General features: G+C 33.2%; 3 protein-coding genes across 4 annotated transcripts; 1 reads left to right on the top strand and 2 right to left on the bottom strand.

Moving 5' to 3' along the window:
* The first annotated feature begins 3,172 nt into the window (after positions 1-3,172).
* LOC140442787 (uncharacterized) lies at positions 3,173-101,709 on the top strand. Its single transcript, XM_072533764.1, has 12 exons — positions 3,173-3,550; positions 4,462-5,274; positions 22,313-22,774; positions 38,262-39,581; positions 41,798-42,361; positions 61,429-61,521; positions 62,802-63,076; positions 63,171-63,320; positions 79,139-79,263; positions 81,607-81,808; positions 89,757-90,228; positions 100,260-101,709. Exons 1-12 carry the CDS (start codon positions 3,514-3,516, stop codon positions 101,678-101,680), a joined length of 5,934 nt encoding a protein of 1,977 aa, XP_072389865.1. The 5' UTR covers positions 3,173-3,513; the 3' UTR covers positions 101,681-101,709.
* Positions 15,919-21,293, bottom strand: LOC140444234 (uncharacterized). Its single transcript, XM_072535984.1, has 2 exons — positions 20,772-21,293; positions 15,919-17,575 (listed from the first exon to the last, which is right to left on the bottom strand). Exons 1-2 carry the CDS (start codon positions 21,136-21,138, stop codon positions 16,167-16,169), a joined length of 1,776 nt encoding a protein of 591 aa, XP_072392085.1. The 5' UTR covers positions 21,139-21,293; the 3' UTR covers positions 15,919-16,166.
* Positions 54,072-86,154, bottom strand: LOC140444203 (uncharacterized). 2 transcript variants are annotated; one of them, XM_072535948.1, is made up of 3 exons: positions 85,671-85,805; positions 65,691-66,650; positions 54,072-57,717 (listed from the first exon to the last, which is right to left on the bottom strand). In XM_072535948.1, the coding sequence occupies exons 2-3, from the start codon at positions 66,016-66,018 to the stop codon at positions 56,723-56,725; spliced, it is 1,323 nt and encodes a 440-aa protein (XP_072392049.1). In that variant the 5' UTR covers positions 66,019-66,650; positions 85,671-85,805; the 3' UTR covers positions 54,072-56,722. The 2 variants fall into 2 exon arrangements, with proteins under 2 accessions (XP_072392049.1, XP_072392041.1); XM_072535940.1 differs by lacking the exons at positions 54,072-57,717; positions 65,691-66,650 and adding an exon at positions 67,713-74,345 and having other exon boundaries at positions 85,671-86,154.
* Positions 101,710-122,726: the final 21,017 nt, after the last annotated feature.

Consider the following 122,726-nt stretch of genomic DNA (forward strand, 5'->3'; position numbering starts at 1 on the left):
TTTGATATTTGCGCTTACAGCTATAATCAGCTTGTACTTTCGGTAAACTCAACCGAAATAAAATATATATATATATATATATATATATATATATATAGAAAAGAAATTTAATCCTTGCAGATAAGTTAAATAGTAAACTCTTAAATATAAGGGAAATCTGCAAGAAAGACTCTAATGAGTATGAATTGTTTCGCCGAACGTTTTCTCCAAAGAGAATTAATTTGGCGTTGGGCTGAAAGAGAATAAATTATAATTAGCTTTGTTCGGTGGCATTACTATCATAGTAACTTATACTACCATAATCTTACCATATATAATTATACTTCATGTGCTTTGGTACATGTTTACTGTTGTTGGCATTGGCAACACTGCCTCCTACAAGGAGGTTAGAATCACAGATCACCTAACCTATAGAATAGCGAGAAGCACAGCACAGTATAGATAACAACTGTTGTTGTCTATACTGTGAGCACAGTAACCTAACAGCATTAAATAAACAACAACAAATAATATACAAACAAAATATAAATTGTTATTAATACTGTGCGAGATGTTTGTGTTGTAAAGATTAGTTATAAATAAAAGTACACTCTTATGTATTGAAACCATTATTTAAACATGTTAAATTAGAAATGGAGTTAAATCAAGGTTGTGAAGATTCTACAATTGAATCGGTGAGTTGAAAAAGGTACACATTCCAAAATGGCTATTTTTCAGGAACTAAAAAAAACTGTTTATCTGCAAAACTAAATATGTTACAGAAAATGGTTCCATTATGAAGTTTCACAAGTAAATGGAAGACATTCAACTGTTATGGTTATTTTGGTTTTTTTTAATACTATGTCTGAGTTATTAGCATTTTAGATAATGGAATGTGTCCCTTTTTACACTCAATATCTTGCAAATGAGATTTTAAGGCAACATGAAACAAAATAATTTGAAATATAGCAATGTAATATTAAAATACATACATGATTTATAAAAAAAGTTTACAGCACAATAATGGAAAGTTAATTTTCATCATTTTCATCAGGGGTCTCAGCTTCTGTCGTTGGCCAAGTACGACGTTCATCATAAAAGGGCAAGTATTCCTCTGGAATGTATTTGATGAGTTTCATGACGTCATTGATCTTGCTTGCCTTAATAGGTACCTTTCCATAATCGTAAGCCTTGCTTGAAGGAAGCACTACATCATTGGATTTTGTAAGTTTAAAGGTGTGTGAGAGAAAACCACCAATGAACGATGACGCTACCACGTATCCTTTCCGGTCACTTCTGTGAATCAGATAACTATATTTGCTTATGGCAAAAGATATTCTTTTATCTTCAAGGCTTTTTGGTAATTTAACAAAGTAAAGAGGCCACCACTTCTTACAGGCTAGTACATCTTCATTTTTTACTTCTTTTACTTTGTAAGTTGGTTGAATCTTTTTGGCGTTTTCTATGATGGCCTTGTATTGGTCTGGAGAATAAATGCGATCATATTTTCGTACTGCTCTCTTAATAACTGCAAAGGTTCTATCGCATGGCAAAAAGCTATGCCCTCTTACCGGGTAATATTGATGGATTGATGTAAATCTACCGGTCATAGTTAGGGCTGAAAGTACCCTCACCATAGTGTGGTTGCGGTTTTGGCCGCCACATGCGTCACTGAAAATGTGGAGTTCCGTAATCTCTGCAGGGATTTCATTTTGAAGAAAATCTAATACAAAAGAGGTGACTTCATCTGGTCCTTTGTTTGCAACACCTTCGGGGTATGTGTAGAATACTGCCCTATCGTTTTTAAAATCATAAACATTAAATACATAGTACCATAACTTTCTCAGAAAAAACATTTCTTGTACGGGCAAACTGGGTAGCGGTAAGTTTTGCATGTAGTCAAAAACTATCCCCATTACATTAGGTCTAGTTTTACTCAACTCTTTCACTTCATTGAGCTTAGTGTAAAATTTTTTTGCACGTCTCTTATGCACTATTAGCTCTGCAGCAGCGGTACGTTTAGCGTTATCATTCAATGTAGTGGATTTTAGTTTAGTTTGAAGGTCTTCGCAAGTTGAACATACGTCGACTTGTGGCTTCCCAAATCTATATCCAAAATTTTCTTTGAAGTATTTTAGAAAAAACTCGTACTTTACTTTTGTTCCAAGGTCAGGGTATTTTTGAAGAAACATATCATACATTTTCAGTACATCTAACTTAGCATCCAAATAGGTTATAGGTTGCTTAGTGTAATGGGTTAAATATTTAGGATATGAATCGATATGTTCATGTATTTTGGTAGTTATAGTGGTTGGAATAGTATTAACACGATTTAAATGCTTGCCTCTCATGTCAAGAGGAGACATTCCCTTCGCCAAGAGATTTGTGAGTCTGATAACTATTTTGTGTGAAATTGCATACAAACTTATGAATGCTTTGCGACATACTTCTGAACGATTTCCAGACACGATCACATAATACTTAAATGAGGCATTGATTTGTTTTGAATGATCAACTGTTGGTCTGTGCCGTTTGACATCGAATCTTTCAATACACCCCATTAAAAAGGTGTCTTGTTCATTTTTTGATTGGCCAGCATAAAGTTTTTCTAAAATACGTTTTTTGTCTTCATCTAATAGCTTAGACATACACTGTTTCTTACACTGACAGTCAGGGCCAGTTTGTTTAGCTTCAACTAGTTTACCTGATGACGTAACAAACTCTTCACCCTTGCGTCTAGCAATTTTTTCCATCTCTCTGACATGTAATTCTTTATTTAACTTTCCCTTCTTCCGGCGTGGCTCTACATTTTCACTGTCTGAACTCGACATCGCAAATAACACACTATAACTATTCACTGTTAACTGTTTACGTTATAACACAGCTCCACACTAACTAAACAACAACAGATAAATGACTGGCCGTTTAGACTGGCAAACGATAACTGTGCGGACTCCCACTACACTTGCGCTGTGTGACACGCGTCGAGTTGAAGAAGGGACACATTCCAGGAATGTGTTCCTTCTTCAACTCAACGGAATATTTTGACCTCTGCATAAGTAATATTTTGTAATGTAATGTGTACCTTTTTCAACTCCATAGATGGAACTTGATCTTAGAAACAAAATGGCTATCTCAGTTTAAATTCGCATTTTTTGGAATGTGTACCTTTTTCATCTCACCGATTCAATTACAGAACAAAATTTATTAATATCTACTAAAACTAAATCAGAATTCGAGGAATGCAAGTTTGAAAGTAATTACACAGAGAAGTCTCTATCTGATGCGTATTGTTCTAATGATATTAAAATAGAACAAGATATTTTACACTACCAAATAGGTGACCCATCTGATAGTTTTGCTATCAAAGAAGTTAAGACCGAAATTAAGAAAGAACTGGGAGTACATATATTAGAAGCAAGTCATGGGTGTAAAACTCAATCCAAGAGTGCGAAAAAAATAGACTCAAACGGAGATGTAAAATTAGAGATAGGAGCTTCAACTGAGATAGACGATAAAAAACATTGCGGAAGTATGAAAACATCAAACTTATCAAAAATTAGCAAAAAAAGTAAGTTTTAGTTTAGTCCACTAGAGTTTGTTTTAGTGTGATACTATTTATCACAGCACCAGTGGTGCATAGCTTTTATATGTGCTCTCTATCAAAGATTTCATTTCATTTCTAATACAGGCAAATGTAACTAAAAGTAGAACAAATTATAATACTTAGTTCATGGAAAAGAGATGTATAAACATCTTATTTATTTAGTGTGTTTTCCAGGTTTAGTGCTAAAGATTCATGTATGTTATTAACTTATAGTCCATTTAGGACCCCGAGTCTTATACAGTGAGCACATAAAGGTTGGAATAAATTTGTTAAACGCTTGATTTAGCCATTAGGCAGAAAAAGCTCAGGTTGGTTTTATTTTTAATAACATCAAGTCACACTGTCTGTAACCTCAATCAAGTAAGATATAAAATAACAAATAATTATCAAATTGTATCATGTTTTAAATTATTGTAGCTCTCATCTGATGATGCCAATGAAGATTGGCAAAATATAATGAACTGTTGAACAGAGTATGCTTGGCTTCAATCAGCTGTATACCCAATTAATCTCAACCCTCTTTTCATTTACCAGATCAGCTATCTACCATAGACACTTATACTGCAGACTTTATAGCACAGAACCCATCAAAGAGACACTTGTCCAAGCTGGTGCATGATTCCAGAATTGTATCATGAGTAAATAGAAGATCTACACTAAGCCAATTAGCAGCAATACAACCAGTTTATATCAGACAATGTTAAAAAAAATAATACAGCACACCAAAATAAAAAAAAAATACCTGGAGACATACTTTAAAGATAAAGTGCAACTATCCTTGACAGCACATTATGACCTGAACTTTTGTGATTTAGTTTGGATATTACTTTATTCCTTTTTGCATGCAAAATGTTATAATTTGATTTTTATTTTAGGTTTTCGTCAGAACAAGATTAAAATAACATCTGAAAGATCTTTGATAACACAAACTGGAGAAAATTCGTACAAGTGTGAAACATGTTTGAAGGAATTTACTGTTTTAAGCTATTTAAAAAGGCATTTGACAGTGCATACTGGAGAAAAGCCTTACAAGTGTGAAATTTGCTTTAAACAATTTATTCAAGCAAGTAATTTAAAAAAACATTTAAGAGTGCACACTGGAGAAAAGCCTTACAAGTGTGAAATTTGTTTTAGACTGTTTACTCGTGCAGATAATTTGAGAAGTCATATGAGGTCCCACACTGGAGAAAAGCCTTACAAGTGTGAATTTTGTTTTAAGCAATTTAGTGAAGCAGGAAGTTTAAAAAAACATTTGAGAATGCACACTGGAGAAAATCCTTATACATGCGAACTTTGTTTCAAGCAGTTTTCTCGTTCGGATTATTTAAAAACTCATTTGAGAAGCCACTCTGCAGAAAAACCGTACAAATGTGAAATATGTTGTAAGCAGTTTTCTCTTGCACAACATTTAAAATTTCATTTGATAACACACAGTGAGGAAAAACCTGTCAAGTGTGACATTTGTCTAAAGCAATTTACTCATGTGGGTCATTTGAAAAGACATTTGAGAATACACACAGGAGAAAAACCTTTTAAATGTGATATTTGTTTCAAGCAATTTGCTCAAACTGGTGTGTTGAAAACACATTTAATGACACACACTGGACAAAAACCTCACAAGTGTCAAATTTGTTTCAAGCAGTTTACTCAAATAGGTAGTTTGAAATATCATCTCAAATCGCATAATAGTTAACATATAATGTAATTTAAAAAGTTCATATGTACATTTATTTGTGGAATTGGTGGTTACTTAATGAATCAATAATAAAAAAAAAACAAAAACAAAAAAATTTAATAAATTTCATCAATTATGTGGCCTGTATGGAACTGAGATGGACCTGTATGGACCAGAAGAGATAGCGCACCGGAATAACAATGTGTTACCAAATTTGTCATGACCAAATTTAATGTTTGCTAATACATACTTTTTTAAACATTGTTTTGGTAAAGCGGAAATCCAAAATTAATACTATGTTGTACTACAGAATAATAAACAATCAGAATGTACACTTTGGTTGTCAAGATAAGTATGTGCAGACAGAATCAGCGATGTTTTAAATGGAACCAGTGCTGTTCAGTCACATTTTATGTGGTGTGCATAGAAAAATTAACCCGGTTTAATTTATTTACAGCAACCATAGACATTTCTTCTTCTTCATGTGCCTATCCGTTACGAATGTTGGCGATCATCATGACAATCTTTATCTTATCTGCAGCAGCGCGGAAAATCTGCACAGATGTTGTATTGAACCCGATTCTGAGGTTCTTTAACCAAGATGTTCTTCTTCTTCCTGGACCTCGTTTTCCAAATATTTTTCTTTGCAGGATGGCTTGAAGGAGAGCATACCTGGAGTCATTTCACATAATATGTCCGAAGAATTGTAACTTTCGAGATTTGATGGTGGTCAGTACTTCTCGGTTCTTATTCATTCTTCTGAGGACCTCCTCATTTGTGAATGTGAGTCCACGGGATCTTATGTATTCTCCCATATAGCCACATCTCAAATGCTTCCAGTTTTCTGCACATATCTTCGTTCAAGGTCTGCGATTTAACACCATAAAAAAGAACATAGAAGACGTAGCATCGCATCATTCTTACTTTTGTATCAAGAGAGAGGTTGTGACTCTTAAAGAAGGCTCCCATCCGATTGAAGGTGGATCTAGCTTTACCGATGTGTGCTCTAATCGCCTGGTTGTTGGTCCATTCTTCATTTATTATGGTGCCGAGGTAGTTATAGTGCGTCACTCTTTCTACAGGGGATTGGTTGACATAGAGTTGACCTTCTGTTATCCTTTTCTTGCTAATTATCATAGGCTTTGTCTTCTTAACACGTTCACTGCAGCCTTTAGTTTGTGATCATCTGTTAGGAGCCGATTGGCTTATATGCATCCAAATCAGGTTATTCTGGTATACAAATATCAGATTATCGATTCTTAACATGAATTGGAAAACGTGGCGGCCAAAATAGCTGACACGCATATGGTGCGTGATCGGCCTGGTAAGTTGTATGAAATCGTAGCTGCCGATCATGCACATGTTGTGTGATAATAAATAATTTTTTTTTCGTGATTAAAAATAATAAATTGAACAAAGTATTATCATTAAATAAAAAAATATATATGTTTCCAAAAAAAAGAACATGATTGCTCTATAGAATCATAAAAAATTAAAATTTTATGCTTATAATCCAAAGATTTGCTTCATAATAACAAATTGCAAATGTTTTATGTGTAAATAAAAAAGAAATAATTTCGCTCATCTACTGTTCATGCCAAATTTTAAAACACGGCTCCAAACACAGCCCTGGATTGCCATTACAAATATTGCAGCAATATTTAGTCATCTTTCTAATTTTGCTTATGTTTCTGCAAATCCTACAATCTTTACGTTGAACCTTTCCATCAGATTTAGGAAGTTCTGATGGAAGGTGAACAGGGGCACTTGCTGGTTGTGGAATTATTGCACTCGGTTTTGGCAATAAAACATCAATAATATTTATTCGAAATTCTTAAAAACTGATCCTGTTGCCCGAATACTTATTATATAAAAACCACGAATTTAACAAAAGTATTTGTAACACGTGTATGCCGGCTTTTTTATACCAACGCAAAGTTTTTCGATCAACGGATTATATGAGAGCATTTGGTCTTTACGATCTACTCCCGACATATACTTATTATATTCCACAATTGCTTGTGGTTTTGATACCACCTCACCTCGTTTCCTCGTCACTTCCACAAAAGTACTGCTAAATTCTGTGCTTATAAATGTCACGTCCCGCTTATCGCGCCATTTGCCCATAACGATGCCATTTACTTCATCGCATTTTTCTACTACTTCACCCCTACGCACTTTTTTTTTCATAATATCAACACAGTTTCCTTTCCGGTTCATTCGAAGAGTTCCTGTGCAAAAAGTTTTTCTTTGAAGCAGAGTTGATGCCAGAGAATGACTATTATAAAAATTGTCTAGGAACAACGAATGCCCCTTATCCAAATGGTCATGCATTAATTGTAAAACGACAGTAGCAGCATGACCAACACCACTCGTCACATCATTAGCACCTGCATAAATCATAAGCTTCATAGTAAGCCCATTTGGTTCTGCCAAGACATAAAATTTAATTCCATATTTATGTCTTTTACCAGGCAAGTACTGGCGAAAACTCAAACAACCTCTCCATGATAACATAGACTCATCAATTGATAGCTCCTTACATGGAGAGTAGACCTGAAAGATAGAATATATAGAATATTTGTCTACTGGTAGAAAAGAGGAAACTTACCTCCATCATTTTTTCAATAAAATAGTCAATAATGGGTCTGATTTTATATAATCTATCTATTGGATGAAGGTTTCCCACCGCAGGATTCCTTGCGAAGTGCATGCATCTCAGAATCAGCATGAAACGATTTCGGCCCATATATTCCGAAAAACATTTCACCATTGGTTGTAATAATTAATTAAATACACTTACTTTATATGAGGATGTTGAAAAACACGAACATTTTCAATAGCTTAAACAAACGATCAGAACAGCTTACACCTTTAACATATCTAAGACGACGTTCAAATGAAAGAGTTGACGGTCCCGTCGCTGTACTGTACAGTAACAATCAGTGGCCAGTATGCCCACCCTTACCCTACTGCTCATTTTGGCTTATTACTTGATTCTCAGTAATGATTTTAATAATTTTGTTGAGCAAGTAATACCTCTATCTATTTGTGAATATAAAACTCTTATGTCTTATCACAATAGGATTTTAATTTTGCAAGTTAAAACTTTCAAGTTTTCATCACAATGGGTGTTTAATTATCATTGTAATTATAGCTTTATTCATTTGATATCGATACGATGTTTACTTGACGGAAGTCAAATACTCACTTTTATTTTTATTTTAAGTTTTCATCTGAATGAGATTAAAACGAAATCCGAAAGATTTATTGTTTTTCCCTGAATATTGTGAATCAGGGCCCAGGGCCCTAATTCTAATTGAGATTTCGACTCAAAACATGTCGAAATTAATATGGCGACGTCGAAATGCGACTTTGCGAACCTTGTGGATTTCAGTTGAACTAACCAAACGACGTCACTAATTTTCGATTTATCGAAATTAATTTCAACTTCAAGAAAGTGGTTGAAATTTCATTTCGAGTCGAAATTAATCTGACATGACTGGGAGAACGGAGAAGTGAACTTAGGTTCAGTTTAGGTAGGCGATGTTGTGTTTTGATCCTTGCAAGGAAAACTGAGGCACAAAGTATTAATATGGCTATGTTTTACGGACATTTGCTAGTTTTGGAGGAATTTGAGAGGATAGATATCCGATGCTCACAACGGAGGATAAGAAGAATGTTACGGGATACTCAAAATTCTTTTTCACTAAGTGATGCTCAATTTAGGCAGCAATTCCGGATTAATAAACAAGCTGCAAATTATTTAATAAGGGTATTAGAACCATATTTGGAAGAAGGTGTTTATGCCTCTAGGATACCCAAAATGTTTAGGGTTAGTATTACTAAGCTGCAGTAAATTTAAAAATATATTAGAATATAACCACTAAGTCAAATCTTAGTGGTTATAACTTAAGGATCTCCCACATCGCCTTTTTTTTTTCTTGCCATCTTTTCTTTCAATTCAAAATATAATTGAGAATGGCCAATATTTATGATTTAACAACACAAACAAGAAAAAAAAGACGTTCACGTAACGTAAACAAAACAAACATTCAACAAGCGTAGTGCAGCCAATAAACAACAGGGCCAACCTAAATTTTCAGCAGTGTCAAAATGATAAAGTAAATATCCCCAGTTTTAACTAAAATCGAAATGAATGAGAATCGCTAGCGATTGCGACTGTCATGGCGTAGTCGCTTTTAAATTTCGACATCGAAATGAAATAGAATCAGGGCCCAGTACTTGTGAATACTGTTACGTCATACAAGTGGTATTCTGTGGATATATTACGTCACGTCACATATGAGTAATGAGTACTCCTAAGTATCGATACCAAAACCCGGTATCGATGTCTTAATTCGATACCGACCTACAGTCCATCTAATTTACTTACTAATTGAGAGAGATCGAAGTTGACATAGTTGCCAAAGTATAAAAAAATCCTGAATCCATTTTATGTAAATCAAATAGGTCACATAATTATTATTATACTAAGGAAAAGACAGTTAAGATTTTATTTCACGTATAGGGAGCTTGCGCATCCGTTTATACGTATTTCAGCCCAATAGGCATCATCAGAACGGCTTTCGCAAGCGCTCTGAACGTGAAATAATTCTTCTCTGTCTTAGGAAGCAACTATAACATGGCTTCGTATAGACGCAATGTAGCGACATCTGATAATAAAATCGTAGACTAATTTTCGAAACCAAATTCAAGAATTCCGCTTTAATCTGTGCCTTCTAAGAATTGCAAGGCAAAAACAGACGTTGATAAAGGTGTTAAGAGAGACATGGGGAATCTAAAACTTGCATTCCACAACATATCTTTTCAACTAAGCAAAATTCTTAGCGAATTGGTTTCTAGTACTCGTACAGAGTATATCGAAATAACAAGGAAAAGACAGTTAAGATTTTATTTCACGTATAGGGAGCTTGCGCATCCGTTTATACGTATTTCAGCCCAATAGGCATCATCAGAACGGCTTTCGCAAGCGCTCTGAACGTGAAATAATTCTTCTCTGTCTTAGGAAGCAACTATAACATGGCTTCGTATAGACGCAATGTAGCGACATCTGATAATAAAATCGTAGACTAATTTTCGAAACCAAATTCAAGAATTCCGCTTTAATCTGTGCCTTCTAAGAATTGCAGGCAAAAACAGACGTTGATAAAGGTGTTAAGAGAGACATGGGGAATCTAAAACTTGCATTCCACAACATATCTTTTCAACTAAGCAAAATTCTTAGCGAATTGGTTTCTAGTACTCGTACAGAGTATATCGAAATAACAAGGAAAAGACAGTTAAGATTTTATTTCACGTATAGGGAGCTTGCGCATCCGTTTATACGTATTTCAGCCCAATAGGCATCATCAGAACGGCTTTCGCAAGCGCTCTGAACGTGAAATAATTCTTCTCTGTCTTAGGAAGCAACTATAACATGGCTTCGTATAGACGCAATGTAGCGACATCTGATAATAAAATCGTAGACTAATTTTCGAAACCAAATTCAAGAATTCCGCTTTAATCTGTGCCTTCTAAGAATTGCAAGGCAAAAACAGACGTTGATAAAGGTGTTAAGAGAGACATGGGGAATCTAAAACTTGCATTCCACAACATATCTTTTCAACTAAGCAAAATTCTTAGCGAATTGGTTTCTAGTACTCGTACAGAGTATATCGAAATAACAAGGAAAAGACAGTTAAGATTTTATTTCACGTATAGGGAGCTTGCGCATCCGTTTATACGTATTTCAGCCCAATAGGCATCATCAGAACGGCTTTCGCAAGCGCTCTGAACGTGAAATAATTCTTCTCTGTCTTAGGAAGCAACTATAACATGGCTTCGTATAGACGCAATGTAGCGACATCTGATAATAAAATCGTAGACTAATTTTCGAAACCAAATTCAAGAATTCCGCTTTAATCTGTGCCTTCTAAGAATTGCAGGCAAAAACAGACGTTGATAAAGGTGTTAAGAGAGACATGGGGAATCTAAAACTTGCATTCCACAACATATCTTTTCAACTAAGCAAAATTCTTAGCGAATTGGTTTCTAGTACTCGTACAGAGTATATCGAAATAACAAGGAAAAGACAGTTAAGATTTTATTTCACGTATAGGGAGCTTGCGCATCCGTTTATACGTATTTCAGCCCAATAGGCATCATAGTTTTCGTGACAAGGCTTTGGGCTGTCATTCCTTTATTGTGACCAGATTTTTCAATAGAATATAAAACACAACACATGCAAAACAATCCTTTTTAAATGTGCAAAAGTACCAACCAACTACTTTGTTCTAAGTGTTGGTGACCCAAGTGACGCTTTACTTCTTTTTTATTCTTTGTGTGTACAGAATATGAAAATTGATATGATTTTGATGGCTGCCAAGGTCGTTGTAACAATTGGCACTATGTAAAATTATCAACATTTTGATTTACAAAACATCCTATATCCATTCTTGAAGATTCCGTTACTGTTTTTGTTTAAATCTAGTCCAGAAGACATATTTCTCCCTTGTTTTGTAATCACAATATTAAGATTACAAAACTCTATATATAACTACTCCCTTTATCATCATTACCGACTTCAACATTAACTACAGAGACTGACATAGAGCTGGTACTGTCCTGGGCATGAGTTTCTACTAATTCCGAACCAGATGATGAGGATTGCGATATATTGATTCTTTTTCCAGGTGGTTCATCTGCATCTCTGTCCAATATTTCTTCTACTTTTTTTGAAATGGGAACTAATTGGATTCAAAATTAAAAATGTTTTTCTCGTGGCACGCGGGATATGTTTTCAAACTAAAAACATTTGAACTGCAAATCGTCCGCTTACTACCAATACCTCCTATCTCGATTCAGACTGATTGTACAGGAGAGCCAAAAACTGTTTTTATTTTTAATGGTTATAAATAGAAACAAAAAGGGTTTGAGGTATTGTTTTATTTATGTTATTAAGTATCTTACAAAGCACAAATTGGTTTTATGACATACAGGAAGTTCTCTGTGTAAGTTAGTAGATATTGGTACAAGATAACACTGACTTTATTAGAACTTAGGAGTTATTTCTACACATGTTTAATGGAAAAATTAACAAGTTTCTTCAATTATTAATTTATTATAATAACAATAATTACTAAGTTATTCTATCTAATCTTAAATCGAAAGTACTAATAATAAGAATGTTTTTAATTCTCATCCGCTCGAAGTTCCTCACACACAATACTTAAGATTTAGTTCTTTGTGTTAGTTATGGGGCAGATGATCATAATAGATGTGACAATCAGGAGGAATCACTTTTTTTAATTCCTGTAAGTGTTTATACTTTAATGCAGTAATGGGTATTGGACTACTGCGTACAGTCTTGTACTCATAACAAACTGGAATTTGCCGAGGTCTTATTGGTAGTTCCATCCATTCTTCGTCGAAGTTAAGCTTCATCTGAAGACATCCAGTAGGTTTATAATCAATAGCCCTCATATCTACTACTTTAGGATCACCGGCGTTTCGTCCAGGTCTTAGTGTCGAATATCTCCAAGTTGATTGATCTGCATAATTTTTAAAAAAAGAATGAGGTACCAATAGTGTTTCATATGGGAATGGACGTTGTCTTGCTTCCTGTGTTGCAGATACGTAATCACTAGGCATGTGGATACTGCGATTTTTTAATTTTCGTTCAATTGCACTATGTACTGAGTCACATTCCATTTGAGTGTGACCGACTTCTAAGTATTTTTGGGTTATTGATATGTTATGAATCATTGCAAAATTCAGTAAAGCATTAGAAAGAGTAATATTCCTATTTTGATTTGTGCAACCATCGGTAAAGATCACAATAGGTAAACCTTTAGGTAAGCAGTGACGTGTCAAGTAATCAATTAGTAATGATGCAAAAGTAGAAGCGTTTAAGTCTGCCTCAGTCTCAGTAAACCAATAACAGGTGGCATGATGGGATATAACATTATAAACTGTATAGTTGTGCATTGATAATTTTGTCTTAAAATATATTGCACTAGCTGTGACATGAGGACAAACTTTAACTGCCTGGAGATCAGCAGTGAGTACAATGCACTCACCCTTTTCCGCTTTCAACTTGTCAGTGATCTTTTCCTCTCTAGCTAATTTTTTTCTCGTAAGATGTGCTTGATATTCATGTGCATCAACGTTACCTACAGAATGAGACGCACACGTATTACACATGTCTTTTTTTATTTGATGAATAGACAAGTTTTTCGCATGAAATTCTTCATGGAATTTCTTAACTGAAAACGATGTAATGTTTTTTTCCACACAATATTCTTTGTAAAGGTGAGCTTGTGACTTGTACATAGGCTCAAGGAACAATTTACTTGTATTTTGCCTGTTGTAATGAGATGGCATCTTCGGTAGCGAGTCAAAAAAATTATTTAAACCCTCGGATTGTTTTAAAACTGTTTCTGGAACAGTTTTCCTATGGTTTGTATTCTGATTGTCCTGGGAAGGCTGGATACCATAAAAACTTTTTTCAGCCATGACTGATCGGTGAATGAACCTAATCCTGTTGTGTTTAAAAACATAGTGCGGCATACTGGAATAGTTTTTGTACCGTCATCATCTTCAATGGGTAGTGAAAATTTCCGGGTATCGTTTTTAGTGCTGTACTTTTTTTCTGTACATTGGAGCATACATACATTTTTCTTTGATCCCAATTAAGCTCTTTCCAGAACTTGGTAAAAATAGTTTCTCTTGAATCTTCAGTAATTTTTTCACACATTCTCTTCTTACTTTTCTTACAAAAATTGGAAGTGCAAGTCGGTCCCATTTTACGCTCACTTCGTAGTTTATTATGTTTCATTTTACCATCTTTAGGTTTTGTGTATCCAAGATACGCTTTTCCTTCCATTCTTAATCGTTTATTTCGATTTTTTTTTCCAATTTTCCTTCTGGGCGTTTCGTCTTCTTTTCAGTCCTTCTTCAATATCTTCAAAAAATGGTTCTGCTTCATTACTTAAGATGAGAGAGGTGCATGAATCAGTTGTTTGCAAAACATGTTCATGTTGCTCCGGTAAAGTTATATTTATGCAAATCGGGAGAATTGCTTCTTTTAATCGTTCGGTGTTAATAATATCTGGTGAATATGGCTTATTCGGTTCAGGTAGGTTTAACGGCTCACCTGATGCTGTGTCGGTAGACTGGCACAATTCAAGCAACCGCAACGTTCTACTGGATTTTAGTGGATTTCGTGACCTGAAATAGTAATGAGTTGAAGTAATCCTTCAAAAATAACTGACTTTACAATACTAATTACTGCTTACCCGTAAAGGAAACGTATCTACAGGGTTAGTTTTTAGTGTGACGTTGGTTGGTAATATAGTACTTCTTCATAACATACAGTGCATTTATTTCATAATAATTTCGAAGTAAAAATGGTCATAACTCATTATATACCCTGTATATAGTAGCATAGAACCCCATATTCTAAGAATACGGATTATGACAGAAATCTAAATATGAAAAAATATCCAGAGTGTTCCATTTAAAATTTTCTTTGATTTATCACATAGTTATTAATCATCCTGTAGAATTTGGCATATTTTCAAGGAAAATATCGTTGCCATTCTTCAAAGTAATTTAATATCTGTACTATAACAGAACTATCGACCAATGTCACACTAAAAACTCATCCTTTTATGTAAAAAAGAAATATCTCCTATATTCATAGATGATTAAAAATACATCTAACGTATGTAAAATTTCTGGCGTGGAAATAACTACTATCTCTAAAATTTTTTGCATGAGAGGCAAGGCAAATCAAAAACAAATTATCTTTCTATTTTAATTAGTCCTACTTGTGAGTATAAATGTTAACTATAAGATAAGCATTAAAAATAATACCAAATTGTACTAAAAAATTTTAAAATACTTACATTTTCGTGGCGTGTTGCTGTTATTCACTAATCCCATATAAAAATAGCAGGCAAATGAAAGATAGGAGATAATGCTTCTTAGAATTTGACTGTTTAAAATAGAATGTATTTCTACTGACAGTAATTTAATCTTTATGGCTTGATTTTAAGATGGGATGTCTTGGCATGCGGTGACTTTAATAATTTTATAACAGATGGCGTTAAAAAGTAATTTTGTCAAAATTTCGAAGATAGGAGGTATTGGTAGTAAGCGGACGAAATATTTAAATTTATATTTCTTGCCCCCTTTTTAGATTCGCCCTTGCGTAGTTCAGAGACAATTTTACTAAAACCTAAACCTATGCAATTTTCAGACTGGTGCACAGTAAAGGGACAGCTATCAGGCGTGGCGAGAACTTATCAGCAAGTTTATCTGCGCAACTAGAGAATTTGTTAACGATATGGAAAAGGAAGACGAAACGATAACATGTACTGACGAAAAAGGTTATATTTACATTTACGAATAAAGTTATATTTACATTTACGAAAAAAGTTAAATGTTAAATAAACTGATGTATTTTTTATGATTTGTTTGAGCACCATTAATCAGTAAAGTGACCATCAATTTCATAACTAAGTGTTCACATTATTTTTTATTTTAGAATTATTTTATATTTTAACTATTAATTTCTAGTGTGCGTTGTTAAATGCTTCGATAATTTAACATTTTCAGTAAACTGCTTAAAACAAATTTCGCACTTGTAAGGCTTTTCTCCGGTGTGTGTCCTTAAATGCTTTTTTAAATGTCGATCTTGACTAAATTGCTTAGAACAAATTTCGCACTTGTAAGGTTTTTCTCCAGTGTGTATCCTTAAATTTTTTTTTAAACTAACTAAACTAACTTAAAATATTTTTTTTGTGTTCTGTTTGACCACCATTAATCCATAAAGTGACCGTCAATTTCATAACTAAGTGTTAACATTATTTATTCTAAAATTATTTTATATTTTAAGTGTTAATCTCTAATGTGCGATCTTAAATGCTTCGATAATTTAACATTTTCAGTAAATTGCTTAAAACAAATTTTGCACTTGTAAGGCTTCTCTCCAGTGTGTATCCTTAAATGGATTTTCAAATTTCCATCTTGACTAAACTGCTTAAAACAAATTTCACACTTGTAAGGCTTTTCTCCAGTGTGTATCCTTAAATGTTTTTTCAAATTTCCATCTTGACTAAACTGCTTATAACAAATTTCACACTTGTAAGGTTTTTCTCTGGTGTGTGTCCTGAAATGCTTTTTTAAATGTCCATCTTGACTAAATTGTTTAGAACAAATTTCACACTTGTAAGGCTTTTCTCCAGTGTGTATCCTTAAATGCATTTTCAACTGTCCATCTTGACTAAATTGTTTGAAACAAATTTCACACTTGTAAGGCTTTTCTCCAGTGTGTATCATTAAATGCATTTTCAACTCTCTATCTGTTCTAAATTGCTTAGAACAAATTTCACATGTAGAAGGCTTTTCCTCAGTGTGTATCCGTAAATGCTTTTTCATATTGCTAGCTTCCCTAAATTGCTTAGAACAAATTTCACATTTGTAAGGCTTTTCGCCAGTGTGTATCCTTAAATGAATTTTTAAACTTCCAATTTGACTAAATTGCTTAGAACAAATTTCACATTTGTAAGGCTTTTCGCCAGTGTGTATCCTTAAATGAATTTTTAAACTTCCATCTTGACTAAATCGCTTAGAACAAATTATACACTTGTAAGGCTTTTCGTTAGTGTGTAGCCTTAAATGATATTTTAAACTTCCATCTTGACTAAATCGCTTAGGACAAATTGTACACTTATAAGGCTTTTCTCCTGTATGTATTCTGAAATGTTTTTTTAACTTTTCTGCGTCACTAAATTGCTTAGAACAAATTTCACACTTGTAAGGCTTTTCTCCAGTGTGTATCCTTAAATGCATTTTCAACTGTCCACCTTGACTAAATTGTTTGAAACAAATTTCACACTTGTAAGGCTTTTCTCCAGTGTGTATCCTTAAGTGCCTTTTCAACTCTCTATCTGTTCTAAATTGCTTAGAACAAATTTCACATGTAGAAGGCTTTTCCTCAGTGTGTATCCGTAAATGCTTTTTCATATTGCTAGCTTCCCTAAATTGTTTAGAACAAATTTCACATTTGTAAGGCTTTTCTGCAGTGTGTACCATTAAATGCCTTTTCAAATTTTCATTTCTGCTAAATTGCTTAGAACAAATTTCACACGTATAAGGCTTTTCCTCAGTGTGTATCCGTAAATGCTTTTTTAAATCTCCTGCTTTACTAAATTGTTTAAAACAAATTTCGCACTTATAAGGCTTTCCTCCAGTGTGTATTACCGACGTTCTTTTGGATTTTGTTTTTATCTCGTCCTGATGTAAACCTAAAATAGAAATCAAGCTATAAAACTTTACATGCAGAAATGGCAGATCATAAACAAAATGTAACAACTATAGAATAAATAAACAAAGTAAAAAATCAAACTTAGACAAAAGCTCAGGTGATGATGACCAGATGGCAGCGATATTTGTTCTTTATCTCTAAAAGTTTATCTTCGCCTGTTAGTATGTTAACGTCCAAACTATTTGGTGCTAAGTCGCGAAACCCATATGTTTCCATGTATTTGTATCCATTGACCTATTCTATTTGGGTTTGCTGTACCTTTTTTTTGTAATGCTTATGATGATTCAGAATTCAGATTCATATCAGAAATCTTTTCAGTGCCATTTCACCACACTAATTATGGTATCAATGAACCAACTACACAATTGGTCCGGAGTGCTAATAGCCTACCAAGACAAATGGATATTTTTGACTCCAAAATTAGTTTGTTTAAAAAACAACTAAAAAGTATCTTACAATAAGTTTGTTGTACATCTATATTATTCTTATATGTTTGTATTATTCTGAGGTGTTTGTTATTTTAATAATTTATTGTTGTTAAGGTGTAACTTTGTAAAACTTGTGATTGTTATTTTAATAATTTATTGATTGTAAGATGTAACTTTGTAAAAATTGTAAGTAAATGGATGCCGTATATAAATAAATAGATTCTGAGCTGATTTCTGCTTGTTTTATGTAGTGCTTCAGCCCTATTAAGGCATGTTCATCCAATATATATTTTGCCATGTATTTGACGGGGTATATTTTCCCAGTGACAATTATGTTCACAGCACATTTCTCTCTAGCATGGTATCTCCTAATACCTCATGTTACCCAACCTTTAATATAAACATTTGGTGTAATATTCAAAAACGAATATTCTGAATAATAAACTATTAAAAACGTTTAAACGCAAAGAACAATGAATATAGCTGTTAAGAAACAAATAAAAAATTATTCAATACGAGCAAGTCCATCGAGAGACCCAGACTGAACCAACCATTAAGAGTATTTAGCTTATAATTTCTTATATATCTTTGGTTTAAGAACCTTTAATATTTTGCCTTAAATTGATTTGGTTTGAATGCCCTATCTTAAGTTCCAGACTTTTAGAATGCCAAACTGTCATTTACGAAATATTGGTACAAAAACTATTGATTTCTTCTGTATGAATGTAATAGCAGGTACTTATATAATTTATATAATGCCAGTGAAGTTAACCAAGGTAACTTATCTAATAAAAATAAAGTTGATTGAAACCTTCTTCCATTTGAGAAGTGCGAAAAGGATTTACTTGTTTCTAGTTGAGAAGCCAATAGGGAGCTTTGACTAGTGTGCTTCTATTTGGGAAGACAAAGCCGAAGTAAATTAAGGGCAGTTTGGTTTGAATGTGAAAAAATGATGACAGGCACAGGAGATACGAAACAGCATGAAGAAGGCATGTCATGCTGATTGAAGGTCTTTAATTTAGTGAGATGGGAAATTGAAATAACTTTAATCATTATTGTTCAGTTATTGAACAAACTATTGTAGAAGAGACAACAAGTTTTAGTTTTATTTGGTCTATTTGGTGGAAAACCTTCATTAGAGGCACATTTGGGTTCTTTGAATTATATATAATTCACTTTACAGTGAAGTTGTTAAATTTAGCAAACCATATAATCATAAGCACAGGAGTAAAATTGTATGAGTGTAATTAATTTCTCAAAAATGCTATAAAAACTTCTGATATAACAAAATTCATTTTATGCTACAAATAGTATGGTAAAGATAGTAATTTTTGCAGAAAATATGGAGTGATTTTTGTAAAAATGTATCTAAAATAGGTGCTTAAAACCTTTTAAATGTTTTTTTAAATGCTGGCAACAATTTTGTCATTTCATAGTACTTTATGTGAAAAATATTATCTTTTAAATGCAAAACATATTTGTATATAAATGCATAAATACAAAAATGCAAAGCTACCTTGTCCTCCATCTTTACCAAGGTCACCCTTGGAAGAAATATATCCAATCTAGACCAAAAGAAGACAACTCGACTTAAAATTCCAGCACATGTACTGGCTACTTGGACTTAAATCAAAACCTAACATCCAAAACACAATTCTTCTATATAAAGCCATACTCAAACCTAACTGGATTTACAGACTACACCTATGGCGCTGTACAAAGCCAACATCACTGAATATCATCCAAAGATTCCAGTCTAAAGAGCTAAGATCGATAGTGGATGCAACATGGTATGTAAGTAATCAAACACTTCACTACAACTGAAGGATTCCTTTAATCAGAGAAGAAATCCATTGAGCCATGGAGTCACAAAATGAATGTACCATTCACCATGAAAATGGGCTAGTTGGGGAATTATTCAATAATGGTCCAGCAACAAGAAGACTACATAGAACCTGGCCCCAAGACCTACTTCAAAACTAAACCAAAATAGAATAAGGTGAGACATTATTGGATGTCAGGCAATATGCACTTTAGTACACTCTAACCTAACCAAATATATTTTCTTCCTCAAGGCACTGCATCACAGTGTTGCTGTATTTATTTTAGTAAAATATGTATATGAAGGTTTAAAACATAAGTTACTTTTATGAAATTATAATTTGTATTATGAGAAGCTACAAGTTTTAAATAAGTATAAAACAAATATTTTCTGTTACTTTAAATGCAGTTAAATATTTTTTATATAATTTTAATCAATTTTATTGTATATGCATTTGATTAACTTTAATTCAACTAAAATCTATGAATTTTTATATAATTTCAATGCATTTCTGTTATATACGGTAATTAAATTAATACTATTAATTTTTTATATCATTTTAATCAATTTTATTGTATATGCATTTGATTATTATCTTTAATTTAACTAAAATCTATGAATTTTTATATGCATTGGCATGAGACTTGGCAACTCTGACACCATTTAAGGGTATGTTAAATGTCATATAAGAGCTTGGAGCTTGGTTAGGTTAGAGTGCACTAAAGTGCGTATTGCCCTTGGATGTCTCTCCTTCAAGACCAAAACCAGTAACACATTTACTTAATACTCTGTAATGATGTAGATTGTAAATAAACATAATTATAATAATAAATGCAAAACATATAAAAATTAATGATCAGTAACTGAAGCAAAATTAATATACATTTTGTTTACTTATTAAACTCTATATATACACTAAAACTTACTTTTTTTATTAATGTTGGACAGTAATTTTGATGTTTTTATACTTATACAATGTTTTTCATGATTTATCTCAGTTGAACCCCTTATCTGTAATTTTATATCTCTGTCTGAGTCTAATTCTTTCTTATTCGTACTTTTACACCCATAATTTACTCCTAAATTATGTTTATCTAGTTCTTTTTTGATTTCCATCTTAACTTCTTGTTTGGTAATGAGGGGGAATGGGCTACTTATTTCACATTGTAACATATGTTCTTCTATTTTAATATCGTCCGAACAATACGAGTCTGATAAAGAATCCACTGTATAATTATTTTCAAACATGTATTCTTCCAGTTCTGATTTAATTTGTACATTAGGGAACTCCATTTCGAATTTAAAAGTATTTAAATAATGGTTTTAATGTGTAAAAATCGGACGATTTTCACATTTGGTCCCATTGAAGATAGCTACAAAGGAGCTGTGAATTAAATTCACAAAACAAATTTTTGACGTTTGACTGTGTTGTCATGTCTTTATAATGTATATGTTGTAGGCTTCAATTATTACAAATAGAGAAGCTTTCAAAAATGCATTTTTATTTATTTATTTTATTTTTTTATATACAACACGAACGAATAAATACTCGTTTTTTCTCATATTAATTGCAGTTAATTATTACAACATTTTTTTGGCATTTGCCTTTGATAATAAGCAGATTGTTACAGATGGTCACCAGATGTCTGTGGAAAGTACCTGAATACTATTCTTATTATTTTTTGAAAGAATTTCTTTTTGACTGTTAGTTTGTTAACGTTCTATTGGATTTTTATTAATTATAAATCACATGCTATTTCCCGATTTATTAAAAAAACATGGCAACACAGTCAAGCGCCAACATTTCATTCTATGAACTTTAATTGACAGCTCAATTATAGCTATCTTCAATGGGACCAAATGTGAAAATCGTCCGTAAAAATCTATTAAATAAAACCAAATTATTCTAAATATATTTCTGGACTGCGATTGTTGTTGTTTGTTGTGTCATGTGTCTGCTTGATGGAGATGACAAATGACTTATTTGACAGTGAACACTAAGGGTGCGTTCCACTTAACACCTCTTAAGCCGTTGTGCAATGTGCAGTAAACAATCGAGATATTTGATAACACAAAACTACAGAATACACCACCCATGTGAGGTGTATTCTGTGCAAAAACGGACACGATAATCAAGGTTAGTAGATGTTAGGTAGTAATATATACTAACCTTGCGCGATAATAAAATATACAAACTAATTTGCGATACTAGTATTTTCATTCGATACTAGTACTCGGTATCGAATACGATTTCATTCGATACCGAGTACTCAGTATCGAATGAAGGTATCGATACCATATGAGTATTTAGTAGTATCGAATAATCGAATCATCCCTATTTGTCGCCACGCTACGCCACCCCACCGGCGCCCGTCGCCACCTCGAGCCGTGAAGTAGTCAACAACTCATTGTACCATGGTCAACAACAATTTGGTTTTATTTAATATATTTTTACATTAGAACCATTATTTAAATACTTTTAAATTCGAAATGGAGTTAAGTGAACATTCTATAAAAATAAATAAAAATAGTTTAATATCTGACAAAGATGGAGATTCTCTAGAGAAACATGTTAATTTACAAATTAAATCAGAACTGGAAGAATGCATGTTTGAAAGTAATGATACAATGGATTCTTTATCAGACTCGTATTGTTCGGACAATATTAAAATAGAAGAAAACATGTTACAATGTGAAATAAGTATTCCATTCCCCCTTATTACCAAACAAGAAGTTAAGATAGAAATCAAAAAAGAACTAGATGAACATAATTTAGGAGTAAATTATGGGTGTAAAAGTAGGAATAAGAAAGAATTAGACTCAGACAGAGATATAAAATTACAGATAAGGGGTTCAACTGAGATAAATCCTGAAAAACATTGTATAAGTATAAAAACATCAAAATTACTGTCCAACATTAATAAAAAAAGTAAGTTTTAGTGTATATATATAGAGTTTAATAAGTAAACAAAATGTATATTAATTTTGCTTCAATTATTGATTATTCATTTTTATGTTTTGCATTGTTTATTATAATTATGTTTATTTACAATCTACATCATTACAGAGTATTAAGTAAATGTGTTACTGGTTTTGGGCGTGAAGGAGAGACATCCAATAATATCTCACCTTATTCTATTTTGGTTTGGTTTTTAAAGTAGGTCTTGTGGCCAGGTTTTATGTAGTTTTGTGACTGGTCCATTGTTGAATAATTCCCCAACTAGCTCATTTTCATGGTGAATGGTACATTCATTTTGTGAATCTATGGCTCAATGGATTTCTTCTTTGATTAAAGGAATCCTTCAGTTGTAGTGAAGTGTTTGGTTACTTACACACCATATTGCATCTACTATCGATATTAGCTCTTTAGACTGGAATCTTAGGATGGTATTCAGTGATGTTGGCTTTGCACAAAGCCATAGGTGTAGTTTGTAAATCCAGTTAGGTTTGAGTATGGCTTTATATAGAAGAATTTTGTTTTGGATGTAAGTTTTGATTTACATCCAAGAAGCCAATACATGCTGGAATTTTAAGTTGAGTTGTCTTCTTTTGGTCTGGATTGGATATATTTCTTCCAAGGGTGGCCTTGGTAAAGATGGAGGACAAGGTATCTTTGCATTTATATACAAGTATGTTTTGCATTTGAAAGAGATTATTTTTCACATAAAGTACTATGAAATGGCAAAATTGTTGCCAGTATTTAAAAAAACATTTAAAGGTTTTAAGCACCTATTTTTAGTAACATTTTTACAAAAATCACTTGATATTTTCTGCAAAAATTACTATATAGTAGAATCTCCTCTGTTAACCGCCAGGGTCCATACATAAGTTATATTGACTACATAAGTAAAAATTTAGTCATCAATTCATTTTATTTGAGCATTGCGATATCAAACGATATTCGTTGAAATGTACATGGTACACATACAGTTATGCCACCACCCCATTTTTTCATGTAAATAATTTTTTTCTTATTCAGGGCTGGATTAAATTTTAATTTAAATAGGTAATGATAAATGATACCGAGCTTTTAGGTACACAGCACAATAATTATTACAGTCAATATGTGTGTGTCATAATTCAATTTGATTAAAATTCGAACATTGATTGTGTCATTAGTCGTATGATCTATTAAGTTTTGAAAAATGAAGCTTACACATCTGGAACATCAAAAAGAAAACACGTTTTGTCAATTAAGCAAAAAATAGAAATTATTGCAGAACTAAAGAAAGGTGTTTCTGGTGTCGCATTGAGCAAAAAGTATGATGTTCCGAGTACAAATGAATCACTCGACACGGCTCTGTATTTGTGGTTTATTCAAAAAAGAAGCCAAGGTGTTCCTTTGTCTGTGCCAATTGTTGCTGAAAAAGCGTTGTTTTTCAACATAAAATTGAATGGCGATCCTTCATTCATAGAAAGCAGTGTAAAGAAGCTAGAGAAGCTGCGTCGCACATACAACAATTTATCGAGTGGTATTCTCGGCAAGAAGAAGCAAATAAGGTAGATTTTTGATGATTTTACGTCGATTAAGAAATTCAGCTGTTGCAAAATGTGAAATAACAATAATTCGGAACAAAGAATTCGGAATATTTTAAATCAAATTAATTCGACTGTACCAACCTAAATCCCTCTTATATTGTCAAATAAAACTTGAGAGTTATACTATGAATTTTTATTTTTTTTTAATGTTCTGTTAACCGTCTTTTCGATTATCCGTCATACCCTTGGTCCGGTGCCCCGACGGATAATCGAGGTTCCACTGTATTTATCTTACTATTTGTGGCATAAAATGACTTTTGTTAGATTAGAAGTTTTTATAACATTTTTTGAGAATAAAGTAACATACATCATACAATTTTACTCCTGTGTTTATGATTAGATGGGTTGCTAAATTTAATAACTTTTATATATAATTCAAAGAATCTAAATGTGCCTCTTATGGAGGTTTTTCACCAAACAGACCAAATAAAACTAAAACTCGTTCTAGAAAATTATCTACAATAGTTTGTTCAATAACTGAACAATAATCATTAAAGCTATTTCAATTTCCCATCTCACTAAATTAAAGACCTACAATCAGCATGGCATGCCTTCTTCATGCTGTTTTGTATCCCCTGTGCCTGTCAGTTTTTCACATTCAAACCAAACTACCTTTAATTTACTTCGTCTTTGTTTTCCCAAATAGAAGCACACTGGTCAAAACTCCCTATTGGCTTCTCAACTAGAAACAAGTAAATCCTCTTTGCACTTCTCAAATAGAAGCAGGTTTCAATCAACTTTATTTTTATTAGATAAGTTACCTTGGTTAACTTCAGTGGCATTGCATAAAGTATGTAAGTACCTGCTATTACTTTCATACAGAAGAAATCAATAGTTTTTGTGCCAATATTTCGTAAATGCCAGTTTGGAACTTAAGATAGGGCATTCAAATCAAATCAATTTAAGGCAAAATATTAAAGGTTCTTAAACCAAAGATATATAAGAAATTATAAGCTAAATACCCTTAATGGTTGGTCCAGTCTGGGCCTCTCAATGGACTTGCTTGTATTGAATAATTTTTGATTTGTTTCTTTATGGCTATATTCATTGTTCATTGCATTTAAACGTTTTTAATAGTTTATTATTCAGAATATTTGATTTTGAATTTTACCAAATGTTTATATTAAAGGTTGTGTAACGTTAGGTGTTAGGAGATACCATGCTAGAGAGTATTGTGCTGTGAACATAATTGTCACTGGGAAAATATACCACGTCAAATACATGGCAAAATGTATATTGGATGAACATGCGTTAATAGGAAAACAACCAGACATTAGCTCAGAATTATCATAAGCATCACAAAAAAAAAACGGGTGTGGCAGTCCAGTGGGACTGCCGATAGAAGTTACACTTATATGCACGCGTTCGCTGTTACAAGTTTATATGGGAGTCAATCTGCATAATCATTACATATTTAATGCGATAGGTAAGAGAGAGCAGAAAGAGAAACAGAATTAGGTATATGGTGCATAGTTTGCTGTATATAAACAACATTTGACTTGTAATAGGAGTACAGTAAATGAAGGATTGAATCAATATTTTGATGAAAATGTATATTTTTATTTTCATATATGTATGAAATGAGTTGAATCGTTGATTGAATAACCCAAATAGATCCGCAGCCGTACTCAAATGAAATGTAGCAACTATTCTGTTCTCAAAAACAGTGTCGCTATCTATGTGCGAGAGAGAAAATTACACTATGGTTAAACATAAAAGATTTCTTCTCTTCATAATATCCCTTAATTCTCAACGTAAATATTGCTCTCCCACTTTAATAAATATTCCTAAATACAAGCATACATTCAAACTGTGCATTTTGAATTTGTTTTGTAATTTATTTCTGTCCTAGTCGATTTATTTTTTTGGTGAAAAATGAATCCCTCTAAAATTACGACACGTTGTGTGTATAAAAATTGTAATGTCTCGAGAAAAGACGGTGTAGTGTTATTTAAATTTCCCGTTAAAAATCAAATAGGTGTAAAAAGTGGGTGGAGAACTATGAAAATGTGCGAACCTATTTAACTGAAGACTTAAAACTATATCATGTTTGTGAAAATCATTTTCAATCTACATCTTTTTATGATGCAACAGTGACATCTAAAAAACTCATAAAAAGTGCAGTTCCATTTAAATACCTATCGAATGGTAAGTATTTATTTTATGTACACTTGTTTGTTTTTGGAAAGTCACTTTCCTGTAAAATAATGATTTCTAACGCAATTAATAAAATCTATTTTAATTTCTTAGGCTATTGATTATATACTTTAGAAAGGAACTACAACGTTCAAGGGAATTTATTGTTTCATATGGTCAATGGACCACAAAATACGAAAAAACCGTGAAGTACTACTATTTAAAGGGGTGTGTTTTTGGGAAAGGGCTGGATTAACCTGTAACGATGAGTCCAAGCCATCACCGTTAAACCAGCGTGCGCGCGAACCAACCCATGAAGTAGGAATGTATCGACAGTAGAAAGGGCAAAACTAATTACCAAGCACCGCTATATAAACCGCAACATTTCCTCATAGAGAGAGAATCGACAGGTGTTGACTGAAGGTTCTCTTCTTCCCTACCCCGGCTTGTGGACGTGTTGAGTTCACAAGTTGTTCCGCCCCATACCGCCGTTACCCGAAGAGCGTGTTGAGCTCTTCACTACCCGTACTCTGAAGCAGTCGTGTTGAGACTGTCGAGGAGTGTCCTATTAACCCGAATCACTTAAGGGACGTGTTGAGTTCCTTTCCTTTCTTTGTACCTATCGTCCGCTGTTATTAAATCGATACAACGTTCCCGTAAAATTTCAAATACACACTCGCTTGCCGATAAGACTAATTTCATATGACAAGGTCAAACTTAATTTGGATAAATAGGCCAGGGACTGAGAAGACTAAACCAAATTGTAAATATGTACATAAGATTTTTGTCAATTTAATTTAAGGAAGACAATAAAGTTTTATTTTTATTTTGAACTCTGTCTCTGACTGTCTAAAAAACTACCGGATAGTGACTCCCACGAGAGGACATCACAAATTTCGCCCGAGCAGAAAAATACGTTTTAAACAATAATACCGACCGAATTCCGAATTTTATTTTCATGAGACAGTACTACATTTCAAATTTTAATCAAATACAGGGTGATTCACAGTTCAAAAATGACAGACGCTCCGGAAACGTCGAAGGTTAGTTGGGTGTACCTATTAAAGAAAGACGAACTTATAGCCGAATTAACAAACAGAGAACAGCCGACGGAAGGGAATTTCAGCGAGCTAAGAGCGAGATTAGTTGCGATCATCAAGGCACCAACTCAAAAAGGCCAAAACCCAGAGGAAATAGAAGAAAACCAGACGGAAGACAGACAAAGAAAGATGGAAATAGTACGCAAATGGGGGTTACACTTTGACGGTTCAAGAGACCCAATAGAATTCATAGAACGGTTGAAAGAACCCCAGACAGCTTACGGCCTACAAGACACCCACGTTTTACAAGCTCTACCAGAAACATTAAACGGGAAAGCATTACTATGGTACAGAAACAATAATAAATATTGGAACGAATTAAAAGACTTCGAACAAGATTTCCGCAATTTCTTCGTTTCCTCCGTTCTCACGCAATCTCTGGAAGCTCAAATCCGGAACCGACTCCAACGAAACAACGAAGGTGTAAAAGACTACATCATTGATATTCAAACAATGATCAGAAGACATGGTGAATTCAATCACCAAGAAGAACTAAACAGGATATACACCAATATGAACCCGAAATACAAGTTGTATATAAAGAGGCAAGACGTATCGTCAACACAGGACATCATCAGACTAGCGGAAGAATATGATATGGTCCAAAAAGAAATATATAACAGAAACAATACAAGGTGTGACTGGACACAGGCAAATAGTCGTAATAACAAAATACAGAATTTCGACAGACAGACCTGTTGTTGGAGATGCGGCCGCAGAGGCCACAATAGAAGAAACTGCAGAGCTATCGCTGTACTCTTCTGCAGCCATTGCGGAACCCGAGGAACAACTTCCAATAACTGCCAATGTAGAAGCCGACCGGAAAACTCCAACAGGACTGGACAAGAAGGAGGCAACCTAGTCAGCATTTAGAGTCCTCCCTAACAACCTCCAGCTACGCACACTATACAGATCAACGACCCCACACAACGGTAAAAAGTTAAGAGCACTAATAGACACAGGAGCCCAAAATTCGTTTATAGGACAAAAAGGTAAAAAAATATTGGAACAATGTGGAACAAAAAGCGACAGAAAAGCTTTAAAGATCACGCTGGCAGATGGAAAAACCAGCAACATAGAAATCTGTTTTACGGCAAAATGTTCCATAGACAACGTTTGGAGAAAAGCCTACATTTTTTACCAAACCTAGCTTCAGAAGTAGTACTGGGAATGCATGAAATAACAAGATGGGGCCTTGATTTATCAAACATCTTAAATAGAAATCGCGTAAGAAGGAGAGAACAATACCCAACCAGGACAGAACACGGATCCAGATCGTACAATGCAGACAATAACCGAATACCGACCAATTCCAGGGTCAACGAAACACCAACCGCAAGATATCCGCTCCAACAGAGAAGCAAAATATATAACAAAACGACCTACCGACTACCGACCGATACCGCGGTCGAAGACCAGACCGAAAATATACCGACTACCGACCGATACCGCGGTCGACAACCAGACCGAAGATATACCGAACTACCGACCGATACCGCGGCCGACGACCAGACCGAAGATATTCCGTCATACATACCGGAATTCACGAACAGTCCGAAACGAGAGCAGCTCGACATCAGTACTATACTAAACAATACCGAAAAAAAAAACAATTACAGGAATTGTTACTAACAGAATTGGAGAAATTTAAACAAATTAAAGGAACAACACATCTAACCGAACATACAATAAAACTCAAACATAATACACCGATCAAACAAAGATACAGGCCCCGGAACCCCCAATGCAGAAGATCATAAACGATGAGATAGATAAGATGCTAGAAGAGAACGTGATAGAAAAATCTAATAGCCCGTACAGTTCCCCCATCGTCCTAGTAAAAAAGAAGGATAACAACGGATACAGATTTTGCATCGATTTTAGGAAAATCAACGACATCTCAGAAAAAGATGCCTACCCATTACCGTACATCAATCATATCCTAGAGAAGTTAAAATCTGCAAAATATTTTACCACGTTAGATTTAAAAAATGGATATTGGCAAGTACCACTTTCCGAAGCAAGCAAACCCTTGACCGCTTTCATAGCACCAGGAAAAGGACTATTCCAGTTCAAAGTACTTCCATTCGGATTACACGCCGCCTCCGCTACTTTTCAACGATTACTAGATACAATAATCGGCCCAGAAATGGAACCACATGCATTCGCCTATTTAGACGACATAATAGTACTGGGGAAAACGTTCGAGGAACATATGGAAAACTTAAAAGAAGTACTTCACAGACTACAGCAGGCCAAACTACGAATTAATATAGACAAATGTAAATTCTGCAAAGAAGAGATAAATTATTTAGGCCATGTAGTAAACAAAACGGGAATAAAAGTGGACGACAACAAGACAAAAGGATTCTTCTATTTCCTCTGGGTTTTGGCCTTTTTGAGTTGGTGCCTTGATGATCGCAACTAATCTCGCTCTTAGCTCGCTGAAATTCCCTTCCGTCGGCTGTTCTCTGTTTGTTAATTCGGCTATAAGTTCGTCTTTCTTTAATAGGTACACCCAACTAACCTTCGACGTTTCCGGAGCGTCTGTCATTTTTGAACTGTGAATCACCCTGTATTTGATTAAAATTTGAAATGTAGTACTGTCTCATGAAAATAAAATTCGGAATTCGGTCGGTATTATTGTTTAAAACGTATTTTTCTGCTCGGGCGAAATTTGTGATGTCCTCTCGTGGGAGTCACTATCCGGGTAGTTTTTTAGACAGTCAGAGACAGAGTTCAAAATAAAAATAAAACTTTATTGTCTTCCTTAAATTAAATTGACAAAAATCTTATGTACATATTTACAATTTGGTTTAGTCTTCTCAGTCCCTGGCCTATTTATCCAAATTAAGTTTGACCTTGTCATATGAAATTAGTCTTATCGGCAAGCGAGTGTGTATTTGAAATTTTACGGGAACGTTGTATCGATTTAATAACAGCGGACGATAGGTACAAAGAAAGGAAAGGAACTCAACACGTCCCTTAAGTGATTCGGGTTAATAGGACACTCCTCGACAGTCTCAACACGACTGCTTCAGAGTACGGGTAGTGAAGAGCTCAACACGCTCTTCGGGTAACGGCGGTATGGGGCGGAACAACTTGTGAACTCAACACGTCCACAAGCCGGGGTAGGGAAGAAGAGAACCTTCAGTCAACACCTGTCGATTCTCTCTCTATGAGGAAATGTTGCGGTTTATATAGCGGAGCTTGGTAATTAGTTTTGCCCTTTCTACTGTCGATACATTCCTACTTCATGGGTTGGTTCGCGCGCACGCTGGTTTAACGGTGATGGCTTGGACTCATCGTTACAAACCCCTCTGCACTAGGGTGCATAGGGTGAGTTCTTTGCACTTTTCGTACATACACATATACAGAAAATTTTTTTTTACAAAAATATATTCAAAAAAGCAAAAAAAAAAAACACGAAAGAAAGGAATTTTGTTTTTTGCCTTATAACTTTTTTTCACGGAGATATAAGTAAAGGCATTGCTTCACATAAAAAAAACTTCCATCCTTCCTCTTTAAAATGACGTTTGGTAGAAATCTTCACTGAAGAAAAACTCACTGCATTTTTGGGCCATTTTCCTTATTATTTCGCAAACATTGTTCTGTAACTTTTTTCTACGGAGCTTTAGGTAGATGTAATGGTACCTTTTATAGGAAGAGAAGTCAATTACCGTTAAGGTTGTATTCTATTGTACGAGGTTGTACGACTATTTTTAAGCAATTTATGGTTTTTCAAAGTTTATACTTCTAACGATTCTTGATATTTTTTACGATTACTTTTTAAAATTCTCATTATAACTTTTTTTCTGGTACCTTTAGTTATATATCTGACTCAAAATTTTTTATTCAGCAATGTATATATGTACCATCGAGCAAAAAGACAAAAGAGGGAATGTAAAGGTAGTGGGGACAAAAATATTGTTAGACAGGACGTGCCATCTTGAGAGGCCACATTAAACAAGGAAAGATAGACTCTTTCCTTGTTTAAGAAATCAAATTTAGTTGGGTTATGTTGTTGATGATGTTATTATTTATCCCAACTGTCACATGAAAGATTATTTGTATTTTCTATTGAAGTGTTTTAACAATTGTTTCACATTTTAGACTATTATTATTATTTAATTACAACTTTATTGTGTTCTAGTCTTAAAAAAAGTATTTTAAGTGTATTATGTATTAATATTATGTAATATAACAAATAAATAGATAAATTAGAACCACTACACCACTGTATGATTATTGTGAAGTGTCATGAAATTTAAATTTGGCGCATTCGCATTTCCGGATATGTCCGCCATCAGAGGCCACTTTTTTGGTCTCCTTTTCATAACGATTAGATTCCCTCTTTTGTCTTTTTGCTCGATGATATGTACCTAAAGGTACCAGAAAAAAAGTTATGAGAAATTTAAATAAATAATAGTAAAAATATCAAAAATCGTTAAAAAGTTTACAACTTTGAAATACCATAACTTGCTTAAAAATAGTCGTACATACTTATACAATAGACAGTTTACAGACAAGTGACTTATAGACAACCATTACATATACCTAAAGCTGCGTAGAAAATATTTACCGAACAATGTTTGCGAAAAAAATAAGGAAAATGGCCCAAAAATGCTGTGAGTGGCGAACTTTGAAAAATTATATTTCGAAAACTATAAATCCTAAAGTCTTCTACCAGACGTCATTTTAAAGAGGAAGGATGGACGTTTTTTTTTGTGAAGCAATGCCTATATGTATGTACTTACCTATATTCCCGTGAAAAAAGTTATGAGACAAAAAATAAAATTGCTTTCTTTTGTTTTTTTTTTAATATATTTTTGTAAAAAAAAATATTTTTGACTTTAAAAAGTGATATTTCGATAGTAACTTTAATTTGGAACAATTTTTCTGTAGATGTGTATGTACGAATGTATTCTTCGGCTACGTGGTTCGCAGAGGTGACGATATCTTGGAGAGATTAATTGTTTCCGGAAACAAGCTGAGCTTAGAGCAGCTGAAGATAGAGGCAATTGGAAAAAAATTGTTAGGAATATTGGAAGAAATCACGATCCTCAGTAATGGGGGAACGACAAGAGAGAGAGAGAGAGAGAGTATGTACGAAAAGTGCATAGAACTCACCTTATGCACTCTAGTGCACCCTAGTGCATTTGGGTTCATTCACATCTTTCTCAAAAACGCACCCATTTAAATGGTAGCACTCCGCGGTTTTTTCATATTTAGAGGTCCATTGACCATATGAAACAATAAAACCCCTTGAACGTTTTGAAAACGAAAACATAACAAGTTGCAAATTGTTGCATATTTATTTACGTTATTATATTCTTATAAAGCTGGAAAGCCCTTCGGGTCTGTTAGTGTCCCATAACAGGTAGTTTTAACGGACTGTTAATGTCTTATTCCGGTTTCTCAGTAATTCGTCGTTGTTTTGATATTATTAAAATAGCACATTTTACAAAACGTGTTTAACAGTAAGTATATACCATAAAATCAATGCCTAATTAAAATTTTAATAAACCTTTAAAAAAAATTCCATAACCTCTACTTTTTTCGATATGCAGGGATATATTAACATATTATCTAAAAATTGTTACTTCACAAGAACGCGATTTTAATAATAGTGGCATGTTTTAGATTTTGTACTTTTTTATTTTACATCGCACAATATGGCATATTAAAATTAACATACGAATTACATTGTAAAAAAATAATTTTCGAAAAATAGATATTTTTGACAGAAGCCAAATTTTAGTCCATTCACCCACGGTAAAATATTGCAAAACCTCCTTTGAACAAACCGCGTGGATTCAACATGATACAACCAAAAAATTAAGCACTTTTCGGGGTAAACTCATTTCAACTTTTTCAAATTGTTTAAAAAAAGCTTTATTTTTGTTTTTTAAACGTGGCACTTGGCAAAAACTCAAATCCTTTCCCAAGTTAACGTACACCTGTTCTAACTTGGCTACACTGTACCAATGATGGGCTAATTAGTCCGAAATACGTATATACACTTGCCCTCCAACATTCTATATATTTTATCTATTCACACTCACTTTGCCAGTTTTTGCCAATAATTTTTATAATTTTCCTGATCTGTAAGTTTCATCGGTTCAAAGTGCTTATTTTTGAAAAGGCTGTAGTTAAAAAGGGCTTGAACGAATCACTAATCATGAGTGTATGCAAACTTTGAACAGCCACATCTTAAATAATTTTTGTCTTACAGGAAAACAAAAAATCCAAAATATTCAGAAAAGAAAAACCTACATTTTTGCTCCTTGTGTAAAAAAGTGTTTTTTTTTTGTTGTTGAAAAATGAACATATTCACTCACAAATAACTCGAAAAGTATTGACTTAAAAAAAAGTATAGATCAAAAGTTGCTTGGAATTAACTAGTCAGTTTATCCTATTCCGGACTTATTTTGAATGTATCTTTTTTCATCCTCGAGAATGGGTAAAACTCACCCCCAGGGCAAAAGCGCACATCGGCGCAATATCAATTTTTTATCTTTGACATGTTAGCTATGTGTATGCCAAATTTAATGTCAATCCAAGAAGTTCTTTAAAATATACAGCAAAAACCGTGCGTGAATGAACTATTTTTATGCGGTAATACGTTATGTTTGATAAAAACTCGATTTTTTTTTATTTTTGGTCTTTCATTTAAAAAATGTGTTTATTTTTAGACACTAGTGAGACAACTGACCGTACTTTGACAGTTAATCGCAGTCAAAATGTAAAAACCTATTTTGGCCAAAGAAAGTTGGAGTTTGCTGATATGTCTCCAGAACAGGATGTTGGTTTTGTATATACTCCCTATACACCACTTTGGACAAACCCTGATGATACGCCCCAACCCGAGGCTCAAGTGAAAATCCAAACTGAAAATACACATACCAGTATTAACGCAAGTACTTCTACATCCGTTTCTATTAAAATAAATAAATTGAAAAAAAAAGTTCGGTGTAGAGAGTCACAAAATTTACGATTAAAAAAGAGTTTACAAAAAAACAGCAAAAAACAATCCAAGAATTATACTCATAAACCTTCTAAATCGTTGCTCAGAATAAGCAAACATTTTTGTCGAAATGCATCTTTTCCGCGAAAAAGGTCAAAAATGGAGTCTAGCTGAAAAGAAATTGTCGCTTTTCATTTACTATAAATCCTCTGGACTGTATAGATTTTTAAGAAATAAATTGAAATTTAAATTACCAGCAGAATCAACCATTCGGTCTTGGTTAAAAATATATAATTTGCAGACCGTTGTGAAAACAACTTTATTTTCGAAATTAAAAAATAAAGTTAAAACCATGACTGACGTTGAAAAACATTGTAGCATATTATTCGACGAAATTAAGTTAGAAGTAGGGTTGGAGTACAACAAATTTTATGACTGTTTAGAAGGTTTCGAAGATTTTTCAGCTTTAGGAAGAAAGGACAAGTTGGCAGACCACGCAATTGTATTTATGGTTAGGGGTATCATTAATTCATGGAAAATACCATTTTGCTACTACATTTCAAAAGGTCCTGTAAAAGGAGAAATGTTAAAAGAGTTATTATCTGAAGTAGTAGGAAAAGTGAACGAAATAGGCTTACTTCCAAAAGTAATTGTTTGTGACCAAGGATCCAATAATCGTCGTGCTTATAATTTACTAGGAGCTACGAAAGATATGCCACAAATTTCACTAAACAATACTTTATTATATACTGTTTTGGATGTACCTCAATTAATTAAATCATTAGGAACAATTTCATGAATAAAAAACTTTAATTTTTTTCAAATAATAATCAAATAAACTGGAATTTGTCCAAACTTTCGAAGCAGATCAGAAAAGTATTGTATTTAGGTCTATGGTCAAGATAACCACCAAACACGTATACCCAAATACGTTTCAAAAGATGAGGGTAAAATTAGCAGCCCAGGTTTTTAGTTATTCTGTGGCGGAAGCTACGGCTCATGATTTGGGTCAAATAAAGAGCCAGTCGGCAAAACATACGGCCGATTTTTTTAAGCAAATAAATTGCTTGTTTGATTCCCTAAACAGCAAAACGTTAGCAGATCCAAATGTTTACCAAAAGGGTTTGTCTATATATAACAGCATACCGTATTACACTCTCAAAAACGGAATTGGTCTTTTCAAAGAATTAAGGGCTATGGAAGGAGACAAAGAAAGAAAAAATATTTACTGCTTGGATGGATTTCAATGGACTATTACTTCCATATTAAAGCTTTGGGAGGACTTAAAAATGGAAGGATTTAAATTTTTTTTACATCCAGAGTGAATCAAGATCAATTAGAAAATCTTTTTTCTGTAGTACGACATCGTGGAGGTTACAATCCACAACCAAAAGTAACTAAAAGTAAATATTTTTATAATAATTCTATAAAATTGGATTTGATATAGAATAACACAATTATGAAATTAATAAAAGTCTGTAAAGTGTTACTTATCTCAAAAAACAATTCAAAGTAAATAAAATTACTGATATCAAAACTGTATAATCTTTTGTTGTACTGCTAATAGACCTTCTCTGCATTATAATAGGTTTAACAACATACCTACTTCCTTAAGAGTATGAAATATACTTTCTCGTTTCTTTTTCCTTAATTTTGTCAATTTAAATCAGTAGACTACAATAAAATCGTAACTACTACGATCTGCTGCTAATGGATAGTCTGAAGCCAAACCCCTCTCTACACAAACACAAATAAATTTACTGTATCAAAATAATTGCAAATACCGAAATACAATTCAACATTATTTATAGATACTTATTACTTGAGTAATTTTCATTTTTTTTAAGGTCAAGGGTTTCCATATAGCTCTGCAGCAAAATATGCATATAAAACTTATTAACCACACCGAAGGACCAAATTATGAAGATGATCAAGTAGATGGATTAGAACTGGATTCAAACTCTGCGGAAATAGAACTTGAAAGAAATCCAGGGGATTGTGATGAAGTAATAGATAGGCTAGGTCTTGACGATCAAGGGATAAACCATTCTGATGTGGTTAATACTAAATCTTGTCACGCAAAAATTATTTATGTACAGCCCACCCTAGAGACCTGTTCGGGAATCTACCTGACGGGATATCTATTATATTATATATTAAAAAAATTCAATTGCGAAATTTGCTCACAAAATGTTAGTTCTGATTAAGCAATTAGAAAACACGAATTATTAATTTTCAACCGGAATTATGGAACAAAATGCGAAATTGAACATTTGAAACTACCAACAAAAAGTTTTTCAGACGCCATTTTATTCCTATTACAAGAATTTAATACAATTTTCGAAAAAGTAAAAACAGATTATGAAATTACCGTCAAAATTAAACAATACTTAGAAGTCGTTTAAATTGTAATAAAAAATGGCTGGATAATTGCAATGAGCATAATATGCTTGTTATTGATCAGCTAATTAAAATTAAAAATTTTTATACAGCTAAGTGGATTTCTGCAAAATCAGAAACCTCTATGACAAAAAATGTTTTCAGTAAACCACACACAAAAATCAGAATTTTGTCATAAAGTTTTGAGAATTTCGTATTTTTCAAATATACCATAACGATAAAAGATTTTTCTATTGTAGTTTTTGGTTTTTCAGAAAAAAATACAATGTTTTTAAAAGTTTTTGTAAAGTGCTATCAAAAAAAAATTAAAAATATATAAAACTGTTCGCGAATTGCTAAATGCTTCACAGACATATTTCTTAGAAATCATAGATAACGCTGGTGTGGTGTCTAGTTCTCTGACTCACTACACTTCGTAAGTACTGCCATAAATTGGTTGTGGTAGAGAACGATGGGGGAGGTAACGTCACCTCTTTCTACGATCATTCTCCTATGAGCGCAAATTCGTAACTAGTTGTTTCCCGAAATATCCACTAGAGTCGCTGATTCTTGATGAAATTTTAATTTTTTGGGTTGCACGTTTCTCTTCATATGCGTTGCGGATCTATTTGTGTTATTTAATCAACGGTTGAATGCAAAAATTTTTTTTTACACATACTCTGCAGTAAAATTCATTGTTTATTTTGTTATTAATATAAAAATACAATACAATACACTGCAACATAATTCAATATAATAATACAATACAAATTAAAATGCAATATTCATAAGTATTTAAAAATGACAATATACCTACATAACTTACTTACGCATATGTTTAATTTACCATGATAATAATATTAATAAAAAAAATAATATTAATAAATATTAAATATATTTACAAAAGTAACATTGTTATTCTCGAGAGAGAGAAAGACAGAGAAAATATATCTTCTGTCTTTCTCTTACCTATATCTTACATATGTAATGATTTTGCCGATTCACTCCTGTACAAATATCTAACGTCGAACGCGCGTATAGAAGAATAACTTCAAAAATACATGGAAACATGGGTTTCGCGACTTAGCACCAAATAGTTTGGACGTTAACATACTAACAGGCGAAGATAAACTTTTAGAGATAAAGAACAAATATCGCTGCCATCTGGTCATCATCACCTGAGCTTTTGTCTTAGTTTGATTTTTTACTTTGTTTATTTATTCTATAGTTGTTACATTTTGTTTATGATCTGCCATTTCTGCATGTAGAGTTTTATAGTTTGATTTCTATTTTAGGTTTACATCAGGACGAGTTAAAAACGAAATCCGAAAAAACGTTAATACATATTGAAGAAAAGCCTTATAAGTGCGAAATTTGTTTTAAACAATTTAGTAAAGCAGGAAATTTACAAAAGCATTCACGGATACACACTGAGGAAAAGCGTTATACATGTGAAATTTGTTCTAAGCAATTTAGAAGAAATGGAGGTTTGAAAAGGCATTTAATGGTACATACTGGAGAAAAGCCTTACAAATGTGAAGTTTGTCATAAGCAATTTAGTGACGCAGAAAAGTTGAAAAAGCATTTCAGAATACACACAGGAGAAAAGCCTTACAAGTGTAAAATTTGTTCTAAGCGATTTAGTCATGATGGAAGTTTAAAAAATCATTTAAGGATACACACTGGCGAAAAGCCTTACAAATGTAAAATTTGTTTTAAGCAATTTAGTCAAGATCATCATTTGAAAAGGCATTTAAGGATACACTCTGGAGAAATGCCTAACAAATGCGAAATTTGTTTTAAGCAATTTAGTGAAGGAGAAACTTTGAAAAGTCATTTTATAATACATACTGGAGAAGCGAATAATAGGAGTGAAATTTGTTCTAAGCCGTTTAGCCAAGATGAAAATTTGAAAACCCATTTAAAGATACACACCGGAGAAAAGTCTTACAAGTGTGCAATTTGTTGTAAACAATTTAGTGAAGCAGGTAAATTGAAAATTCATTTGCGACTTCATACTGGAGAAAAGCCTTACAAGTGCGAAATTTGTTTTAAGCAATTTAGGGAAGCTAGCAATATGAAAAAGCATTTACGGACACACACCGGAGACAATCCTTACAAGTGCGAATTTTGTTTCAAACAATTTGGTCAAGATAGAAGTTTAAAAAAACATTTAAGAATACACACTGGAGAAAAGCCTTACGAGTGTGAAATTTGTTCTAAGCAATTTAGTGTACATGGACAGTTGAAAACGCATTTAAGGATACACACTGGAGAAAAGCCTTACAAGTGTGAAATTTGTTCTAAGCAATTTAGTCAAGATGGGTATTTAAAAAAGCATTTCAGGACACACACCGGAGAAAAACCTTACAAGTGTGAAATTTGTTATAAGGAGTTTAATCAAGATGGAAATTTGAAAACCCATTTAAGGATACACTCTGGACAAAAGCCTTACAAGTGTGAAATTTGTTTTAAACAGTTTAGTCAAGATGGAAATTTGAAAACCCATTTAAGGATACACACTGTACAAAAGCCTTACAAGTGCAAAATTTGTTTTAAGCAATTTACTGAAAATGCTAAATTATCGAAGCATTTAAGATCGCACACTAGGGATTAACACTTAAAATATAAAATAATTTTAGAATAAATAATGGAAACACTTAGTTATGAAATTGACGGTCACTTTATTGATTAATGGTGGTCAAACAAAACACAAAAAAAATATCAGTTTATGCATTTCCGTAGAATATGCCCAAATTGACAATTAAATTTTTTCGTAAATGTAAATATAACTTTTTTCATCAGTACATGTTATCGTTTCGTCTTCCTTTTCCATATCGTTAACAAATTCTCTACTTGCTGAGATAAACTTGGTGATAAGTTCTCGCCACGCCTGATAGCTGCCCCTTTACTGTGCACCAGTCTGAAAATTGCACAGGTTTAGGTTTTAGGAAAATTGTCTCTGAACTACTCAAGGGCGGACCTAGAGAGGGGGCCATGGCCCACCCTCCGGGAATTTAAAAAAATGTAAATTTAAATATTTGCATGTTAAACTGTTTGTTCGGGCTGTTAGGCCGTTGTCTTCTGAGATTAGTTCTCGACGTTTCGCCAACACTAGGGGTTGGCATCTTCTGGAGATGTTACTGCTTTGCTTGTAACCTGAAAATGAGTCCGCGTTGTACTACGGAGGCAATATTTCCCACTGGCCTCCCCTCCACTGGTTTCGGTTTGAGGGGGCGTGTCGTCGTTTGTAGTAGCTTTTCTTGCTTCGTGTTTGGCGGGAAGGGTGTTTGTGGATTTTAATATTGGTATCCATGTCTTGTTAATTTTCAGTCCTATTCGATTAAAATTATTTGGGTGCTTATATATTTCCACCGCTTCCCGATACAACCGTGGGTAGTACTGTAAACAGTATCCGATGTTCTCTGCTTCCCAAAGCGTGTTCGGCAATGGCAGATTTGTCGATATGTCCTAAACGACAATGGCTTTTATGTTGTATTCAACTAGGGAATTCAGAGGTTTAATCGGTCATTCAGGTTGACAAATAAAAAAAGTCAACTACTTCATAAGTTTATCGAAGACGTTTCGCTTTATATTTCTAAAGCTTCATCAGTTCTCTAAAATACAATAGATGACATACAGTTTATAAGAAATACAGATGTTAATAGTTCATAACTTACAACTCAATATGTAGTATATTATCGATGTTATTATATATTTATTGTAAACTTTACTCATTATTTAAAATTAACTTAACAAAGAACACACAAACTCTACAGAAAATAATGTTCATATTCGTAGATACGAAGATTTAAAAATTTTTAAACGGACATTTGGCTTCATTTAGAGGTGGTTCTCCAATGAGGACAAACAAAACACTGATTTATTGCAATCCATTGCAATATATGCAAACGACGTGACGCGATACCGAAAATTTTTAAGGGCCATATATGTTCAACAAATTCCAAGGTTTGAGACAATTATGAACTTCTACAGGAGTCATTGAATGATTAGTTGGACGGGTGGATTTGTATGGCGGAAATATTTGATAATTTATGTTTTAATGAAACTTGGAAATATGGGATGATTGTGGTATTATTTTGAATGGAAAATAAGCCTATTTTAACTGATGAATAATTGGTATTATTTCTTTCGTAACTCTCTTCCACTTATTTGCCAACCTGAATGACCGATTAAACCTCTGAATTCACTAGTTGAATACTTTATAAATATAATTGACGGTCGTCATATATTTGTTAAGTGGAACCATGGAGACTTAGGTGCAGTCTCTCTTATGCGATTGTCGCATGCGTTCGACGCAAGCAGCAGTCGCAAGTGCGGGTTACGGTGGTCTCTCTTAGGCATTTAGACGCATGCGATAGATCAGCTGATATTGAACTAAACGGCGAGAATTTTTATAATCGAGCATCTACAGAGACAAGTTTATCTTCATAAGAATTGGAGAACATTTTAAAAATGATGCTAAATAACTCAAAAAAAAGAAAAACTCATGAAATGAAAACACAAAAAAGAAAGTACATCAATTAAAAAATATATTAGAGCAGCATTTACCTGCTCCTCTACTACAAGAATTCTATAGAAGACAAAAAATCAAATACAATAAAGTTTTTTTCCAAATTAGAAATAACAATATCAAAAAATTTAACAAAATAAAAGTAGATCAATTTTCAAAAATAACATTCCAAGAAAAATGGTTCAAAAATCTAACTAACATCACTTCCTTATAATGTCACAAAACTTTTGTCTTTGGGTCCAAAATTTTGCCTATTCCCTAGTGCTAGAGATTTTAAAATGTCTTTTCTTCTCTCAGATATTGAGTTTCTTATTTCTGGTCTAGAACCCCAAGAGAAGGACATCTTGAGATCTCAAAGCACTAATGTTATCACTAACTTTCTACACAAAACAAGTAAAGAAGGATACTTTTTGAACACAATATACAATGAGTGCAAACAATTTTTAAAATCACATCCAGAAATTTACATTGTTAGAAGTGACGAGGGAAATGTAACAGTGGCAATGTATAAGAATGATTACATTGAAAAAAGCAATAGTTTACTAAATGACACAAAAAGTTACATCAAACTTAAGAACAGTCCAGTGTGCACCCTCCAACAAAAGGCGAACAAGCTGGTTTCGGATTTAGCTTCTTCCAAATCCATAACAACAGAAGTTGCAAAATCTTTGAAAATTTACAATGCAGTTGCACCCAGGTTTTATACACTTCCTAAAGTTCACAAACCCACTCTTTCAATGAGGCCTATTATCTCTTCCATTGATGCTCCTAATAGTAAACTTGCTAAACACCTTACATATATCCTCACAATTTCCTACAACGAATCCAATGAATTCTATATTAGAGATTCTTTCACATTTAGTAACTTCATTAATAATGTTAAAGTTCCAAATAATTATATACTGATTAGTTTAGACGTTGTGTCACTGTTTACAAACTTACCACTAGATGCTATTCTCAACAGCATCAAAAATAACTGGAACAGCATCTCTCTGCATACCAAGATCAGTTTAGATGATTTCATAAGAATTTTAACATTCATTTTGGACTCTAACATCTTTTTGTTTAATGGTAATTTTTTTTTAAACAAATTTTTGGCACTCCAATGGGCAGCAAAATATTCCCCATACTATGTAACTTTGTATTGGATGAACTTATAAGAACATGTAAGGAAAAGATACCTTTTCACATACCTTTTATCAAACGATATGTAGATGATTTGATTTTATCGGTCCCTGAAAACAAAGTAACTGATGTTCTAAACACTTTTAACGCCCAGTGTGAACACTTAAAGTTTATGGTTGAGAGAGAAGCTGATATGTAATACGATTCCGTTTTTAGACATGCTTATACATCGTGGCAGTGATGGCATGCTAAAGACGGAGTGGTATCGTAAACCTTGTTTTAGTAACCGTTTCATAAACTTTTATTCTCAACATCCATGTTGAGAATAGAATCCATCCTAAGATGAAAACAAATTTGGTTTTGGCCCTTAAAACTAGGGTTATTAACTTATCCCACATCGAGTTCAGAGACAAGGGACTAAAAAAGTTGAGATCTATACTACAAGTACAAGAGAACACCTATCCTACAGGGCTTTTGAATAAACAAAACTCATTTTTGGTTCTCCTTTTCCTTTGCAATTTTCTGACAACCAAAATTTTCATAATAATGAGGTCCGACAACTGACACAGAACACATCAGAGCTACCACAATCTAAAATAACGTATGGTTGCCTACCCTATATTCCAGTTCTCACACCTAAGCTATTGAACATTTTCAAAAATGTTAGTGGCTTAAAAATTGCAACTAAGAATGTGAAAACGGTATCGAAGTTGTACACAAAGACAAAGGATCCTTTTACAATACATGAGTCATCGAATGTTGTTTATTCTATACCGTGTGCTAACTGTAAAAACGTGTATATCGGAGAATCATCTCGTAATTTTCACAATAGAGTAATATCACATCGCAGCGACATAAAAACCAAAAAGATAAACGCATGTGTGCTCACAGAACATGCATTAACTTTAAAACATGAATTTAATTTCGAATATTCCTGTATTTTGGCAAAGGAAAAAAACCATTCAAAACGTGTTTTCTTGGAAATTTGTTTCATAAAATCTAATACGTCTTGTATAAATAAAAAGTCAGACATAGATAAATTGAGCAACATTTATTGTTACTTACTGACAAAGCATCAAAAATAAAATAAAGATTTACTTTTACATATACACACCATAATACACCTGCATAGAAAACATGTTGCATACTATCAAAACAGGTTTAATATACTACTTCCATTAATATAATAACAAGAACTCCTAATTACTTTTTAATCACACTATTTTTGTTTTTTTTCTGTTCTCTATAGATCAGTCAAAACACACCATTAAAAGATGTCACTAACAAAATTTTAACTTTCCAACTAAATTTTAAAATGTATTTTGTCCAGTATTTTACATGTTATATTTTATATGTGTGTTTTTAATGTTGAGTGTCGTAGCTTTACACAAATAATCTCAACGACTAGTAAGTTGTAATGACAATTTGAGATATGATGTAAATATTTAAACTTTCTTCTAATTACAATGTCTTGAAGAAGGAATAAAAGAATTCCGAAAGCTCGACCAAAAGTCAAAAGAGTGTTTCTATAACATCCCGGCCAAACCTACTGACTGCAACCCTAATAAACTGTGTTGTTTGTATATGTATATATATATATATATATATATATATATATATATATATATATATATATATATATATATATATATATATAATTAAACATGTAATTAAATTTTAAAACCTATAAATCCAACAGTTAGTTCTATGATTCTAAGATCCAGCACTATAAAGATGGAAAAATAACATTAAAATAAAAAAATATGTAACGTATTACCTAGTTACAATAAAATCATGAAGTATTTTACAAAGTTAAGTTTCCAAACTCTATGGTACCAGTAACACTTTTCTACTAATATTTATATATTTATTGAGAAACCTATTAAATACATTTAGGTTGTTTAACAAAGATAAGTATCTATTCAGTGGGCTATTAGCACCATAGGTTGTTCTACAAAATGAAACATTAAAAGTACATAGATGAGGCAAACCAATGGTACTCTAAGACCAATCTCACCCACAAGAGAGGGACATATCCCTCCTCATACTTAAAGCAGGCAAGCTCATAGACCTCTCCATGATAGAGTGTAGTCATGGTCTGCTAATCTAATCCAACTTTGAAAGGCGCACACCTGTAGAAATTTATGCCGAACCCTCTCTAAAGTGATGCTTTTAAGATAGTTGTTGAACCACCACCTACAAATAATTCAAATAGTAAGCCAAGTAAGACTGGTTTTATAATATATATAATTTTAGGTTAAATTTATAATTAACTAATATCACATATTGGTATAATAGTTCTTACCTGGTCCTGGTAAAAACAAACTCGGAACGGCTGTTCTCGTAATACCGTATGTCCAACATTGATGATTATATCTTCCTCTTTAAAATGACTAGCGAATACACTAAAATTGTTATAAGTAGTTTCTGTTGCAGCATTATCTAATTAGGGCTCTTAACAGCATTCACCCATTTATCAAACATATCCATATAATTTCGTGGACTTGGAAAACAGTAACACTTGCTAGTAGTATCCATGCAATCTGGAACACAACATCTTCTTTGTTAATTTCTTCGTTTTTCCATTGGTATTCTATATAATGTGTTCGATGTTCGGTGCCATAATAAATCGTCTAAAATTGTACCTTTTTGCACTAATTATATAAAAAAATTTAAATTATAAAAAATAAAACAAATACAAATATGGCGCCGTATTTGTCTAAACTCAACTTTGACTTGATCACAGCACACTCCCTCCGCGCAGGAACGAGACTAGCAGCGAATTGTTAAGAATATTAGGTATGTTTAATTACTTGTCTAAATACTTACCGAATCTCTCTGAATTGTTGTCACCGTTAAGAAATTTGATTAAAAATAATATAGAATATAAGTGGACAGAAGATCACTTGGATTATAAATCCAGCTAGATATAGAGATTAATCATATTTTAAATATTGTATTTTTTAGTTTAGTGTTTTCAGTTGTTTTTAAGTTTTGTAAAAGAGGGAGATGTAACATAAACAGCTTAGTGTGAACCAGGCTTAACATGAGTTGGTTCACCTGTCGGTGTTACGTCTGTCACTTGTCACTAGAGAACAGACATTGTAAAAGATATGTAGAAGTCCAAATAATAAAGATTAAACTAACAATAGTTGTCTCAATAAAACATTACAATAGGTGTTTCTTTTTTTCATAAATTAAAAAAAACCATAGCAAGTGAGAATCACTTTTTAAATTTTATTAGTTCTAGTTAACCGTTATAACAATTAAGTACTAGGACATTAAACAGGGCAGTCCAAAAAAAGTTCCTATCTCTAAGAACGTTAGTTATCTACCAGAAACTGAAATATATAACTTTCCCAAAGAACTTTATGAAATAAAAAAAACTTTCAAGCTCATTCCAAGAAAATTTATTGTAAATATTAGTGACATCAGTTACACTACAAAAACGTCATAAATACAGTAGACTCCCTCTATAACGAGAACTGAAACTAACAAAGAACTTTATGAAATAAAAAAAACTTTCAAGCTCATTCGAAGAAAATTTATTGTAAATATTAGTGACATCAGTTACACTACAAAAACGTCATAAATACAGTAGACTCCCTCTATAACGAGAACTGAAATGGCAGACTAATTACCTCGTTATAAGCGGATCTCGTTATATCCAACAACAATAATACTGTGCATACATATGAATATGTAGTTTTCTAAAACATTAACTTTCTATAGTGAAGCCATTCGGAGCAATATAAGATGCTAATAAATATTGTTTGAATGGCGTTTTTAAAACAAAGTTGTTTACTTTTATTGTCAATGAAACGCATTAAAACAAAAGAGAGTTGTTTACTTTTACTGTCAATTATATACGTTAAAACAAAAAATCTGTATTCTTTAAATATGTATAAAGCGTATAAAGTTATTTTGTCATTTTTGGCTGCTTTAAATTGTCCAGTATTCTATCTATCATATTTTCTAAAGATGTGAAACAGTTTTATGCTTCTTCATTTGCGTTTTGTCCTTGGATAAAGTTTCTGACAACCTTTAAAACACGTGTGAATGGTCAACCCAATACAATGACACTTGTGAATCATAAATTTTACATTTCCGACTAAGAATCATAAATTGTAAGAAGTTTATTGCGGGCGGCCCGCAGTTAAAAAGGGTATTTATTTATAGCTACGGATGGGCCAAAACGTAAAAAACACGTTTTTCAATCTTATTTTTTCTCGTTATAAGCAAATTTACCTCGCTATAGAGGGTTATAGTTCAATAGAAATTTCACGGGACATCTAATGTACCTCGTTATAAGCGAAACCTCGTAATAACCGTGTTCGTTATAGAGGGAGTATACTGTATAACATTTGTTAAGTTGTATGAGCTGTAAAGCCTACTTATATCGGTTGATTTGTTCCAAGAGTAATTTAAAAATATCGGTTTGAATTTTGTTATGTTATAGCGATCGCCATATTGTTAGACGCGCTGGAGAAAATCCATTCTAAAGGTCTTGGTATTACGATATTTATTAAGTATATATAAATTGCAAAACTATGACCAAAAATAAAGTATTCTCTAAATCATCCTGTATACATATACAGCTCTGTATTAAACTATGAACTATTATTATAGAATTTTGTGCAAAGTTTGGTAAAAATGAGTTGTAGTGCATGACCAGTTCAAAATTCAAACCGATAACATTCCTATTAAATTTTGATAATCTGCCAAAGTGTTGTACAAAGTAATTGATATGGCAACCCTGTTAGTATGACGTTTCGTTTGAAGCGTTTCGAAGCCGAACGTAATGCTATCTATCGATGATAAATACTACTTCAGATGAGAGAACAATTTTTGCCGAGAAAGCGGCAGTTCAAGACATAATTCTTGTTTAACGAGATTTTTCATATGTTTAGGAAAAAATATTTAACGTTTTATTTCATTGCAAACATTTTCTACTTTTACAGTTTTATTTATGTTGTTATTAAAATTTTTTTCGGGTTCTTACCGGTAGCTTTATTATAAGCCGAAACAAATTATTTTTTCCTATTGGGACAAAACTGTAAATTCAAAAATTTTCAAAAAATTCGTAAGTATTTCTTATAAGTATATCTTGATGCTGTAAAAAAATTAACAAAATCCTATGTTTGGTTTTCCCGCTTTATACTTGGAAAAAAGTAGTTTTTTTGAGTTTTTTCAAAAACGAAAACATGAAGTTTGCTTAAAAGTTGTCAAAATACTTCTAGTCATCACATATACCTTCTCAAATTTTTTGAATTTGTAGATTGTCTTTTGAGGGGTGCAGATCAACCTTAAATAATGATTACCCAGCTAACATACAATAATGGTAAAAGTTCAATTTTTGATGAAACAATCATAGAAAAATCAAAATAATTATTGGTAATCGTTTTTTATGGTTATTCATGTAATATTGGTTAAAAGTATTTAAATGTCCAGTATAACAGGTTACTACTTTGTATCCTTGCAATGAAATTTAAAATAAAATACACTGTGTTTCATTTAAAAATATATATCTTTGATGCGGTACTCTCAAATGTGCTTCCAGCACTTGCAAGGCTTGTCTCCAGTGTGAATTCATACATGATTTTTTAAAGTTCCAGATTAACTAAATTGCATAGAACAAATTTCGCACTAAGAGGCTTTTCTCCAGTGTGTATCCTTAAATGTTTTATAAAATTACAGCATCACTAAATTGCTTAGAACTCTAGGTTCTAAGGTTTTTTTCTAGTGTGTATGCTTACATGACCTTTCAAAGCTCCAGGGTAACTAAGGGCCAGTTGTTGAATCAATAGTTAACTCATGGATTAAGTAAACAATGATTAAATTTAATTCAATAATTATTTCTCAAGAAGTTGTTCAATGCATGTTAACTCTCGGATTTGTTAAACCCGAGTACTGAAGCGGTGACAATGTTGCCAGTTATTAATTACCTGCTTGGAACAAATTTTTTCATGAAAGTTATAAAAATAAATTTGTTCTGTGGTATAAACGTTGGTGTTCATATAATTATAAAAGTTAATGACTTTTGGCGTAGTGTTTACATTTTTCATGTTCGTGTTGCATTAGTGATTATTGTCTCTGGCAGCACAGCATGATTTCTAAAAATTGTTTAATATATAATGTTTAATATATATTACCTATTTGTGGGATGAGCTATTCTATCTCTTATGCACTTAACCAGCATAAAAACTGTTTCCTTTGGTAATCGGAATCTATTCAAAAACTCATTATCTGACCATTTATGAAAATGATTTTCTCTTACTGGAAAAACAGGATTTTTTAACAGAGGAAAAATTATATTAACAACAGCTAAGAAATCTTCATCCTCTGTAATATCTCCATCATCAAAATCAAACACACCATTATTAGCAACAATTAGCATTAGCCATAATTATTATTATAGACACGAAATTATACTAGATTATTGCTGTAAATCTTATCTAAGACTGCAAATTTAAAGCAATAAAACACAATATCTAGCGATATAACTATGGTTGTTCTAAACTGGAATTGTCTAGACAATATTTAATTTAAAACCAGAAAGTAAGGTTACAAATCTCTAGTTAACACCGTTAATCCTTCGTTTTTGGGCGATTAAGTTAATCTCTAGTTAACAGATGGTTAAGTGTTAAACTTGCATTGAACAACGCTATATTAAGTTTAACTGAAGATTATTTTTAATCTGAAGATAATCTTCAATTGAACAATCGGCCCTAAATTGCTTAAAGTTCCAGCATCACTAAATTGCTTAAAACGAAATTGGCAAGGCATTTCTCCAGTGTGTATCCTTGAATGTTTTTTTAAAATTACAGCATCACTAAATTGCTTAGAACAAATTTCACACTTGTAAGGCTTTTTCTACAGTATGTATCTTTAAATGCGATTTTAAATGTCCATATTGACTAAATTGCTTAGAACAAATTTCACACTTGTAAGGCTTTTCTCCAGTGTGTATCCTTAAATGCGTTTTCAACTGTCTGTAGACACTAAATTGCTTATAACAAATTTCACACTTGTAGGCCTTTTCTCCAGTATGTGTCTTAAAATGCGTTTTTAAACTTTGATTTTGACTAAATTGCTTAGAACAAATTTCACACTTGTAGGGCTTTTCTCCAGTGTGTATCTTTAAATGCGTTTTTAAATTTCCATCTTGACTAAATTGCTTAGAACAAATTTCACACTTGTAGGGCTTTTCTCCAATGTGTATCTTTAAATGCGTTTTTAAATTTCCATCTTGACTAAATTGCATAAAACAAATTTCACACTGGTAAGGCTTTTCCCCGGTGTGTGCTCTTAAATGCTTTTTTAAAGTTGTAGCATCACTAAATAGCTTAAAACAAAATTGGCAAGGCATTTCTCCAGTGTGTATCCTTAAATGCTTTTTTAAAAATCCACCATCACTAAATTGCTTAGAACAAACTTCACACTTATAAGGCTTTTCTCCAGTGTGTATCCTTAAATGCATTTTTAAATGTACATTTTGACTAAATTGCTTAAAACAAATTTCACACTGGTAAGGCTTCTGTCCAGTGTGTATCTTTAAATGCGTTTTTAAATGTCCATATTGACTAAATTGCTTCGAACACATTTCACATTTGTAAGACTTTTCTCCAGTGTGTATCCTTACATGCGTTTTCAACTGACTGTCGACACTAAATTGCTTCGAACAAATTTCACACTTATAAGGCTTTTCTCCAGTGTGTATCCTTAAATGCCTTTTTAAATGTACATTTTGACAAAATTGCTTAAAACAAATTTCACACTGGTAAGGCTTTTCTCCAGTGTGTATCTTTAAATGCGTTTTTAAATGTCCATATTGACTAAATTGCTTGGAACAAATTTCACACTTGTAAGACTTTTTTCCGGTGTGTGTTACCAACGTTTTTTCGGATTTCGAGTTAATCTCATTCTGACGTAAACCTAAAATAAAAATAAAACTATAAAACTTTGCATGCTGAAACTGCAGATCATAAATAACATGTTACAACGCTAGAATAAATAAAGTAAAGAGACACTATGACAACGTCATTTATCGTCCAACCTAGTTGGTACTACGCCCAAGCTTCCAAATATTTTTGTACATTGACCTATTCTATTTAGGTTTACTGCAGCATTTTTTGTGATGATTCTGAGCTTGTTTCTGCAGTACTCCCTATTAACGCATGACTACCAAATACTAATTTTTTTATGTGTTTGACTGGGTATACTTCTCAGTTATGTTCACAGCACATAACTCTCAAGCATGTTACCTCCTCTAGCAAGAAGTAGGCAGATAGTGTCTAGCGTCCCATGGTACCCGACCTTTAACTAAAACATTTGGAGGAAAACTAAAAATGATTATTTTATTTATTTAACAGCCTTATAGAGCCTACTTCATTAGTGCCAAAACGCAAAAATTGGATGCGAAAGTTGCACTTTTCACATTTAAAATGCACTTGAGTTTTGTCGATGGGACATTCGGATTTAAAGATATCGAGTTTTTACAGTCGAAATTTTACTTGAAAATTTGATTTCGCTCGTGTAACTAACATTCAAAATCGCCGGTCGCTTCAAGCGTTATTTCTGAGAGAACGATTTATTCTACACCAGAAGTGTTAACACACATTTTTCTTTAAAATTACCTGTTACATTTCTAGTTTGAAACATTTTTTTCTACGGCGTACAGATTCTTGGTAAATCAATGTTTTCCGTTTTTCACTGCCAACGAGGGGGGTTTAGAGAAAAGCCTGAGGAAGGAGCGGTAAACATTTTTGCATCTTTTTGAGGTCCCAAAAAATGTGTTAGAGGTTGAGTGGCATTTTAGTCTTAAACGACTGTTGTAATCATTATTTAAATGTGGAAAGCAATAACACCTAATACTTTATTCCTTTTTTTATTTAATAATCTCTTTACTTCATTTAGTAATTGTTTTCTTGGAAAGGGATGGGTATTTTGTTTTACTATGTTTACTGCCATATGTATAAGACTCTAATACTGGCAACAATGTACCAGCCAGGATGATCAACGTTTGTGACAAAGTCTATTATGTCTGTTCTTATAGGATAAACTAAAAAGCGGATAATGGAGTCAGCATACAAGCCAAGGGTATGGTTTAGATACGTCGATGAATCTTTTGTGATTTGGGGTCACGGAGTAGAAAGACTTAACGATTTCCTGTCTTATATAAACACACTACATCCAAATATTCAATTTACGACGGAAACAGAGAACTAGCGTTCCCAGAGTATAGTATTAGTAAATCGAAAAGAAGGTTACTTAGGACATAAAGTGTTTCGAAAACCTACACACACGGACGATACCTAAACAGGAACTCAAATCATCATCCAGGCCAAAAACAAGGTATCATCAAAACTCTGGAGGAGAGGGTAAAGAGAATATGTCAACCACAGCATCTGCAAAGTGAACTTCTTCATATTGAAAAAGCGCTTACCTCTAATGGTTATACCAGAAGAGAAATACATAAAGCGATTAACAACGATTTTAGAAGAAAGGACGAAGAAACAGCATGTATAGGCAAAGCGATCTTGCCCTATATATAGGAGATAACAACAGAATTGGGGGAATACTTAAAAAGCCTATATAAAGACCATTTTCAAGCCTACAAAGAAAATCAAGGTCTGTTTAAGATCAGTGAAGGACAAACGCGACCCAACGGGCGAAGTATACCGAGTACCATGCAGATGTGTAATGGTATATGTGGGAACCAGGAAAAGACACACAAACACAAGGATCAACGAACATAAAAGCCATTGTAGTTTAGGGAAGAAACGCAGATGTTAGATAAAACATAACAGTACTACCTACGGTTATATCAGGAAGCGGTGGAAATATATAAGTATCCAAATAATTTTAATCGGATAGACGAATTACTACAAATTGACAAAATACCAATATTAAAATCCACAAACACCCTTCCCGCCAAACACGAAAAAAGAAAAGCTACGAACGACGACACGCCCCCTCACGGCGAAACCAGTGGAAAATATAAATATGGCCTCCGTAGTACAACGCGGCAGTTACGCAATACGCATCATCCGGGGCCAAAACCTCAAAGCCCAATGCATTCTTAAAACTACCAGCTCATCCCTCGGCAATGTATTTAAAAGACATCCCAAATCCAAACTCCCTTTCCTACCCTCTATTTTACTGGATCTTGTCAGCAATGAACTCCCTAATGAATACATTGACATTCAGGAGGCAACTCCCCTCATTTATCGCCGTCGCTCACTTCGAGCTTGCCTAGACAGGGGGGATCGGTTTTCTGTGGTTTCCCGATCCCATTGCACAACGATACCTGTCTATTGCAGATGTTACAGCCACAGCTGCCCTCTCGCACCGCGTTTTCAGACAGTTATTAATATCAAATCAACAAATTCATATTCTCTATATATACTATCAATAAATTCTGAAAAGGACCGTTTTACACATTGTCTTTCACCTCTGACTGTCCAGGCGCTCCTCCAATGACCACCAGTGGACCCACAACAAAAAAGAACCAGCCAACTACAAAACAAAAAATAAACCACATTCTGAAGAGGCAGAAGGTCTAAAACAAGATATCAAACACCAGTTCCAAGAATACACTCAAAGAGAGACTATACGAACAACGCTATTACTACAACGCGGTGTCAGTTTCAGCTTACAAGCGAAGCAGTAACATCACCAGAAGATGCCAACCCCTAGTGTTGGCGAAACGTCAAGACCTAATCTCAGAAGACAACGGCCTAAAAGTCCGAACAAACAGTTTAACAAATATAAAATGTAACCTCCACATTTTTTTTTTTGATATAACGTAAATGGTGATTACAAAACTGACATACAATAATGATAAACTTTCAGTTTTTGGCCAACTCAAAATAATTGTTGGTAATTTTTTTATGGTTATTCGTGTAATATTGGTTAAAAGTATTTAAATGTCCAGTATAACAGGTTACAACTTTTTATCCTTATAACGAAATTTAAAATAAAATACAAGGTATTTCGTTTAAAAAAATATATTTTTGATGCGGTGCAGTGCTATGAAGGACCCTGTATATTTATAACTAATTTTAAAATGTGAAGCTTACAGTTAACTCATATTTTTGTAAATAACTTTCTTCGGCATCTCCTATAATCAGATCTGTATCTCATATCTTATCATTGTAAAAGATATGTAGAAGTCCAAATAATAAAGATTAAACTAACAATAGTTGTCTCAATAAAACATTACAATAGGTGTTTCTTTTTTTCATAAATTAAAAAAAACCATAGCAAGTGAGAATCACTTTTTAAATTTTATTAGTTCTAGTTAACCGTTATAACAATTAAGTACTAGGACATTAAACAGGGCAGTCCAAAAAAAGTTCCTATCTCTAAGAACGTTAGTTATCTACCAGAAACTGAAATATATAACTTTCCCAAAGAACTTTATGAAATAAAAAAAACTTTCAAGCTCATTCCAAGAAAATTTATTGTAAATATTAGTGACATCAGTTACACTACAAAAACGTCATAAATATAACATTTGTTAAGTTGTATGAGCTGTAAAGCCTATTTATATCGGTTGATTTGTTCCAAGAGTAATTTAAAAATATCGGTTTGAATTTTGTTATGTTATAGCGATCGCCATATTGTTAGACGCGCTGGAGAAAATCCATTCTAAAGGTCTTGGTATTATGATATTTATTAAGTATATAAAAATTGCAAAACTATGACCAAAAATAAAGTATTCTCTAAATCATCCTGTATACATATACAGCTCTGTATTAAACTATGAACTATTATTATAGAATTTTGTGCAAAGTTTGGTAAAAATGAGTTGTTGTGCAGAACGACATACACGACTTTTGACGGACAGACATTTTTTAATAGGGTGGACCTATAAAAAAAATGGTTTCGGTGGATTGTTCTGAGACGGCACACAATTTTTTGCTGAAATAGATTCAGAATAACTTACATACCAATAAGGACTACTATTTGAGAATAAGGAGGATCACTTACTAATTATTGTTCTGCAAGTTATGCTGAAACCATTTCATCAAACATTTGTATGCTGCCTAGTTCTAAAAAATGGTGTTTTTGGAACAACGAAGAATGAAAATTTCAAAATAGCACTTTGTACTTCATAGTGAGATATTAAAAATTAATTAGACTACAGCATATAAAGGTATACTACTCTATTGTTTATAAATACTAAAATAATTAACTAAAATAGATTTTTCAAACTAAATAGGTCTTTTATAGATATATTACTTATAGAGTGTAAATTTTATGATATCGTACTTTCAAAATAAAAGTTCTACTAGCAGCATCTACTATTCTGTAACTCTCAGCATGACCAGTTCAAAATTCAAACTGATAACATTCCTATTAAATTTTGATAATCTGCCAAAAAAAAAAAAAAATTAGAGGCATTTGAACTGTGGATGTATCGCAGAATCCTGAGAATATCATGGACCGAGAGAGTCACAAATGTCGAGGTCTTGAGAAGAATGAATAAAGAAAAGGAAGTCATATTTACGATCAAAAAACGAAAACTGCAATACTTGGGACACATTACAAGAGGCGAAAGATATGAACTGCTTCGAATAATTATGCAAGGGAAAATAGCAGGAAAAAGGTCCATAGGAAGAAGACGAAACTCCTGGCTAAAGAATCTACGGGAATGGTATAGCTGTAGCAGCAACGAATTGTTTCGGTCAGCAGTTTCGAAAATACGTATAGCCCTGATGATCGCCAACCTTCGGAACGAAGATGGCACTTGAAGAAGAATCTGCCAAAGTGTTGTACAAAGTAATTGATATGGCAACCCTGTTACTATGACGTTTCGTTTGAAGCGTTTCGAAGCCGAACGTAATGCTATCTATCGATGATAAATACTACCATTGCTTCAGATGAGAGAACAATTTTTGCCGAGAAAGCGGCAGTTCAAGACATAATTCTTGTTTAACGAGATTTTTCATATGTGTAGGAAAAAATATTTAACGTTTTATTGCAAACATTTTCCACTTTTACAGTTTTATATATGTTATTAAAATTTTTTTCGGGTTCTTACCGGTAGCTTTATTATAAGCTGAAACAAATTATTTTTTCCTATTGGGACAAAACTGTAAATTCAAAAATTTTCAAAAAATTCGTAAGTATTTCTTATAAGTATATCTTGATGCTGTAAAAAAATTAACAAAATCCTATGTTTGGTTTTCCCGCTTTATACTTGGAAAAAAGTAGTTTTTCTGAGTTTTTTCAAAAACGAAAATATGAAGTTTGCTTAAAAGTTGTCAAAATACTTCTAGTCATCACATATACCTTCTCAAATTTTTTGAATTTGGAGATTGTCTTTTGGGGGGTGCAGATCAACCTTAAATAATGATTACCCAGCTAACATACAATAATGGTAAAAGTTCAATTTTTGATGAAACAATCATAGAAAAATCAAAATAATTATTGGTAATCGTTTTTTATGGTTATTCATGTAATATTGGTTAAAAGTATTTAAATGTCCAGTATAACAGGTTACTACTTTGTATCCTTGCAATGAAATTTAAAATAAAATACAGGGTGTTTCATTTAAAAATATATATCTTTGATGCGGTACTCTCAAATGTGCTTCCAGCACTTGCAAGGCTTGTCTCCAGTGTGTATTCATACATGATTTTTTAAAGTTCCAGATTAACTAAATTGCATAGAACAAATTTCGCACTGGTAAGGCTTTTCTCCAGTGTGTATCCTTAAATGTTTTATAAAATTACAGCATCACTAAATTGCTTAGAACTCTAGGCTCTAAGGTTTTTTTCTAGTGAGTATGCTTACATGACCTTTCAAAGCTCCAGGGTAACTAAATTGCTTAAAACAAATTTCACACTTGTAAGGCTTTTCCCCGGTGTGTACTCTTAAATGCTTTTTTAAAGTTCCAGCATCACTAAATTGCTTAAAACAAAATTGGCAAGGCATTTCTCCAGTGTGTATCCTTGAATGTTTTTTTAAAAATCCACAATCACTAAATTGCTTAGAACAAACTTCACAATTGTAAGGCTTTTCTCCAGTGTGTATCCTTAAATGTTTTTTAAAATTACAGCATCGCTAAATTGCTTAGAACTCTAGGTTCTAAGGTTTGTCTCTAGTGTGTATGCTTACATGACCTTTCAAAGCTCCAGGGTAACTAAATTGCTTAGAACAAATTTCACACTTGTAAGGCTTTTCTCCAGTGTGTATCCTTAAATGCGTTTTTAAACTTCCATCCTGACTAAATTGCTTAGAACAAATTTCACACTTGTAAGGCTTTTCTCCAGTGTGTATCCTTAAATGCGTTTTCAACTGTTTGTCGACACTAAATTGCTTAGAACAAATTTCACACTTGTAATTCTTTTCTCCAGTGTGTATCCTTAAATGCGTTTTCAACTGTCTGTCGACACTAAATTGCTTAGAACAAATTTCACACTTGTAAGGCTTTTCTCCAGTGTGTATCTTTAAATGCATTTTTAAACTTCGATCTTGACTAAATTGCTTAGAACAAATTTCACACTTGTAAGGCTTTTCTCCAGTGTGTATCCTTAAATGCGTTTTTAAACTTCCATCTTGACTAAATTGCTTCGAACAAATTTCACACTTGTAAGGCTTTTCTCCAGTGTGTATCCTTAAATGCGTTTTTAAACTTCCATCCTGACTAAATTGCTTAGAACAAATTTCACACTTGTAAGGCTTTTCTCCAGTGTGTATCCTTAAATGCGTTTTCAACTCTTTGTCGGCACTAAATTGCTTAGAACAAATTTCACACTTGTAAGGCTTTTCTCCAGTGTGTATCCTTAAATGCGTTTTTAAACTTCCATGTTGACTAAATTGCTTAGAACAAATTTCACACTTGTAAGGCTTTTCTCCAGTGTGAATTCTTAAATGTGTTTTTAAATTTACATCTTGACTAAATTGCATAAAACAAATTTCACACTTGTAAGGCTTCTCTCCAGTGTGTATCCTTAAATGCGTTTTCAACTGTTTGTCGACACTAAATTGCTTAGAACAAATTTCACACTTGTAAGGCTTTTTTCCGGTGTGTGTTACCAACTTTTTTTCGGATTTCGGTTTAATCTCATTCTGACGTAAACCTAAAAGAAAAATCAAACTATAAAACTTTGCATGCTGAAACTGCAGATCATAAACAAAATCTTACAACGCTGGAATAAATAAAGTAAAGACACATTATGACAACGTTATTTATCGTCCAACCTAGTTGGTACTACGCCCAAGTTTCCACATATTTGTATACATTGACCTATTTTATTTGGGTTTACTGTAACTTTTTTTTTCTGATGATTCTGAGCTTGTTTCTGCTTTTTTATGCAGTACTTCAGCCCTATTAACGCATGTCTACCAAATACTAATTTTTTTATGTGTTTGACTGGGTATACCTCTCAGTTATGTTCACAGCATATGACTATCAAGCATGTTACCTCCTCTAGCAAGAAGTAGGCAGATAGTTTCTAGCGTCTCACGTGACCCGACCTCTAACTAAAACATTTGGAGGAAAACTAAAAATGATTATTTTGTTTATTTAACAGCCTCATAGAGCCTGACTTCATTAGTGCCAAAACGCAAAAATTGGATGCGAAAGTTGCATTTTTCACCTTTAAAATGCACTTTTTTGTCGATGGGACATTCGGATTTAAAGATATCGAGTTTTTACAGTCGAAATTTTACTTAAAAATTTGATTTCGCTCGTGTAACTAACATTCAAAATCGCCGGTCGCTTCAAGCGTTATTTCTGAGAGAACGATTTATTCTACACCAGAAGTGTTAACACACATTTTTCTTTAAAATTACCTGTTACATTTCTAGTTTGAAACATTTTTTTCTACGGCGTACAGATTCTTGGTAAATCAATGTTTTCCGTTTTTCACTGCCAACGAGGGGGGTTTAGAGAAAAGCCTGAGGAAGGAGCGGTAAACATTTTTGCATCTTTTTGAGGTCCCAAAAAATGTGTTAGAGGTTGAGTGGCATTTTAGTCTTAAACGACTGTTGTAATCATTATTTAAATGTGGAAAGCAATAACACCTAATACTTTATTCCTTTTTTTATTTAATAATCTCTTTACTTCATTTAGTAATTGTTTTCTTGGAAAGGGATGGGTATTTTGTTTTACTATGTTTACTGCCATATGTATAAGACTCTAATACTGGCAACAATGTACCAGCCAGGATGATCAACGTTTGTGACAAAGTCTATTATGTCTGTTCTTATAGGATAAACTAAAAAGCGGATAATGGAGTCAGCATACAAGCCAAGGGTATGGTTTAGATACGTCGATGAACCTTTTGTGATTTGGGGTCACGGAGTAGAAAAACTTAACGATTTCCTGTCTTATATAAACACACTACATCCAAATATTCAATTTACGACGGAAACAGAGAATTAGCGTTCCCAGAGTAAAGTATTAGTAAATCGAAAAGAGGGTTACTTAGGACATAAAGTGTTTCGAAAACCTACACACACGGACGATACCTAAACAGGAACTCAAATCATCATCCAGGCCAAAAACAAGGCTTCATCACAACTCTGGAGGAGAGGATAAAGAGAATATGTGAACCACAGCATCTGCAAAGTTAACTTCTTCATATTGAAAAAGCGCTTACCTCTAATGGTTATACCAGAAGAGAAATACATAAAGCGATTAACAACGATTTTAGAAGAAAGGACGAAGAAACAGCATGTATAGGCAAAGCGATCTTGCCCTATATATAGGGGATAACAACAGAATTGGGGAATACTTAAAAAGCCAATATAAAGACCATTTTCAAGCCTACAAAGAAAATCAAGGACTGTTTAAGATCGGTGAAGGACAAACGCGACCCATTAAAACCGGCCGGAGTATACCGAATACCATTCACATGTGGAATGGTATATGTGGGAACCACGAAAAGACACACAAACACAAGGATAAATGAACATAAAAGCCATTGTCGTTTAGGGTATATTGACAAATCTGCCGTTGCCGAACACGCTTTGGGAAGCGGAGAACATCGAATACTATTTGAAGAAACGCAAATGCTGGACAAAACTTCACAGTACTACCCACGGTTGTATCGGGAAGCGGTGGAAATATATAAGCACCCAAATAATTTTAATCGGTTAACAACGGTCGGAGTATACCGAATACCATGCATATGTGGAATGGTATATGTGGGAACCAGGAAAAGACACACAAACACAAGGATCAACGAACATAAAAGCCATTGTAGTTTAGGCAAGAAACGCAGATGCTGGATAAAACATAACAGTACTACCCACGGTTATATCAGGAAGCGGTGGAAATATATAAGTATCCAAATAATTTTAATCGGATAGACTAAAAATTGACAAAATACCAATATTAAAATCCACAAACACCCTTCCCGCCAAACACGAAAAAAGAAAAGCTACGAACGACGACACGCCCCCTCACGGCGAAACCAGTGGAAAATATAAATATGGCCTCCGTAGTACAACGCGGCAGTTACGCAATACGCACCATCCGGGGCCAAAACCTCAGAGCCCAACGCATTCTTAAAACTACCAGCTCATCCCTCGGCAATGTATTCAAAAGACATCCCAAATCCAAACTCCCTTTCCTACCCTCTATTTTACTGGACCTTGTCAGCAATGAACTCCCTGATGAATACATTGACATTCAGTAAGCAACTCCCCTCATTTATCGCCGTCGCCAGTAAATATAAATGCTCACTTCGAGCTTGCCTAGACAGGGGGGATCGGTTTTCTGTGGTTTCCCGATCCCATTGCACAACGATACCTGTCTATTGCAGAGGTTACAGCCACAGCTGCTCTCTCGCGCCGCGTTTTCAGACAGTTATCAAATCAACAAATTCATATTCTCTATATATACTATCAATAAATTCTGAAAAGGGCCGTTTTACACATTGTCTTTCACCTCTGATTGTCCAGGCGCTCCTCCAATGACCACCAGTGGACCCACAACAAAAAAGAACCAGCCTACAAAACAAAAAATAAACCACGCCCTGAAGAGGCAGAAGGCCTAAAAAAGGACATCAAACACCAGTTCCAAGAATACACTCAAAGAGAGACTATACGAACAACGCTATTACTACAACGCGGCGTCAGTTTCAGCTTACAAGCGAAGCAGTAACATCTCCAGAAGATGCCAACCCCTAGTGTTGGCGAAACGTCAAGACTTAATCTCAGAAGATAACGGCCTAAAAGTCCAAACAAATAGTTTAACAAATATAAAATATAACCTCCACATTTTTTTTGATATAACGTAAATGATGATTACCAAACTGACATATAACAATGATAACTTTCAGTTTTTGGCCAACTCAAAATAATTGTTGGTAATCTTTTTTATGGTTATTCGTGTAATATTGGTTAAAAGTATTTAAATGTCCAGTATAACAGGTTACAACTTTTTATCCTTATAACGAAATTTAAAATAAAATACAAGGTATTTCGTTTAAAAAAATATATTTTTGATGCGGTACAGTGCTATGAAAGACCCTGTATATTTATAACTAATTTTAAAATGTGAAGCTTACAGTTAACTCATATTTTTGTAAATAACTTTCTTCGGCATCACGGCATCTCCTATAATAACAGATATAATTGATTTTATCATAAAAATTGATTATCCTGTATATCTCAAAAACATTGTCGGCAAGAGTATGGCTTGTACATTTGTTTCCTAAATAGACAATACAATCGTGTAACAAAGGATTGACAAAATCATACTCATCTCAGTGGCTTAAATTGCGTTTAAACATAATCGGCACTTTTGAGTACCAACAAATTCTGGTACACTTATATCCCAGGTATTGAAGTAGATAGGAGGGAAGGAGCCAAGAAAAGAACACCAGTCGACAGCCAGAGGTTAAAAGAAGCTGTTTTAGACGTTATTAATAATGGTACGTCTCTCAAGGGAATGGCAAGTCGTTTTTAAACAAATATTATGACATTAAAAAGATACGTTCGCAGACAACGATCGGAAAATGTTAAAATATCCTTCTCTCCTGATTACAAGAAGGCTCAAATATTTACAAATGCAGAGGAAAATATGTTTAAAAATTATTTAGATGTTGCCAACAAATTACGCCTTACAAGAAAACAAGCAAAAGAACTGGGGTACGAGTTTGCCGTTAGAAATAGTAAAAAAAATCTGCTTCTTGGAATAAACATAAGCAAGCTAGTTACGACTGGTTATATGGATTTCTGAAGAGGATGAAGACCTTATCATTACGCTCTCCGGAAGCAAATAGTCTTTCTAGAGCAACTAGTTTCAACAGAAATAATGTATCAAAATTTTTCGGAAAGTTCTTGAAAACCATGGAATCGGACCAGAAGCAATTTTTAGCGTGGACGAAACTGGACTTTCCACTGTCCATAAGCCAAAGAAGATCATTGCATGTAAAGGTGATAAGCACGTTGGTAAAATTACGTCAGGGGAACATGGAGCAACAGTAACTGTTTGTTGTGCAATCAATGCAATTGGAAACCATATACCGCTTTTTATGGTTTTCTTTGGCAAGATCACATGATTGATAATAGTCCACCAGGGACCACAGGCGTAGTTTATGAAAGTGGATGGATGGCCGCTTCTAATTTTATCAAATTTTTGGAACATTTTCAAAAATATGTAAAGGCGACTACCGATAATAAATGTTTAATCATAATGGACAATCATGATAGCCGCGTTACTCTCGAAGCCATAACATATGACAAAGAACACGGAATAATTCTTACCATACCACCACACACGTCGCATAAGCTCCAGGCGTTAGACAGGAGTGTATTTGGCCCTCTCAAGAGTTTCTATAATACTGCCTGTAATGATTGGATGGTGACCCACACAGGACAATTACAATATACAAAGTCGGAGGATGCTTAGCTTACGCTTTCCCGTTAGCATTTACCCCACGTAATATTGAAAGCGGATTCAGAGTTAAGGGTATATGACCTTTTAATTCCAATATTTTTACCAATGAAGAATTTATGTCGGCGTATGTTACTGATCGCGAAGATCCGGAAAATAATTCCACTTTATGTCAGTTTGATGTTGCAACACCAGCAATAGATAATAACGAACCCTCCACTTCTACTGGCACTTTCACCACCCCTGAAATAATTGGACCATCTTCCTCAACTGGATCGATTTCACATAATCAACAACTATGACGAACACTAATAGAGGGCAAAAACCAGCCTTCTACTTCTACTGGTACTTTTACCACACCTCAAATAATTAGGTCACATGCTGTAAATGGAGATACTTCACAAAATGATCAGCTACAACAAACATCAATGGAGCACAATAACCAGCCTTTCACTTTTGCCACTTTTAGTAGCCCAGAAATGATCAGACCTTATCCTAAAGCCGGGATCAGGACTTCAAAAAAGGGTAGAAAGAGAGCGACTATGAAAATTCTCACAGCTACAGCAGAAAAACTTGCACCTGAAGCTGAAGTTAGAGCTAAAGAAGAAAAAAAAAACTAGAAAAAGAGTAAAGGCCAAAGTAAGAGCACTTAAAAAAATGATTAAACAAAAACTTAAGGATTAGAGGAAATCTTCAAGTTCGGGGGGCAGTGACATTATGCTATCATCGTTAGAGTCTGAATATGATCGTAATGATGAAATGCAAGTAGAGACAGATACTGAATGTGAATCAGAAGCAGAAGGTGACGAGTTTGAATTGAGTGTGCAAGATTGGGTAATTGTAAGCTTTATCTACGAAAGAAACTTAGTCCATCGTTACGTAGGACAGATAACAGGAAGAAAGAATGAGGATTTTAAAGTCAAATTTACCCAAAAAAGAGGTGACAAAACCTTTAAGTGGCCAGAAAAAGAAGACATAGGTGAAGTCGCATGTGACCAAATTTTAAAACAGTTACCAAGCCCGACTTTTAGGAGCTACAGTAGACGCATAGGATGTTTAGTCTTTCCTAAATCACTGAGAATATTCAATATTCAACAATAATTATTTTTTTCACTTTTATAACTTTTTGAATATAATTTTCTGCCAGAAAGTGTTTCTATTTTTAATAATTTTTGGTTTTATTTTAATATTGTAAATCTGGGAAGGTATAATCAAGTCACCCATACACAAGGAGCAAGTCTCCCGAAGTACGGGGAGACATGATTAGTTTTTCTCTATTACTAGATTCTACAAAAACTCGTTATTTATTAGCAGTATATTTTTCGGGTGCATAACACCCAAAACTTTGATAAATTTATAATGTTCCACTAAATTATCAAGGTTCTAGATTGGTTATAAAAAAAGTTATCCGAAAAAATGTAACGTTGGGATCAAACCTCCCTCTTCTCTCCTACAATTGGACAAGAAAAAATAAAATCTCAAATTTTTCAGTAAAAACCTGTCAGTCTTTTTGCATATCATTCTATATACATTCCGACTTCCAAATTCCACAACTCACAGCTCAAATGTATTTCTTTAATATAATATATAATCCTCTGATTAGACCAAGTATTGGTCTTTTTATTCCTATGAAATTTTCCAAAACTGCAAACAATATTGCAACTATTTTAGCTTGCCAAGTGATTGTCTAGCAATCAGGTAAAACAACACAGTATATACAAAAAATGTGTGGCTACAAATAAAGCTTTATGGCAGAGCCATACTAAAAACATTCCCCAATATGCAGAAAGTATTGCTTGTTTAGAGACACACTAACTAATAAATAGTTATAAACATTTTTCAGTAATTTTAGTCTTGAAATCATTTAACTGTTAAGTTGAATGAAGGTAACTTATAACCTTTACCTTTCAACTGTCCTATAAACCTTTACAGAACAAAAATTGTTTTTATTAGGCATATATTTACTACTATTAAAATTAATTATACATTTAGTTAGTAGTGTTCTACTATGGATTCTTCAATAAAAAAAACTCATTATCAAATTTATTATGAACATATTTCTGAAGCATTACTGAGTCATATTTAAACTCTTCTATATTTACATAATATTATAAAAACAAAAACTTTAAAACAGAAAAATCGGGCAATTCGCATTTTAGTGCACTCTAACCTAACCAAGCTCTTATATGATAGTTAACATACTCTTAAATGGTGTCAGAGTTGCCAAGTCTCCAGTTTTTTCCTACTCTCACATAATATTATAGAAATGCATATAAAAATTAATCGATTTTAGTTAATTAAAGATATATAACATATATAACAATAAAATTTATTAAAATGATATTAAAAATTAATAGTATTAATTAAATTACCGTATATAATAGAAATGCATTGAAATTATATAAAAATTCATAGATTTTAGTCATAACACAAATTATAATTTCGTAAAAGTAACTTATATTTTAAACCTTCGTATACATTTTACAAAAAAAATATGGCAAGTTTTATACTTATTTAAAATTTGTAGCTTCTCATAACACAAATTATTATTTCGTAAAAGTAACTTTATATTTGTAACATTCATATACATATTTTACTAAAATAAATACAGCAACACTGTGACACGGTGCCTTGAGGAAATATATTTGGTTAGGTTAGAGTGCACTAAAATGCGAATTGCCCGAAAAATCATATTAATATTGATGAAAACCTAGGTTCCTTCTTGTGTTCAGTCCGTTTCCCAGTGTAACAGAGAAAACTGAGGCAAAGCCTCAACTGGTGCGAAACAAAATGTTCTATAAATCTGGCCCATTATACAGAGATATACGGACTGTTTTGCATCAGTTTGCTCTGGCATCAGTTTTTTCTGACTAAACACATTTATTTATCACATAAAGAACAAACAAGCCACCCATATGTAAAACAACACTCACCATAAATCAACCTAAAATATTAGCATTTTAATAGTAAGCAAAAACCATACATATTTAAGACCAAGGCTCTGTTTAATACCATTATTACAATAGTCAAATAGTTGAATTGAGGTTACATTTATATTTAAGAATAAAGATATATTTTAGAGATGCACCCACATAAAAAAACCATTTTTGTAATTACAGTTTGCAAATGATTAGGATTATCAATAATTTTCCTTTTCCATTTTTAAAAAATTATTTTCCCAAAACTATTTTGATTTATACATACCACATTGACTCTGATTTTCTTCAATTAGGTCTTTATCATCCTTAATATTTGGTTCACACTTCAAATTTTTACAGGTTAACAAATTACTATTACCTTCAATTTGTTCCTGTTTTACATTTTCAATAAATTTTTCCGTATTCATTTGATTGAACCAATCTTTAGAATCTTCATTAGCTGTATTATCTTCGAGTATAAGTAATTCTTGTTTAAATTCATTTTTTATAGTAACTGGAAATTCTGTGTTATTCACATCATCGTTCTCTAATTGGGTTTCGCATTTTATATTAGATACTTCACTTTTTGTGTAAATGTCTTCCTGTGTCTCCATACTGTATGTTTAAATAAGTGTTCAAGTTTCATTCATTCATTCTATTAATGTTCACCATAGATTAGGGAAGGGGTGATGTTCACTTGTGACTTGTGAAAAATTGGACAACAACAAATCCAACAGAAAAGACGAGACAAGACCAGAGAACAACCCAACACAACTCCCAACTCTGTTATTCTAGGACAAGACACACAACACCACAACACAGATCACAGAACCATGGTACAATGAATACACAAGGTATGATATTGCGCATGACATTTGACAGCTGGCCCAGGAGTGTGACGTAGTTAAGATCGCCTGAACCACCTCGAACCCATTATTACAGCTTAACGTACACATTAATTTTGAAATTATGGTTAAAAAGTGATCTAATTTTTTTTTAAATGTTTTGTTTTGGTTATAATTGAATAAAAAATATATTTTCAGTAGCGTAAAACCTTTACTTCTCCTAGAGATTCAGGCAAAATATTTATTTTTGTTTTCATACATATACTAATAATATAAGTACTCTTTTTGTATGCAAATCCCTTGAAATTTAAAAATTTTCTGCAGAGGAAATACTGTGAATAGGTAAATAGTAGTAGATTTGCTTATTCTGATTCACTGTCACTCACTTCCAAGCAGTTTTACTGAAATAAAAACAAAATAGAGTACAATAGAGAAAAATCTGTTTTACAATTCAATATGGTATTTTAGATGAGTTATAATGAAATTTAGTAAAATAAAAAATATACACATTACTATAACCTACCGATTATTATATGCAAAATTTACTTATCAAACAATATAATAATATGAAAATAAGACACAAATTAGTTCAAACGCAAAACACAATAAATATCGACTTCAGACGACTTTACACCGGCAAGACAGAAAGCTTGTATAAAAACAAAAGTTCAACAATAATATCGGTTATCAATGGTGACTATGAGATAATAAATATATTTTAAAGTATCTCAATACTGACTGAGTCATCTATTTTATAATAGAAAAATAATTTAGATATATGCTTATATATGTGTCTTTATCAAAAGAATCAAGAAGAATCAACAAAAGAATGGAAGTATTGGAAACCATCAAGACACGAAAGCTGCAATACCTGGGGCATGTTATGCGTAATGAGAGATACAACCTACTTCAATTGATTATACAAGGGAAAATCCAGGGCAAGAGAAGTGTAGGAAGAAGAAGAATCTCATGGTTGCGTAACTTGAGGGAATGGTACGGATGCACATCAATTGAACTATTCAGAGCAGCAGCATCTAAGATCAGAATAGCCATGATGATTGCCAACCTCCGTCGCGGAGATGGCACGTGAAGAAGAAGATGTGTCTTTATACAAATGGTGTTTAGTTACTATTTATTTATACTGTATAGTATTTTTTTGTAGAACTGAAAGTTTTTATTTGCCATTGTATATCTGGTTTTGTACCTTTTTCAAAGTACGCTGTGCAATTGCTTGTTGCAATAGTGACAATGAAGATAAAATCTTTAGGTTTCATACATTTCCTAAAGATAGCGTGACCAGAAAACTGTGGATTATATCTTGTTGTAGATAGGATAATTTTAATTGTAATACTGCAAGAATTTGTTATACACATTTTAAAACTGAAGATTACCAAAGAAATCTACAACAGGAACTTTTAAATTACGTTTCTAAAAAGGGTCTAAAACTCAAACCTGAGGCAGTACCTAGTCTTTATTTGCCTAAATCAACATCGGCTACCCTTTTAACCAACCAAAAGAAACGCGTACAAGGAGGCGAACACAGAGAGTCCAAAAAGTATGTTGAGCAGCTTCTTACTACTTCTAGGTCAACGACGTAAGTCTAAATCTTTATTTTTATTAATTATTAGTCATGAAACCTTAATGATTTTTTCATATCGATTTGTTAAGTAAGAAATTAGCCTCAGCCTGCTATGCAATTTGCAATAAGAACTGTTTCGGAGGAAATCAATTTAGCATCTTCCAAAATAACATATTTTTCTTTGTTAAATCGTGTTATCATTATTAAAATATACAATGTTATCATTATTATAAACAATACCAAGATAATTTTATGTGTGAGTATTACAAAAATGTCATTTTAAATGTTGTGCAATATTGTGTGCCCTCACTACACTCATATTCGATGGCCAGCTAGCTCATTCGATATAAATAAAGTTGACTTTGTCATTATTTATTTTGATTTTGTGTTTAGTTCAGTAGGTATATATACGTACAAATTTTGTGTACCTCCATTACCACTTTTCTGTATCTTTTTAAACATCTGAAATATCGAACTCTTGGAGTAATTAATCTGTACCTACGTGTAATAAAAGATAATTAAAACTTGTCTTATAAAGGATATCTATGTTTTATAAAGGATAAATATTATAATAACATAATTTTATCATCTCTTTATAATTACTATAATTAAATTAGCCAAATTATATAAAAAAAACTTAAAAGTCTTTCCTATACAGCTACATTCAAATGTTGCGGGAATAAGCGATCTTGACTACGTCATGCGCGAAAGCGAACTGATTTTGGAACATTATGTAACAGAACACCCAGCGTTGCCAGGCTCAAAAAAATTATTTCCCCAAATTGTGTTTTAAAAGTTGCCAGATTTTGAACAGAATTCCCCAAATGTTCATCAAGGTCTCTACAAGTCTCTATTTTGCGCAGAGATATGTTTTGCGTAAAGTGAAAATTATATAATACGAATGGTTTTGCATGCAGTTAAATTGGAAAATACTTGTCAAGTTGCTGGTATGTCAAAATTTTAATAAAATACATCCACCAAGACTTTACTTTTTTGCAGACACTGTATTAAATATAACCTTGAAACAAATTGGCAATTGGCACTAAATGAAATATTGGTTGTCTTTATACTTACGAGTAGTGGTGGGCCAACCTGCGATTTTTGTGTAGCTGTGACTTCTCTAGTGTTGTCACGGTGACAAAAAACAGTGATTTTTTGGAGCGGTTTAATCTTAACTGCTACTATTGCTACCACTGCTACATACACACACGGTTAAACCACAGTATTACTTGGTATTACAGTATAGACAACAATCTAAAAATCCCTACTGGTGATTCTGTTGACTTTATAAGTAGGTATACTTGACATTCTCTTTCAAAAGAATTTTGACATATTAGCTGTACAGCCGAATATTATTAAAACATGTTTCTCGACTTTATTTAGCCGTGTACGTTTGTACTATTACATCAATACTCAAAAATATAAAAACAAAACTAAAAGAAAAAATAATAAAATGATTATTTGGAAACATCAATAACACATTATTTAATCGTTTATATCGAAATAAGAAGACTAGTCTATTACAATGACCAGGTAAGATCAATCACTAATCAATATACCTATTTAGGAGTTTTGTTCATATCCTCTTGTGTTTTTAGTGAGACATAATTAAAATATATTAATTGATTCCAAACTCTGTATTTGAATTTTGAAATGAAACATTGCATTTTATTCTACTTTATAACCCATACAGCTTTAAAACTAGCATATTTATTAAAAACTGTTGCATAACTCTCTATTTGATTTTTTTTGATAGTGTATAAGACAGTTTTGTAACAAATAGTTGTTACAGAACGTTAGAAAACAAAATCATAAATACAACGCAGTGAAAGAAACAATGTTAGTTTTTTTTAATAATTTCTCGAAGAATGAAAGAGTAACAAGAAAAGAGTTTTGAAATTGGTTGAAATAAAAATCAATTTCGTTAAATAAATTTTCAAAATAAATCAAAGTCGGCTCTGTCGCGTCCATATGTGCAGTGCCAGTCCACGGTTTTCATCCAAACAATATGACGCTAAGGTCACCGAATTTTGACTAAAAAGATCAAAGGTACCGCGGTAGAGTGAGAATACTGGTTGTTATTTATACTGTGGTTAAACCGTGTCGCGACGAAACATTCTGGGTGGGAGTAAGTAAACGTTGTCACTTGTCACTGTCCCAAATAAGATCTATGAACCAGCGCAACGTCTTGTGTAGCGTACACCGGACCGAAGTGGTGCAGTCACAGAGAATAAAACGTGACTGAATGTCACTGCTATATTATTCAAACATACATATCTCTGATTCAAACTGAAGCGGACTGCGACTGTGACAGCGTTGTAGCAGTGACAAAGTAGCAGTTCGTGAAATCGCAACCCACCACTACTTACGAGAGTATATCGCAATATTAAAAATAAACTAATTCACAAGTACAGAGTACAGCTTAGAAACAACAGTTTTGATATACAACGTAATATACTACGATTTTTACTGACTGGGTTAACGACATTTCAGACAAGAGTCTTAAGAGATAGAGAAAATTAATTTACTTTTATAAACTCTTTATATATAAAATAACTTCTAGAGCATTGGTAAGTCTTTTCCATTACATATTTTTTTATATTAGTAAAATTTTGATCGGCTCCTGATATGTCACCGCATGGCGGCAAGAAAAAGCCACCTGATCTCCAAGTGACCAATAATAATAATGAAAACGATAATATGGATATTTCGAATAATGAAAATAATACAATAATAAATGATAAGTCTGATAATGAGAAAAAAAAAATAAATTTAATCAAAGCTACAACAGATACAAGAATAATGCTGTAGGGCCATACTTAGTTGTAGTGAAAGGAATCGAGAAAAAATCCAAAATAGGCAAGTATAATCACTACAAATTATAACAACTAGTCTAGTATGTAAGTATTAACAAATGTAACAAAAATATAAGCGTTTATCACTAACTGAATTGGAGAACAGGTTTAGTGAACATCAACTAAATAAATGAGCAACTGAAGCTTAATCATTAAAAAATTGATTTAAGTTTAAGAATATTATAAATTAAAACAACCCATAAGGTGAATTTTAACACCTAGCGATTAAGTGTTCGAAGGTGCGCCTTGGTACGAATGTATTTTATAAGAATTGGAAATTCTAGATATTTCTGTAGAGTAAAACCTCGATATAACGGACAAAAAATCCGGTCGAATATAAAAAAAATAAAAACGTATTGTTAATATTATACATGCTTAACCCGTCCCATAACACTGTATTTTACAAAGAATTTCAATAAAATTTAGGATAAGCACATTTCTAATAGTAATATTTGTAAGAGTAAGATACTATATCTATGAGATATAAATTTACACATTTGTAGGGAAGAGAGAGAGAGAGAGAGAAAGGAGAGAAAGAGAGGATTCCCTAATGTAATAACGCGTAGGTTTCTATGCTTATATTGTGTGTTTACCACGCTGGCCGGGGATTCAAGCAACTCTATAGCAGTTTGACGTGTTTATTCGTTTTCAATGAATACATTTAGTGTACGCCAGTAAATAAATTAAAATTTTCGCAGTCCTACCCTTTAAATATTGAATGGAATGAAACGAATGAACCTAAACGAATGAAATTGAATCGTGAAACTTCACTGGAAGATGCTCGGTCTGGGCAGTCGAATTAAAATCATATATACATACCATTCAGAGTAAGTGATGGATGTCTCTGGAGCTTTTGCAAAAGACACGGAATCATAAATAAAATAATTTACGGCGAAGCTTAAAGTGCACCAAAAGAAGAAACAGAACCCATTAGGCAAAAATTAGTAGAAGATATAAGTAACGAAATGCTATTAGAATCTCAGATTTACAATGTTAACGAAACTGGTTTGTTATGGCGCACTTTGCAGAAAAGCACACAAGCCTCCAAACATGAAAAATCGAATTCTGGAAGAAAAATCAGCAAGGACAGGATCTCGGCGCTGCTTTGTGCTAACGCCGATGGATCGCATAGATTGTCTCCTGTAACGGTTGGCAAATCTCGTAAACCTAGAGTTTTAAAACATATAATGCATCATTTGCCCGTTTCATATTATAGCTCTAGGACGGCATGAAGGCATCTGGAAGAAAAGAAATTAGAAATACCGCCAGAAGAGGTGAAATGTTTATTGCTTTTAAACAAGGCTTCTGTTCATTCCCCTAAAAATATTCTACGTTCAGAAGGTGACAACTTTAGCTGTTTTGTTTTGCCAAAAAATAAAACATAGCTTAGTCAACCCATTTATCAGAGAATAATTTTTGGCAACCAAATCAATATATCGCAGAAAGTTTTTAGACGAAGTAATCGTTCTATTGCTTCGATACGAGGCGATATTGGTACCTAACAACTCAGATGGTACGGTCATGTACAGAGAATGTCTGAAGAACGTCTCCCAAAACAAGTCTTAATGTGGACCTCTACGGTAGAAAAAAAAAGAGGAAGACACCGCCTTAGTTGGAGAGAAGGCATCAATAGAGAAATGAAAGACAGGGACATAGAAGAAGACTTATGGATGAATCGAGAGGAGTGGCAACTGGGTAATGGAAAACGTAGGAGAACGTTTTAAACCGATCTATGTATATATATGGTTGTAATGCACAATGGAGATAATGCAGAAGATACAGGTCTTACAATTTAAAATCAACAATTTTTAATTTTGCTGCAGCATGGGAGGAGGTGAACGAGCAAATATTAAAAAATGGTTGGAAGAATTTGTTTGATGGCCAAGATGCAGACATAGATTTCGAAAGGTCGGGAACATTATTTTCAGTAAACTGTTTAAAGCAAATTTCGCACTTGTAAGGCTTATCTTCAGTGAAACCTTAGAACTCTAAGCTTTAAGGTTTTTCTCTTGTGTGTATGCTTATATGACTTTTCAAAGCTCCAGAGTAACTAAACTGCTTAGAACAAATTTTGCACTTGTAAGGCTTTTCTCCAGAGTGTATCATTAAATGCCTTTTTAAACTTCCAATTTGACTAAATTGACTAGAACAAATTTCACACTTGTAAGGCTTTTCCCCGGTGTGTACTCTTAAATGCTTTTTCAAAGTTCCATCTTGACTGAATTGCCTAAAACAAATTTGGCACTTGTAAGGCATTTCTCCAGTGTGCACTCTTAAATGAATTTTTAAATGGCCTGCTACAGTAAACTTCTTAAAACAAATTTCACACTTATACGGCTTTTCTCCAGTGTGTATCCATAAATGATTTTTCAAAGTTCCATCTTGACTAAATTGCTTAAAACAAATTTCACACTTATAAGGCTTTTCTCCAGTATGTATCCTTAAATGCGTTTTCAACTGTCCATCGACACTAAATTGCTTAGAACAAATGTCACACTTGTAAGGCTTTTCCCTGGTGTGTACTCTTAAATGCTTTTTTAAAGTACCAGCGTCACTAAATTGCTTAAAACAAAATTGGCACTTGTAAGGCATTTCTCCAGTGTGCACTCTTGAATGAATTTTTAAATGGCCTGCTACAGTAAACTGCTTAAAACAAATTTCACACTTATACGGCTTTTCTCCAGTGTGTATCCATAAATGATTTTTCAAAGTTCCATCTTGACTAAATTGCTTAGAACAAATTTCACACTTGTAAGGCTTTTCCCCGGTGTGTACTCTTAAATGCTTTTTTAAAGTTCCTGCGTCACTAAATTTCTTAAAACAAATTTCACACTTGTAAGGCTTTTCTCCTGTGTGTATCCTTAAATGTTTTTTTAAAATTGCAGCATCACTAAATTGCCTAGTACAAATTTCACACTTGTAAGGCTTTTCTCCAGTGTGTATCCTTAAATGCCTTTTTAAATTTACATCTTGACTAAATTGCTTAGAACAAATTTCACACTCGTAAGGCTTTTCCCTGGTGTGTACTCTTAAATGCTTTTTTAAAGTTCCAGCATCACTAAATTGCTTAAAACAAAATTGGCACTTGTAAGGCATTTCTCCAGTGTGTATCCTTAAATGCTTTTTTAAAAATCCACCATCACTAAATTGCTTAGAACAAACTTCACACCTGTAAGGCTTTTCCGCAGTATGTATCTTTAAATGCGTTTTTAAATTTCCATGTTGACTAAATTGCTTAGAACAAATTTCACACTTGTAAGGCTTTTCTCCAGTGTGTATCCTTAAATGCGTTTTTAACTGTCCATCGACACTAAATTGCTTAGAACAAATTTCACACTTGTAAGGCTTTTCTCTAGTGTGTATCCTTAAATGATTTTTCAAAGTTCCATCTTGACTAAATTGCTTAGAACAAATTTCACACTTAAAAGACTTTTCTCCAGTGTGTATCCTTAAATGCGTTTTTAAATTTCCATCTTGACTAAATTGCTTAGAACAAAATTCACACTTGTAAGGCTTCTCTCCAGTGTGTATCCTTAAATGATTTTTCAAAGTTACATCTTGACTAAATTGCTTAAAACAAATTTTACACTTGAAAGACTTTTTTCCGGTGTGTGTTACCAACATTTTTTCGGATTTCGGTTTAATCTCATTCTGACGTAAACCTAAAATAAAAATCAAACTATAAAACTTTGCATGCTGAAACTGCAGATCATAAACAAAATCTAACAACGCTGGAATAAATAAAGTAAAGACTACACTATGACAACGTCATTTATCGTCCAACTTAGTTGGTGCTACGCCCAAGTTTCCACATATTTGTATACATTGAATAATTCTATTTGGGTTTACTGTAACATTTTTTTTGTGATGATTCTGGGCTTGTTTCTGCTTTTTTATGCAGTACTTCAGCCCTATTAAGGTGGTATTACAATTACCATTAAAAGCTGCAAACTAGGGATTTTGTTGATGTTAGCGTAATAAGTTGGCATTTTGATAGTGAGAAATTAGTTCGGCTATCCCTTAATAGATGAGAAAATAAGATCACGTGTCATTTAGTAAAAGGCAGCAGTGATGTATTAAATTTTCTGAGGAAAACACTTCCCCTGTTGACATCCGATATGAAAAAAATTGTTATTGTAGTGACGCTGTTTTTCAACTGACCAACATATTTTAGATTTCTTATAAACACTGTTTTTATACATAAATAGTCCAATTACCATAATCCCTTTTTTTATCATTATTTACCTGTTTTTCAAACAATTGCAAATTTCTTTATCAGTTTGGAATAAATATTTTTGGGCAGGTACATAATTCAGAATTGTCACCCGAAATGTGACTAATAAAATACTTCCAAACGAATGAACGTTTTGTGTATATGTAATGTATGTATATGTAATGTGTTTACTTAAAAGAATCCCTAATCAGCACATCCAGCTGAGTGCTGAATAAGTGTAAGACAATTAAATTTTAAGACTTTCGTCTGGGAATGTAGTATCATCTTTCATATTAATAATAATATTAGAATTGTAGAGATTAGATACAGTTAGTCGAATTTGTACCTACCATCAAAGCAAACTGTATTAAAATAAAACCACACTTGTGTAATTTAATACAAAAGTAAGTTTTTGTACTATAAATTTAATTTTGTATTATTTCGAACCCAGAAAACGAAAAAGTATTATTTCTGCGAAAACGCAGAACGGTAGTTCGTAGTGCATTTACGAAAATGGCTATTGTTTCGGACAGTTTGTTAGCTGAACCGGTAGATACGCGACCCTGGCAGAAAATTAGCGTACAGTGGGAACTTGGGAACTCTTAGAGTTCCCAGGTTCGGGGGAAAGAATACAATGAGTTTTGTGAAGTGGAGAGTGCGGCACTTAAAAGTATATTCGAAGAAGCTTTCGAAGAAGAGTTAATCAGTGAGATGAAGGCAAAGGATAAATACACTGCAAGGTACTTTAAACTTAAGTACAAATATGATGAAAGAACAGGTTCAGTAAGTTCAAAGTCATCAAATGTAAAGGTAAGCGCAAATTTAAATTACCTTCAATCGAGTTCAAAAATTATTCAGAGATTGCAGTCTAGGTTTGGCAGAGAGGATCTCTAGATTGGAAGTTTACATCAGAGAGCTCTTAAAGTTAATTCGCTCGTGTAACATTCAAAATCGCCGGTCGCTTGAAGGGTGTTATTTTTGAGAGAACTATATATTACATATACAGATTCGTACAGATTCTTGGTAAATCCATGTTTTCCGTTTTTCACTGACAACGAGGGTATTATAGAGGAAAGCCCGAGGAAGGTGCGCAAACATTTTTGAGGTCCCAAAAAAGGTGTTAGAGGTTGAGTGGCATTTTAGTCTTAAACGACTGTTGTAATCATTATTTAAATGTGGAAAGCAATAATAATAGTTTAGGTACTTCTTTTCCATTAATAATCTCTTTACTTCATTTACGTAATTTTTTTGTACCTACTTGTATTATTACAAAATTGCTAAATTGTTTTTTTGCCTCTAATAGGAATATGCCAAACAAGTCTTTTAAGCCCCACATATATAGAAACCAAAATTGGTTTTATACCATTTTTTGATTGTGCCATATGTATAAGACTCTAATACTGGCAACAATGTACCAGCCAGGATGATCAACTTTTGTGACAAAGTCCATTATGTCAGTTCTTATAGGATAAACAAAAAAAAGTTATTTAAAAAAATAGGAGTTAACTGTAAACTTCACATTTTAAAATTAGTTAGTATACAGGGTCTTCCATAACACTGTACCGCGTCAAAGATGTTTTTTTTTAATGAAATACTCTGTATTTTATTTTAATTTGTTTTTAAATCCCAATATATTTACAATTTGTAATATAATTACAATAAGTAAATTGCCTGACAATATTTAACAATATAAATATTATTAAAGAAAAATGTCTTGTAGAAAATTGCCCATTGACAATTTACTGTGTATTTTTGAAACTGGAATAGCGTCACGTATGTCTTAGTTAGAGTTTCGTTGAGCTTCTGCGACTAGTTTATAGTTAACATGTCGACTGGGGTCTTTCGTTTGAGCCTTTGTCCGATTATTTGTGTCATTAAATTAGGGTTAGATAATTGGGGTGCACAGTATGACGAATTGCTGAAAACGTGGCCAAAAGTCTAAATGTATATTAGTTTAGATATGGATGTGTACTATAAGGTTTTTAACCTTGCTCATCAGTAGTGTACTGGCAACGATAGTGTCCACGTCGATTAAGTGCTCATTAATTTTCAATTTCAAAAAAGTTAAAGTTAATCTTTCAGATAGTAAGAAATAGTAAATAACGGTAGGATTATTCTTTGTATTTTAAAATTAATGATTCCCTGATAAAGATGCAAATATGGAAGCTGTAAATACCCGTTTTAATTTAAATAATAGCTAAAACTCTTCTGATAAAGGCCCGTATTTTGTTTTTATAGAGTCCATCGACTCAAATATTAAAAGATTATCACCAGTCCGAGAAGGTCATCATTTATTCACTTCTAATAAGTTTATTGCTATATTCCTGAATTTCCTTAATCACAAAAAGGAATAATTAGACAGGTACATACTTTCTTGGACGAAAAATATATAATGAATAATATTATTTCCGACCAAAAAATAACCGAGGTAATACGTATGAAAAGAAAGCTTATCGATTCAGATAATGAAACTATTTTTGTTCCTAGACAAATGGTAATTTTAACATTTGAAGGAGTTTTTAAATTATTTTAAATTCAGTCATACGCTCAGACAGTGTAAGTCCACTTCCAGCTTATGCAAAAATTGTGAAAAAGAACACGAAGGCAACTCCCGCTGTAGTAACTCACAATATTGTCTACACTGTAAAATAAATGATCATACGACTCTAACGAAACAATGTCCAGTTTATCAACATCAATTTAATATAAAAAAAAAATAATGGCCATTGAGAATACCACATTTAAAGAAGCTGAGTATATAGCAAAAAAACCAATCTTATGCCAAAATCACGAAACAATAAATTTGAATTGCTTAGAAGCTTAAATAATTTTCATTTAGGATTTCAATTTATGAACATTTCATATGTTCCTAAACCTAAACAAATTTCTAATCTTTTTAAACGAAAAGCCATATCCCCCACTCAATGTAAAACTGCCTTACAATTTCCTTCAACTTCTTAAACCAAAAAATCAGTATCACATGCAATGCTTTTGCAATGACACCACTGATTGTAATTCTAAAATTGACAGATTGTGCTAATGGCTTGGAGGAAAACTAAAAATGATTATTTTATTTATTTAACAGCCTTATAGAAACTGACTTCATTAGTGGGAAAATACAAAAAGTGGATGCGAAAGTTGCATTTTTCGCCTTTAAAATGCTCTTTGATTTTTGTCGACGGGACACTCGGATTAAAAGATATCGAATTTTTACCGTTGAAATTTTACTTAAAAAATTGATTTCGCTCGTGTAACTAACATTCAAAATCGCCGGTCAATTCAAGCGTCATTTCTGAGAGAACTATTTATTCTACACCAAAAATGCTAACACATATTTTTCTTCAAAATTATCTCAGTTACATTTCTAGTTTGAAACATTTTTTTTTATACGGCGTACCGATTCTTGATAAATCAAAGTTTTCCGTTTTTCACTGCCAACGAGGTGGTTTTAGAGGAAAGTCCGAGGAAGGAGCGGCAAACATTTTTGAATCTTTTTGAGGTCCTAAAAAAGGTTTTAGAGGTTGTGTGGCAGTTAAGTCTTTAACGACTAATCATTATTTAAATGTGGAAAGTAATAATAATAGTTTACTCCTTTTTCATTTAATAATCTCTTTATTTATCCCCCACTCAATGTAAAACTACTTTACAATTTCCTTCACCTTCTTAAACAAAAAAATCAGTATCACATCGTATAATTCCTAACCAATCTCGGAATAAGTTTATGGTATATAAAGAAAAAATACAATTGAAGGGGTTAGAAGTAAAACCGCCTAAGTTAAATTTTCACCAAAACGACTTTAGTGTTGTTTCACGTTCTGAATATCTTATATTGTTTGGTAGTAAAATCGACTACGCTCTAACCCTACTTTATCGCCATCTTTTGATGAATAGAAAAAACAACCAAAATGAAATTCACCAACCGTTAAGAGCAGAAATCGCCTTAGTGCACCTAGGCTGTTTTACTTCCAAACAAGCGACTGGAAATAAATATATTTTTATTACTTATGTTGTTTGGGTTTCACTCAACGGTTTGGATTTGTTTATGGTGTGAAAGTTATACTTCTTTATTGGATTAATAGCTGTGTTTTAAGTAATACTATTGTTGGCAGAAATTATATATTTTCTCATTATAATATTTCGATCATGTTTTTTGAGTCAGGTAAGTTATAATGATTTTTGGAAAAAAAAAAAATAAAATACGAATCTATTAGTTAAATAATTTTAATTTTATATTATTTTTAGTCAGCTAGTGATCCATACGCTACAGATGGAGAATCTGATTTTATTCCGAGTGAATATGAAGAAGATAACGACAGCGATAATTCCATAATATCTGCCGAGGAAGCAACTACAAGCACACATGTGGAGTATAATATTTGAGTAGTAAAAGTGTGTGTTTTAGCTTGTTAGTTTTAATTTAAGCGTGATATTCCTAGCAAAAATTATTTTATTATGTAAATATTAAACTTGTAGATACCAGTAAATTTAGTTATATACTTTTAGAAATTTCGAAGTTAAGTTCAACTTAAGGGGTTAACATATTTCTTCTTTTCAGTAACTCCTAGAACTACCCGAAAAAGGAAGCGTAACATACATGCATGGAAGAGGAATAAAATCACAAATAAGAGGTTCGCTGGAAGGGAATATGAAAGCAGAGAAAAATGAAGAGAACGAAATGTGTCCAGGCGTATGTGCATATGTGTAGGCACCAATGTGAAATATTTAACGAGGTTGAAAGACAACGACTCTTCTCTAAGTTGTACAGTTTACCTACCTGCAAATAGCTATTTTAGCTTCATACATCAGAAAAACTGAACCTAAAAAAAACTGGCTAATAGCAAAAAGGATTACAGTACAGAAATTAAACTTCTTGATCGCTCTGTATGCAGTTGCAACTTCAACGTGGAGTCATATGTCGCCATGTTACCTAATCCAACGGTAACTTTAGCATCCTAGCAATTTATATAATATAATGTAAAACAAATGTAACTAAATTTTTGTTAACGGGTTTTTACCCATGTATTTAGTGGCTACATTCATGTACACCTAGACACTGATGATGGAATAATGGATTCCGAAAACGTTTTGTCTATAACAGCCCGTTTGGGTTTTTAAAAATATATACCTTTTACAAAGGATTTTTAATAAATTTTTTTAATATATGGTATACAGCCAAATACAGGAACGTAGATTCCTTGTGTATTTTGAATTGTTTAGTACTTTAAAATTTTTAATTTTGAACATCCAGAATTTTTAAAGGAGCAAAAACTTTGATGCTTTATTTCTCAAAATGTGTATTATGCTACTTAGGCGGTTTTGCTTCTGATCCCTTCAATTACAAATTCTACAAGAAATTCCATTTATTTTAGAAAGAATAATTAAACAAATTGACCCCAAACTAGCCTCGGTTGAATTACAGAAAGTCACTCAAAATGAAATCAGAAACATACTTTCTTCTTTATCAGACAACGATAGTAATGGAGATTCATAGAACAATCAATATTCTTTAGTAGAACTTTCAATCTGTTATAAAACAAAAGACTAATTTGCTTAATTTTCTAGAAAGTCATACAACTGATGTCATTCTTTTTAACGAAACTTGGTTGTCACAAAATTTATATATTAAAGGTTTTAATAATGTTACGAGTTGATCAACTTGACGGCTATCAAGATGTTGCTGTTTTAGTTGCAAACGACATTTCCTTTTCAGATGAAGGGTACAGGTCGAAAATAGGGCAAGTCGCAATTTTTCATAAATCGATCTAGTGGTGCCATCTTGTAGCAATTTTAACATAGAAGTGCTCAGCGGCTTGTTACACGTCCTAAAAGCGCCTAGTTCCTTTGAAATGCTAATCATAATTTACGCATAAACCGCCAATAAGGGGCAAGTCCTCATCAGACAGGTCCTAAAAGGGTAAAGTCCATATAAACAGCTGATAGATGTTGATCAAATACGCGCAGCTTTGAGAGTTTTGTTCGTCGGTTAAGCTAGTGTTTTCATTGTTTTCCAAGTGATTTAAAGTAAATAACAATGAATACAGAAAACAATAGTAGTGGAAATGAGAATGAATTAGTGCATAGACAGAATGAATCAAAAAATAGGAAAAAGCACGGCAGAATGAGAGATGTGAAAAAAATTGGACTGCAGTCACGAGATAGGTGCAACCTGTAATTGTCGTAAATGATGTTTTCAAAATGTGCCTGAAGAAACAAGAAAAACTGTAATCAAGAATTTTAAAACAATAACTTCCAATAATGAGCAGAATTGGGGAAAAACACATGTGGATTGATTAGAGTTCTCCCTATTCGCTGAAAAAGGCCTAGGAAAGATGAAGACGAAGCAAATTTGAGAAGTGCTTCATATTCTTACAGGGTACGTTTTAGCACTGATAATAGCTTAAATTAAATAAATATTTGTAGACAAGCTTTTATGTCTATTCATGGAATAAAGAAAAAAAATAGAGATATTACAAAATTCACTGAAAATGACTCGAGTCGCCCCTCTAGATAAAAGAGGAGAAAATAAAAACCATCCTAGAAAATTGGAATCCCACGTTTTTACAGCAACATACGAACATATAAAGTCATTTAAAAGCAGGAAAAGCCACTAGGGTGTAAATGATATTAAAAAATTATACTTAAACATAAAAAAGGTGTTCAAAATGTTTTGTGTTGAACCCTTCTATGAAAATATCTTACGAGTCTTACAGAACAGTCTTTAATAAAAAATTTAACAAAGCCTTTGGATATCCCAGAACCGATACATGTAGTTCCTGTGATGAGTTTCCTGTAAAAAGAAAATCTCTTCAGTCTGATGTTTTAAATAGTTTCGATCTTGCTCAAAATGAACGCTTGCAAAACGAAATACGCCAGCTTACGATACAAAATGATGTACACAAAAGAAAGGCTGAGGTATTTTACAGTAGAAAAAGGACTGCGAAGGAAAAAAGTCGAACCTCTGTGACTCACGAAGCTATTTGTCTCGATTTTTGGAAAAAATCTTAGTGTCCCAAACATAACAAGAAACGATGTTTAAGATAAGAGCCAGCTGAACGTCTATGCCTTTAATGTCCACATTCTACCTACAGCAAAAGTGTGTTTTACATTTATCGGTAAACACTTAGCAAAAAGGCAAGCGACGATATATGCTCAATGCTAAATGACTTTCTATGGAATTTTCTCGATATACAAGTAAGATCGCTTGAAATATTCTGCGACTCGTTTGAGGGGCAAAATAAAAATTTCACTATGTTTCGTTTTTTGCACATTATATTCTCCACAATATATGTAGACTTGATTATATTAAAGTTACTTTCCCTATTCAATTACATTCCTACATGGAATCAGACAAAAATATGGGGTTACTAAACTCCAAACAACGAGCTGAGATTCCTTCAGATTGGGTTAAAATGATTAAAAGTGCTCATGTAAAACCATCGCCATTTTATGTTGTGGAAATACACTTGAGTGCAAAATAATCGACTCAAAATTATTTTGTCAAAGTACGTCCCCTGTTTCAATCGTAAAAGTGTAAATTTAAAAATATTTAGTGTACAATCATTAACCTTATTATTGAGTTTTAAAAAAATTTTGTTTTTTGGTGAATTGGATGACGCATTACAAATAAATAATGCAACACGTATAGAGGGGGTCAGAATTTGACTCATTGAAATCGACACGTACCGACTTAACGCGTCGGTTAACATCGTACACATTAATTTCCATAGCAAGCCACTAATACATCAGTCACTTAAGTTCGCAACTGCATTACAAATGGATACCACGTCCGTTAACGCAACTCAAGCAGTAGCATTACTGAGGGAAGGCCTGAGCCAGAGGGCCGTGGCAAATCGACTAAATTTAAGCCAATCTGCTGTGTCCCGAGTGTATCGTCCTTACCAAGGACGATACTTATCGATACTGTTGATTATAATCAACAAGGAGAAGGCCGTAAATGAATAACAACGGAGAGAGATGATCGATTTCTTGTATCGATATCTCTGAGAAATCGACATTTAAGTGGTGCTAAACTCAAAGAAGAGCTTAGAGAGGTCCGAGGTGTGGTGACCAGCATTTGGACAGTTAGAAGGAGACTAAAGGCAGCCAACCTGACACCAAAAAGGACAGCTACGGGTCCCAAGCTAACTGCAGCCCAGAAGCAAGGGCGATTAGAATTTGCTCGCGAACATTTGGACATCAATGAAGTCAGGTATTATTCTCCGATGAAAGTAGGATCTGCCTACATGGCAACGACAAGGGGCGTCGAGTCTATGGAAGGCCAGGAGGGCGATTTGCTCAATTTTGGGTACGAGAAATTGTCTCATGAAGGCAGTTCTTGTATGTTTTGGGCAGGCAGTTCTATGGATGGGAAAACCGAGTTGATTTTCGTGCCTGGTGAAGGACGTGGAGGAGGTTTAACGGCGGATCGTAACATCAGAGACATTTTGGAGGAACATGTGGTTTCATACGCGGCATTTATTGGTGATGCCTTTATTTTAATGCACGATAATGCACAATGCCACATCGCACAAGTCACCACCACCTATCTATCTGAGATCGGTATACCTACAATAAATTGGCCTGCGTTAAGCCCAGACATAAATCCAATAGAGCATGTTTGGGATGAGCTTAAACGAAGGGTCCGGGACAGAAATCATGCACCAAGGAGCATAATAGAATTGAGAGCTGCGCTTAATAATGGATGGGAAGCAATGCCTCAAGAATTTATTAGAAAAGTCATCCGATCCATGCGAAATCGATTTGAAAGTGTAAATAGGAGTAGGGGTGGTAATATCAAATACTAAATAATTAAGAAATTCATGTTGCAATTGATGATTTCTCTGTTCATAACGCCTTTCTTGCCTTAGTTCCAATGATGAATATTTAGGAAATTCTGTTTGTATTGCATATTGTTTTTATAATGCGTCTTCCAAATAATGCAATAGCAGATTTTGTAAGTTCAATAATAAAGTTATTGTTTGCACATTACATTTTTTTATTTTCATACTTCTTACATTGAAACAAAAGGTGTAATCTCAAATATCGCGTTTGAGTCGATTATTTTGCACTCAAGTGTAGATCAATCCTACTTTTGAGCATGGACGAATTTTTTTAATACTAAAACAGATTATTTGAAGAAATGTCCTTTCAGTTCTCTTCCAATTCGAGAATTAAAAATATATCAAGAACATCGTAGACTAATATATCACCGGGAGTCCTATAATGGAGCTTCAGAGTCAGCAATAGTAAAGGAAAAAGAAAGTAAGCGAAAGAGACCTGTGCTAATACAAAATGAATTTGAACTTTCTCTGTATTCTTATTCAGGCATAAAAAAATATTAATATATTGGAATACTATTATTAAACAACATTATTTCGAGGTTTGATACCAATCTCGGCTAAAAAAATTAAATGCCTACAAGATTTAAAACGATTCTTTGGTGAAGAAACAAAACATTTTTTTAATAACCTGTCCAAGAATTAGAATTATTTCATATTAATAACTTTTGTCTACTTGTCATTTTAACTTGTTTTTTTTTTGGATTTGGCCCTTCTAGGCCAATAATGTTTTGTGGTTTGACCAATTAAAGCTTATGTTCTATTTTGCATAATATCAATATAAGTTTAAATTCTTGTGTATGTCTCATTAATTACCCAAGTAACTGATTTAATCAACAGGATTCATGATAACCATCAATAATTTATCAATAACTGGTTTTAAAATTGAAACTTGGATTTGTATGAATAAAACATTTGGTGACTTAGCTCTTTATGGACCTGTACCCTTCAGATATAAAATTCAAAAGAAATGATAATCCAAATATAGAGGTTTGCAGTGTTTTTCTAGAACAAGTAAAATTATCAATACTATGTGTTTACAAACCTCCTAAAATGTATGTCTCATCCAAATATTGGGAAAATTTATTTGGCCAAATTGAAGGTAGCGTTTTAATTGGTGGCGACTTTAATAATCATCACTGTAGATGGGATTCCGTACAGGATAGTGCACAAGGTAATATTGTAGCTAACGCTTTAGACAATACTAATCTAATTTTACTCAATGACAGATGACCATCCAAAATATCCAGACCAAACAAGCATCTTCCAATAATAGATTTAACATTAGTATCTCCTCATTTATAACAGGCTTTACTACCTGAATCCTCCTGATTCTCTTCAGTATATTTTCGGCAAGTATACACAGCATTTTTGTTAATTACCAACAATGTATCCTTAATGCCAATGATATATACCTAATATAAAATGATAATTTAAAAACGGAAAATTCATATTAATAATGATGAAAACGTATGTTCCTTCCCATGTTCTGGTAATTTAAGGTTAAATTATAATTAAGTCAGAATAATAAACTTTCAAGTGTGCAGTTTTTTTCTGACTAAGACTACACACATTTATTTATCACATAAAGAAACAAGCCACCCATATGTAAAACAACACTGGCAATAAATCATTCTAAAATATGAGCTTTATGATAGTAAACAAAAACTTTATTTAAGATCTAGGCTAATCTCCAAATCTTGGTTTAATATAAATACCATTATTACAATATTGTCACAGAAAAAAAGGTTATTTTATTGTAATAGTTGAATTGAGGTTACACTATATTTAAAAATAAAGATATATTTTAGAGAGGTACCCAAATAAAAAAAAAACATTTATGTAATTACAGTTTGCAAATGATTAGGATAATCTACATTTTTCCTTTTCCATTTTTTTAAAATTATTTTCCCAAAACTATTTTGATTTATACATACCACATTGACTCTGATTTTCTTCAATTAGGTCTTTATCATCCTTAATACTTGGTTCAGACTCCAAATTTTTACAGGTTAACAAATTACTATTACCTTCCATTTGTTCATGTTTTACATTTTCAATAGATATTGTCATATTCATTTGATTGAACCAATCCTTAGAATCATCATTAGTTGTATTATCCTCGAGTAGAAGTATTTCTTGTTTGAATTCATTTTTTATAGTAACTGGAAATTTTGTATTATTCACATCATGGTTCTCTAATTGGGTTTCGCATTTTATATTAGACACTTCACTTTTTGTATAAATGTCTTCCTGTGTCTCCATACTGTTTACAAGAAATTTTCATTCAATATGAAAAATTTGAACACCAAATAATCAAATCCAAAAGACCTATTATATATACTATATACTAAACTCCATTCGCTTAGCTCGGACATATTTTGACAGATTCATTGTCGGAAACCTACAACACAACAATTCCTACTTCTCAATATTAATAGTTCAAGTATCGTGCTCGAAGTGTATACTAAACCCATCAAATTTTGGGTAGTATATATTTAAAAAATATATTTATATTTAGTTGTTATAATTTAACATAACTATTTATTATATGGTGCAGATAAATAAATATTGATTGTCGGTAATACGCAAAGTTCTATTTTATTTACTATTTAGTTTGTTTACTATTAATATTGGTTATGAGTACGGGTGCTTGGTTGTATAGTAAGTTCCAGCCACTTTTAGTCTGTCAAAAAGTAACTAACTTCGCAAAAAAATAATTACTAAATTCACTAGACAGTTCGGACTGGGATTAGCGAACCGAGTTGATACTATTTATCTATGTAAAAGACAGGCAGAGTATATACCCCCCATATATGTGTATGTATTGTGAAGACTCTTTGTTTATCTATGGTGAAGACAAGGCACATCAAACACCATATTTCATACAAGTGGTGTATGTGACACCAAAGAATATTCTCCATCGAGTTAGAATCTAACTCGTTAATGGACCGTGGAAGTGATGACGTAGATTTTATTGACATCTGTCAGTTTCACTTTCCAAACAAACCTTGTTTAGTGTGGATAATTTGTATTTTTCGTCATTTTTTCATTTTTTTACAGAATCTTTCCGCTTTTTGCAATATCTAAGTATTCTAATAGTTACTAGAACAATTTTACAAGGTTGTGTAAATAATAAAGCATGTTGTTTTATAAAAATAACAATAGAATGCATTTATCAATAAAGTAAGGTTAGAATGTCTTTAATTTAAACTTTTAAACTATATTTCATAGAAATAGAACACTGAATTATGATGGTATTATCGTAAAAAACACTATACTTAAAAGAAAAAGCAGCAGAGGAAGCAAAATGTTAACTTTATAGAAATTAAAAAGTCTTGAGATTGGGCATTTCAACTTTTGTTTGGAAAGTAATTGACAGTTGTGACGTCACACTTCCACTGTCAATATTCTCATACAAGTGGTGTATGTGACTGGTGACATGTGACACCAGAGAATATTCTGTGGTAGTTGTAGTTGGTACAATGAACACAAGGTATGATTATGGATACATAATGTTCCAAAATCGTTTCGCGTCGCGCATGACGTAGTCAAGACCGCTTCTTCACGCAACATTTGAATGTAGTTGTACAGGAAACACTTTTAATTTTAAGTGTTTTTATATATTTTGGCTAATTTAATTATAGTAATTATAAAGAGATGATAAAATTATGTTATTATAATATTTAATCGTAAATAAAATTTTGAAGTTAATTTAAATTTATTGATTTTTGGTACAGTTATTTTGTTAACATAGATATCCTTTATAAAACAAGTTTTAATTATCTTTTATTACCCGTAGGTGCAGGTTAATCAACTTATACTCCAGAGTTTGATATTTCAGATGTTTAAAAAGATACAAAAAAGTGGTAATGAAGGTGCACAAAATTTGTACGTATATACTGAACTAAACACAAAATCAAAATAAATAATGATAAAGTCAACTTTATTTCACATCAGAAACAGATCTTATTGCAAACTGCATAGCAGGCCGAAGCTAGTTTCTTACTTAAAAAATCGATATGAAAGAACCATTTAAGGTTGCTGTCTAAAAAATAATAACAATTTTACAGTAACACGTTAAAAAGCTTTAAACTGATATATTCATATGAATTCTGGGTCTTCGTTATTCTACAAAATGAAAGATATTATAATGGACTTTGTCTAGTTACATAACTATGCATATTACTCAGTTTATCCAAATATTTTTAAAATCACCTATTTTTAGCACATAACAAACATTCAAAAATAGCGATGGTTTATGAAGAATAAAAATGAGTTAATGCAGAGCTGGATGAATTGCTGCAGAGCGCAGATATCGTTAGATTTGTAAAGTCACAAAGACTAAACTGGCTTGGCCACTTAAAAAGAATGCCAGATAATCGAGCTGTACAAGTAATCCAGAGATTAAAACCCTAAGCAAATACGACAAGAGGTAGGCCCAATAAAAGGTGGATAGAGGATATAGAGGAAGATCTTCAAACCATGAACATCAGACAGTAGTGAAGCAAAGTATTTATACTCCATTCGCTTAGCTCGGGCATATTTTGACAGATTCATTGTCGGAAACCTACATTCTCGATGCCTTGTCTAAAATACCGATAAAAAAATTAAAAAATCTCCATCTCACAGGCAATAAAGATAAAAATAATGGTAGGTATTCAAGTGTTCAGTAGTCAATCAGTACTCTCGAATCTCGAATACCGCCTCGATACCGAATAGTAATCGTTTTGCCTCCCATGCAGTAATCAAGTAATCATAGTATCAGATACAAAGTATCTGATACTTATTCAGAAAGTACTTGTAATTACTCGATACTTGAAAAAGTAATCATTGCACAAATTATACTTCATGTAATAATCTATAATTATAATCTATCTTATAATCACAGAATACTATGGTCTGTTTTTTAACCAGGAGGAGTAATTCAAATTTTCCGCGCTGTAATGCTTGTTTGTAATTGGTCCAACCGCAGGCAAGTTTACTCCACTAAATTATGACATGTTGACACTAATGACATTTGTGAAATTTTAAAATTCAATATTTAAGTATATCGACGATTTTTTGTATTTTCTGCGTTATTCCTTACATTTTTAGATATTTCGTTTGTATTTATATAAAAAACAGTTCTTTTCAGAACTATTTCGCGACATATTAGTGTTATTAAGATAACAATGTGGATTCGATGCCAAGTACTAGTGGTAATTATTCCTCTACACCTAAAAAATGTCGGGTAGATTTGGGTCATATATCTTCAAATGAGAAACAAAACATGATTTGCTTATACATTATAAATATATATAAATATATATACAATAAATAAAAAATTTAAACATGTATAAATAAACAAATCAAAATTGATAATTCTGGAATGAAAATAACAGCCACGCTAGCAAAAATAAAACAGGCAACAGGTTAGTTTTGCAGAATAGTTATTGTTAAAATCAAGATTTACTAAAGTAATGCTAATTTTATTAGCACATTACTTTAGCTTGTATTGGAATATAAGCAGACTTCAACAGTAGTATTGTAAAATTCCATTGGATTTTAGATACCATTTTATCACGAATATATCGCTTTCGTATACGTTCTTTTTACGATTTTCTTCTTTAATGTGAAAAATAAACTCTAAAAATTCTTCAACTTTTTCATAACAGTCCAACATTTTTTTATTGTAATTAGAAATACTAAATAATATATATTGGAAGTGAATTCGAAAAATTATTATTCAAGCCCAAAAAAGAAGATGTATTTGGTGACTTTTCTAGTAACTTTCTTGGGTGTGAATCTGTCTTTTTAGTTTACTCCTCCTGGTTAAAAAACAGAGTATAATCACAGAATACTAAGTTGGTATGAAGTATTCTGTTATAATAATCTAATTTATAACCGATGTTTATAACCCTTAGTGCTTACTGTCAAGTGTCAAATAAGTAATTTGTCGTTGGTCGTCTTCATCGAGCAGTGCAAGTGAAATAGTCGACAACAATTTGGTTTTGTTTAATATTTAATATTTTACACATTAGCACCATTATTTAAATACTTTTAAATTCGAAATGGAGTTAAGTGAAGATTCTATAAAAATAAATCAAAATATTTTAGTATCTGACAAAGATGGAGATTCTCTAGAGAAACATGTTAGTGTACAAATTAAATCAGAACTGGAAGAATACATGTTTGAAAGTAATGATACAATGGATTCTTTATCAGACTCGTATTGTTCGGACGATATTAAAATAGAAGAACATATGTTACAATGTGAAATAAGTAGCCCATTCCCCCTTATTACCAAGCAAGAAGTTAAGACAGAAATAAAAAAAGAACTGGATGATCATAATAATTATGAGTGTAATACTCGATTTAAGAGTAGGAATAAGAAAGAATTAGACTCAGACATAGATGTAAACTTACAGATAGGAGCTTCAACTGAGATAAATCATGAAAAGCATTGTAGAAGTATGAAAACATCAAAATTACTGTCCAACATTAGTAAAAAACGTAAGTTGTACTTTTAATAAGTAAATTAAAATGTATATTAATTTTGCTTCAGTTACTGATTATCAATTTTATATTTATTATTATTATAATTATGTTTAGATATTAAATGTGTTACTGGTTTTGGGCATGAAGGAGAGACATTCAATGATGTCTCAACCTATTCTATTGTGGTTTAGTTTTGAAGTAGGTCTTGGGGTCAGGTTCTATCTAGTCTTCTTGTGACTGGACTATTGTTGAATAATTCCCTTACTAGGTCATTTTCATGATGAATGGTAGATTCATTTTTTGACTCTATGGCTCAATGGATTTCATCTTTAATTAAAGGAATCTTTAAGTCATAGTGAAGTGTTTGGTTACTTACACACCATGTTTCATCCACTATTCTTGTCATCTTACCACTTTAGAATGGAATCTTTGGATGATATTCAGCTACATTGGCTTTACACAGCCCCTTAGGTGTAGTCTATAGAACCAGATAGGTATGAGTATGGCTTTATGTAGAAGAATTTTGTTTTGGATTTTAAGTTTTGATTGATGTCCAAGGAGCCAATACAATTGCCGGAATTTTCTGTCAAGGTGTCTTCTTTTGGTGTGGATATGTTTCTTCCTTGGCTATGAGATGTTAGGCAAGGTGTTTTGCATTTGAAAAATATCATTTTTCACATGAAGTACTATGAAATGGCAAGATTGTTGCCAGTATTTAAAAAAAAATAATTAAATGATTTTAAGAACCTATTTTAGAAACATTTTGACAAAAATCACTCAATATTTACAAGTTTTCTGAAAAAATTACTATATTTCTCATACTATTTGTAGCATAAAATCACTTTTGTTATATCAGATATTTTTATAACATTTTTTAAGAAAGAAATTACACTCATATAATTTTACTCCTGTGTTTATGAGTAGATAAGTTGCTAAATTTAACTACTTCACTGTCCAGTGAATTATATATAATTCAAAGAACCTATATGTGCCTCTAATGGAGGTTTTCCAGCCAACAGACCAAATAAAACTAAAGTTTGTGTCAAATAATGCAACTTCAAACTTGTTGAAGACTGGTGTATTTTGACATAGTTCAAGTTACCATTCTGAATGGTAACATCAAAGTTTTTAAGTGTTTTGAAACTCAAGGCTGTTTAGTGGAAATAGTCAATTGTGTGTATTAATGTCACCTTACTTGTCTAAATACGAATTTTGTACTAAATTAGTTGTTGTGAATTAAGTGAAACTTAATAGATCATTTCTGTACCTTTTTTTCTGATTCTAATTCTTGTACATTTTACCTAAAATGTACATAATTTGGTATAGTACGTCCACTCTATTTTTTCCACATATTTAAAACAGCAGTATCAGAATGCCATGCCCGTCTATACCAATATACTTATTGTAATACTACTTGCAATTTGCCCAAATTAATTCTATTGAGTTAAATTCACAGTGATAAGGAGGCAGTCTCAACATCTCATGACATATTCAGCTTTAGAAAAATGTGGGTCATATTTAATATTATTTGTTATAAACCAACTAATAATTTCATCTTTCCTTGAAGTAGTTGAAGGTTGATTATTTAAAATAACACTGTGGTCAGAAGCATTATCCATTACAACCAATGATGGCTCTTCTAAATTAGGTATAAATTGTGTTCTTATCCACTTAGTAAAAAGTGGATAAGAATGTGGTGGTGTTGGTGGTGGTGGTGTTCTTATTGCTGTCCATAAGTGCCTTTATTCAATGTTGATCAGGCCTATCGATTTTTTTCGAAAACGACCACGTTTTTACACAGGTAATGTGTGGCACAAAAAAGTTAGTCATTGGTGCAGTGTACTCTCCTCCACGTTCATCTGGGTCAGTATATGACCGGGATCCTCACTAGGATTTTTTGAGAGCCTAATAGTTGAATGAAATTTTCCTCATGGCCACAAGTACAAGTGGTGGTATGAAATAACTTTAAAACTATATGACCATAACATAAGTTTATTACAAGTTACGTAAAAATAATATAATTATAAATCATATAGACAAATTATTCCACGTTGCAAAAGACAGAGAAGCTTTTAAAAATGTGGTCGCCAACCTCCGTTAATGGGGACGGCATAGGAAGAAGAAGATAAATCATATTGACTGTTTTGCATGTAAAAAGTAGGTAAATGTCTTTTACTTGACTCCAGGAATCCCAAGTCCTGAATTTGTTAATTCTTTGAAGTCGACAGGCGAAATCACAGCTCTCTAGAATGGCATCTATGTTACCAGGTTGGGAAGAAACAAATTCTCAAAATGTTTTCAATCTTTTCCCTAGTTAGCCTAGATCTGTACTTATTTTTTATGAACTTCAGCTTACTAAATGTAGATTCACAGACAAAAATACACAAAATTTTCTGAGCACAGTCAATTAAGTTAGGAAATTTGTCATTTTCAACTGCTTCTCAAAACTTATAGTGAGCTTTTTCCTTCTTTTTTGCTTCAAAAATACTTTTGAGCTCTGTATCATTCTGAAGATCAATTTACTCATTTTTCAAATCCCTAGCTTCGAATCAGAAAATAGAAAGACGATTTTCCACCAAGCGAAATGATTCTTGGAACTTCCTGAAGTCATTAAACCTCACAGACATTTCATCCATTAGGTCTGCTAACAGCTTTAGAAGGTCAGAAATCTCTTGACCTTCATTTGAATTTTCATCAAACAGTGCTTTAACCTAAGGAAAACTGGAATAATCTTCATTTGACAATTCTTCAATATACATATTCAGCTTCTGCTCCAGTGAAAACACAATACTCATCATTTTCGTTACAATGTTATTGTAGTCTCCTTGCAATTTGGTCAATGTTTCATTCATAAAGCTCATTGTATCAGTGAGAAACGCTACTTTAAGCCACCAACTATAAAATTATGAATATCAGTAAACTCTTTATTTTTTGTAGCCAAACACAGATTAATCTCATGTCGAATGCTGAAGAAACGTTCCAAAACTTTACCCTTACTCAGCCATCTCACTTCTGTGTGTTAAAGAATATACGCATATTGCGACATAAGTTCTTTCAAAAATTCTTGAAACTGTGGTTTAGTTCAGTTGATCTTATGATATTCACAATCTTTACAAGTGTTTTCCTAACACTGAAATTTTTACCAAATTTAGCAGCTAAGCTTTCTTGATAAATGATACAATGGAAACTCAATCAATTATCATTCCCAAGTGTTTTTTCAACAGCTGAACAAACCCTATATTTCGCCCCAACATTGATGGGCAACCATCAGTACACACAGAAAAAACCTTTTTCAAATCAATGCTTTGCTTGTTAAAAAATTTACAGTAAACGGTAAATGTTTTTCGGGGCCATTTATTTTTTTGGGCATGCGTATTTACGAGGTCAAGCAATCCGAACGCCGGTGCTAGCAATCCATCCATCTTCTCAGATTAGGAATCAACGACTTTGTCCACTGCGCCACCCTTCTTATCTCATCCCATTCCTCTTGCCACACTATTATGGACCTTTCCCTTTCTTCTTTTGTTAAACGTTCTGTTGCTATGTCTTCATTTCTTTTCTCGTATATTCTTCCTCTTTCCTTCACTAGCACGTGCATCGGAACATACCCGGTGATAACTCCTAACGCCTCGGCAGAAACTGTTCTGTATGCACACGCCACCCTCAATAAACTCTTCCTATCTGCTCGAATGAGCTGCTTTCTGTACGCCTTTGTTAAAACTGCAGAACTCCAGACAGACGCAGCGTAGAGGACGATCGATTACACAACAGAATGAAGGGTCCTCATCCTCTCAGTTTTGGGCCCTCTGATGTTGGGCATGATCCCTCCCAATGCGACGGATCTCACCGCAGCTCTTTGAGTCACCGCTTTTACGTGCTTTCTACGTCCTTTCTACGTACTTTTTACGTCCCCACTTTCCGTTTTGATTCAGAGTCACCCAGTACATTCATGTAGTCCAAAAGCCACGTCGACTCCATACTGCCAATGCGTTTCACCGCTTCTTTTGGTATTCCATCGAGTCTCGGAGCCTTTCGTGTCTTTAGGGCACTCAACGCTTCGTTAAGTTCGTTTACGGTAAAAGGTACAGCTCGCTCAGCTTCGGCGTCCCACTGCACTCCATGCCAATGGCGGGGTGGAAATAGCTCTCGGGTAACCTCAAGCTTCCTGTCCAGTAGCATCTCATACAGAGGGTACAGCTTGAACTGGTTCATTACGATTTTATACTCCTGACCCCAAACCTCCTCATCCAACTTGTCACACAGTTCTTACCAGTGCCTCTTCTTCTCGGCTCGGATCTTTCTGTTCAGTTCCTTCTTTCGCGCATTTTATACTATATCCATTCTGCTAGCTTCGGTTACTTCTCCTCTACCTCTTGCCCTCGTAGCCTGTCTTCTGATAGCAATACATTTCTTCCTCTTATTGGCGATCTCTTCGCACCACCAATAAGGCATTTTTCTTTTTTCATCTACCCTGTTTATGCAATTTCTCATAGTCTCTCTTATTATTGATTCAAGTTCTTCTGCCGATGGCGGTTGGCATCTTCTCCTCTCTATCAACCATCTAGAATACTCATCAAGCGCTAGCCAGTCCGTTCTATCTTCACATCTGCTTCCTGTTTGGCTCGCTGATGACTCCACTTTGTTAGTCCCTACTCCGACGATCGAAAAGCCAATGTAGCGGTGTTCTGTAGCATCCGACAGCACGTACCAGTCTCTAATTTTTCTCGCCGCATTCTGTGTGGTACAGGTGACATCGATATATGAATACGAATTTCCCCTCACGAACGTTGGTTCCCGACCATTATTTAAGACAACTAAGTCCAGAGTTCCTATCCATTCCATAAGCATTTGTCCATGAGCGTCCGTTCTGGGAGAACCCCATTCCGCCGCTTTGGCGTTGAAGTCTCCCACTCTCTTCCCAATAATCTTACCTTATTCATAATCTCATCCAGTCTACTTTCATAATTCTCCACTATAAAATTCGGTGAAATGTAGCAGCATACCACATTTACTCTCTCCATACGTATCGTCACAAATCCCTCATGCGTATCAATACCATATACTCCCAGTTTTCTATTAAGTATCCTCACTCCTACTACGCCAGAACTAACGTGGGGTTTGGCTCCGCCGCTATCAGAATATCAATTTCTTTTTCGATAGCGGAGATCACAGCGAGGTCGTGAGCTAGCCTAGCCGTCCCAACATTTGTTTGCAACACTCTTAACACACGCTCTCTTTCACGCTTATTCCTCATTTTGTCGCTCAGTCAGTAACCTCCTACCCTTCTTCCACCTTCACCTCTTGCTCTTCTGATAATTCCCCTGAATTTGGGACACCAAGTGGACGTAGATATGTGACCTTCCTCGTCACAATTAAAGCACTTTACAGTGTTACTTTGACACTGGGATTGCACATGGCCCTCCATCCCACACTTCCAGCACCCCCTTTTGCTTCTCCCTCACAGTCTCTTGCTATGTGGCCATGTGCTTGGCATCTATAGCATCGTGTCACCTTTACCATCTTCTTTACCGTGACGTGTACCATCCCGATCTTTATTCTTTCTGCCACTAAAAGTCTTCTGGCTATGTCCTCATCCACCTCCACATGACAAATTCTACTTTCTCCCCTGCTTGTCCTTATTTTCAACTACTTCACATGCTTCCTCTCTACCAGCAAATTTCTCCACCGATTCGACGATATCTTTTTCTGTGGTTAGGCCATCCATGTCCGCCAGCATCAAACCATTCTTTACTCTTCCACCTTTTACCACTACTCTTGTTGCGCATCCTTGTCTTGAGGCTACTAAATTCCTGACTTGTTCCGCCATTTTCCTGCCTCCATCTAATTCCAGGACCACACCTTCTTGTCTGGTTTGTCTAACCTTTTTTATGACGACATCCTCTCTTTCTACTAGCTCTTCCCTTAACTCTTTTACAAGTTTAGCATAGGGCTTGTCCTTCGGTTTTGTGATGATTACCATCCTTTTCTTTTCTGTGGCTACTATTTGCCTTTCCTTAAGCATTTTGCCGTATATCGTTGCCGTTACCTTCTTTCCTCTTGCTGCCCACTCTAGCACTTTTCTTGATTTTTCCACTCCTAGTGCTGCTGGTACTGCTATCCCTATCTTTTCTCTATCCATTATTTCCATACGGTCCAATAGCGTCCTGGCTGCTGCCAAGAATTTAACAGCCATTGGTTCTTCTCCTCTCCTTTGTTTCAGCTTGACATATTTTTTGATGTCCTCTCTCTCTTCCATTTTCCTCTACTATGCATGTTATTTGAGACATAGTCCCAATTCCTCCATTTTCATCTTCTTCCACGTATAATCCGGGGAGGTCTGTCTTGCATTAAAATCCCCCTTCACTTTTGCGTCAGCAGCATCTTCTGTTACCAAGATTGCCACATCGTCCGATGCCTCCAAAATTCCACTTTCTTTCACAGATGGTTACTTTATCATAAAACTCCTCTGGCCATTCTTGATCTAGTACTTCACTTATTTCCTCGGTGCTTTCTGTCGTATCGATTTTCTTATATAGTTCCCCAATCTTTTTTCTTTGTAATTCTGGGTTCTCTTCCCAATTTACTTCTACCTGGGTCCCTACGCACCTTGTAGTTGTTGCTACAGTTATTTTTGTTTGCGTCCCTATTGTTGTTACGCATCTTCTTATTCCTTCCCTTTTTTCAATATCGTCTGTAGCACCATACATTAATTTTCTAATGTTTCTTTCCATTTCGCACCGAATCTGCCATACATTTACATTGACGGCTCCCTGTTTGATCTCGTTCTTTATATTTGCCACCGCCTTTGTTAGGTTCACTAACTCGTCGATGTATCCCTTCATTTTTGAGATTCCTTTCTCTGTTTCACTTCTTTTTAAATTGATCTTACTTTGTAACGATATATTTTGCCTACCATAGGGGTATTACTTTTAGGGGTAGAAAATTGGGGGAAGAAACTACTGGGGGTGGAGAAGGGCAAGCAAAATAAACGCTACTTGTGCGAACGGGCACTCAGGGGTTAGTTGGAGAGCTGGGGTCGTGGATAAGTAAAAGACAGGGTGTCGGATTGGGGCAACTACAGAAAAATGAAATAAAGGGTCATAAATCTCTTGGGACAAACAAAATGAAAATAAACCGAAAACACCTCAAGAAATTTAATATAGGGCGCCACTTGAGGTGCCTAATTATACCTATTACAACCAGCTAGTTGTAACTGGAGATATAATTATTAAACATAAAAAACATCATATCTTTTTCAAATAAAACTCAAAAAGGGTTAGTAAAAAAATAAACAAAATGTTGAAAAACAAAATTTAACATTTTTATTTTTGTGTCACTACAAACAGTTGCAAAATATAGAGAACACAAGAATGCTCAAAAAAGACAATAGCTCAATACAAAAATACAAAAAAGACTTACATGTGTCATTTGTTTACAATTTCCAGGAGTTGGAGATACTACAAAACTTACAAAATTTACATGTAAGCTAACCTTTCTTTTAAAGAAAACCAAACAAATCAAAAATGCTAAAACGGGCTGTCATAAATTAACATTAAATTTACAAAAACTGAACAGATAAATTGACAGCTAAAGTCAAACCATAAAATTTACTACTTTAAATATTACAAATTCTTTTTTGTATGAAAGCAATTATTACTTTTTTTAAAAGTACTTTACTTTAATTTTACACAAAAAAATGTTACCTGGATTTCACTATTTCGCACATAACTCTGGAACTTGTTACTTCTCTGGACTGAAACTGCAAGAACGAAACTCTGGAACAAAGGGAAACCATTTCCATAATCTGGAACGAAAATCTGACGTGGATGGAGTTGAATCCTGGACACGAACACACGAACAAAAGGGACTGGATCTCACACTGCAAATTGGATCGACCATTTGAGGCCGAAGCCGGCACTGAGCACAAAACTTATGACTCTGCCTGTTAATTAGACGATTAACTGCTACTAAAATTGATTTCCATAACGTAATACGAAGATTTCCCTGAAAAGGGACAAAAACAGAAAACTACAAATTCAACGTGAATTTGGACATGACGCTGGACCAATGGAGATCACCGCGGCTCCAACGAAAGTGACGAAATTATCTTTAAAAATTGCTCGCATAAGTTAGAACAAACAAAGCACTTAGCGTATAAACTAAACACAACGGAAATTAAGACGTAAATTAATTTGAAAACGCAATATCGGGCGGTTTGAACAAAGAAATATCGAAGAATTTGCGCCTGTGATATAAACAAAGAATAAAATGATTTATTATCGACGGCGACCTAAAAAGAACGAACGAAGATTATATTGGTTTTTAAATTGAAGGATACGAACTAAGAAACATTGAAAAAATTCTTCGTTATTCTAATGCATATGTCAGGGGATTTCAATTAACACATATACGAGGGGACTTCAAAATAAAATGCTACAACTTTCATTCTTATTTCCACCAGCTCCTTTCTCTCCGTGCGATATTCCTTTCTTTTTTCTTTTAATGTTGGTCGTCCATTCACTTTCGTCGTTACTATCTCCCGTTTCGTTTTCCCTGCCATTCTCCTCCACTGTTTCACCTATGTCCCCGTTTTCCCCTTCGTTCTTCTCCTTTGGTTCATCATTTTTCTCCCCCCGACTGTCCTTTTCTTCCGCTTCCACTAATGTCGCCAGCCTCTCTTCTCTTAATTTTAAAATATTGTATAATTATAATATAACTATTCACAAAGCAATATAAACATAAATTCGTATCGTCATAAACATAAAAATCATTTTGACATAGACATAAAATGGACAAACAGTCGTGATAGAGGCAAGGACCCCAACATCAAATCTTTGGTACTGAGTAGAACTGGCATAATAGCATATCTACTGGTTCCCCTTGTGAAGACGGGCCGCTCAAGTAGAATACCTTCACGCCTTCTCCTGCTTGTCGTAAACGGCGACTAAATGGAGCAGCTGTCGCTGTTCACTACCCAAATTCCTAACCTGTCCCTGTGTCATAACAAAAACTCCCAACTATCATACTACACCCACCCCTACCCATCATACACTTCCTGATACCCAAACCTATACCCGAGGAGAAAACCTCCACTTATACAAAAACCAGTGGAAAAAACCACTGAGAACAAATGGATATACATAGAATAGGCCACTATGCATCATTCTAATATATCGCCACCCTAACCTCAAGGTGTAACACCATCGTGCCGAAGGGGTGCATGGCCCAATTGGAAAAGTGGGAATGGGCGCACTGCCCCGCTGGACCGAAGAATCGACCCAACTCGTGGGAAGAAAAATGGAAAAATATTTAATAAAAAAGAAGGTAAGCATAGGAGTAAGAGAGTCTATGGAGGAATTTATGTTTATATTGCTTTGTGAATAGTTATATTATAATTATACAATATTTTAAAATTTCCTCAATCACCTGATCTAAGATTGTCATTTTTTATACCGTGCGTATTTATATATTTAATTAGCACCAGTAATTCAACTACCTCCTAGTTAAGTTTACAACGGCTTTGATAATCGTTCCGTACCTCTTCGGCTCTTACAGACAACATTCCTACACAAGCAGGTTGTGCCCAACTTTCTTTTGTCGTTTATTTGTTTGTTTGGCAAATTACCGAAACATCTCAAGCTACAACACTACTTCAAACTACCTGTGATCTTAATAGACCACGACCCCTCCGACTACTTTAATAAGCAACGGTGCAATTACCCATATATCGGAACCTCTAGGTTGTTGCCTCTTAAAACCCAAATAGCACCAAATAATTTGGACGTTAAAATATTAACAGGCTAAGATAAACTTTTAGAGATAAGGTACGTGGAGCAGAATATGCCGCTGTTATAAAATGATATAATTGTATGTCATAATCACGTTAAGCAGGCCAAGACTCACAAAGGGTTGTAGCGCCATTAGAAGAAGAAGAAGAATCACGTGAGCTTTTGTCTTAGTCTGATTTCTTATTTTAGAGTTGTTACATTTTGTTTATGATCTGTCGTTTCTGCATGTAAAATTTTATAGTTTGATTTCTATTTTAGGTTTACGTCAGAACGAGTTTAAAACAAAATCCGTAAGAACGTTGACACTACACACTGGAGAAAAGCATTATAAGTGCCAAATTTGTTTTAAACAATTTAGTGAAGCAGGAAATTTAAAAAAGCATATACTGATACACACTGATGAAAAACCTCATACGTGCGAAATTTGTTCTAAGCAGTTTAAAAGAAGTGGAAGTTTGAAAACGCATTTAAGGATACATACTGGAGAGAAGCCTTACAGGTGTGAAATTTGTTTTAAGCAATTTAGTGAAGCAGGAAAATTGAAAATGCATTTCAGGATACACACAGGAGAAAAGCCTTACAAGTGTACAATTTGTTCTAAGCGATTTAGTCAAGATGGAAGTTTGAAAAATCATTTAAGGATACACACGGGAGAAAAGCCCTACAAGTGCGAAATTTGTTTTAAGCAATTTAGTCAAGCAGGTAAATTGAAAATTCATTTGCAACTACACACTGGAGAAAAGCCTTACAATTGCGAAATTTGTTTTAAGCAATTTAGTGAAGCAGGAAATTTGAAACGGCATTCACGAATACACACTGAGGAAAGGCCTTATACGTGTGAAATTTGTTCTAAGCAATTTAAAAGAAGTGGAAGTTTGAAAACGCATTTAAGGATACATACTGGAGAGAAGCCTTACAAGTGTGAAATTTGTTTTAAGCAATTTAGTGAAGCAGGAAAATTGAAAAAGCATTTCAGGATACACACAGGAGAAAAGCCTTACAAGTGTACAATTTGTTCTAAGCGATTTAGTCAAGATGGAAGTTTGAAAAATCATTTAAGGATACACACGGGAGAAAAGCCCTACAAGTGCGAAATTTGTTTTAAGCAATTTAGTCAAGCAGGTAAATTGAAAATTCATTTGCAACTACACACTGGAGAAAAGCCTTACAATTGTGAAATTTGTTTTAAGCAATTTAGTGAAGCAGGAAATTTGAAACGGCATTCACGAATACACACTGAGGAAAAGCCTTATACGTGTGAAATTTGTTTTAAGCAATTTAGAAGAACTGGAGATTTGAAAACTCATTTAAGGATACATACTGGAGAGAAGCCTTACAAGTGTGAAATTTGTTTTAAGCAATTTAGTGAAGCAGGAAAATTGAAAAAGCATTTCAGGATACACACAGGAGAAAAGCCTTACAAGTGTACAATTTGTTCTAAGCGATTTAGTCAAGATGGAAGTTTGAAAAATCATTTAAGGATGCACGCTGGAGAAACGCCTTACAAGTGCGAAATTTGTTTTAAACAGTTTAGTGAAGCAGGAAAATTGAAAATGCATTTCAGGATACACACAGGAGAAAAGCCTTACAAGTGTACAATTTGTTCTAAGCGATTTAGTCAAGATGGAAATTTGAAAAATCATTTAAGGATGCACTGGCGAAAAGCCTTACAAGTGTGAAATTTGTTTTAAGCAGTTTACTGAAAATATTAAATTATCGAAGCATTTAACAACGCATACTACAGATTAATAGTTAAAATATAAAATAATTCTAGAATAAATTATGTATACACTTATGGTGGTCACTCGATTGATCAAGAATAAAAAAAATTAAAAATACAAAAGTTTAGTAATTTCAACAACAAATAATATTAACATTTATTTTTGTCTCAAACAAACAGTTACAAAAAATAATATACTACACTCAGGTGCAAAAAAATCGATCCATTCCTTATTTATCATTTATTTGAAGTTGTATAATTTTAGAGACATTAAATTACGTATGTAAATTTAGGTGTACCCTCGTATACGAGAAATAAAATAATATTTTTAATATTGCTTTTTATATTTCTTAAAACAAATTGGTATTTCAGGTTTTTGTCAAAAAGGGTCTGAAGCAAGTAGATATTATTTATTGAATGTTGTTTTTAATTCAACAACCATACTAGTGTAGTGATTTTATTTTTAAAACGTGTTACATTTTTATTTAATTATCCTTCCTAAATGTCTCTAACTCCGACAGATGCTGCAAGGGCGGTGACTTTAGTTCAAGATGGTCGTAGCCAATATTATGCAGCTGAAATGTTGGGTGTTAGTCGATCTTCGGTTCAAAGAGCAGTTCGGCGTTTTATCGACACCGGTAACTTCACAAGAAGACCAGGATCAGGTCGTAGAAGGGTAACATCCGAAAGAGATGATCGATTTCTGGTTTCATCATGTTTGAGAAATCGGCATCAAACTTCAGTTGAACTGGCAAATCCTCTGAGCGAAGTGAGAAATGTGGATGTAAGCAGATGGACAGTTCGTCGACGACTTGTAGAAGGTAATTTATTATCCAGAAGGCCAGCCCTATCTCCAATACTATCCATAGAACATCGCAGAACTCGCCTTGCTTTTGCAAGAGAACATGAAAACTGGAGTGATGCAGATTGGAGCAATGTATTGTTCTCAGATGAGTCCAGATTTTGTCTAAGGTCACCAGACGGCCGAGAAAGGGTTTGGAGAAGACACGGAGAGCGATATTTTCAATGTAATATTGCGGAAAGAATAAGTTATCGGGGGGGCTCCGTTATGGTTTGGGCTGGTATCAGTTCAGAAGCCCATACTGATTTAGTTATTGTAGATAGAGGTTCTATGACTGCTGCAAGATACATAAGTATTTTAAATCAGCATGTGGTACCTTTTGCTCCATTCATTGGACCTAATTTTATTTTTATGGACGACAACGCGCGTCCTCACCGTGCTAGAATCGTCAACCAATATATAGAGGAGGTGGGAATTGTCCGTATGAACTGGCCAGCTTGCAGTCCCGATCTCAATCCCATAGAGCATCTATGGGATATGATGGGAAGACGTCTTCGAGCACGAGTACCCCGTCCAAACAACTTGGCTGAACTTACAGCGGCTCTTCAAGAAATATGGGACCAATTGGATCAATTTGATATCCAAAGGTTAATTACCTCAATGCCTAGACGTGTACAGGCTGTTATAAGGGCCCGAGGGGGAACCACTAGATATTAATTACTTATCAATGTTTTTCTTAATTTCAGAAAGTTTTGAATATTCTTGTATTTTTGAGTTTTGGCGTATGTCTATAAATAGATGATTTTTTTGGATAATCTGTAAACATTATTTTAATCTAACATATAGGTACTTACATATATACCTGATTTAATACTAATATCTTCAAACGTTTTCCTTTTTCAGCAAATAATACCCATGGATCGATTTTTTTGCACCTGAGTGTATTATTAAAAGTTGCCAAATACAAAATTTCAAAGAAAAAACTTACATGTGTTGTCTGTTTACAATGGGATTGCTACAAAATCTGTCAAAATTGTTATTAGGTTATTTATCACTGTGGCCAATTTAGATTATTGAAATTAAAGATATCTTTATAATTGAAAATATTCTAAAGTTTAACCTTTAAAAATTATGTCACAACAAAACAAATTAGAGTTAGCTGTCATATGTCAACATTCAATTCGGATGACAAAGAAACAAAAGATTGACAGCAACCTCCCTTGATTTACAATATAAAATACATATTATCTTATTTAAATTGTTATGAAAGCAATTATTATTATTTAAAAGAAAAGGTCTATTTTACTATAGAAATCAAGCACAAAATGTTAGTTTTAATTCACATAAGATAAGCACTGAAACTTCCGGGATTATTGCTAAAATTTCTGGGGTTGAACTCTCCGGAAACGATCAAAAAACTACATCTATTTGAAATGGTAACTGGCACAATAAAAAAAACCAAAGCTGCTCCGGGAACAAAGCGAGGTTGAAGGGGGCACTTGCTCAAATCCTGAAAACGGGAACCATCTTATTTACTTTTCAGATGTTTACACAAATCTTTTAAACATCGAAACAAGTGGTTACTCTTCTTAATCTGACATATTACATAAGAATAAATTCCACTTGTTTCCGGCAAAACCTACCGGCTTTTTTGTCAGCACCTTCTCATTCAAATAACATCTTACTTGTTCAAGCCACACCTTCAAACTGACCTTTTCGTTTTCATTTCAATCGCCAGTCAGCAACACCCCTGTAATATTATTCCTAAAATATTAGAATTCATTTATATAAAATATTATAATTCATACTCGTGTAACATAGTTTCGCATTTTGTTTATATAAATATGTTTAGTAATTCGAATCGAGGACATTCATAAGGGAACAAACTTGACACGAATAAGTAAAGTGCTGACACAGGCAAGGCCAGGGCTATTAAAAGCAACAACAATCATTATCTAGAGATCAGAACTAATTTAACGTCAAGATGGCAAGTTAATGCATCGCGCATTGTCAACGTCAACTAAGTACTATTATATTTAAGATAATTAACATTGTAAGAGTGTACAGTAGTGTTTAAATAAATGGTTACATAAGTCAACAACACGTTATTCTCTACCCACAGCGTTATTTACCAGACCCCTTCCTCTCCGCATTGCCTACCATTTGCCGAATCAACCCGAAAATTAACCTTGAGACATTTCTCAACTTTAATTCGGAAACGTAAACAAAATAGAACGAAATATATCTTAACATTTTAATTTCGTTGCAAACAGACAAAACAGGGGGTCTTTAGAAATTTTTAACATATAAATATTTCGTAGTTAAAAGATAAATTTAAAACGCTACAATATGAATCAGAAAAACGCATGGATGGACTCACATATTTTCAAAAATTGGTTTTATTAATGATTTTGTTCCGATTGTTGAAGCTTTCCTGAAGAAAAAAAATCTTCCTCCCAAGGCCAATAATGTTACGTTTTCTCGGACAACATATCCCTCATTTGAGTAGGGATTGGCCAATAAAATTATACATTGATTTAAATTCTTAATATAAAATAGAAAAAATTATACATCGAATGAATATATCGATATACATATCATAGTATATCGGCAAAAGTATATTGACAAAGCTGTGATTTCGGAGTTATCAGAACTTCTGTTTACGCGCGAAACAAGTTTTAAGTAAAAAAACATAACTGATTATTAAAAAGCATGACTCCGGTACAAGTTAGTGGATTAAAAATTATATAACGGAACACAAACATTTAGGTACCTATAAAAACTTTAACGACATTTCGTAGGATGCATTCGGAGAACGTCCTATCAACGCTAAAGCATCGTTTTATTTAATACTGAACAAAATTAAAACATTTATATTTACATATTGTTTTTTATTTTACAATTTGCGAGTTTTCGAGGATACTAAGAAGTGTATTATCCATGTGCATTCGTTCTTTGCGACCTTTGTTCCGTACACATTCATGCTTTTCTTTTTGACGAAGCCTTTTTCCCAACAGGGAGGTAACATTAGACTTCCCTCTTGTTGTGCATGGTTCCATAAAAAATGGAATGTATAATTATTCCATAAATTGTGGATTAATACTTGCAAAAATTTGTACCATTGCGAGTGCATCCAATAAAATGGCCATGTTTTCCTATAATTTCCGGACTTAATAATATGATGTTCTATAACGTTGTATGTTTTGTTAAACTTCTTAATTTAGCTGCACATTGTGATCGTGTTACTATATATACTTTTTCACTCATAAGTTTGGCGATCTCTTCCCATATTTTTTATGTGAATGTTTTCCATTGACAAATTTTCATTCGTACTCCAACAGCAATAGTAAACGTGATACAGACCATATGTATGATGATTCTGTAATGTGTAACACAAACATGTACCTAACTAATCGCTACATTTGTTCGTAAAGTCTTTAATCGTAAGAAATTGCCCGTCATAATTGAATTTTATGATTGATAATTTTTTAAGATTTTACAACTTCAATTACAGGTGAGACATAAAATATTTAACTTGTAAAATTGTTATTCAAGCGCTTTAAGATTTTATTGCTTTTTTGGCTTCAATAAAAAAAACTGGAAGTGCTTTTCCGGAAATATATTTTAGAGCTCTTGGTTTTTTTGATTTCCCAAGACACATAGGCCTCAATCGTTAAGCTCCTACTGCATCGTTACATAATAGAACGGTTTTTTGTGATTTTTTTGGCAGCATTTTGAAATTCAATCCAGTCTCATCTGTGTTGTAAAGTTGATCTTGAGTGTATTTCTCCAATAACTCATCCATTTCAGTTTTAAAAATGTTTACTTGATCGTGGTCAACAGATAGCTGTTCGAAAATGGTTGCGTTTCGATTTAATTTGAGTTTCTTACCACTCCCTGACACGTGTTTCTGGGTCTTCCCGTCATCAGAGAGAGCTTGTAAGAAAACTCAAACTAAACCAAAACGCACCGTCTACTCTGGCAATTATTTACTCGTCCTTACTCGACGCAATGAATACAAGAAAGATGGTAATTTATATGGGTAAATTGTTGATGCATAGTGGAATATAAATATTCCCAGCATCGCTCTTAATGGCTTGATTAAGCGTGAGTATACAATTTACTTTAATTGCTATCGACACATTTAACTTCATCTTTCGTCACTAGATGTCTCTAGTAGCATATTCTGGTAATTATTTTTTCTATAATTGCCAGAGTAGACGGTGCGTTTTGGTTTAGTTTGAGTTTTCTTACAAGCTCTCTCTGATGACGGGAAGACCCAGAAACACGTGTCAGGGAGTGGTAAGAAACTCAAATTAAATCGAAACGCAACCATTTTCGTATATTTATCGTCCTTACTCGACGCAATGAGTACAAGAAAGATGGTAATTTATATGGGTAAATTGTTGATGCATAGTGGAATATAAATATTCGCAGCATCGCTCTTAATGGCTTGATTAAGCGTGAGTATACAATTTACTTTAATTGCTATCGACACATTTAACTTCAGATAGCTGTTCTCCACATAAATTAACTTGACGAATATCGTACCTACTTTTTCATTTGTCTAACCAACCAAAACTTGTTTTAAATCCTTCACCTTCATCGACCATCATCTCGCATAACATGTTTGTCTTCTCTTGAATTATTGGTCCAGATAATGCAATTCCTTTGGATTTTTGTTGTGTGAACCACAAATAGACAGCTTCATTTACCTTCTCATTTTGACTTAGTTTCATTGTTTTCTTGTTTGGCATTTTCGAAGCATGTTCCTCAAATTTGCTTTTTATTTTAACCCATTCGGAAACTGTAGAAACGCCAAACCTGTAGGATAACCTCTAATTTCTGTTCAATCGCAATCACAACACGACTTAATGAAATTAAATTATAAAAAAATAACATACACAAACATATTAAATAACTACAGTAATAAAAAACTTGTTGAGTTTTTAATTGCATTCTTTAGTTTAGTGAAAGCAATTTTGACGATGTTGACAAATTACTGGAATTGTTTACATTTTACAATAAAAATTTACTTTTTATTGGCGTTTTTATTGAAACTGACTGTTTGTTCTACTCTGTGAGCTTTTTGTTATAATAGACGACTCATTTCTGTATATTTTATTTATTACAAGACATACTAATACGTAATTATCTCTATTAAAGAGCCATAAGACCAGTCTGTCCTTCTCTTTCACTCCCGGGCTTTTTCTATTTGACATGTCACTAATCTTGACAGTCTGAACTGTTCTTTTTACCAAACCAATACTTTTTTGATAATAAGGACTAGAACAACTAGAATATTAGTATTACATTACCTCTTTTGCTGACGTATTATAAGGCATTATTTCAAAATATTTAGAATAGTAATCTACTAATAATAAAATATATGTCACTTTAATATAATAAAAAAAATCGGTTGCCTGTAAAGTCGGTTTTACGGGCGAAGATTTTACGTGACAACGTCTTTCTCTCGGTAGAATATTTATTGATATGAATATTATTAAATTGCACAATAGGAACAAGGAATTGAATGAAAATAAGAATTGCACAAATTTTAACTATAGAAATATATTTTGTTTACTAAAACATTGTACATGTAAACTTAAACTTAACTAATTTCTATTTGAGTGATTTTGTTGAGGATAGGACGATGATAGGAGAAATATGAAATGAAACGCTAAGAACGCTCAACGCGCCTAATTCTCTAGTGCTGCGCGCGCAGCGGACCGATCATGTTTGAGTGGGAGAGAGACGCAAGGCATTCGCCGGTCCGGCGGGCCTCTCTCTCGTTCGGTGACTCACCGTAACAGACGTGAGCGGGCGTTACACTTTTTCATGAATGACTCCGAGCCACAACCTAATTTAAGACGTCACGTCAAAAAATCAACACCAATTTTCTGTCAAGATAAAGTCGGTATTTCATGTGGTAATAATGGTTCTGGAGCATTTGATCTATGATATTTAATACATCCTGGACACTGTTCAACTTTATTCTTTATATCCACTGTCATTCATGGCCAAAAAACTACTGTAAGTGCTTGCTGAATACATTTTTCGTATCCTAAATAACCTTCATAAATGATTAAAATTATAGTATGGTTTAATTTCTGTTTCCAATTTATTTTTCGAACTTGGTCAACCTTCATTATCATATTTTATTATTGACTGTAAAACTCGTATCAGTTTTGGTTGCCGCCTGTATTTCCATTAATTTCTTTGAAGACACAGCTAAATTGTTAACTAATAAACTTCCATGTATACGTAACTCTTCAACTCCACTATCAGTATTATCTGGACCTTCTGCTGGTGTCTGACTTATTGTATCTGCGCTGAAAAGAAATTTTCCTGGAGTATAGCTAACTTCTACATCATAAAGCTGTAAGTTTACCATCATTCTTTGAAAACATGATGGAACCTCAGATAATGGTTTCTTAAAGTCTGACTAATGGTTTATGATCTGTTTCAACTTGTACTTTTCTACCATATACATATTGTTTAAATCTAGTAGGTACATCCTAACTGGATTGCATATAGCTCTTTCTCTATTTGTGCGTATTTATTTATTTATCGTATGGCAATTACAACATATTTAGAATGGACCATGCATGGAACCTGGTGGCTTTTGGGTAATGCAGGGCATGTTATTTTGCTATGCGTTCCATTCTTGGGACCATGCATTCGTGATGTTTAACTCCTCATGTATCATTCTTGCCGTTTTCATTGGTGGTTTTCTAGAACGGAGACGGGTATTTCGTGCATCCTCGGTATCTTGGTGGATCGGCAGGTTTATATTGTTCATGAACTTTTTGTATTTACGTGTAAGTGCGTCAACTTGTCTTAGATGTGGAGGCGGTATTTGTGCGTAATTTGAGTAAGACTGTGACAAAGATTTAGAAGCATATGCTATAGGTTTTTTGTTTTGTAAAATCACTGCACCAACTGCAAACTTTGAACTGTCAACTGATAATATTAATGGTAGATTGTTACCAAAATATGCCAATACTGACGATTGACTAACCATTCCTTTAAGCGCCTCAAATTCTCTTCCCTTTTCTTCTGACCAGTGAAAACTAATATATTTTTTTAAATAATAAAAATGTTTCGTTCGCTTTGCTAAATTATCTACGTACTCACCTAAATAATTATTCATTCTTAAAAATCTTCTAATATCAGCTACACAGTTAGGAATTGGCATTTGACAAATTGCACTTACTTTACTAAAATCTGGACATATGCCTTCTGCACTAAAGATATGACCCAAATATTTAATATTTGACAATAGAAATTTGCATTTGTCCATATTAAATTTTAAATTGAATTGATTTGCCCTATCTAGTACTAGTTCTAGTATTTTATTGTAACCTTCCAAAGTTTCACTATAAATTAGAATATCATCTATATACAAACAAACTTCAATGTTCCGACTATTTCATTCATAAGATAATCTTGTAAATCTAAACCTTCTAATGGGTGTATTAAATGTGCATAACTTAGAACTCTCTAAATCTAATGCTATCATCCAAAACCCTGATTGTGCATCCAGTGTTGAAAAATATCTTGCTTTTACTAATTTTGACCTAATCTCATTAAATGTTGGTATGGAATAATGACATCTCCTCCGAAAGCATACTGAGCGAAGCCGGCGAACCACCTCTAAATTACCGAAGAATATACTTAGCTCTAGCGCATGCTACATCTATAGCCTCAAATATAAAAAAACCCCTCTACTGTAATACTTTTAATAACAAATATATTAATTATTACAATAATAAGCCCCGTGCCCCCAAACCTTATTACGAGAGAATCCGATTATATAGCTCCAGACTGAACATTCAATTCCCAACAGTATTTCAAACGAATACCAATAACTATCTACCTTGGATTATCGAACAGCCCAAAGTCATTACAGCATTAAGTATATAATATAATAAACATGAAACTAGTCCTATTATTTTTAAAGTTAAACTAAATTCAATCCTAGATCAACAATACAATGAGTGGATTAAAATTTATACAGATGCATCCAAAGGTGAACTTGGCGTTGGAGTAGCAGTGGTAACCCCAAATGACACTTTTCAATTTACACTTCCTCTAAATTCCAGCATCTATACTGCAGAACTATTTGGTTTGCTCAAAGCCATCAAGCAAGTAAATATTAAACAGAGTGTCGGAATATCGCAGGCGATCTAAAAGTTTATTTCAAAAATAAGGTGTTAAGTGCGTGGAATCGGGAGTGGAATGACTCTAGTTCGAAACTCAGAACCATCAAAAGCGATATTTTTTCATGGAAGTCCACAGCCAGAAGTAGAAGATGCCAAACTATTATTACACGTCTACGACTTGGACACTGTAGGTCTACTCATGCCTATCTCTTCTCAAATAGTGAACCTCCAAAATGCGAAACATGCAATACAGTAGGCAGTATAAAGCACTTCTTGATAGACTGTCCTAAATATGTAAATCAAAGACAGTCTTACAATTTGCCAAATAACCTGGAAGCACTCCTCAACAAAAGTTTAGTTCCGAACAATTTATTAGGTTACTTACAATGTATAAATATGTTACACACAATTTAACTTAATTAATTGTTACAAGTGTTCAATTGTTCACAAATTGTAATTAATTGTTACAACGATTGATTGTTACAAATGTTAAATTTAATATTATTACAAATGTTACAGGAATGTCGCTAATAACCTTTGGGTGGATGCGACTTTGTTTCTTTAAATAAAAAAAAAGATAATGACATCTTTTTATAGCTTTGTGTAAATTACAGCGATCCAGACAAACTCTCAAACTTTTATTACTTTTTTCGACTGACTATTGAATTTTCCGATTCACTTCAGTAGACAACATTCTGTTTAATTCTTCGTTTAATTTATTATGTAAAGAAAAAGCTATTCTTCTTTGCGGTTCTATTGTATATGAGCTTTTGTCTTAGTTTGATTTTTTACTTTGTTTATTGTGGAGTTGTTACATTTTGTTTATAATCTGCCGTTTCTGCATACAAAGTTTTATAGTTTGATTTCTATTTTAGGTTTGCGTCAGAACGAGCTTAAAACAAAATCCGAAGCAACGTTCGTAATACATACTGGAGTAAAAAATCATTTAAGGATACACGCTGGCGAAAAGCCTTACACGTGTGAAATTTGTTATAAGCAATTTAGTCAAAATGGAAATTTAAAAAGACATTTAATGATACACACTGGAGAAAAGCCTTACAAGTGTGAAATTTGTTTTAAGCAATTTAGTGAAGCAGGTAGATTGAAAATTCATTTGCATCTACACACTGGAGAAAAGCCTTACAAGTGCGAAATTTGTTTTAAGCGATTTAGTGAAGCAGGAAATTTGAAACAGCATTTACGAATACACACTGAGGAGAAGCCGTATACGTGTGAAATTTGTTATAAGCAGTTTAAAAGAGATGGAGATTTGAAAACGCATTTAAGAATACACACTGGAGAAAAGCCTTACCAGTGTACAATTTGTTCTAAGCGATTTAGTCGAGATGGAAGTTTGAAAAACCATTTAAGGATACACACTGAATTAAAGCCTTACAAGTGCGAAATTTGTTTTAAGCAATTTAGTGAAGCAGGTAAATTGAAAATTCATTTGCATCTACACACTGGAGAAAAGCCTTACAAGTGCGAAATTTGTTTTAAGCGATTTAGTGAAGCAGGAAATTTGAAACAGCATTTACGAATACACACTGAGGAGAAGCCGTATACGTGTGAAATTTGTTATAAGCAGTTTGAAAGAGATGGAGATTTGAAAACGCATTTAAGAATACATACTGGACAAAAGCCTTACAAGTGCAAAATTTGTTTCAAACAATTTGCTCAAGTTGGACATTTGAAATGGCATGTAAGGATACACACTGAAGAAAAGCCTTATAAGTGTGAAATTTGTTCTAAGCAATTTAGTAAGCAATATTTAAAAAAACATTTAAGGACACACACGGGAGAAAAGCCTTACAAGTGCGAAATTTGTTTTAAGCAATTTAGTGAATCAGGACATTTGAAACTCCATTTAAGAATACACACTGGAGAAAAGCCTTACAAGTGTGAAATTTGTTCTAAGCGATTTAGTCAAAATGTAAGTTTGAAAAACCATTTAAGGGTACACACTGGAGAAAAGCCTTAGAAGTGTGAAATTTGTTTTAAGCAGTTTACTCTAGCATGTCATTTGAAAAAACATTTGAGAGTGCACTCTGGAGTAGAGCCTTATAAATGTGAAATTTGTTTTAAGCAGTTTACTGAAAATATTAAATTATTGAAGCATTTAACAACGCACAGTAGAGATTAATAGTTAAAATATATAATAATTTTAAAATAAATGATGTAAACACTTATGGTGGTCACTTGATTGATCAATAATAAAACAAAACAAAAAATATAAAAGTTTATTAATTTCCACAGAGTATGATCAACTTGACACGTCAGCTTTAGGAGATAAATTTGAATATATCCCTTCAATCGCTTGGTTTACAAATTGTGGTAATTCTAATTGAGTCTTTGGACTCTTTGGCTCCCACACTTACTATTACAAGTTTAATAACACTTTTCTTTATCCCATCCAATTTACACATTTTCTCTTCTATTTTCAAGACAAGGGCAACAGCCTCCTCCCCGTTTGTGGGATGTATGTAATCTATACCGGTTTCTAATAAATAATGTTACGTTCTCTTGGCCAACATATCCTAAAAGTAATAACCTCTTGGGCAGAATTAAAGTGCTTGAAGATTCTTTAAAAAATCCCGTGCTAGTATTAAAATGGAAGTAGAAAAATTAAAACATAAGTGAGAAATTCTTTTAGAAAAGGATGGAACACCATTATCTGGAGTTCTTTTTCAATTTTTGATATATAAATATTTTAAGATGGAGACCATATACAAGAACAATAATCTAGATCAGGTCTAACTAAAGAAAGTCGCTGTTCACTGTATCTCAAAAGCTACTTAATTGATACTTCTCAAATTTTGCACACTTATTTTATAGATAAATTACCGCAACATAATAGACGCAATAATAAAGTCGCAACAACAAGTTATTTTTCATTTTGTTATAATTTAGTTTATGTTGTTACACTGTGCTGTTTGAGTTGACCAGTTCTCACTGCTGGCCAATCGGAATTTTTTTCAATGACGCTTTTTAAGCGACTATGAACCTTAAAAATGCTTGACTTTGAAAAGTGTAGAAGTTAAAACGTAAAACATGACAATTATTTAACTACGCAGTTAAAATTTCTCTTAAGGTGTGGATTTGGAAAATAAACAGTCGTACTTTACTACTAATATAAGGCTTTATTTCCTATAATATACATACTAAACAACTAAACTAACTTAAGCGTAAAGCGATGCTTCTCACTACAACTACGGTATGAATGATAGTCGTTGACACATGGTACAATGAATACACAAGGTATAATACATAATGTTCCAAAATCGGCTCGCTTTCGCGCATGACGTAGTCAAGATCGCTTATTCCCGCAACATTTGAATGTAGTTGTATAGGAAAGACTTAATTTTAAGTTTTTTTTATATAATTTGGCTAATTTAATTATAGTAATTATAAAGAGATGATAAAATTATGTTATTATAATATTTATCCTTTATAAAACATAGATATCCTTTATAAGACAAGTTTTAATTATCTTTTATTACACGTAGGTACAGGTTAATTAACTTATACTCCCGAGTTCGATATTTCATGTTTAAAAAGATACAATGGAGGTACACAAAATTTGTACGTATATATACCTACTGAACTAAACACAAAATCAAAATAAATAATGACAAAGTCAACTTTATTTATATCGAATGAGCTAGCTGGCCATCGAATATGAGTGTAGTGAGGGCACACAATATTGCACAACATTTAAAATGACATTTTTGTAATATTCACACATAAAATTATCTTGGTATTGTTTATAATAATGATAACATTGTATATTTTAATAATGATAACGATTTAACAAAGAAAAATATGTTATTATTTTAGAAGATGCTAAATTGATTTCCTCCGAAACAGTTCTTATTGCAAATTGCATAGCAGGCTGAGGCTAGTTTCTTACTTAACAAATCGATATGAAAAAACCATTTAAGGTTTCATGACTAATAATTAATAAAAATAAGGATTTAGACTTACGTCGTTGACCTAGAAGTAGTAAGAAGCTGCTCAACATACTTTTTGGACTCTCTGTGTTCGCCTCCTTGTACGCGTTTCTTTTGGTTGGTTAAAAGGGTAGCCGATGTTGATTTAGGCAAATAAAGACTAGGTACTGCCTCAGGTTTGAGTTTTAGAAACGTAATTTAAAAGTTCCTGTTGTAGATTTCTTTGGTAATCTTCAGTTTTAAAATGTGTATAACAAATTCTTGCAGTATTACAATTAAAATTATCCTATCTACAACAAGATATAATCCACAGTTTTCTGGTCACACTATCTTTAGGAAATGTATGAAACCTAAAGATTTTATCTTTATTGTCACTACTGCAACAAGCAATTGCACAGCGTACTTTGAAAAAGGTACAAAACCAGATATACAATGGCAAATAAAAACTTTCAGTTTTACAAAAAAATACTATACAGTATAAATAAATAGTAACTAAACACCATTTGTATAAAGACACATGTGTAAGCATATATCTAAATTATTTTTCTATTATAAAATAGATGACTCAGTCAGTATTAAGTTAATTTAAAATATATTTATTATCTCATAACTTGCAATTTGCAATAGTCACCATTGATAACCGATAATATTGTTGAACTTTTGTTTTTATACAAGCTTTCTGTCTTGCCGGTGTAAAGTCGTCTGAAGTCGATATTTATTGTGTTTTGCGTTTGAACTAATTTGTGTCTTATTTTCATATTATTATATTGTTTGATAAGTAAATTTTGCATATAATAATCGGTGGGTTATAGTAATGTGTATATTTTTTATTTTACTAAATTTCATTATAACTCATCTAAAATACCATATTGAATTGTAAAACAGATTTTTCTCTATTGTACTCTATTTTGTTTTTATGTCAGTAAAACTGCTTGGAAGTGAGTGACAGTGAATCAGAATAAGCAAATCTACTACTATTTACCTATTCACAGTATTTCCACTGCAGAAAATTTTTAAATTTCAAGGGATTTGCATACAAAAAGAGTACTTATATTATTAGTATATGTATGAAAACAAAAATAAATATTTCGCCTGAATCTCTAGGAGAAGTAAAGGTTTTACGCTACTGAAAATATATTTTTTATTCAATTATAACCAAAACAAAACATTTAAAAAAAAATTAGATCACTTTTTAACCATAATTTCAAAATTAATGTGTATGTTAAGCTGTAATAATGGGTTCGAGGTGGTTCAGGCGATCTTAACTACGTCACACTCCTGGGCCAGCTGTCAAATGTCATGCGCAATATCATACCTTGTGTATTCATTGTACCATGGTCATGCCAACCCATGATACTGTGGGTGCGTTCCGCTTACAAAAAACCAATATATACAGTGTAGGTAAAAGTTTCTGGTCGGTATAGTAGAATTTAACAGGATATCTAACACAGATATAAAATCATATTTTCAGCGAATAGACAAAGATAAAAATCATATTTCCCCTCCACATTTCTCATAGACGCCCATTAGTGAGACGACTATTTCCGATCTAGCTTAGTGTTGGTCATAATCACCGTTCGTAGACTTGAGTTCGCTTGAGTTACGTTACCAGAATACAAAAACCAATAGGGAGTTTTTGTAACTACCTAACGTAACGTATCTCCCTATACGTAAAGAACTAACGTATCGAAGAAGATGAACGTTAAATTGAGAGTTTTTGTTCTGCACGTAACGTAACGATGGTGTTGCTTTCACCGAATTAGTTATTAACTAATAAATTGTCAGTGCCAGTCTTGTCCTTGTCATTTAACTCTATTTTTGATATTCAAAATAAATAACAAATATTTTTTTGAACAATTTTTAATTTTTGAGATGGACGCGATATTAAATGTAGGTGCCTTTATTGATGATGAAGAAGACGAAGACATAGAAGATGCCCTTCTTCTCCACATCTTGCGCGACTATACGGCCGCTTTAATTTTGATACCATTAAAAATATTTTTCGCTTTTGAATTAAATTCCACCTTTCTGGATGGTCGTAAGGGTTCTTGCCTACAACTACCTGCAACAAGAACAAATCATCTTCATTAATGAAGTGAAGTCGTTTTTTACTGCTTTTCATTATTTATAAAAATCAAATCAAATATACGTAACCACAAATGTAAAAATACACGTACCAGGTGTGCTTATGAAATGTGGATGTTGAAATTTTGGTAATCGGGTAAGATTCCCTTTCGCATTCGGTTACCTTCGGCTCGATAGGGATGCGTATGAACGTAACGTACCAGCCCGTTACGTTAGGTAATACGTATCTAGATACGTTAGTTCAACCATTAATGCGCATGCTTATATGTCAAAAAAATACGTTACGTATACGTATTTGCTTGCACAAAAACTCTCTATTTATTCGCGATTGAAACTGAATGTAGAGGGCAGGTCGATTGCAGTGTAAATTGGTTGAAGGGGAAGAATTACGTCACGAGAGTACAGTTTCAGACTTAATGTTCATTGGTTAGGCGGAAGAGGCAACCGTAGTAAGTCTACGAACCGTGGGTCATAATCGCATGATTTTAAAAATCGAATTCTATCTATCCGAATGATATACACAATCGGATTAACATTCGAATGAAGATCGAAGATCATTCGTATTATACCGAGAGTAACCGAAATCCGTCACAGGGTTCCGAGTTGGCGATTGTGGTGACAAGCATGCGAATGATCATTTGAACGCTAATGCCCATTTAGTTTTATTGTAAAGAAAACGATTTAGAGATTTGTTAGGTTAGGCGCTGTGGTTACGTTGTTAGATTTTAACCGAATACCCCCAAAGTTATAGATTATACCAAAAACCGATTATCATTCGAATTCCGATTCAATAACGGGATGATCAAGTTATTTCAAATAATCGGATTACCGATTATTTTTCATTCCAATGCGCCCATCACTAACTAGATTGGTAACAGGGATAGCCAAGGTCAAATCACGTTCGGATTTCGCTCCCATTCGTTTGGTGGCGCTGCTAGTCTCGTTCCTGCGCGGAGGGAGTGTGCTGTGATCAAGTCAAAGTTGAGTTTAGACAAATAAGGCGCCATATTTGTATTTGTTTTATTTTTTATAATTTAAAATTTTTTATATAAGTAGTGCAAAAAGGTACAATTTTAGACGATTTTTATTATGACATCGAACACATTATTTGGAATACCAATGGAAAAACGAAGAAATGAACAAAGAAGTTGTTGTGTTCCAGATTGCATGGATACTACTAGCAAGCATTACCGTTTTCCAAGTCCACGAAATTATATGGATATGTTTGATAAATGGGTGAGTGCTGTTAAGAGCCCTAAATTGTAAATTTATGTGACTAAAATATAATTGTAGCAAAATGCCTTTTGCAGAATTAGGCTTTTATTTACATAAAACTTGATATAAGAATGACAAAACAACTATTTAAATACTGACCAGTTGTTCTCACAAGAAAACTAAATTATACTACACTTGGCTTGTATTATTAATATTTCTTGTAACACATATAACATTTCTTGTAACATTTTTATAAATAAAGGTTTTATTCTATATTTTATTCTTTAATTTTTTAATTACTTTGACATTTTAATGTAATGGAAAATAAATATTGTCTCAACATAACAAAAAATCCCAAAAAGTATACGAAAAATATTTATTATCGTACATGATAAAGATTTTTCTTGTTATTTTAGGATTATATCGATTTTTCTTTACTTTAAAATGAGTTCACAATCCTAGGCAGTATTACTAAACTTTTGAATTTAGCGTCATCTATATGTAGTTACGCTCCCGGTCACTAGGTCATGCGCCAATCATTGTTTTATTCGTTAACACGGAAGTTTCAATGCTAGGTGGTAGTGTGCCATGATACTATAACTAACAAGATAAGTCAACGCGCATGTTCTTGCATCTCTCTCGCACACTTGTGACGTAAACCCGAGACAACTTTAATGATGCCAAGGGCCAAGTTAAATGCTCTATCTGTTGCTATCCTGTGTGCTTCAAAACGTAGTGAATGAGATTTTTAAGTGTCGTTTTTTTTGTGTTTCCTAGAGACAAACAAATGCGTAAAGTATGGGTCTTCAAGTGTTTTCAGCGAGACAAATGATGTAGAAACCGCGAGAATATGATCAAAACATTTTACAGAAGCTGACTATTGTTTAAAAAAAACTATAGTGCAATATTACTACTAATAGTATAATTAATTATGAAATTGTCACTGAAGAGATCTTTTCCTCGCTAAACATTCCTAGTGGTGATACAGAAATTAACCCTGAAGATTTAATTGACAGTCATCAAGATTTTATTAATTCGAATATAAAAGACCTGAAATGGGATGGAATGGAAAATTTAGCCGGTTTCATTGCATTTAAGTTACAAAAAAAAGAAATACTTGGATATATTCCGGACGCTAACGGTAAATCGTTTACTTGGGTAAAATACGTTTATGAGGGTGGTTTACTCAAACCCACACTGGAATTTGTAACTAAATGTAGTGAACTGGAACATATTTTTCGTAGTTATAATCACAACAAATTAAAAATAACTAAAAATTATTTAAAAAACCTAATAGAAGCTGCAAAATATGTAAATGTTAGCGAAGATGTAAAATTACTTTTTTTTATATGTAAAATGTATTTAATACTAATTCCAAATAAAAATATTAAAGATAATTATTACAATATCCGCAAGAGAAAAATCACGAAGATTGGAAAATAAATGTCTAAATAATATTCAAAAAGTCTGAAGTATGACCTGCTTTTCCTTATATTTCAAATGATTTACATTTTACCGGTCTTTTATATTTAATTTATGTTTTGTAGCAATATGTATTTTGTTTGTAATACACACAATCAAATCGAAGATTCATATATTTCCTTAATTAATTTTACAAATTACTAATTAATGTTCAAACCACGTTTTCACAGAAAGTAACTTGTTATGACTTCTTAGTGCAAGATATGGCATCGAGGTATACTTACCGTTAATTGTTTAAGTTTCGAAGTTGTTCATTACAGTAATGGAACAACGTTGCCATATGATGCATCGTTAAAATAAGATCCACACAAGTCCCCTGGCTTTGTCTCGCTATGACGTCATGCGCAAAGTCGATTAAAATTAGAACGGCAAGTGAGCATACCTTGTTTGTTATAGTATCATGGTAGTGTGCTATGCTAGTCGTCAGTCGTGTCACATCATGGTACAATGAATACAAGGTATGATATTGCCCATGACATTTGACAGCTGGCTCAGGGGTGTGATGTAGTCAAGACCGGTCGAACCCATTATTACAGCTTAACGTACACATTAATTTTGAAATTATGGTCAAAAAATGATCGAATTTTTTTTAATGTTTTACTTTGGTTATAATTAAATAAAAATATATTTTCAGTAGCGTAAAACCTTTACTTTTCCTGGGGGTTCAGGCAAAATATTTATTTTTGTTTTTATACATATACTAATGATATACGCATTCTTTTTGTATAGGTAAATAGTAGTAGATTTGTGTATTTTGATTCACTGTCACTCATTTCCAAGCAGTTTTACTGAAATAAAAACAAAATAGATTACAATAAAGAAAAATCTGATTTATAATTCAATATGGTATTTTAGATTTATTTGTTTTTAAATTTAGTAAAATAAAAAATATACACATTACCCACCGATTATCATATGCAAAATTTACCAAACAATATAATAATATGAAAATAAGGCACACATAAGTTCAAACGCAAAACACAATAAATATCGACTTCAGACGACTTTACACCTACAAGACAGAATTTGTATAAAAACAAAAGTTGTATAATAATATCGGTTATCAATGGTGACGACTGCAAATTTCAAGTTATGAGAAAATAAATATATTTTAAAGTAACTCAATACTGACTAAGTCATCTATTTTATAATAGAAAAATAATTTAGATAATATGTCTATTTGCACAAATATCCACTTCTGGGTAAAATGTTGAATACCATGTTATACTCGGTTCGCTATCTCCAGTCCCAACTGTCTAGTGAATTTAGTACGAGTAATTATTTTTTTGCGAAGTTAGTTACTTTTTGACAGACTCGAAGTGGCTGGAAATTACTATACAACCAAGCACACGTACTCATAGCCAATATTAATAGTAAACAAACTAAATAGTAAATAAAATAGAACTTTGAGAATTACCGACAATTAATATTTATTTATTTGCACCATATATAATAAATAGTTATGTTAAATTATAACAACTAAAATATATTTTTTAAATAAATACTACCCAAAATTTGATGGGTTTAGTATACACTTCCACTATTTAGAATAATTCTTCTTTTTTCAAAGAAAGAAGTCTGCAATAGTAGTATACTTGAGCTATTAATACTGAGAAGTAGGAATTGTTGTGTTGTAGGTTTCCGACAATGAATCTGTCAAAATATGCCCGAGCTAAGCGAATGGAGTATGAATACTTTGCTTCACTACTGTATGATGTTCATGGTTTGAAGATCTTCCTCTATACCCTCTATCCACCTTTTATTGGGCCTACCTCTTGTCGTATTTGCTTAGGGTTTTAATCTCTGGATTACTTGTACAGCTCGATTATCTGGCATTCTTTTTAAGTGGCCAAGCCAGTTTAGTCTTTGTGACTTTACAAATCTAACGATATCTGCGCTCTGCAGTAATTCATCCAGCTCTGCATTAACTCATTTTTATTCTTCACGAACCATCGCTATTTTTGAATGTTTGTTATGTGCTAAAAATAGGTGATTTTAAAAATATTTGGATAAACTGAGTAATATTCATAGTTATGCAACTAGAAAAAGTCCATTATAATATCTTTCATTTTGTAGAATAACGAAGACCCAGAATTCATATGAATATATCAGTTTAAAGCTTTTTAACGTGTTACTGTAAAATTGTTATTATTTTTTAGACAGCAACCTTAAATGGTTCTTTCATATCGATTTGTTAAGAGTAAGAAACTAGCTTCGGCCTGCTATGCAGTTTGCAATAAGATCTGTTTCTGATGTGAAATAAAGTTGACTTTATCATTATTTATTTTGTGTTTAGTTCAGTATATACGTACAAATTTTGTGTACCTTCATTACCACTTTTTTGTATCTTTTTAAACATCTGAAATATCAAACTCTGAAGTATAAGTTGATTAACCTGCACCTATGTGTAATAAAAGATAATTAAAACTTGTTTTATAAAGGATATCTATGTTAACAAAATAACTGTACCAAAAATTAATAAATTTAAATTAACTTCAAAATTTTATTGATGATTAAATATTATAATAACATAATTTTATCATCTCTTTATAATCACTATAATTAAATTAGCCAAAATATATAAAAACACTTAAAATTAAAAGTCTTTCCTGTACAACTACATTCAAATGTTGCGTGAAGAAGCGGTCTTGACTACGTCATGCGCGACGCGAACCGATTTTGGAACATTATGTATTATAATCATACCTTGTGTTCATTGGGGCGGGCATGTTTTCGACGCTGAAGTACCTGAGGGTCTTAAAAGTACCCTTGTTTTGGACGCTGCCGGAAGGATTATCGCGGGTACCAGATATTAGATATAATTAGGGTTTAATGATGGTCATTGAAATTTACTTAGTTACTAGTTATTAGTTTGTCAGAGAATAGTGAAAAGTGAACTCCAAACGTATTGGAGGTGCGTAAAACGGTCGTGTAAAGCGAAGATATTCACGAAAGGGCCAGAAAAGTTAGTGATCCGAAGTAATCTAGAACATAATCACGAGTGTAATATCAAGACGCTTAATAGACAGATTGTGCGTAGCAGTGCCAAAAGGAAGGCTAAGGATAATTTGACCGAAAGGCCGTCCAAAATCATACATAGTGCGTTGAAAGAAAATGTAGATTGCTTGAGCCTCATGTCTGTTAAAGACGTTAATTTAATTAACGAAAGACGAAATCAAATATACAGTGAACGGCGAATGGCTCAACCGAAAGAAGAAACTATTGCTGCGGTAAATATTATGAATATCAAAACACTTAAAGACGAGAATTTTATATTTGCGGTTGAACTAAGTTCTAAAATTATCA

This window comes from Diabrotica undecimpunctata, chromosome 1 (genome assembly GCF_040954645.1).
Source record: "Diabrotica undecimpunctata isolate CICGRU chromosome 1, icDiaUnde3, whole genome shotgun sequence".
Taxonomy (NCBI): Eukaryota; Metazoa; Arthropoda; class Insecta; order Coleoptera; family Chrysomelidae; genus Diabrotica; species Diabrotica undecimpunctata.

Excerpts from the sequence above, each read along its gene's own strand:
- LOC140442787 (XM_072533764.1), top strand. The coding sequence starts at position 3,514 with ATGAAAACATCAAACTTATCAAAAATTAGCAAAAAAA. Across the intron at positions 5,275-22,312 it reads TCATCTCAAATCGCATAATA|ATTTAAATACTTTTAAATTC; the intron begins GTTAACATATAA and ends ATTAGAACCATT. Across the intron at positions 42,362-61,428 it reads TAGAGATTCTTTCACATTTA|GTATTGAAGTAGATAGGAGG; the intron begins GTAACTTCATTA and ends CTTATATCCCAG.
- LOC140444203 (XM_072535940.1), bottom strand. The coding sequence starts at position 85,998 with ATGGAGACACAGGAAGACATTTATACAAAAAGTGAAGTGTCTAATATA. Across the intron at positions 74,346-85,670 it reads AGAAAATCAGAGTCAATGTG|GTTTACGTCAGAATGAGATT; the intron begins GTATGTATAAAT and ends TTTTTATTTTAG.
- LOC140444234 (XM_072535984.1), bottom strand. The coding sequence starts at position 21,138 with ATGGAGTTCCCTAATGTACAAATTAAATCAGAACTGGAAGAATACATG. Across the intron at positions 17,576-20,771 it reads GTCCAACATTAATAAAAAAA|GTTTACATCAGGACGAGATA; the intron begins GTAAGTTTTAGT and ends TTTCTATTTTAG.